A 123,137-nucleotide genomic window follows, 5' to 3' on the forward strand; every position below is an offset into this window, starting at 1 on the left:
GTCCTCTTCTTGTCTTCTTTCTTTCCTCCCCACATGCACATTTGTAGCGTCAGCAACAAAAAACCCCAACTTTCTCTTCATGAAATGACTTCTCTAGTTACCTTTTAAAAGAAATGCCTTCTATTTTCCCTACTCATTTTCTCTCTGCTTTAAGCAGACTTCATATCCATGTGCTTCTTCATTTCATCCAAAGACTAATTAGTTTGATAGGGTCACCTGTGTGGAGGGTGAATGGAGCCCACCCTCCAACAGACGTTTCGCCCTTGGCCTCCATCCACCTGCCCACTAGACCAACCCACCTGCCGCTGCTCTATGCTGGAGCCACAGCCCTGGAGAACGCGGCTGCCCTTCTCTGGCCTGCCTCTCCCCCTCCCTGTCCTGATGGAGCCTCTCACCTCTTCTTGGTGGGCTTCAGCAGCAGCAGCAGCGCCCAGCCCTCCCCCTCTCGGCCAGCTCAGGAGTAGGGTGTTCATGTAGGTGTCCTTTTGCAGGCCATGAGGAGAAGGAGGCGTCACCCCAGCCCCGAAGGCCAGGCCTGGGCATGGCTTGTCTTGCCTCCCCTCAGCTCTGGCCTCGATGAGTGAGCCTGTCATGAGGGCACCTAGTTGAGACCCCTCAGAAATGTGCTCCCGGGGCCACGTCCCCCCCACATTATGCCTCCGCTGAGCACATCTCTTAGGACACACCCAATATCTCTTCCCTTTCATAAGCAATGCTTTTAAGGAACAGCAGACACGGCACCCTGGCACAATAGACTATTAAAGCATCAGAAAATTTAGACAATGAGGGGTCTTTAGGTGCTATTCATATATATCATCTCCTAAATATTCTTTGTGGTGTACTGTTTGGATGTTTTGGGTGTTTCATACATGATTAACCTGTTTGTTATTATCTAGTGTCCATGATATGATAAGTTGTTGTTTTCTTTAATTTTTTATTCAGATAATATACTGCTTGGAGGGGTTTGAACTAACTGACCCTCTCAACTCCATGATTCTCAACAATTCCACGATTCTGTGTATAATTTTTATTATTATTAAATTTTCTGCTTTATGATTTAGAATACTTATTGAAGCATCCTTAAAATATCAATGGCGTCCCTTCTTCTCTTTCCATGGTTCATTTTGCATATCATAAATCCCTGCATGTTTTACAAAAACTAAACTATTCAGTATTCCATTATTACATCCATCAAAACTTATTTACACCGTTGAGTTTATCTTAATGCTGCCAACGTTTTCAAGTGTACACAATCCCCCCCCCATATTCAATAAACGTTTTCCAATCTTCTCTAAACCTATGTTCTTCTTGTTCTCTCATTCTATATGTTAAGTCTGCAAGCTGCTCATATTCCATGTACTTGGTTCTTGTGATGTTTTTTCTTTCTTCTTCATACCAGGAACCTCTCCTTGGTTTTCGCGGTTCCCTGGAACACTGTTTCAAAACCTTTGGTCTTGAAAGCTACCAGCTACTGTCACTCCTAAATCTGTCTTCAGGTGTTGGAAAATTCCATAATCACCCGAAGTGTGTTATTAAATAAGAGCCAGAAGTTGAACCTTAAGAATAAAGTTTAATCCCATGCAAGGAAGGCAGGGGGTGGGGTGGACGAGGGGAAGCCTGCAGTTGTTTATTTGCCGTATGGTAATCCGCTCTTTGGGACGCGGGTGGCACTGTGGGTTAAACCACAGAGCCTAGGGCTTGCCAATCAGAAGGTCAGTGGTTCGAATCCCTGCAACGGGGTGAGCTCCAGTTGCTCGGTCCCTGCTCCTGCCAACCTAGCAGTTCGAAAGCACGTCAAAGTGCAAGTAGATAAATAGGTACCACTCTGGTGGGAAGGTAAACGGCGTTTCCGTGTGCTGCTCTGGTTCACCAGAAGTGGCTTAGTCATGCTGGCCACATGACCCGGAAGCTGTATGCCGGCTCCCTCGGCCACTAAAGCGAGATGAGAGCCGCAATCCCAGAGTCGGCCAAGACTGGACCTAATGGTCAGGGGTCCCTTTACCTTTAATCCGCTCTTTGGAAATCCAACAATGAAATAACACTTGCCATTGGATGAGCCTTCAAAGTGTTTCTGTTGATTAAACTTGTGTCCATGCCAATGACTATATGCATATCTGCTATGACTCAGTTCAAATTGTTCCTCCACAGCTTCTTTCCCCTTGTTTATTATGCCCAAGTCAGTGGATCAGATTTGATGGATTAGTGCAGGGAACACAGAGTTCAGGTGCACAGCCATCAAATCCTCCTACATCTTGACTGTGACCTGCTCAAAAGCATGACGAATGATTTCAGTTCTTTTTTCCCCCTCATCCAAGAACTGGAAAACTGGGGAGGAACTGGTGAATATTTTCTGAAGTGGTGTGGTTACTGTGTACAAAAGCTCACCATGGGGTTTATGCTAGAACCCATTAAGAAATGTGATCTCTTTTCAGTAGATATTTGTACCCGGACTCTGAAATGCCTGTCCAAAGGATTCCTTTACAACTTTCCACCAGATGGCTAAAAGCTTGCATCATCTTACCTCTTGTACTGATCAAATTTTTAGTTTGCTGTGTTGAATAGTCTCTCTTGCTGGAAGATGCTCAGCTGTTTTTATAGGACCTTTGTCTTTTCTGTGTTCTGTTGCCGTTGGTCACTTTGCTTAGTTATGTTTGCTTTGAGAAATATTTTAAACTTGGGGCCAGGATTTTTCTTTTCTGCATTCCCTTGGGGGCTCCGTGCCTGTGGCGGTCAGGGCCACTCCCTTTCTCAATTTCTGCCACACCTGCTCTCCCTTTCCCTCTCCCCACCTGCCAGTCTGCCAGCAAAGGGGTTGGACTGCTCTTGTCTGGCTCCTGGACCCATTGCATTCTGGGAACCTTTCCCTTCTCCTTCCATTGTTCCATGCTTTCCTCCAAGTTCTTCCCTGTCCCTCACTCTGAGTTCCCTTCCCCCAGGGCTTTTTTCCATGTCCTCCAACATTTCTCTGATGAAAATAGGGACATCCTATTCCATCATCATCATTATCATCATCATCATATCCTGCCCATCTGATTGGGTTGCCCCAGCCACTCTGGTCAGCTTCCAACATACTGTATATATGGCTGCTGTTTTTCCTGTTGACGTAGATTAAAATGGGACCTAGAGCTATAAGGCCCATTGAAATACAGGTGGCTTACTTCTCAGTAAACATGCATAGGATAACACTGTAAATAACCAAATTAGAAGTTAGATCTTGGGTAACACCAGTGCTTTTTTCTGGGAGTACACATACCCCTAAACATGTTGTGAATCTTTGTACTTTTGTCCATTTACAGTGGTACCTTGGGTTAAGTACTTAATTCATTCCGGAGGTCCGTTCTTAACCTGAAACTGTTCTTAACCTGAAGCAACACTTTAGCTAATGGGGCCTCCTGCTGCCGCTGCACCACCAGAGCACGATTTCTGTTCTCATCCTGAAGCAAAGTTCTTAACCTGAAGCACTATTTCTGGGTTAGCGGAGGCTGTAACCTGAAGCGTATGTAACCTGAAGCGTATGTAACCTGAAGCGTATGTAACCTGAGGTACCACTGTACTGTATTTATTTTCCCCGATGTGAACTATAAAATGGTGATTTTCTTGAGTCAAAATGAGTGTACAGTGGTACCTCGGGTTACATACGCTTCAGGTTACAGATGCTTCAAGTTACAGACTCTGCTAACCTAGAAATAGTACCTCGGGTTAAGAACTTTGTTTCAGGGTGAGAACAGGAATCGTGCAGCGGTGGCAGTAGTACCTCAGGTTAAGAACAGTTTCAGGTTAAGAACGGACCTCCGGAACGAATTAAATTCTTAACCTGAGGTACCACTGTACCCCTAAACAATTTTTTTTAAAGAAAAAAAAGCACACATTCAGCACTGTGGTTCGGCCCATTTTTGAAGGCTGCCCTTTGCCCGGAAAAGAGATGAGAAATCTTTAGACTTTTGCTGGTGGGTTGTGTTCCACCTCCATTTTCTCTCATTTAAAAGCATCTCTCCTGCTCAAATTGGGAATGTTCAGGGTAGACTCCTAATTGCCACGGCTTCCTCTCCCCTGCGCCTGCATTCGAAACCAACAAGCATCACCATAAGATGTTTTGCTAATGCTTGTCTTGAAAGCTGCTGGGAATCCCTCTCACCTGGCAATGCGCAGCCGCACTGTCGCTGTTCCCTGCTGCCACAGAGACCATCGATAAGTGGCCTTTCATTAGAGCGCAGCAGGATAAAGAGCTAACAGGAGGCGCTGTGCAATCCCCGCTGTGATTGCGGCTGATTTCAAGAGATAAGTGGACTTTGGACCCCCGAGGTCATGTCAGGTTGACCTTTGAAAGCATGATTGACACAACACAACGCCCCTCTTCCTCTGGCAACATTGGATGAGAGCAGCAGCATCTTGAAAACAACACATTTCTCCACGATCTCTGCTACATGCAACCAGGAACCAGCTCGGAAAAGTGCGGTGAAACATCACTTTGTGGCTGCATGGGAAGGATACCTTTAAAACACCCCTCCCCACAATAATTCTGGGGACCTCTTCCCAGAGCAACAGTTTGCATTGCAATAATCTAACAGAAGTTAGGCTATCCCTGTCCGGATTGGGGCGCAGGTGGGCCACCAGCTGAGGCTGATGGAAGGCGCTCCATGCCACTGAGGCCACCTGAGCCTCAAGTGTCAGCAAAGGGCCCAAGAGTACCCCAACGGCTGCAAGGATACTTCTGGCTCAGAAATGGAAGCAACAGGAACTTCCTGTGTGGTGTAGTGGTTAAGAGCGGTGGACTCGTAATCTGGTGAACCAGGTTCGCGTCTCTGCTCCTCCACATGCAGCTGCTGGGTGACCTTGGGCTAGTCACACTTCTCTGAAGTCTCTCAGCCCCACTCACCTCACAGAGTGTTTGTTGTGGGGGAGGAAGGGAAAGGAGAATGTTAGCCTCTTTGAGACTCCTTCGGGTAGTGATAAAGCGGGATATCAAATCCAAACTCCTCCTCCTCCTCCTCTTCTTCTTCTTACAACATTGGAAGAATGGCAGAGCAAGATGGTGGAATACGTAGAGTTGGCAAAGTTGACGGGGAAGATCCGGAATCAACACGACAAACTGTTTCTAAAGGACTGGAGCAAATTTATATTTTATATGGAAGAACATTGTAAACATCTGAAAACGTTTCTAGGCTTGAGTTGAACTGTTTGTAATGTGAATATAAGGAACTGATTTACATATAATGAGGTGAAATATAAAAAGAAGATAGGAGGTAAAAAAGTGTCTATAGAAATTCTAAGAATTTAGTAAAGATGTTTGGAAGTCAGATGGAGGGAAGGAGGTCGATGCTCAGTTTGAGCAATGTTTTAGGTTATAGAATTGTGTAATAGAATGTGATTATGATAAATGTGGAAAACTCAATAAAAATTATTAGATATAAAAAAGAGTACCCCAACCTAGTACCCTCTCCTTTAAGGGGAATATGACCCCATTGAGGGCAGGTAATCTCCCAGCCAGATATGTGGAGCCCAGGCTATGAAGGGCTTTATTTATTTATTCAATTTATACACTGCCCTATATCCAGATTCTCAGGGTGGTTCACAGAATAAAATCAAGATATAAAACCACATAATAAAAACAACAAGCCAATAGCTCCCCCCCCCCGCCAAATACACATTTTAAAAGGGCACAGAATGTCCATCAGATCAACCAAAGGCCTGGTTAAAAAGGAACGTTTTTGCCTGGCACCTAAAGGTGTATAATAAAGGTGCCAGGTGAACTTCCCTGGGGAGAGCATTCCACAGACGGGGAGCCACTGCAGAGAAGGCCCTGTTCTTGTGTTGCCACCCTCTGGACCTCTCGGGGAGGAGGCACATGAAGGAGGGCCTCAGAAGATTATCTCAGGCTTTAAAACACTTTGAACCACCCCAAAAGAACTACCCTCAGTCTGAAAATAACAACAACAACAACAACAACAACAACAACAACAACGACAATAATAATTTTATATATAGTCCTTCATCTGAAGATCTCAGGGCAGTTCACAACATAAATATGCAGGATATAATTATTGGCTGTACATGTTCTTGGTTTCCAGTTGTCTAACAGAAAACGTGCAATAGCATTTGGCACCAGCTGAACTTTCAGCTTCTCCTCAAGGGCAGCCCCATCAAGAGCAGTCAAGCTGGGAAGTTAGCCAGAGCGGCTAACAACAGTAAAACGATAAAACATTCTAAAATCATTTCATTCTACAATTAATTCCAATCAAATTAATGGCAACCATTGGGCTAGAAGTTCTGTGAGGATTGCCAAAGGAGGGAGTCAAGCTGTGCCCTGGCCAAAGGCCTGGTGAAACAGCTCTGTCTTGCAGGCCCTGCGGAAAGATGTCAAGTCCCGCAGGGCCCTAGTCTCTTGTGACAGAGCGTTCCACCAGATTGGAGCTACAACCGAAAAAGCCCTGGCTCTAGTTGAGGCCAGCCTAACCTCTTTGTGGCCTGGGACCTTCAAGATGTTTTTATTTGAAGACCGTAAGTTCCTCTGTGGGACATACCAGGAGAGGCGGTCCCATAGGTACGAGGGTCCTAGGCCATATAGGGCTTTGAAGGTTAAAACCAGCACCTTAAACCTGAATTGGGACAGGAGGGCATTTGAAAATGCTAGAATAGAAGAACTGGGAGGTTAGGGGGGAAATGATGGCACATCTGTTAATTAGAAACCTTGGAGATTTATGTTCAAAGCGTGCCGAACGCTCCTACTTGATAACTGCATTTCCACGGTTTCCTAAAATGTGTGACTTTTACAACCTGTGTCAAAACAAACAGTTTTCACAGTTGGATACCTTTCTTGCTGTCACCGCGACACATTAACAAGCTTCATTTATAATTGCCCAGAAGGTGCTGTTTCTCCTTCTGCGTTTAAATTGTAACATTTACAATTTACTCAACTTTTGATGAGTTAAGTACTTTGGAGACTGCCCCAAAGCTAATCCTTTAAGGAAAATACAGCTGCTTAGAAGTTACTGAAAAAGCACATTGTACTCTGGGGGGTGAGGGGGGGCTAGGATAATTGAATATTTTTGTAATTTCCCCCTTGGTGTTTTTTGCAGCTGACCCCAGACAGCACTTCTGGAAATGACATTTCACCACAATAGCGAACAGCCCCAATCTAATGGAGAGTTAAATAATGGACTTTTGTTGTTGTTTAGTCATGTCCAACTCTTCGTGACCCCATGGACCAGAGCACGCCAGGCACTCCTGTCTTCCACTGCCTCCCACAGCTTGGTCAAACTCATGTTTGTAGCTTCAAGAACACTGTCCAACCATCTCGTCCTCTGTCGTCCCCTTCTCCTTGTGCCCTCCTTGTTTCCCTCAGTCAGGGACTTTTTTTTGAGGGAATCAGGGTCTTTTCCAGGGAGTCTTCTCTTCTCATGAGGTGGCCAAAGTATTGGAGCCTCAGCTTCAGGATCTGTCCTTCCAGTGAGCACTCAGGGCAGAATGGATTGGTTTGATCTTCTTGTAGTCTGTTTTGGGCCTCACTCATCAAGCAGGCCACACGCTGGATCTGATATTTGGGGCTGGCATAGATGTGATCATGCTCCCCCCTGTGGAAGTGCCATGGTCTGATCACTACGCTCTGAAAGCCAAGATTGACTTCCTGCTCCTCCCCTGCTCGGGTGGCGAACCTATTTGGGCTCGTCCGCGAAAACAGATGGATCCTGATAGATTCCGACAAGCCTTACGGAACCCTGCCCCTCCTGGCGACTCATTAGATGACCTTGTTGAGGGCTGGAATAACCGGCTCTTGGCAGCCATTGATGAGATCGTGCCTAAGTGCCCTCTGCGACCCCGTCTAAACCGGGCCTCTTGGTTTACTGAGGAGCTCCAGAAAATGAAGCGGGATCTCAGACGGCTAGAGCGAGTATGGCAACGGACTCGCGACGGAGCCTCAAGAACATCTTATAGGACACTTATGAAAGCCTATGAGATGGCTATGAAAGCTGCTAAGAAATCTTACTTTGCACCTTCCATTGCATCCACTAGCTCTCGCCCGGCACAACTTTTAGAATAATTAGGTCAAGAACGTCCTTAGGAGGACAACCAAATTTAAGCACAAATTCGACCCACAGCTGTGAGGCATTCACGAGCTTTTTTGCGGAGAAAGTCCTGTTGCTCCGCCGTGACCTCCCTGCCAATTTAGATACAGTGACTGAACTGGAGGCCCCTCGGAGACAAATTGAAACTGCAGAGTTTTGAGAAATTAAAAGATAAAGTGCGAGATTGGCTTCATTATTATCAAATAAGAGAGGCCTACAATTTGGACAAAAAAATTGGCTTCCAGGTGGAAAAATCAAAATTGGAAACAGAACTGTTAGATCCCAAAACTAAGATACTTTCAAGAATGTATAACTTGCTGTTAAAATGGAATATGCAGGATGAAACGGTTAAATCTGCAATGATTAAATGGGCACAAGATATTGGTCATAACATTATGTTTGCTGACTGGGAACAGTTGTGGACCACCGGTATGAAATTTACGGCATGTAATGCCTTAAGAGAGAATATTATAAAAATGATATATAGGTGGTACATGACACCAGTCAAGCTTGCAAAAATATATCATTTGCCTGATAACAAATGTTGGAAATGTAAAGAAAATGAAGGTACATTCTTTAGCCTTTGGTGGATGTGCCCAAAGATTAAGGCTTTCTGGGAGATGATCTATAATGAAATGAAAAAGGTATTTAAATATACCTTCCTGAAGAAACCAGAGGCCTTTCTCCTGGGCATAGTCGGCCAATTGGTGCCAAAGAAGGACAGAACTTTCTTTATGTACGCAACAACAGCAGCAAGAATACTGATTGCAAAGTATTGGAAGACACAAGAGTTACCCACCCTGGAAGAGTGGCAGATGAAGGTGATGGATTATATGGAACTGGCGGAAATGACTGGCAGAATCCGAGACCAGGGAGAAGAGTTGGTGGAAGAAGATTGGAAGAAATTTAAAGACTATCTACAGAAATATTGTAAAATTAATGAATGTTAAAATGATGATTTTAGGGGGTATTAGCAACAAAGTTAATAAGAATATGCAAAAATGAATTGATAATGAATGAAAATATAGAGTTATAATATGTTAAGATATAGAGTTAAGATAAATGAAAGAGGGTAAGGATTTGCTGATTTGATTACCTAAATGGGAATACAAATAGGGGAGGTGTGAGGAGGTCAAGGAAACAAGTTAATGAGCATAAAGTTATAAAAAATAGATTTGTTTTTAATTCTCTTTTACCTATTTGTTTTTTGTATGTTGTATTTTTATTTGTATTTCTGCTTTTTTATGTACTTTTTTTAGGTTTTCTTTTTTTTCTTTTCTTTTTTCTTTTGTTCTTTTCATATGTTCTTTTTTGTATTTTGTAAACTGATGTTTTTGTAAATTCCAATAAATATTATATATATATATATATAAAATGAACTGGAGGCCCCTCGACTGAATTCAGGTCCAGTGTTGGACCATTTCGATCGGATACTCCCTGCTGATGTGGATAGATTCCTCCAAGTTGGTAGACCCACCACCTGCCTCCTTGATCCGTGCCCATCTTGGCTGATTAGGGAGTGTCCAGATGTTGCGCGGACCCCCCTGGTTGAAATTATTAATTTGTCCCTTGATACGGGGACATTCCCAGGGGAACTGAAGGAAGCAGTAGTGTGTCCACTCTTAAAGAAAACTTCATTAGATCCCTTAGACCTATCCAATTACCGCCCAGTTTCAAATCTTCCATATCTGGGTAAGGTAATTGAGAAAGCGGTTGCTGAACAGCTTGGTAGGTTTCTGGAGGAAACATCGGCTTTAGATCCATTTCAGTCCGGTTTCCGTCCTGGTTTTGGGACTGAGACGGCTCTGGTTGCCCTAACAGATGATCTCCGTAGACAGCTGGATCGAGGCGGGTCAGGACTGCTGATCCTTTTAGATTTGTCAGCAGCCTTTGACATGGTCAATCATGATCTTCTGGACCACCGCCTCGCAGACGTGGGGATACAGGGCATAGCCCATAACTGGCTGTGCTCTTTTATCTCTGGTCGGGGACAGAGGGTGGCACTAGGGAGGGAAATGTCGTCGCGCCATTCCTTGGTGTGTGGAGTGCCACAGGGCGCAATTCTCTCCCCGATGCTTTTTAACATCTTGCCCAGATTATCCAGAGCTTTGGGCTGGGCTGTCACCAATATGCTGATGACACTCAGCTCTATCTGCTGATGGATGGCCACACCGACTCGGCCCCGAACACACTGACCAGATGCTTGGAAGCTGTGGCTGGATGGTTTCGTGGGAGCCAATTGAAACTTAATCCTTCAAAGACAGAGGTCCTATGGCTGGGTCGGGATGGCAAGGGGATGAGGGACCAACTCCCTTCTCTTGCGGGGGCCCAATTAGTGCCATTGCCTTCCGTTAAGAGTTTGGGTGTAATCCTTGATGCCTCCCTTTCCATGGAGGCGCAAGTTACAGCAACAGCCAAGGCGACATTTTTCCACCTTCGCCGCATCAAGCAGTTGGTCCCTTACCTTTCCCGCCCCAACCTGGCCACACTGATCCATGCGACGGTCATCTCCAGGCTTGACTACTGTAATTCGCTCTACATGGGGCTGCCCTTGAAGCTGACCCAGAAACTCCAGAGGGTGCAGAATGCTGCAGCGAGGCTCCTCACGGGGTCTCTGCCATGGGAGCATATTCACCCAGTGCTTTTCAAACTGCACTGGCTCCCGGTAGAGTACAGGGTCAGATTTAAGGTGCTGCATTTGACCTTTAAAGCCCTTCACGGCCTAGGACCCTCGTACCTACGGGACCGCCTCTCCCTGTATGCCCCACAGAGAGCCTTAAGGTCCATAAATAGCAACACCCTAGTGGTCCCGGGCCCTAAGGAAGTTAGATTGGCTTCAACCAGAGCCAGGGCCTTTTCAACTCTTGCTCTGGCCTGGTGGAATGCTCTGCCTATGAGACCAGGACCCTGCAGGATCTGATTTCTTTCCGCAGGGCCTGTAAGACAGAGTTGTTCCGCCTGGCCTTTGGCTTGGAGCCAATTTGATTCCCTCCCTCTCTTTCTTTTTTCTTTTCCTTCTCCTCCTGCGATGAGGCTAAATTTTAATATTTCAATATTTTAATGTTGTATTTTAATTTTGTTTTTAAGTTGTAATCATTCTACTTGTTTTTATTATTGCTTGTAAGCCACTCTGAGCCCGGCCTTGGCTGGGGAGGGTGGGGTATAAATAAAAATTATTTTATTATTATTATTATTAGTCCATGGGACTCTCAAGAGTCTCCTCCAGCACCATAATTCAAAAGCATCAATTTTTTGGCGATCAGCCTTCTCTCACCTCCATACATCACTACTGGGAAAAACATAGCTTTAACTATATGGACCTTTGTCGGCAAGTTAAGGTATGACTAATTCTGTGCTGGAATGGATCTAGAGATGAGATAAGAGGCTCTTTTATTTCTTTACATGTTTCATATGCATGCAGTTTCACCAACAAGCAAAAGGAGATACAGACCTGTAATTCCCCGAGCTGTTTAATTATCAGTGTGAAACCACAGAGTGGGGTCAATTGAAGTTCTGGAGTATGTTGTCTGATGACACAGAGCTCTACTTCTCCTCTATACCTGCAGTTATGGCAGTTATGGGGTGTGCTAGATTGATGCCTTGTCTCAGTCAAGCGTTGGATGAGAACCAATGCACTTTGGCTTAATCCAGACAAGACTGAGGTACTGCTTGTGGGTGATTCTCTAGACTGAATGGATGGGTTGTGGCTTGCTTTGAATGGGGTTAAACGTTCTCTGAAGGAACAGGTTTGTAGCTTGGAGATCATTACTGTCCCTTGAGGCTCCAGCGGCCTTGGTGACATGGAGTGCCTCCCATCAGCTTTGATGGGTGAACCAGCTGGATGGCCTAACTTTTAGGCTGCATAAAAGCAATCAGTTATACATGAGGCTGCCTTTGTAGACGGAGCATCTCCACCCCCATCATTCTGCCTGGACACTGAGGTCCAGCGCCGAGGGCCTTCTGGTGGTTCCCTCATGGTGAGAAGTGAAGTTATAGGGAGCCAGGCAGAGGGCCTTCTCGGTAGTGGCGCCCACCCTGTGGAACGCCCTCCCATCAGATGTCAAGGAAATAAACAACCACCTGACTTTTAGAAGACACCTAAAGGCAACTCTGTTTAGGGAAGTTTTTAAGTTTTGATGTTTTATTGTGTTTTTAATATTCTGTTGGGAGCCGCCCAGATGGGTGGGGTATAAATAAATTATTTATTATTATTATTATTATTATTATTATTATTATTATTATTACATTCATACCTCGGGTTACAGATGCTTCAGGTTGCGCATTTTTGGGTTACAGACGTGCTGAAACCCGGAAGTACCGAAATGGGTTACTTCCAGGTTTCGGCACTGGCGCATGCACAGAAGCACTAAATCTCGCTTTGCGCATGGGCAGAAGCGCCAAATCGCAACCCGCACGTGCACAGATGCAGTGCTGCGGGTTGCGGATGCTGCGGGTTGTGAATGTGCCTCCCGCACAGATCACGTTCGCAACCTGAGTGTCCACTGTATTATTATTAGGACGCTACATCTAGCGCAGAACTCGGCAGCCAGATTGCTGACTAAGACAGGATGGTCCAAATGTATAACACCAATTCTGCCACAACTGCACTAGTGGCCTATTGGTTTCCAGGCTCAGTTCAAAGTGCTAGTTTTGAACTACACAAATTTATGTGGCGCAGGACCCTAATATCTCCAGGGCCACTTCTTCCCACACGAACCAACCCTGACTCTGCAGTCATCATGCCAGGTCCTTCTCCAAGTGTGGTCTCCACAGGAGGTCCAGAGGGTGGAAAGATGAGAATGGACCTTTTCAGTAGTGACTCCTCCAAGCGAGGTTCACCTGGCACCGTCTTAATCTATTTTTAGGCACCAAGCTCAACCTCTCCACTTCTGGCCTTTAATTGGAAGGGTTTCAGAATATTTAAATATTAGAGGATAAGCAAAAAGTTGCTTGCCTGGCTTTAAAAAGACAAGATCCTTGGCCACCGGTAGTTGGTGAGGTGGCAGTATTTCAATAAATAAAACATTTACTTGATGATTTAATGGTTTTCCAGGTTAATCACTAAAGCTTTTATATTTGTGGGAATGTTTTTAAACAACAACAATCAAACAGAAAACAACACTATCAATTTACAACTAAGACTGTGTAAATGTTTGCCCTTGACTTGCATGGTGAAAAAGTTCACTAGTAGAGAACACTATTGGGGCAGCACAACGTCTATAATTTGCTTTTAAGGAATTGTTTCTAGCTACTTCAGTTCCCTTTTGTTTGCGGCTGGTGACATCTTGTGGCAGTTTAGCCTAACTGCTCTGAGAAGATACAGTCATACCTCGTGTTGTGCTTGCTTCAGGTTGAGCGTTTTCAGGTTGCGTCCCACAGTGACCTGGAAGTACCAGAAAGGGTTACTTTTGGGTTTCGCCGCTCATGCATGAGGAGACGCGCAAAATGATGTCATGCGCATGCGCAGAAGCGGCTAATCACGACCCGCACATGCGCAGATGCGGGTTGCGTTCTGCTCAAGTTGCAAACAGGCCTCCGGAACAGATCCCGTTCGCAAGCAGAGGTACCACTGTATATCTGAATTATTGGTTAGAGCATGGTGCTGATAACGCCAAGGTTGCAGGTTTGATCCCCATTTGGGACAGCGGCACATTCCTGTGCTGCAGAGGGTTGGCCTATATGTCCCTTAGGGTCCTTTCCAACTGTACAATTCTATTACAGTGGTACCTCGGGTTAAGAACTCAATTCATTCTGGAGGTCCGTTCTTAACCTGAAACTGTTCTTAACCTGAAGCACCACTTTAGCTAATGGGGCCTCCCGCTACCGCCACATGATTTCTGTTCTCATCCTGAAGCAAAGTTCTTAACCCGAGGTACTATTTCTGGCTTCTGTAACCGGAAGCGCCTGTAACCTGAAGCATCTGTAACCCGAGGTACCACTGTATTTATGGATTTATGCCGTAGTTCCTTCAGTGGTATCGTGTGGGTGAGGTGAGGGATAGCTGTGGCCCCGGGCCCAGTTTCTTGTGGGGCAAATTTTGCTCCCCATGCTACCCTGACAGCTGCTGGCCTCGCTGTCCTCAGCTTGCTGCCTTGGTTTCCGTCCTCCTGGCTCCAAGGGTGCCCTTTTCCTCGTCTCCTCAGCCAGGCGGACGGACCCGTGTGAGTCTGTGTAGAGTCTGAGGCTACGACTTCTTTTTCGGCCCTCAATGTGCCACATCTCTAAGTCCCTTAAAGCCCCTGTAACCCTCTCCTCCTTTTGGAGGTTGGAGTTTTTGGGGTGGTATATCAAAAATGGGGACGCGGGTGGCGCTGTGGGTAAAAGCCTCAGCGCCTAGGACTTGCCGATCGTCAGGTCGGCGGTTCGAATCCCCGCGGCGGGGTGCGCTCCCGTTGCTCGGTCCCAGCGCCTGCCAACCTAGCAGTTTGAAAGCACCCCCGGGTGCAAGTAGATAAATAGGGACCGCTTACTAGCGGGAAGGTAAACGGCGTTCCGTGTGCTGCGCTGGCTCGCCAGATGCAGCTTGTCACGCTGGCCATGTGACCCGGAAGTGTCTCCGGACAGCGCTGGCCCCCGGCCTCTTAAGTGAGATGGGCGCACAACCCTAGAGTCGGACACGACTGGCCCGTACGGGCAGGGGTACCTTTACCTTTACCTTTATATAAAAAAGGGGGGGCATGGGCGTAGCCAGGATTTTTGTTAGGGCAGGGGGAGAACCTCAGATTGCTATGTATTTCCATTGATCTTTATTGATTTATTGATTGATAAAATCAATATTTGATTCAAGTGGGTCCCCTTGGACTAGATGACCGGGGGGGGGAGGCATGGGCGTAGCCAGGATTTTTGTTAGGGCGGGGGGGGGGGGAGAACCTCTCATTGCTATGTATTGCTATTGAACTTTATTGATTTATTGGGTCATAAGAGAAGCCATGGGACACGGGTGGCGCTGTGGGTTAAACCACAGAGCCTAGGACTTGCCGATCAGAAGGTGGGCGGTTTGAATCCCTGCAACGGGGTGAGCTCCCATTGTTCAGTCCCTGCTCCTGCCAACCTAGCAGTTCGAAAGCACGTCAAAGTGCAAGTAGATAAATAGGTGCCGCTCTAGCGGGAAGGTAAACGGCGTTTCCGTGAGCTGCTCTGGTTCGCCAGAAGCGGCTTAGTCATGCTGGCCACATGATCCGGAAGCTGTACACCAGCTCCCTCGGCCAATAAAGCGAGATGAGCGCCGCAACCCCAGAGTCGGTCACGACTGGACCTAATGGTCAGGGGTCCCTTTACCTTTACCTTTTAAGAGAAGCCATGATCAGAGAGGGGAGTTAATAAATGAACCTCTCAGTGTTTCGTATTTCTATGCTAGCAAAAGAATGTATCTTTTTACTTGTATATTTTCCTTCTGTATCGCTGTATCGCTGTAATACCACTAAAGAATGTAGCTGAGGAATGCAACTGTTGACTCTATCAAATGTATCGCCTTTTGTATCTTTCTAAAAAGTGTTTTTCTTATCGAATGTATCGCCTTTCTGTATCTTACAAAAGTGTTTTATTACACTAGAAAATGTAACTTGAATAGAAAAATGTAACTGGAAGAATGTAGCCAAAGATTTTATATTCTATGTGACTTTCCATTGCCGTATGCTTGATCTGTCAATATTCTGACACGTGCTGTCAAAATACCTTCAAGCACCACAGCGCCACCTACTGGGTCTACAAATGACATCGTGAATACAGTACACACAAAATGCAACATAAAATCAGTTTAATTAATAAAAGTATGCAGAGCGGAACTTCACACCAACACTGATAACCGTTTCCTAAATATCCAGCCGTTTAATCTGCATACCGATCACCCCAAAACCTCTGGAATTTCTTCTGAAAATGAAGCAAAAAGCAGAACTGTTAGTCAATATCTGCTGAAAAGGAAATGTTTTGTTCCCAACCTCAAAGTGGACAATATCTTCATTAACACCACCCAAGATCTTACAACATCCCACTTACCTTATGTTAATCCTCTCTTCGTGCCGTTTCTGTCATTTTTCTGTATCACTGATCAGTATGGAAATGAAAAGGTATTTAAGTAAAGGCAGTTCCTTTGTTCAAGGTTCTCACTCCGCCCAACAGTCTTCTGTTCTTTGAAAATAAAGATCAGACTTTGCTTTTTCGCCAGTCCTGGTGTGGTCTCTGTCATTTCCACAACCGTGCTCCTTCCGAGGGTCCAGTCCTCCTTACGAGGCTAAGACCCCCTTGGGGAAGCAATAATATTGATTTCAATTGCTTTTATTGATCGATAAAATCAGTATTTCATTCAAGTGGGCCCCCTTGGACTCGATGACCCGGTGGGGGGGGCATGGGCGTAGCCAGGATTTTTGTTATGGCGGAGGGAGAACCTCAGATCGCTGTGTATTTCCATTGATCTTTATTGATTTTATTGATCGATAAAATCAGTATTTCATTCTTGGACTAGATGACCGGGGGTGTGCATGGGCGCCGTAGGCAGGATTTTTGTTAGGGCGGGGACAGAACTTCAGATTGCTATGTATTGCTATTGACCTTTATTGATTTAATTGTTTAATAAAATCAGTATTTCATTCAAGTGGGCCCCCCTTAGACTAGACGACCCCGCTCCCCGCTGCCCCCAGGCTTGCTCTCTGCTTCCCCGCTTCTCCGCAGCAGCCCAGCAGAGGGCGCGGGAGAAGCCGAGCCGCGGAGGCGGAGGGAAGTCTCCCCCGAGGCGGCGGGAGGGCGGGAGGAAGGGACGCGTCCGCCTCCTGCTGCGACCCGAGGTGGGTGGGCCGTAGGAACGGCCAGCTGGGCGGTGGGCGGAGCGAGAGTGGCGCGGCCCCCGCTGCTGCTGCTGCTGCTACTGCTGCTGCTTCGCAGGCGCCGGTCTCGGGGCGCCTAACCTGCGCGCGCCCTTCTCCGCTTCGCGACCCTCCTGCCGCGCAGGTAAGCGCCGCGTCCGCGGAGCCTCTCCGCCTTTCCTCGCGAGGAGCCGCAGACGCCTCTTAGCCGCTTCCTTACTCAAGAGGAAGCCCGGCCAGGAGGCCGCGCTTGCTCTGGAGGAAGCAGGGAGGACTTGCTTCTGCAAGGCGGGCGGAGCGGGCCGAAGGTCGAGGCTGCCTGGGCGCGCAGCCCGATCCTGTGAGGCGCGCAGCCCGATCCTGTCTGGCCAGAAGCCCCGGGCGGCGGCGGGCCTAACCTCGCTTTCCTGGGAGTAGGAGCCCCCGCTGCAGTCAGGACGAGTAAAATACGGGGAGGGTCGCCCTGCTGTTACTGCCCGGGGCCTTGGCTTCTAGCTGCGCGCGATCCTAAGCGACGTCTCTCTCTCTCTCTCTCTCTCTCTCTCTCTCTCTCCCGTTTCTTGCTCCAAAGCGGGCTTGCAGGTGCGGGCCAGGTCACTTTTGGAGCTCGTTAAAGGGTCAGGTTTGGGGAAAGGATTCCCGCCCAACTTTAAATCTCTCTCTCTCTCTTTGTATAAATAATACGGAAAGGGTGCAGGGATGTGTCCCTCGTAAAAAGGGCCTCGCAGCTCCGTTCCTCGCCACGTTTCAAAAGAAGTAATACGCCTTGACTTCTGGTGAATTTTGCTTAGGATTGCATGCTTACTCATCCATGGATGTGGCAACACTTCAGTTTGAGATTGCAAGTTTGCTGGCGATTAAAATAAAAATAAAAAGACCAGCATTAAGCTTAACGGCACTTGATTTGCTTAAAGAATTATTTCAAAGGCTGCAGTCCTTACCTAGCAAGTAGTCACTGCTGGACTCCGTGGGACTGACTTCTGAGCAGACAGTGTGTCGGATTGCACTTTCCATTTATTCTTGGCGGTCTTAAAAAAAAACCCACGTTTCTCTGCCTGTTGTCTTCTCCTGTTGTCTCTGTTCAGATCGCCTGCCTTTCTTTCCCTCCCCTCCTCTGCTTGGCCTGCTTGTCAGGCAGGAGCAAAGTTCAGGGTTGGTTTTCCAAAGACAGAGGCTTATTTCTCAACTGCAGAGGAGGACCATTTTTGGTTTGGAGGTCCTCTCTCTGGTGGGCTTCTGTGCGTATTGAAAGGGAGATCAAGGTGCTTACAGATTCAGCCTTGCTGAGCATTATAAGTTTCTAGGACCTTGCAGACCATTTTCTCCTAACAACACAGTATGGGATGAGAAGTGTGTTGTCCTGGGAGGGCCAGTATCCAGGGGCTTGGTGAGGAGGAGAGAGCAGGTAGCATAATAATAATAATAATAATAATAATAATAATAATAATAATAATTTATTATTTATACTCCGCCTATCTGGCTGGGCTTCCCCAGCCACTCTGGGCGGCTTCCAAAAGAATATTAAAATACTGTAATACATCAAACATTAAAAGCTTCCCTAAACAGGGCTGCCTTCAGATGTCTTCTAAAAGTCTGGTAGTTGTTGTTCTCTTTGACATCTGGTGGGAGGGTGTTCCACAGGACGGGCACCACTACCAAGAAGGCCCTCTGCCTGGTTCCCTGTAACTTGGCTTCTCTCAGTGAGGGAACCGCCAGAAGGCCCTCGGTGCTGGACCTCAGTGTCCGAGTAGAACGATGGGGATGGAGTCACTCCTTCAGATATACTGGACCGAGACTGTTTAGGGCTTTAAAGGTCAGCACCAACACTTTGAATTGTGCTCGGAAACGTACTGGGAGCCAATGTAGGTCTTTCAAGACCGGTGTTATGTGGTCTCGGCGGCCGCTCCCAGTGACCAGTCTAGCGGCCATGTTCTGGATTAGTTGTAGTTTCCGGGTCACCTTCAAAGGTAGCCCCACGTAGAGTGCATTGCAGTAGTCCAAGCGGGAGATAACCAGAGCATGCACCACTCTGGCGAGGCAGTCCGCAGGCAGATAGGGTCTCAGCCTACGTACCAGATGGAGCTGCTAAACAGGACACGGATTTGACCTGTGCCTCCATGGACAGCTGTGAGTCCAAAATGACTCCCAGGCTGCGCACCTGGTCCTTCAGGGGCACAGTTACCCCATTCAGGACCAGGGAATCCTCCACACCTGCCCGCCTCCTGTCCCCCAAAAACAATACTTCTGTCTTGTTAGGATTCAATCTCAATCTGTTAGCCGCCATCCATCCTCCAACCGCCTCCAGACACTCACACAGAACCTTCACTGCCTTCACTGGTTCTGATTTAAAAGACAGGTAGAGCATCACAGGTAATGTTGAACTGATTCCAGCCTGTGTTGTGCTTGAGTATCTTTTCGCCCTCCAGATGTTGCGGAACTAGAACTCACAGTGTCAGAAACTCCGATGCGTAAGCTAATCGCCGAATGGCACCTTAAAGCTATGTTGCGGTCGCCACAATAGAATCTCTCAACGCGATTTACAACATGAAACAAATTCAGAGTTCAAGGGAAATATTTCAGATCCTCTTGCAAAGGGCATTTTAATAATAATAATAATAAATCTTATTTATACCCCGCCCTCCCCAGCCAGAGCCGGGCTCAGGGCGGCTAACACCAATAAAATTTCAGTAAAAACATAATATGAAAAAAGTAAAGAAAAAGAAAACAATTTAAAATACAGGTTAAAATGCAATTTAAAATGCAGCCTCATTTTAAAAGTCAAAACCATAAGGGGAGGGAAACATGAGGGTCAGACTGAGTCCAAACCAGTCTGCTGTCCCCAGTCACACACCTGGCATCCAGAGATCTCCACATGGCCGCAATTGGATCCAGGTCAGTCTGGACCCTGGCGCCTGGCTAATTTCGGACACGGAACTCCCATCATCGCTGGCCGTTGGCCATACTGGTCCGGGCTGATGGGAGTTGTAGCATCTGATGGGTCAAAGGTTCCTTATCCCTGTTGTATATGCAGTAGCATCGGGAATTGTTTTTCCAGCTGGAGCTCACCAGAACTCAGATCCAGCAACTTTCTGAGCGCCATTGCCATTTTGTTCGAAAGTGAAGCAGATTGCATCAGGAGGTGGTGGGCTGCGCCAAACTGGAAGCGTTTAAAGAGAGGTTGGCTGGTTATCTGTCAGGGATACTGTAACTGCATGGTAGATACTACAGGAGATATTATTTATTTATTGCATTAAAAAAAAACCATACAAAAGAAGTTAACAGCAGTGCAAAGAATACACAGTCCTGGCAGTGACAGAGGAGCACTTCTACCCTTATTGTAGAATTTTGCTAGAAATACTAGGTTTCTTGTAATCTAACAGCAGACAGAGTGCCTTCCCAGATTACACCTAATTACACATTCGTTTTGCCTCTTCTTTTTAGGTGAGGAGTGCTGTAACAATTTGCTCCCCACCCACCCTCCTCCTGCTGCTGTTGCCCATTGTCAATAAACTGGAATAATGTTTGCAGTGTTTGAGGAGTGCAACATAATTCAAGCTTTTGCAACCTGGTGATACAATCCATCAAACTCTGTACAATGTGGTGCCAGGATCTTGCAGCCAGCTTGTTGTTGCAACCTGGTTTATCTGCAAGATTTGATAATAAAAGATTAATAATGTACTCAGATCAAAACTCTCATGTGCAAGGCTACCCTCGTATTTTCCCAGTGTGCCAGATCACGCTGGTGTGTCCTGAGTTATAAAATGACTCCTGTGAGGCCAGAGTGCCCATCCACAGAGGAGTCTGCCTACTGTGTCTCTGTGTGATTCACTGCTCTGGCTGCGTCTTTTCCCAACAAGCCTCTTCTGAGGGCAGGTAATTCTACCATGTGTTTGCAGTGGTTGTGTTAGGCCCATTCGCTCACTTGTGATGCAAGTATCGTTATCTGCCTTGAAGAAGCTGCCCTGTTCGTCTATATGAACCACTGCTCTGGCCTGTCATTCCTACATTCAAGATGTATGCCCAGAACAGTGATGCATGCAGATGCATGAGGATCTGGCAAGAATGAGCATAGGTAACCCCTCAAGCGGGGTGTGTGCCGGGTTTGAAATTAGCAGGGTGCCAGGTGCATTTTGCACCAAAAGATTCTTCATTTTCGAGCACCTCAAAAAGTCTGGGTGCCATTTTTTGTGCCTGGCTGATGCTCAAGGATTACTGAAATGTATGTGCTTTGAAGCCTCAAAGTATATTTTAAGGGGTTTAACAATAAAGAGTATAGTGTTTTGAAAACTGAAGTATGGTACCAATATTTTTATTGTCAACACCAAATTAAAGGTAAAGGTAAAGGGACCCCTGACTGTTAGGTCCACTCGCGGATGACTCTGGGGTTGCGGCGCTCATCTCGCTTTACTGGCCAAGGGAGCCGGCGTACAGCTTCTGGGTCATGTGGCCAGCATGACTAAGCCGCTTCTGGTGAACCAGAGCAGTGCACGGAAACGCCGTTTACCTTCCCGCCAGAGTGGTACCTATTTATCTACTTGCACTTTGAACTGCTAGGTTGGCAGGAGCAGGGACTGAGCAATGGGAGCTCACCCCGTCATGGGGATTCGAACCACTGACCTTCTGATCGGCAAGCCCTAGGCTCAGTGGTTTAATCCACAGTGCCTCCTGCGTCCCAACACCAAATTAAACATGTATTAATAATTTCTGCTAAAAATGTGATATTAACAATTTGTCACTTATGTGAATGTGTATTAATTTACGCTTATCAAAATAATAAATAACAAGTGTTGTCGCCCCCCCCCCACTATGGTGACTAGATATTCTGTTTTGCTGCCCACAACCCAGGTCTTAGGAGCCATTTGGCTCCTAGCTTTCCTAACACTGGGTGTGTGTGTGTTCAGAACACCTCCAGTTTTTATTAAGAAAAGGAAGTGTGCTCTCGGAAGATTGAGATATGCTGATCTAGCAAAAACAAAGCTGCAGTTTTGAATTCAGTATTTAAACACTGCTATTTCCATGCAAACAAGTTCAGCTATTTACCCTAAGCTCTGACTACAGGCCCCTTCTATAAATACCATATTTAGTGGTATCCCTGGAGTTGTTGCTTATACCAGCATTATGTTTCTGGAAAGTTAAAATGTTGTACTCCCTTCCACCTTTCACATGCCCCCCCCCCCAATTTTTTCAGAAGTGTGATGCTGGACACCTTCCCTCTTAGTTAAGGCGCATACCGTATTTTTTGCTCTATAAGATGCACCAGACCATAAGACGCACCTAGTATTTGGAGGAGGAAAACAAGAAAAAAAATATTCTGAATCCCAGAAGCCAGAACAGCAAGAGGGATCTGGCTTCTGGGATGGCCTCTTGCTGTCCTGGCTTCTGGGATAGCCGTGCGAAGCCTCTTCAGGGCAGCGGGATGAAGGCTCCCCCAAGAGGCATGCTCCATTTAAAGAGCCTCATGGTGTGTGTGTGAGGCTCTTGGGGGCTTTTCCCCAAGGGGGGAGAAGGGCAGCACTTCTCTCTCCTCAGGGAAAAGCCCCCAAGAGCCACACACACACTCCACACAGCTTTTTAAAGGGAGCGCTGAGCAGAGCCTCCCGCCTGCATTCGCTCCATAAGACGCACACATATTTCCCCTTACTTTTTAGGAGGGGAAAGTGCGTCTTATAGAGCAAAAAATACGGTAATCCTGGAAACTGGCAAAGAGAGCATATGATCCTCTGAAACTTAAAGTGGGGTTGGAGAGGACATTTGCTATGAAAACCAAAGGGTTTTTTTTTGGGGGGGAGTTCCCTTTGTCCATAAATAAACACTATTATGGCTTACCTAGAAAGAAGCTATCCCATCTCCTAAAACAGCCATCCCTAACTTAGCAACAGCCAAATACTTAGGACTCCAACGCCCATCATTCCTGACTTTTGGCTAGCTGAGGCTGATGAAAGCTGCAGTCAAAAACATCTGTTGAGTGCCAGGTTGCAGCTGGGAAAACAATCTGTAACAAATCTGTTCCTCAGGTGTTCCCAGAACGAAGGTCTGGTAGGCAAATAAAATGACATCTGGAACGATGTAATTTTTTTGTGAATGTTAGCTTCCATTCACCAACTGTCGCTTGGTATTTCTCAGGTGCTGTTGCCAAAGAGAAGTGTGAGCACTACGCTTTTGCCTTGTGGCCAACAAGAAAGCCTTGTAAGAACCTTGTTCAGAACATCTCCACCATACATTTAAAGCTTTCCCCGCCCTGCAAAGAATCCTTGGAACTGCGGGAATTGTAGCTCTGTGAGAGGCAAACTGCAGCTCCCACAATTCTTTGGGGGGAATCGTCGTGCTTTAAACACATGGTTCGGATGTGACAAGTTCAGGGGTGGACGTGAAGGCGGAAAAAGAGCACACAGGTACCTCGGTTTTTCAGTCGAAAAGCAACACATCTGTGCTTTGTGACATCAGAAAAGGCTGTATTTAGGGCAACGTTCAGAGCTACTGTGATCTGGATTAAATGCATAAATTGGCTGCAGTCAAATCTCTAATCTCTTTGTGAATGCTTTCCCCTGGAAACTGAGAAACATTTACATGCTGAAATTTACAAAGTTACATAAGGGTGGGGTTTTTCTTTCTTCAGTTTCTGCCTGGTTGTCAAGGCTTTGGAGGAAACCTCCAGGCAGTGCAGTCTAAAAGTTCACTCGTGGTTCATCTGGTATCCCATCATAGCCATGTACAGTAGGAGGGGACTTCCTTTTATTTCAAGGGATCATATTTCTGAAGAGTGAAATTTGTAACAAACGTGTTCACTGTGCCTGCCCCAGCCATGTCCTCTTCATGATACCTCGGGTTAAGAACTTAATGCATTCTGGAGGTCCATTCTTAACCTGAAACTGTTCTTAACCTGAGGTACCACTTTAGCTAATGGGGCCTCCTGCTGCCGCCGCCGCACAATTTCTGTTCTCATCCTGAAGCAAAGTTCTTAACCCGAGATACTATTTCTGGGTTAGCAGAGTCTGTAACCTGAAGCGTCTGTAGCCTGAAGCATCTGTAACCCAAGGTACCACTGTACTCCATTCCATTTTCCCTCACACCAGCATCCCATTGCCTCTAAGGACACTTAATCTTCGCTGGGCTGCTTTGAGGGTTCCACACTCCTCTTAAGGATTCCCCCCCTACATATATTTTTCTGCAAACCTGCCCCCTCACCCCCCAGGTCTGCTGGTGTCTACCTCTTGTGCATGCGTGGTGCCATCGTGGCCCTACAAGTAACAGCGCTCTGTCCTGAATGTTGGAAATAGAATGAATATTTCATATTATTTCAAGCAAATGCCTGTCTGTTGGTTACTTGTACAGTGTACATACAGGTTACATACGCTTCAGGTTACATATGCTTCAGGTTACACACTCCACTAACCCAGAAATAGTGCTTCAGGTTAAGAACTTTGCTTCAGGATAAGAACAGAAATTGGGCAGCAGGAGGCCCCATTAGCTAAAGTGGTGCTTCAGATTAAGAACAGTTTCAGGTTAAGAACAGACCTCCGGAACGAATTAAGTACTTAACCTGAAGTACCACTGTACTGCAGGATTTTACTCGCCCTGTGATGAGACTGGGAAAGAACCTTATCCAGTCCTAGTTCCCATTGCTGTTAACAGAAATGAACAACTGGGCTGGGGAGATTCTGTGTTCATCAGAAGCACAGGCTGCCCATTCCTACTCATAGAGAAGAAAATGGGGAAGGAACTGCAAAATGTATCCCTGATTTCACTGCAAGTAGCAGGACAGGAGGTGGGGGAGTACAAAGTGAATAAACAGACATGGGGCATGGAATTAAGGTTAAACCTTACTTTATTAAGATCTCATTTTTAAATGTTAGGTTCCCATTATCATGAAGCAACTGCAGATATATGCCAATTAAGGGTAGTGTCTCTAATGGAGATAAAGTGATTTAAATACAGTGGCAATCAAGATTAAAGACTTTGCTGTGTAGATTAAATCAGTTTGCGAATTACTTCAGCTCCTCTTGGCTGTTGAAATTTCTCGAATTAGTAGGCTTGCAAAATCTCACCCAATGTTGCCCAAACCCCTTGTACTAAATTAGGTATTGCCCTCCTTGCCAAATATCCTTAAAGGAATGATCAGGTAGCAGGATGCAACCTTTGGAAATCATATGCGTATTAAACTAGCTCTTTGCTAAAATGCCAAGAGGCAATTTGGGCATAGTGCCATATGTAGAGCCATCTTGCCCCCAAATGGCAACGAGACATTCTGTTTAGGCGATGGCAACCTTGTTTTAAGGAGCCTTTTGGCACCTAGCTTATATATCTGAGTTTCTATCACTCACTAAAATATCTGGAGGGCATCAGGGTGGGGAAGATTTGGCTAGATCCTCTTGTTGCGTGTCAAGACCCCGAGGCCTCCCTCCTATGTAGAATAATAGCACTTTGACACCGTTGTTGTTGTTTAGTCGTTTAGTCGTTTAGTTGTGTCCGACTTTTCGTGACCCCATGAACCAGAGCACGCTAGGCACTCCTGTCTTCCACTGCCTCCCGCAGTTTGGTCAAACTCATGTTCGTAGCTTCAAGAACACTGTCCAACCATCTCATCCTCTGTTGTCCCCTTCTCCTTGTGCCCTCCATCTTTCCCAACATCAGGGTCTTTTCCAGGGAGTCTTCTCTTCTCATGAGGTGGCCAAAGTATTGGAACCTCAGCTTCAGGATCTGTCCTTCCAGTGAGCACTCAGGGCTGATTTCCTTAAGAATGGATAGGTTGGATCTTCTTGCAGTCCATGGGACTCTCAAGAGTCCTCCAGCACCATAATTCAAAAGCATCAATTCTTCGGCGATCAGCCTTCTTTATGGTCCAGCTCTCACTTTCATACATCACTACTGGGAAAACCATAGCTTTTACTATACGGACCTTTGTTGGCAAGGTGATGTCTCTGTTTTTTAAGACACCGTATATCAGGTTAAATGGACAAATTTGGGCCACAACTTTATTGGTTACAGAATGTGAGTGGTACTGGCTTAGGCATTGGCTTGAACGACCATATCTGACTCCTGCTCGACATGCAGGAAGTCTCACAAGGGTTAACCACCAGTAGGGGGAGGCCTATTGATGCACATAAACTCAGAGCTTCCCCCAGAGTCACTGGAAGGTCATGCCATGGCCCTAGTCTCCACCCAGGCTTCGGACAGGAACCATGGAAGCAGGTCAGGAACCGTGGAAACGGGAGCCAAATAGGAGGACTCCCTGGTCACGTGGCTGCTTTAAACGGGGTAAGCCACGCCCCCCAGCCACCTGGATTGGCTGGCTGGGGGCCGCAGTGCGGCCAGGGACACCCCGAATGCTGTGCGGAGACCACGAGGCCTGACTGCAATATCGCCCCACCCGGAAGTGGAGCGGTTTTCTCCTTAACCAAGAAATTCTAACTACAGTGGACGCTTGGGTTGCAAACATGATCCGTGCAGGAAGCATGTTCACAACCCGCAGCGCTGCGTCTGCTTACGCGTGGGTTGCGATTCAGCGCTTCTGTGCACACGAAAAGCGCAATTTAGCACTTCTGTGCATGCGCAAGCGCCGAAACCTGGAAGTAACCTGTTCCGGTACTTCTGGGTTCGGTGCAGTGCGCAACCCGAAATCGCGCAACCCGAGATATGACTGTGCTGATTCAGGCCAGCAAAGCAAGTGTTCTTTTATCCAGAATCCCAGAATATAGAGGGAAATGGTGCAAACTGATGAGCAATGGGGTTTGCCTTTTCGAAAGATTTCTTTTACAGTGGTGCCTCGGGTTAAGTACTTAATTCGTTCTGGAGGTCCGTTCTTAACCTGAAACTGTTCTTAACCTGAAGCACCACTTTAGCTAATGGGGCCTCCTGCTGCCGCTGCCCGATTTTTGTTCTCATCCTGAAGCAAAGTTTTTAACCCGAGGTACTATTTCTGGGTTAGCGGAGTCTGTAACCTGAAGCGTATGTAACCTGAAGCATATGTAACCCGAGGTACCACTGTATTTTTACTAGGCGAGAGGTTTAACCATTTGCCCAAATATCCCAGACGCTTCCTCCAGTTTCTTCATTAGATCATAAACACCCTTAAAGCTTCTATTTCTCTGGCTGTTGGCTTGGCTTTGGAATAAGCTTCTGCACTGAATGGCATCTATTCACAGCAGAGCAAGTTTGTAAGTAACATGGTGTCTGCCGTGTAAATGGTCTATCTGTTGCAGCACTGGGACTGTATAATCAGAAGAACGAGTAATCAAAGGCATCATTCTGCCTGGGCTATAATGGTGCCGTTGCTCCTCTGCGGTTGAAAATTGGGAAATGTATAGAATTCATTTCTGTTTCAGATCCAGATGTCAAGACAAACTGCATAGATCTTGTGCTGCTTTTTGAGGCTGGTGGCAGAATCCCAACTTGTCTATCTGGAGCTGGATTTGCAGCCACTGTAAAAGGGAACTTGTGAAACAGTTTTTGCAACAAATGAACTTTGCTCCACATACCTTTATCCTGGTGCCCTGGTGTTTATACTTTGTGGAATATAACTTGTCTCTCGTTATGCAAATAATACCTTGGAACGGGGACGTAACTTAAATCTCCTCTCACGCTCACACCATAACCACGTTATAATGTTATTTCAGGAAGTTCTTATTAAAGTGGCAGTTAATTCCATGTGTAAAGCCGAGCAAAATAATCCACAATTTACCAGCAGAGCTCAGGTTTATCCTGGGTTCTACTTTTCAAGGGATATTTAGCAATCTATAACTTGGTTGTAAATAGACCCCCACCCCACCCCACCTGGCTGCTGGCTTAAATCAGGGTTGCAAAACCCGTGACCCTCCCAATGTCGCTAGACTCCAACTCCTATCAGCCCCAGCCCAGCATATCCAATGGCCAGGGCATGATGGGAGTTGTAGTTCAGCAGCAGTATAAATGATCTGACATGAAGTGACATGTCTGCTGCGTTTAATTCTCTCACTCTCCCGTCCCCCCCCCGAATTTTGCAAGTGTATGTAGGTGGAGTTCTTGTTTATTCTAATGCAACCTGGTTTCTGTGACTGGCTGCTGGCAGCCTCAAGTCAGCACAGATTTGTGGGAGTTTGCACAACTGCTTCGTTTCTCTCTTCTTTCTCGATGGATGACTTGGTTTCCGCCAGCTCCTGTTTGGAGAAGCAGCAACATGAATGACAGCAGATAACCATTAAGTTAAATGAACTGGTGGATTCTGTGCATTTATGGGCACCATGCCCTTCTCCAGTCTTTCAGTGAAAACCAGGAATATCATACATATTCCAACAATTCTCCAATGAAAATAAGGACGTCCCATTCCATAATGATAATATTACTTTTTTAAAGGTTTTTTTAGGTTTTATTAAGAGTTTCAACATAACAAATTATCAAAACAAATCATCTTCATTATTTTTTCCCCTTCCCCAAAAACCCTCCCCCCAAGGCTTCCCTCAGTTCCTCGATCTGATTTCTCAATACATGTTATTCTCTGCATATTGTAAAATTATATAAATCCTAACATTATCTGTCCATTATGTTAACAATCAATAAATTTGTGTATGTTTATTCAAAACCTGCCAAGGAGTCCAACTCATTTTGTTGTCTTCTTAAGTAGTTTGTAAAAGTTCCCATTCTTCTTTGAAGTCACAGTTGTCCTTGTCTCGCAATTTGTATGTCAGTTTTGCCAGTTCTGCATAGTACGATAATATTACTATTTATACCCCACACATCTTACTGGGTTGTCCCAGCCACTCTGGGCAGCGTCCAACATAGATATAAAAACATAATAAAACATTAAACATTAAAAAAACACCTTCCCTATACAGGATTGCTTCGGGAGTCGAATAACTCCACACCCTCCAACATTTCTCCAATGATAATAGCAACATCCTAAGTAAAAACAGGGATGCAGGTTTAAACCACAGAGCCTAGGGCTTGCCGATCGGAAGGTCGGCGGTTCGAATCCCCACGATGGGGTGAGCTCCCGTTGTTCAGTCCCTGCTCCTGCCAACCTAGCAGTTCGAAAGCATGTCAAAGTGCAAGTAGATAAATAGGTACCACTCTGGCGGGAAGGTAAACGGCGTTTCCGTGCGCTGCTCTGGTTCGCCAGAAGCAGCTTAGTCATGCTGGCCACATGACCCGGAAGCTGTACGCCGGCTCCCTCGGCCAATAAAGCGAGATGAGCGCCACAACCCCAGAGTCGGTCACGACTGGACCTAATGGTCAGGGGTCCCTTTACCTTTAAGTAAAAACAGGACATTCTTGGAGGGTCTGGGATGTTTCCTCTGTTAGTTTGCAGTGGTCTGGAATCCGGAGAAAAACTCATGCTTAACCAGCCCCCCCCCCTGTGAGGGTTTCCTTTCCAAAATATGCCCCCCACCAAGATGCACCAAACTGTTTATTCTCTTGCTATGCTTCTCTAGTTTTTATTATTATTATAGCTTCCCTGTGTTCCTAATGCTCATGGAACCTTCTAATTTGGAGATTTAAGTAAATGTATAATTGTGCTTGGCAGAGGTGTTCAGGCTGACACTGAAACAGTTTTGAAGATTGTCTTACGAAAAGACTGCAGAGGCAAGTTAAAAAAAAAGTAAAGGTACCCCTGACCGTTAGGTCCAGTCGTGGCTGACTCTGGGGTTGCGACGCTCATCTCGTTTTATTGGCTGAGGGAGCCGGTGTACAGCTTCCGGGTCATGTGGCCAGCATGACTAAGCCGCTTCTGGTGAACCAGAGCAGTGCACAGAAACGCCGTTTACCTTCCCGCCGGAGTGGTACCTATTTATCTACTTGCACTTTGACGTGCTTTCGGATTCGAACCGCCGACCTTCTGATCGGCAAGCCCAAGACTCAGTGGTTTAGACCACAGCGCCACCTGCGTCTCACTTTGCACGTTAAGAAGCACCAAATCAAGTGTTGAGCCCAGTGATGTGAGAGATGCGCCAAAGGTAGGCAAGAAATAAGGCATGGAATAAAGAGAGGGAACACCTTCTAAGGTGTACTGGAAATATTTGGAGGTGTGTGTGTGGAAAGATGCCCTGCCATTTCTATACTTCCATTTTTATATTTCCAAAGGGATTTTTGAGAGAACTGTCTGTTAAAACTGATGAACTGGTTTACAATTTATGTAAGAACTGCAATTTTTAGAAAACATAGTGAATGTGTAATCTGACTACAGTGGTGCCTCGCAAGACGAAAAGACTCCGTTCCTCGATTCTCTTCGTCTAGCGGTTTTTCGTCTTGCGAAGCAAGCCCATTGACAGCTTAGCGGATTAGCGCTACAGCGGTCTAGCGGCTTTCAGCGATCAGCTGTTAAGCGGCTTATCAGCGGAATAGCTGATAAGCGGCTTAGCGGCTTAGGAAAAGGGGGGGGGGGAGCGAAAAAAACCCGCGGGGACTCACAAGATTTTTTCGTCTTGCGAAGCAACCCCATAGGGAAATTCGTTTTGCGAAGCGCCTCCAAAACGGAAAACCCTTTCGTCTAGCGGGTTTTCCGTCTTGCGAGGCGTTCGTCTTGCGGGGCACCACTGTATATGCAGGTTATTCCAGATTTGTACATATAAGGCCTTGGTCTTTGGCACCTGAGATGCATGTTATTAGGACCCATCCTATTCCTGTGACTGTAATTTGTTTTAAAATGTTTTTAATACTGAATTTTAAACCTACCCGGGACCTGATGGTGAAGGGACTAATACATCAAATAAATAACAATAAAAGTTAAACTTGCTCTAGTTTTTAACTTGGCGTGGCCCCATCTTGTATTTGCAGTGACTTCCAAGATATTTCAGCCATGAGCAACCCTTTTGCGCATCTCAGGGAACCGCTGGACCCAAGCCAAGCGACAAAAAAATTCTTCAATTTGAACCGTCTGGGAGACCCAAGATATGGTACGTTGGTTACGTTCAGAAGGAGTTGCTCCCTGTAAGAAAGTTGGTTGGCAGTTGCAGCTTTCGGGGCAGTTCACATATGCACGCACATCACTTGAGCTTACGCTTTGGACAAGACATATCATGTGCTTAGCAAACAGAAGGTTTCTGGTTCCAGTCCCTGGTATCTCTGGTTAGGAGGCTGTCTGGTAGTGGGACTGGCAGGGCTGTCTTTAGCAGATGCGGTGCCAAGGTGCAAATATCCGCCCAGCGCTCCCAAATTACTACGGATAGTGTTGGAGTGGCCGTAGCTGCACACTACCAGCCATCCAGGGGGGCACAACTCTCCCCCATGCCGCTGCGGGAGAGCAATCCTCGCAGAGGTTTGGGAGGGAAGCTGCACGCCTGCCAGTCATATGGTTGACGGGGTGCAGCTGGTGGGCATGCAGGGGAAGGGGAGGCTGCCGGCAAAGCCGTCCAGCTCCCCCACTTGCTGGGGCGCCCTCAGAGGCCAGCGCCATGGCGTGATGCACCACTAAGCCCCATGGGAAAGACAGCTCTGGGGACTGGGCTTGGAGAGCTGCCACTCTCTAGCTCGGTTGTGGAGCACCTGCTTTGCATGGAGAAGGTTCCAGGTCCAAACCCAGGTATCTCCAAATAAGACTGGGAGAGATCCCTGTCTGAAATCCCAGAGTACTGCTAATCTGATTGCGTTAGATGGACCCAGTGGTCTAACTTAGTGCAAAGTAGCTTCCTATGTTCTTCACATGTGTGCAGAAGTTGCATATGATGTGGCTGCATGGGTATTTTTTAAAAAAGTACAGTCGTACCTTCACTGTCGAATGGAATCCGTTCCGGAAGTCCGTTCGACTTCTGAAAACGTTCGACAATGAAGGCTTCCTGCACGCAACTGGAAGCCATGGAAACCATGTCAGACGTTTGGCTTCCAAAGAACGTTCACAAACCGGAACATTCACTTCTGGGTTTGTGGCGTTCGGGAGCCAAAATGTTCGACTCCCAAGGCATTCGGCTTCCAAGGTATGACTGTAAATGTGTATTTGTTTGTATTCATAGTTAAAAATAGTTCTACATAGCTTTTCATCCAGAATCTCAAAGTGGCTTATGAAGAAAGAAAGAAAGAAAGAAAGAAAGAAAGAAAGAAAGAAAGAAATCTCCATAATGGTGGTCTGTGTAGTATTAAAGGGAGAAATGTGTCTCTGAATGTGTAGCTACCATGCACCAAGGAACTGTGGTTAGTTGTAACTTAGAAGTTTTGAGCTACAACTTCTCCCCACCAATGGAATGGAACCTCCTTTTCGCTATATTACAGTTTAAGCTCCGTACATATGTACCATATAGCTTTAGTCTCCACATGCTTCTAACAGAGGTGCTTTCCTTCCCAGAACGTTTGCCGTTCTCTATCAGAGTGTTGCTGGAGGCCTCAGTCCGCAACTGTGACGAGTTCCTGGTAAAGAAGGGAGATGTTGAAAACATCCTAAACTGGAACGTGATGCAACACAAGAACATCGAAGTGCCATTTAAACCCGCCCGAGTTATTCTACAAGACTTCACGTGAGTTGTATTGTGTTCCCCCCGCCCCCCCATTTTTGTTTTAATCTAAGGTGTTGCCACAGTTTAGGAGCAGAGTCATTTTCTAGAGAGATAAGGGTCATTTGGGAGAAGTACATCTGAGAGAATTTTAGTACAGCAAATTAGAGTGAGTTTTGCAACCTACATAGCATTAGGGGGGCTGGAGGCTGCAAGAAGATCAAACCGATCCATTCTGAAGGAAATCAGCCCTGAGTGCTCACTGGAAGGACAGATTCAGAAGCTGAGGCTCCAAAACTTTGGCCACCTCATAAGAAGAGAAGACTCCCTGGAAAAGACCCTGATGTTGAGAAAGATGGAGGGCACAAGGAGAAGGGGACGACAGAGGACAAGATGGTTGGGCAGTGTTCTCAAAGCTACCAGCATAAGTTTGCCCAAACTGCGGGAGGCAGTGGAAGACAGAAGTGCCTGGCGTGCTCTGGTCCATGGGGTCACGAAGAGTCGGACACGACTAAACGACTAATCAACAACAACGACAATAGCATTAGGGGGTATATCCAAAGCAATTGTCCCATTAGCAGAAGGAGGTCTACCTGTGCAACAGGAATTCTTCTCCCTGTACCCCCTCAGATCTGTTCTAGGGGTTCCCCCCAACCTTCTGGAGCGGATTTGGAAGAGAGGAATGGGGCACGTGAGGAGAGGGAGAGGAAGCCCTATTGTCCAGGCAGAAGCCATTGCGCTAACAGGACAACTTCATTGGATACAACCCTAGGCTGTCCCTGGAACAATGTTCTTCTCAGCACATGAGCAGTACTCCAGCAGCACATAATGAGAATGTTGTGCAACTGCTATTGGTGTGCTCAGATTGGATTTTCAGCTAGCTGCGCCAAATGGATGTAATAAGAAAAGTTGTGTTGACCAATGCGCATATCACTCAGTGCTTGCTGGCAAGCGCCATGTGGCCTCCTAGCAAGGCAGCGCTTATGCCTGTCAGAGCAGGAGCTCTGCACAGATGGACTTGAATGTTGTTCAAGCAGTAGCTGTTCACTGATGGCGGTCATCTGACCTGGCCCTAGGAAAGCTTTTTTCAAAAGAAGCAACCAGTGAAAAGCGCTACATTTCTCCTTGCTTGTAGAGCAGTGTTCTCTTAAGTGGGGAGTTGGAATGCAAGCTTAATCTAGATCTCAGACTAAGGTGGAGCCCACAGTTGGTTCCACCAGCACCATGACTGTGCAGGAGTCTCCAGCGAGCCTCCTGCCATCCTTTTGTGCATCAAAATTGTGGCTGGGAAGGGAATTGTCTCTGACCTTGTGCAGAGGCACAATGTGGAAGGCAGAGATAAGAGGAAGTTCAAAGTCCTGACAGCTGCAAGTTTTGGCATGGTTACCAAGCCTAGTTGAAAATTACAGACCGCTGAATTTCAGCAAACTTTCCTTTAGACACACATCTTTCCTTTCCTGCCTGTGTTTCAGGTGTCTTTCAATGATTAACATTCGTTGTATTCCTTAGTGACCTTCGTATTGAGATACATACTGCAGACTGGGATTGTGAAGAGAGAGAAGGAAAAGACAGAGAGAGATTACCGTACATTTTGTGCAGAATCTGTTTGTTGTAAGAAAAGAGAGGCTGTTGCGCTTGTGCGCCCACACAAACACACAATGAAAAACAAAATTTAGTCCAGAAATCCTATCGCAGGCTTTCCCAAACTTGAATTTCCAGCTGTTTTTATACTACAGTTCCCATCATCCCTGACCACTGGTCCTTTTAGCCAGGGATGATGGGAGTTGTAGTCCAAAAACAGCTGGAGACCCAAGTTTGGGAAACCCTGTGCTAGAGGAAGCAATAAAGCCTAATAATGAATCCCAGATGTTGTTGTTGTTCTAGAAAACAGTGGTCCTGAGATTATATGTATTACTAATTTTACTTCAATACCTGTTCTTGATCCTCTTTCTTAATTTTAGTGAGATTTAAGCTTGTGAGCTGTTTTTGTTTAAAGACACTTCTTTGCATCCAGCAAACACGCCTGTCCTTTTTGAACCTGCACCTTCCAACATAGTAACTAGGAAAGTTTGCAGCAAATGACTAGGGGATTGTGATGCAAGTTTTTAAAATACAAGCCTGTTCTGCAACAATTGCGGGCCCTGTTTAGTTAGCCGAAAAATGGAAAGTGAGCAAGGTCCCGATCAAAGAGGACTGGCAACTTAAATTGACAGAATATGCACAACTTGCAGATTTAACATATAGAGCAAGAAGAACATACATTTAAAGAAGATTGGAAAAAAAATATTGAATATATGGAAAATAACTGTATACAGTGGTACCTCAGGTTACATACACTTCAGGTTACATACGCTTCAGGTTACAGACTCCGCTAACCCAGAAATAGTACCTCGGGTTAAGAACTCTGCTTCAGGATGAGAACAGAAATTGTGCTCCGGCGGTGCAGCAGTAGCAGCAGCAGGAGGCCCCATTAGCTAAAGTGGTGCTTCAGGTTAAGAACAGTTTCAGGTTAAGAACAGACCTCTGGAACGAATTAAGTACTTAACCCGAGGTACCACTGTACAGCTGAAAGTGCTGGCAGCATTAAGATAAGATAAATTCAGCAGAATATTTTTTTTTATGGATGTAAGAGTGGGAAACTGATTTGAATGGTTAAACTAAAATATGCAGGGATGTATGATATTTAAAATGGACCATGGAAAGAGAAGAAAGGAAGTCATTGGATACTTTAAAGTTTGTAAAATGTTTATTTGAAATTGTAAAACTGAAAATTTAATAAAAATTTGTGTGTGTGTGTGTGTGTGTATATATATATATATCTGTGTATGTGTGTGTGTGTGTATATATATATATATATATATATATATATATATATAAAACCTGAAAATTTAATAAAAAATTATTTTGTGTATACACACACACACAGATATATATATATGTTATATAAATGCAAACCTGAAGTTAGCCAATCTATTCCTCGGTATGGCAATCTGTTCTCTCCCAAACTGGGTTTGAAATGAGACTGTATTGAGTTAGAAAAATAAACAGACACACAGATACGTCATTTGAATTGAGAGTGTTTTTGTTCTTGGAACCAGAGGTTCAAAGATTGCAGGGAAGGTTGCCAGTGTCACTGTGGTCAAGGCATCCATTTCAGATTCAACCTGTATTTCCAAAGCAATGCTTAAAATCAGGGCTGGAGGTTTCTTTGTTTTGCATATATATATGCAATTTGCATGTATACCTACAATGGTGAGATTGTGTTATTGTAGATTGTGCATTATTTCCATATGGAGTTCCAGAATACGTTTGACCCAGTATGCATGGAAATTCCTTCCTTTCAGATATTCGTGCTACACATTCAGGCTCCCAAGGAGAGGAGCTGCTCAGCACAGCCCATATCCTCCTCACATGATCTCAACCATGTAAAAATGGCTCAAATATGGTTGCAGCCTACTGAGCCCCCTGGAACCACACACATTCCCAAGCATGGTTGGCCGTGATGAAGGCTTCCTGAAATAGTGGTCCCTGTTTGTTTTCCACCAAAGACCTTCTGAGTAGGTCTGTCCTGGGTAAAAAAAAAGGGTGGGTTGGGTTGGGGAATGCATTGCATTGCTAGAACGTAGGTAGAGCAGAGTAGCAGAACTACTGGTTTGTGTTCCAAGTCTGACTTAACTTGTTGTGTGGTCTCAAGGAAACTCATAATGAGCTTTTTGAAATGATTCCAGGGCTGCTTTATCTAATCCGAAATAGATGTTTGGTAGACATGCCGAACATCCCATGCAAAAGGTTTCGTTTAATTGTTGCTTGTACCCCTCTAACAACGAATGTAGGATTAACTCATCAAACAACGGAATTGTTAGCAGCTTCTTTTAGAAGCTGTAATAATGGCACAGTGATCTTCTAAAATAAATGGCAGAAGCTGTTTTTGTGGGGTTTGGGTGAGTATATAATACTCTCTCCTAACTTTACTCAGGGAAAGGGTGCATGTGCATAACTGGCCGTGGTAGAACTCAAAACCTGTGATCTGTTGGAGTGACTTTCTGATACGCTGTCATAAATCAGCTTCCTGAGGAAATAGATCTCTGGTACTATCTGGTTTATTTTCAATACCAGACTAAGAAAAGTCAGGGAATTTGATTATAACTGGAATATTGTTATATGAAATAATGATATTGGAAACTGCTACATTCTATTACAAGGAAATTCAGTTGGAAGATGTTTGAGGAAGTCAAGTAATATGTTAATGAAACTGGAGTTTAACTAACTAATTAAGTCTTTTTTATCTATGTGGAGATATATGTGGGGTTTGTAACATTTTACTTTTTAAATTTCTGCTTCCTTTTTTCTTTTTCTTCTTTTTTACTACTGTTCTTTCTTTTTTTATTATTATGTTATAGTTATGTCTTTCTATGAAACTCAATAAATATTTTTTTGGGGGGGAAAAATATTTTCCATACCAGACTAGAACTTTTCTTCACTCTAGTTTGACCTTTTTACCATGAACTCGTTTTGTGATCTGCGTCTCCAGAATTTCACCACCACAAGCCTGCTAAGAGATGCAAAGTCCAAAACGAAGTATCCTTCAGAAGAATCACAAAAGGGCTTAGATCTTTTTGTACTACTGCCTGGTTGATTGGGATGAAGACTCGGTCTGGCATGAGGGAGAGTATGGGAATGAGAAGAGTGGCCAGGAGCTTGCGTTGAGCCAGCTTGGGAATCAGTGGCAGCTACAGAAATGGATTTTGAGGCTATCTGGTTGCCTCTTCTGACCAGCTTCCTCATTCCTGTTCTCCTCCTCCTACCAGACTGACTCTTCATCCTAATTGGCAGAGCATTTTGGGGCATAAGCAGTGGAGGCATAAGCAGTGGATTCCCAAGCTGGTTGGGTAGGAGGAAGATGATTGGTGATAGTGTCAGCCAACCTGGGGATCTAGATTACAGAGACAGGGAGCTTTCTGTCCTCCACTGCTTGACTGGACTGCCTATCCATCACCTCTTGTTGCTCAGTAGTTTGAAGTGCCACCTCTTTGTGGCCCAGCACAGCTGTTAGGGGCTGGACTGAGGAGGAATGGTGGGAACAGCCTCTCCTCTCTCTGTAGCTTCTCAAGAAGAGGAGGACAGTATAGACTTAGAACAGCGGTGTGCTCGCTTCGGCAGCACATATACTAGACTTAGAACAGCGGTTTGCAGAAGGGCATAGTTCAGAGGCAAGAAGCTGGGGGGGGGGAAAGGGGAGAGCAGCAGGAAGAAGAAGCACTTGGGGAGAGACAGGTAACAGACTCGGTGTCTCTTGAAAGAGAGCCCGTGTGCTGTAGTGGTTAAGAGCGGTAGACTTGTAATCTGGTGAACCGGGTTTGCTTCCCCACTCCTCCACATGCAGCTGCTGGGTGACCTTGGGCCAGTCACACTTCTCTGAAGTCTCTCAGCCCCACTCACCTCACAGAGTGTTTGTTGTGGGGGAGGAAGGGAAAGGAGAATGTTAGCCACTTTGAGACTCCTTCGGGTAGTGATAAAGCAGGATATCATATCCAAACTCCTCCTCCTCGTCGTCCTCCTCGTCCTCCTTGTCCTCCTCCTCCTCCTCCTCCTCCTCCTCCTCCTCCTTGTCCTCCTCCTCCTCCTCCTCCTCCTCCTCTTCTTCTTCTTCTTCTTCTTCTTCTTCTTCTTCTTCTTCTTCTTCTTCTTCTTTGCATCCCTGGCCCACCTCTCCCAGATCCAGGCGTGCCTTGAGAGTAGCAGAACCGAAAACTCAGAGGCAGAAAGCACAGATCAGCTGGCACAGGGGTGACATAGAATAGGAGGGACTGAGAGGGTGGGACTTGGCGCAACACCATTATCTAAGAGAGACTGCATTCCTTTGTCTCTCTGTGTGTGGATATTGAATAAACTACTTGGTAAGAACTCTTCTTGGTTTTCTGCTTTTTGGCATCCCACCGTGGGAGGGATAGGGTTCCCTGAAGCCCTGACAACAGCGTGATGGCGCGCTTGCATTTTTATGTAACATGGAAAATACATTGTTAAGGGCACAGGCTGAAATTTCAGGTCACATTTTTAAAGATGTGTCCTTCGCTTTGAAGAAAAGCAACAACAACATTGGGGACCTGATCCAGAACCTCCTCCCAGTCGAGATCAGGGCGCTGCACCAGTTTCTTGTTTCCAATCCCCCCAGAAAGTGATGTTTACTGCAACCACCACCTGTAATTTGAGGTGGTGGTTACAGTGCTACCATGTTGAGTGCTGGCAATGAATCTGCTGAACAGCGATTCCCCCCCCCCAAGTTATACATTTAAACCTGCATTCTTGAGCAGATAAGTTGCCTTGCCCCAACCATTAGGAAACCACATATAATCAGTATGTGCATTTTAGAGCAGAGTTCAGAGGTCTGGTGCCAACCATAGTTTGCCAATTTAGCTATCACAGTAAATTTTGCTTAGCATTAACCTTTGAACTGAAAATGAAACTGCAAGGGAGGAGGGAGGAAGGAGAATGTGAGCACATAGCTTATTTGTTTGGTAAATTATCCATAGTGAGTCAGGCTGAATCCACACTTATATAAAAAGCACTGTGAAAATCCTTTTTAAAAAAACACGTTTAAAAATATATATGGAATTTACCATTAGCTCACCAGACCATCTAATGTCACATTTGTATAATGCACCTAAAATGTTATATTTGCAGCTTTATAGCTGAATCTCCAGTTTAATTCAAGTGACCTTTTCATAGAATTAGAGAACTGTAGGATTGGAAGGGACCCCCGAAAAAAATCCTATTTGTTGTTGTTGTTTTCCAGCTCTGGACCTCTGTATGTTGTTGCCTTTTAATATTGTTTCTTTCTTTGTGTGTGGTTGGCTTTAAGATCTCATTTGCAAATCAGCACAGCACCTGGGCTGCTAATTTATATACACTTTCTTCCTTTCCCTTCATTCTTCCGTTGCAGCGGTGTCCCAGCAGTGGTGGATTTTGCTGCTATGCGTGATGCTGTGAAGGCCCTGGACGGAGACCCGGAAAAAATCAACCCCATCTGCCCTGCTGATTTAGTAATTGATCATTCCATCCAGGTTGACTTTAATAAAAGGTAAGGTATGGCAATGGAGTTTATGTCCAGCAGGATATTTTTTTAAAAAAAAGGGGGGGTAGGGGGTGGGGAAAACAAGAAACAGATGCAGAAACCCAACAGAGAGTTAGGCACAGGACATTTTCAAAGCACTGAACCAATTTTGTTAGCTCAACATAAGAAGAAGATATGTTATACCCATCTCCCCGTCCCCTGCTGCTGATATAATTGATGTTTTAGAACCCTTTCCACCCCTCTTATATTCAGGCTAGACCCTGCCAAATATGCCTACATTCAGCATGGAATTAGCACTTGAGCCAGACAGTAGGAATTACTGCAAAAGCTGCTTAAGCTCTCTTCACCGCTTGTTTCTAGCTCCCTGGTGCAAGGTAATTAAAGAGCATAAAACAGCTGAGCTCAATAAATAACAAACCTTCCTTTGTTTCTTGCTCTCCCTCACATTTTTTTGCCCACACACGTTGGACCTTGCGAAGCATCCTCTTAAAGGTGTACCACTCCGATAACCCACATATTTTGTTTGCAGGCCAGACAGTTTGCAGAAGAATCAGGATCTGGAATTTGAGAGGAACAAAGAAAGATTTGAGTTCTTGAAGGTACAGCAAAAGATCCCCCATTTGTGCATGAATAGGGGAAAGCAGAGCTTGGCTCTGGTACAGTGGGGAGCCCTGTGGTCTCCACATCCTGCTAGACTCAAACTCCCATGAGCCTCAGCCAGCATGGCCAGTGGTCAGGGTGATGGGAGATGAAGTCCAGCAGCTTCTTGAGAGTCACAGGTTCCCTTCCCCTTCCCTAGTGGTCACCAGGGGAAAGAGCATGTCACAGGGTGGGCTGACTGCTGACAGTCCGTGCGGTTTAGGAAGTGAAAATGGCTACACTTCTGTCTTGGAAGATATCACTGGCCAGGGAAGAAGCCTAAGTCTTGTAAAGACCTTGGCCCCATAGAAGAAGGGAACTGACAACTGGGGTTGGCAAAGAAATGAACAAAGTGTTCCTTGACCACCAATTTAGAGTTGTCATTGTTTTTGCCTTGACAGATGTTGCCAAGTTTATCTTCTAAACATGAGTGGAAGCACAAGGGATCAGATTTTTGACTTTGCAGTTTCTGGGGCTGGCATTTAAGCCCACCATCCATCCACCACAAGGCTGACTTGGGTGGCTTTCATTTTGCTGCCTTGATTTTACAGTTTTTACATGCTGCTTTCAAAAATAGTGGGGCCCTATAGTCGGCGGTTCGAATCCCTGCGATGGGGTGAGCTCCCGTTGCTCGGTCCCAACTCCTGCCAACCTAGCAGTTCGAAAGCACGAAGTGCAAGTAGATAAATAGGTACCACTCTGGCGGGAAGGTAAATGGTGTTTCCGTGCGCTGCTCAGCTTGCCACATGACCCGGAAGCTGTACACTGGCTCCCTCGGCCAATAAAGCGAAATGAGTGCCGCAACCCCAGAGTTGGCCACGACTGGACCTAATGGACAGGGGCCCCTTTATCTTTACCTTTAGCAGCTTGTGAGGTGGGGCCTGGGACAGAATCCTCTGCTTAGTGATCTTCCAAACCCCCCACTGCCAGTACCAGATAACAGGTTTTTAAATGCTTGGACACACACAATACTGCCAAGATCTTTCTTTGACTATGTCTAAGAGAGAGCGCCTCTTCCGTTTTGTGTTTCCAGTGGGGCTCCCAAGCCTTCCAGAACATGAGGATTATTCCCCCGGGCTCTGGGATTGTCCATCAAGTGAATCTGGAGTATTTGGCAAGAGTTGTCTTTGATCAGAGTGGATGCTATTATCCAGACAGCGTGGTGGGCACCGATTCACATACCACGATGATTAATGGCTTAGGCGTCCTTGGCTGGGGTAAGTGCCCTTGAACTTGATTGACCTTTTCAGTGGCTTGGGTTTATGTTGAGTTGCAGGTGAACAAAGTTCTGTTTCTCTCTCTCCTCCCTGCCCCAAATAGATAATCATTAGAACTAGTTGAAAATGTGGTGCTCTTGTTTTAAAAACGTTTGAAAAGGACTGCTGCAAAAATGCCCAGGTGAAGATGGGGACATTTGGACCAACCTTTGCATTTAAAAACACCGAACCGCATTTCTCTTAACTACGTTTAAAGCAATTACATGTTCCCTCCGTACAAATCTATGCACAACATTAGCGGCAGAGACCTCCCCAAAGATTAAATCCACAGAAGATTAAAATCCAGTTGAAAACCCACCTAATACCAGTCTAATCCCTACCATTTAAGGAGAACCCAAATAGCGAAGTTAATGTTTCTGAGGAATGTTCAGACTTGGTGCTGGCCAAAGGTTTGACTCTCTTTCCAGTTCCAGATAGGGGTTTGCGGTGCTTGTGTTTCCCTGAAAGTGTAAAAGGATTGTCTGATCAGCTAATAAATTGTCTACATGCAGACAATGCAACTGGATAAATCTTTTTAAGACTTTGCCGTTTTGCTTTAGGTAAATTCAGTGCAAAGCGGGAGCTGTTTGCTGCGGAATATAATAAGTACCGTATTTTTCGCTCTGTAAGACGTACTTTTTCCCTCCTAAAAAGTAAGGGGAAATGTGTGTGCATCTTATGGAGCGAATGCAGGGGGGAGGCAGGCAGGAAAAGCCCCCAAGAGCCACACACAAGCTCCGCGCGGCTCTTGTGGGCTTTTCCTCAGTAGGGAGAAGGGACTGCCGCGGCCAGTCAGTCCCTTCTCCCTCCTTGTAGAAAAGCCCGCAGGAGCCGCACGCTCCTTAAAGGGTGTGCAGCTCCTGTGGGCTTTTGCAGGAGGTGGGGGTATTGCCATACCTCTCCCAGCCGGAGAGGTTGTGCGTGGCTAAAGAGGAAGCCAAGACAGTGAGCGGGATCCATCCCGCTCGCAGTCTTGGCTTCTTTGCTCTTTGGGGCTGGGGGGGAGGAACCTGGGCTTCCCCCGGCAGCTGGGGGGGGAATAAGATTTCCCCCCCCTTGATTTCCCTCTCTAAAAACTAGGTGTGCCTTATGGTCCGGTGCGCCTTATGGAGCGAAAAATACGGTATATCCATGAGCACTTCATCCATCTTGCTCACATGGCGATGTTGGCAGCAATCCTAGACAGCCCTGTCTGCTCCGTTCCATTGGAATTTTCTTCCTCTCTGCCTTGAAGCTTTATATCCTTCTTGTTTGTCATCAGGCAGTGAGACAGTTGTGTTTAATGCTGTCTTTGTCCTCATTGGCAGGCGTGGGGGGAATTGAAGCAGAAGCGGTGATGCTGGGCCAGCCAATCAGCATGGTGCTTCCTGAGGTGATCGGCTACAAATTGATAGGTAGCCCTCAACCACTTGTCACATCCACTGACATTGTGCTCACCGTTACCAAGGTAATCACATGTTGCGACACCACGATGGCCAAAATCACTGTTGTCCATTTTCTAGGGATTTGATCTTCCCTTAATTCCAGAAACATGTCTGTCATAGATGGGGGGGCAGGGGGGGCAGAGAGGGTGCCATTACTTCCGTAGTGGGCAGAAAATAGATTTGGATCTACCATTAGATCTCTGGCTGATTTGCAGTAGATCAGCAAGGATTTCTGAACCCCATTTGTGTTTAACAATGGCAGCATGAAAATTACGCTTCTTTCAATTATACTGAGATAACCAGGAGTGAATATTTGTGTGGAAGGGTTCTGAGCTATACAGTGGTACCTCGGGTTACATACACTTCAGGTTACATACGCTTCAGGTCACAGACTCTGCTAACCCAGAAATAGTGCTTCAGGTTAAGAACTTTGCTTCAGGATGAGAACAGAAATTGTGCCCCGGTGGTGTGGCAGCAGCAGGAGGCCCCATTAGCTAAAGTGGTGCTTCAGGTTAAGAACAGTTTTAGGTTAAGTACGGACCTCTGGAACAAATTAAGTACTTAACCCGAGGTACCACTGTGTTAAGTTCTGATGCTAAGAGCTAATTTCTGGGCTCAGAATGATTTGATTTTAAGTCTTTCGCATCAGGGTCTGCTTGGTAGATCTCATGTTTCCTACTAAAAATCAAAATAGATCCTGCAAGCCTGATGTCTATGTACCGCTGTCCTTCATCAGGTGGAGCAAAGTGGCCTAAGAGCATGAGCTATGAGCCTAGAAACTCTTCCCTCATATCTCCCCTTATTCACAAATTAACTCAGTGACTCAGCCTCTCCCTACCCTCAGTCTGCAGTACTGAGTTGATTATAATTGATCTACCTTATGGAGCCATTGTAGGGATTACTGAGATGAACTAACACAACGATTGCTTGAAAATTTTAAAGCGGTAGCCCGTGGAAAGCTGGCTAGGATTGGGATGCTGGTAGCTTTTGAGTTTGTCCTCTTTTATTAGAATACAGTTTATATCAAACGGTTCTAAGTGCAGTTTTTAATCTGTTACAGCACCTCCGCCAGGTTGGGGTCGTGGGTAAATTTGTTGAGTTCTTTGGGCCTGGGGTGACTCAGTTGTCCATCGCTGATCGAGCCACCATTGCCAACATGTGCCCAGAATATGGAGCAACTGCTGCCTTCTTCCCAGTTGATGAAGTTAGCATCAAGTACCTGCTTCAAACAGGTGAGTGTCAAACAGGTGACAAAATTCAGGGGGACACTTGGACGCTTGAAATAGAGAAAATGGATCTGCTGGGTTTACGATAAGTTGGACTGAGTGCTTTTAACTCCAGCATATTTAAACTAGTGTCAATATCTGTGTGGCCCATTCTGCATATAATGACAAGCCGTGGTTTGCCATTTTGAGAAGGAGCAGGCAGTGATGCTTCCCCCCCTCCCGCTTTGCTTATTACAGGAGGAAGTGAGATGAAAAACCTCCAGCTGAGGTTTGCAATAAAACTGCAGTTTCCTGTTGGCACCCGTATAAGGCAAACTGTGGCCATAGTTTGTTGGTTATCCTGATTCGTGAACAAACTATAGATTGCACAAGCCACAGTTTGCCGTATTTCAAATGAGGTTTGTTAGAAAAGCTAATTGAAAAAGTATCTTGTTTCCCCTTCATGCACAAAGAAGGGGAGCAGACAGTGTATGATACTTGCTTCTTCCAGTAACAGAAAAACTATGGCTGGTTGATACATCTGAACTGGTTCAATATTTACTACTTTTTGTGCCTTAGAAGACAATGAAATAATGGAGGGGTTTGTGCTTTAGTATTGCTTATGATCTGATAAGGTGATTGAAAGTGGTTTAATTCATCACTTTGAAACCTCAAATTTACGCACATTCAGAGAATTGCAAAATGCACATACAGTCGTACCTTGGAAGTCGAACAGAATCCATTCCAGAAGTCCGTTCGACTTCCAAAACATTTGGAAACCAAAGTGCAGCTTACATTTGGAAACCAAAGTGCGGCTTCTGATTGGCTGCAGGAAGTTCCTGCAGCCAATCAGAAGCTGCAGAAGCCCTGTCGGACATTCGGGTTCCAAAGAACATTCTCAAACCGGAACACTCACTTTCGGGTTTGTGGCATTTGGGAGCCAAAACATCAGAGTACTAAGGTGTTTGGGATCCAAGACACAACTGCATCATCATCATCATCATTATCATTATTATTATTATAATAATTATAATTTGTACACTGCCCATCTGTAGATCTCAGGGTGGTTCACAACATAAAATGATGTCATCAAAAAAACAAAATAGGGATTTGTGTTCAGATCATACCGTTTCCATTATTTTTTTTAAAGGGATTTCTTCGTTTGATGAGGCAAATAATATAACCTGTCTTGTAACCCTGATTCATCTATTTTGCAGTCACCTTAAAAAAAAAGAACATATGTGTTATTAAAATAAGAGCCTGTAAAGAATCCATAGCCCTAATATGTGACACTGAGGCATCAATAAAGGTAAAGTTAAAGGGACCCCTGACCATTAGGTCCAGTCGCGGACGACTCTGGGGTTGCGGCGCTCATCTCGCTTTATTGGCTGAGGGAGCCGGCATCAATAATCCTATTAAATCATAGATTTGGGAATATTAAGGACATCTCTGCATACAAAGAGCAGAGCAAACAACAGGCAAGATCCTCCATCACAACCATCCACTTCCATTTTTAGTCATGTCAAGAATTTTGCCTGCAAAATTAAATGCTGATATGGACAATAAAATGTTTTATCTATAATTCCCAATACTGTGTGTTCACTGGAATTCTGAACGCAGCTCAGAAGCAGATATCTTTTTGTGTTCTTATACTGTAAACCACCCTGCGATGCTCAGATGAAGGGCGGCATACAAATTTAATAAGTAACAATATTAATAATCTTCTATTCAAATCCTGTGTGGCAACCTAAACATTTGATTGTGGAATTCTAAGTTGTTGCCTTTGTGCTTGTTTGAAATGCTGCAACTTGATTGGCTCTTTCCGTCTCCTTTAGGCCGTGATGAAGATAAGATTAGGCACATAAGAAAATACCTTGAGGCTGCAGGAATGTTTAGAGATTTCACTAACTCGTCGCAGGATCCTGATTTTACACAGGTGGGTTTCCTTAACTTGACACCTTCCTCAAATGAGCATTCAGGCCTTTTGCCTCTCAGTCTTAATAAGGTCCTACCTACCACTTGTGAGACCTCGCAAAGGCACTTTGAATTTGGCCCAGAAACTATTAGGCAGGCAGTGAAGTTGAGCCAGGATTGGCGTTATATGCTCAAACTGTCTTGCCCCAAAATGCAAACTGTCCTCTGAATTCTGCACTGGCTGAAGTTTCCAAACTGTCTTCAGGGGCAGCCCCACATACAATGTGTTGCAGTAATCTAACCTAGAGGTTACCAGAGCACAAACAACAGAAGTTAGGCTCTCCCTGTCCAGACAGGGGCTCACCTGGGACACCAGCCAAAGCTGATGGAAGGCACTCTGCATTAGGGCTGGGCGATGATATGTCAATATATCATCCAAAACCGGTTTGAAGTCCATATCGTGATATCGGTTTCATAATTTTTGATCTGGCAATATATCATGAATCATGATGTGTATGTGTTTACGTGTTTTGCAAAAATAATGATGTGGGGAACCCACTGAAGCCAGCAAATGCCTCTACATAAAAGGTAAAGGGACCCCTGACCATTAGGTCCAGTCGTGGCCGACTCTGGGGTTGCAGCACTCATCTCGCTTTATTGGCCAAGGGAGCCGGCGTACAGCTTCCGGGTCATGTGGCTAGCATGACTAAGCCGCTTCTGGCGAACCAGAGCAGCACACAGAAATGCCGTTTACCTTCCTGCTGGAAGGTACTACTTGCACTTTGGCGTGCTTTCGAACTGCTAGGTTGGCAGAAGCAGGGATCAAGCAACGGGAGCTCACCCCGTTGCGGAGATTTGAACCGCTGACCTTCTGATCGGCAAGCCCTAGGCTCTGTGGTTTAACCCACAGCACCACCCACGTCCCTTCTACATAGCTCTACATAGCTCCACACTTATTGTAGTCATCATGATCAAATGATATACCGTGGTGTTTTTTATTATTTATTTATTGAATTTATATATGGTCGTACCTCAGAAGTCAAACAGAATCCGTTCTGGAAGTCCGTTCGACTTTTGGAGTGCGGCTTCTGATTGGCTGCAGGAAGTTCCTGCAGCCAATTGGAAGCCGCGGAAGCCCCGTCGGATATTTGGCTTCTGAAAGAACATTCAAAAACCGGAATGTTCACTTCCGGTTTTCAACCGTTCGGGAGCCGGAACGTTCGACTCGCAAGGCGTTTGGAAGCTGAGGTACGACTGTACCACCCTATACCCGGGGTCTCAGGGCGGTCTGCGGAATAAAATCAAGATATAAAACCACAATATACATAAAAACAACAACCTAAGAATCCCCTCCCCCTCATGATGTTGAAAACCAGATATTGCCCAGCACTACTCCATGCTACCAAGACCACCTGAGTGTCAAGTGACAGCAGAGGATCCAGGATTACCCCCAAGCTGCATACCTGCTCCTTCAGAGGAAGTGTAACCCCATTAATAATTAAAAAATGTATTTATATCCCGCCCTCCCCAGCCGAAGCTGGGCTCAGAGTGGCCAACAGCAATAAAAGCAACACAGTTCACATAAAATCACAATCAATCAATTGAAATGCATTCTAAAATTAATTCAAAATCAAATCAATGGCAACCATTGGGCTAGAGTTTTGTGAGGATTACCGAAGGAGGGGGTCAGACTGTGCCCTAGCCAAAGGCCTGGTGGAACAGCTCTGTCCTGTAGGCCCTGCGGAAAGATGTCAAGTCCCACAGGGCCCTAGTCTCTTGTGACAGAGCGTTCCACCAGATTGGAGCTACAACCGAAAAAGCCCTGGCTCTGGTTGAGGCCAACCTAACCTCTCTGTGGCCCAGGACCTCCAAGATGTTTTTATTTGAAGACCGTAAGATCCTCTGTGGGACATACTGGAAGAGGTGGTCCCGTAGGTATGAGGGTCCTAGGCCCTATAGGGCTTTAAAGGTTAAAACCAGCACCTTGAACCTGATCCTGTACTTCACCGGGAGCCAGTGCAGCTGGTATAGCACCTGGTGAATGTGATCCCACAGCGAGGACCCTGTAAGGAGCCTCGCCACGGCATTCTGCACCCGCTGGAGCAGGCAGCCTCCCAGCCATCTGGACTAGGGAACCACCCACTCAATCATCCCTGACCATTGGTCATGTTAGGATGTTAGGATTTTACGTAAGCTGACGCTAGTTAGTGTGATTAGTATAAATCACATGAGATGTCTGAGAAGAGTGTAGGAATGGAAGACTGTCTTATCTCTCCTGTCTGAGAGTGTTACTGGACTGGACTTTCGCTTTTGCTGTATGCTTTCTGTTTCTGCCAGAGTTTGGAGAACACAAGACGTGATTATGGATTCTCTGTGTATATTGTGAATAAAATGTAGTTTAGATCTACGGATGTCTCTATCTTCTTGCTGTGTGGTGCCAGAAGACTTGTGTGCACTTTTCATATGAGAAGTGTCGCAGAGGGGCGACACTCTGGAGTGAAGGGACATGCCATTCCAGAGATGTGCCTACTGGGAGATGCTCGGAGGTACTGGGAGTCTGCCGTCCCCCCCAGGAGTGTTTGCCCTCAACAGCTGGTATTGGTGGAAGCTGGAATCCAACAACATCTCAAGGACCACAGACTCTCCATTCCTGGTACGAGTGGAGATCCTTTTCTAGAGCGGGGGTTGAGAAATTTTAAACCCCCAGATGTTGCCGAACTGCAACCCACATCATCCCTGGCTATTGGCCATTCTTCCTGGTGCGGATGAGAGTTGTAGTTCATCCACATCTGGAGGTGGTTCCTCACCCCTGGTCTAGGAGAAACATCTCTTTCAAGAGTCCCAAACTCTTGATAATATGCAGAGGACCTTCTGTGTTGCATGGCGAGTTCCCGCCTCCCCCCTCGGAAATAAAGACACGAGACACAAGAATTGGAGTTAATGGGTCAAATTAGGCCACAACTTTATTGATTAGAGGAATTGAGCGGTATTGGCTTAGGTATTGGTCCTATCATCTAACCGGCTTCAGCCTGCTTGCTGGGTTAACCACCAGTAGGGGGAGTCCCGCTGATGCACATCAACTAGGAGCTCCCCTGGGGTCACCGCTCAGGGGCGTGCCATGGGCCCACACCTCCATAAGCTTAGGACAAGGCCACGCCCCCTGGAATCCTTTACCGGACTACGCTTTGATTTGGGGGAAGGTGATGGCACTTCCTCCCCCCTTCATCTGCATAATAATACCGCCGCCAATGCCTAACCGCCAATACCGAAGAGTTGTGACGGTTTGCTACGAGGTAGGCGAAAACCAAGTGGCTGGTGCCAATCTGCCAATTGAAAAAATTCCTACCAGGCCCCTCGACGGCGACCAACCGGAGTCCATAGCAAAGTCGGAGAGACTAGCCTAACGGGTGGGAAGGGAGGGAAAACCTGAACAGCTGAGGCGTGGAAAGAGGGAGATCCTCAGCCACGCCGGCCCTAAATAGGGCCAGCCATGCCTCCCGGGCCAGCCGATTGGCTGGCCAGGGGGATAACGCGTCCGAGGATTCCCCTAGTATCGTGGGGGCTATCAGCCAGCCCCCACGAGTGTGGGGAGGGGCGTGAAGCCCGCAACCCCACCTCCTCCCTAGCTCGGAAGTGGCTTTTTCATTCCTTCTCTTCCCTCTGAAGACTTCGGAGCATGTTGGCACAGGCTAGCTGAACTGGGAGGTCCTCCAAGCCAACTGTGTAGCCCACCGGGCATGCATGGCAGACCACCAAGGGTTCGATTAAACCTCCTGTTTGTGTTGCTTACCAAGGACCTCAAACAGTGGGAGGGTTGTTGAGCACCTGACAAACCCCGAAGCGAGGCTGGTGGGCCGAGTTCAGGTTGGGGCAGGCCTGCACCGGAATAAATCCTTGGCATTGTGCTGTTAAGCCTGCAGGGCTTGTCCTGCTTTTTACAAATAGTCAATTCCTGTGAAATGCAGCCTGGCTTCTTTTTGCTTCATAGGTGTATCGTGACTTCCTGTCTAAAGCAGGGATTGAGAAGCTGTGGCACACTCCAGTTCCCATCAGCCACAGCTAGCATGACTAATGATCAGGGATGATGGGAGTTGTAGTCTAGGAGGGCCACAGGCTTCCCCAAATCTTGTCTAAAGACTCCAGGGGGTTCAGAATTGCAGATCCTGTCTCTGTAAGAACTGTCCTTCGCTGTATGGAAATACCCATGCAGGCAACCTGGTGCCTCTAGAAGCCATTCCTTCATGCTTGTCAGCAGCATCTGAAAAATCCGCATTGCTCCCAACCATATATAGATCTGTCCTCCCACCCCAAATCGCTGTATTCTGTGGTGGTGAAAGCCACCAGACCCTAAGCCAAGCTGCTGATAAGGACCCCTTTAACTAGCAAATATTTAGGGGGAAATTAATAGAAAGCCCTGTTAGAATTCCTGATCCATGATTGCAGTCATAGGATTGTTGTCTTTCACATGATGGTATATGTTTTGACTTCACAGAGTGGGAAGTGACGAAGACAGGATGTTTGTGTTATGGTGTTCCGTGAAGTGGGACTATTGTCCTTTGTTCTTTTTCTCTTTGCTGTCTGATGCTAGAGAATGAGGGAGCCATGTTGCAGTGCTCCATGTGTGTTTATATTTAAATAAAGTAGATTAGCCAAAATGCTGAGTTGCTGAGGTCTGTTACGCAACTGCGCAAACTCTGTGGATCCCTAAGTGTGCCGATCTCTTTTTGCATTGGTCACTGTGATGTTCGGGCAGAAGAAAGCTTTTGAAGCTCCTGAATGAAAGACCAGGAGGGAGAGAACATGCCAGTCGGGCATGTGTCTCTGCCAGGGTCCTACTTGAGAGTAGGCTGAACTCCCGACAAGCCCCAGCTCTCTATTAGGAATATCATATGCCCTAGAATAGGTCACTGTTAGCCTTTTGGGTAATCTGGCCCTTTGCAAGACGGCCTTGATCTCCCCTGTCAGAAAAAATAAATAAATCCAGTGCAGGACAAAGCAAAGATATTCTTGAATATTCATCAGCCCCTCCATAGACCACCTGAATGGAACTCTTGGACCATGTTTGAGAACTGTTGCTTTAAAGTATTTATCATTTTAAGAACTGATATTGACATGGTTAACTACATATCTATATCTATATATGAGATTGCAAATTTACGATTTTAGGATGACCAGGAACTAGACCCCTGGCTTGATTATGAACGACTGGGGTAATTCAGAGCAGAGAATAATGCCAGCAATGTTGCAGCGTTCCCTGGGAGTCCACCATTTTACTCTTTCCCATAAAAGTTAATAGCTGCAATTCAGTCCTATGTGGGGGGAACTCACGGGCAGTTTGGAACATTTCATCTTGTTTACCTAATCTCTCTCTCTCTCTTTTCTTAAATAGATTGTGGAGTTGGATCTGCAAACAGTTGCTCCATGTTGCAGTGGCCCTAAAAGACCACAGGACAAGGTCGTGGTCTCTGAAATGAAGAAGGATTTTGAGAACTGCCTGGGAGCTAAAGTAATGGCTTTTTTTCCCTTCTCCAGCCGAGATTCATTTTCTTTCTTCCTCTTTCATTCAGAAACTTTAATTACGGTACTTCAGACTTGCTTTTAGAGCTCAGAATTTCTATACTCTTTGGCCTAGCAGCCCCTAACCAATTCCACTTGCAGAACCTTCCCAATGAGTCCCCTAGTTGTTGTTTGTTTTTGGACAACATGCCCATTTTGTCCATTGTAGTTAGGTTGTCTGCTTTTTTATGAATATGCAAATAAGTAAAGAGTTTGGCCCCTCTCGTGCCAGTGAAACAGATTTCATTCAAGTGCTGCTTCCACTGTTCATTTGTGGTTACAAAGACCTTCCTTTGCCTAGTCTAGGCCTTCCCAATTTTTCTTTTGTGCACAAACTTTTTGGAATTGGCTGCTGATAATGAGAAACTCATTCCCTTCTCTCTCCAACCCCGCATGGAATTTTGGTTAGAATTATTTTGTTTCTGACTATATAGGAGATAGGCAGAAATTTCAGAGGGACAATTCATCAGCATTTGCGCAAAATACTAGACTTTTTTTCTGTCTAAGGCAATACACCTGGCTTTACCAGCTGATTAATTGCAGCATCTTTTCATCTGCCAAAGCCTGAACCATTCTGAAGTCAGCAGAGTGCTTCACTATAGTCAGAATGCAAAGAAACTTTCCTGAATGCTTGGTGAAATATTGTCTAGCAGCACCCTAATAGAGTAACCCTACTGTACAGCTGGACAAATGGATTTCAACGGCACAGTTCCCTTTTCAAGTTAACATGCAGAGTGTTTTGATACACGTGCTGCAGTGAATGTATGTGGTTTTTCTGCCAGTTCAAAGCATCATATGTTCCAATAATGAGTCGCCCCTCCTTCCTTACACAAAACAGCATCACCAGCCATCAGTGAACAAGAAGGAGGGATCAATGGGCTTGGGGGGAATCTTGAGGTTTGTAGAACTTACCGTATTTGTCGCTCTATAGGATGCACCTGACCATAGGACGCACCTTGTTTTAGAGGGGGAGAACAAGAAAAAAAAATCTGCCCCTCTCTGCTCAGTGCTCCTTCAGCGAAGTGGCAGGAGAAATTCCATTTCTCCTCCCGCTTCGCTGAAGGGGCGCTGCGCAGCTCTCCCTCTCTGCTGAAGCCAGGAGAGTCTTGCTTTCCCGGCTTCAGCAAAAGGAACCTGAAGCCTTTGGAGCGCAGCGCGAGGTCCCGATGTGCTCCAAAGGCTTCAGGGATAGCCACCTAAAGCCTTTGGAGCGCAGCGGGAACTCGCGCTGCACTCCAAAGGCTTTGGGTTCCTTTCGCTGAAGCCAGGAGAGTCTTGCGCACTGACCCCTCTCACTCTCCAGGCTTCAGCGAAAGCAACGCGTAGCCCCTGGAGCGCAGAGGGAGTGCTCCCTCTGCGCTTTGGAGGCTTTGCGTTGCTATCGCTGAAGCCAAGGAGCCTGCATTCGCTCCATAGGACGCATACACATTTCCCCTTAATTTTTGGAGGGGAAAAAGTGCGTCCTATAGAGCGAAAAATACAGTAAATGGGCACAGGATGCAGACTTGTCTCTTGGCCGTGGGATGGAAAACCGACAGGGAATAGAATGGAATACCCTGGAAGAAGGCATGGATGTTTGATGGAATGCTAATCACACCAGCATTCCACTGCTTTGTGGCAGGTCTCACTTGTTCTCTTTCTAAACTTTGAAAAGGCAAATCTGCCTTGGGCATCTTTCCCCTGACCAAAATGGCTGCTGTAGAACTGTCTGTTTCGCTCTCCTTGGGCCTTTCCTCTGCTACCGTGATTCAAAATAATACTTCTCTTTCCTTGTCCCTTCTTCCTTGTAGCAAGGGTTTAAAGGCTTCCAAATTGCCCCTGACCAGCATAACAGCCAAGTGAAATTTGTTTACAATGATAAGGAGTTCGAACTTACACATGGCTCGGTGGTGATTGCCGCCATTACTAGCTGCACCAACACAAGTAATCCTTCGGTTATGCTAGGAGCTGGTAAGTGTGTCTCATCCTTTTGTGTGTCATTAAATTACACATGCATTCATGTGCTTTTCAAGAGGGAAGGGACCCTCAAAGCCTTCTTACATAAGCTGGCATAACTGATTAGCAACACTGTCTTGTCTCTGTTTTCATTTAGGCCTCTGGAGCTAGAGGGAGGTTCATGGTGGAATTTGTCAATTATTTGGCTACCTTGGTGTAAATAGCAATTGTGTCCAAGCAGATAGGCACAGCCACACTTCCACTGTGTATGAGCCTTTCCCCACATTGTCTCCTGTTGAGAGAGTGAGGGTATAACAGCACCCTACAAAATAGCTCAGTCGGTAGAGCATAAGACTCTTAGCCTCAAGGCTGTGGGTTCTAGCCCCACACTGGGCAAAAAATAAATAAATCCTGCATTGCAGGGGGTTGGACTAGATGACCCTCGTGGTCCCTTCCAACACTACAATTCTATGATTCTATGAAACTAGGTATAGGAAAGTGCAATTATAAAAGCAAGCTTAAATATGGTTGAAGTCCAGTGCAATGACTCCAGGGGAGCTTGTTCCCAGATTTTACTGTAGCACTTTAGGCAGATGCAAATGGTTACCAAGGCATTTGACACCTGAGATGTGTGTTTTCAGAGCCCACCTTATTACTGAAACTGTAAATATTCTGAATTCTGAATTTCAAGTTGTTACAACCCGCCCTGTGGCTTGGGCCAGGCTGGTACCAAATTTAATCAACACCATCCTCTTCTAGTGATAGCTTTAAATAATATAAAGGTAAAGGTAAAGGGACCCCTGACCATTAGGTCCAGTCGTGGCCGACTCTGGGGTTGCGGCACTCATCTCGCTTTATTGGCTGAGGGGGCCGGCGTACAGCTTCCAGGTCATGTGGCCAGCATGACTAAGCCGCTTCTGGTGAACCAGAGCAGCGCATGGAAACGTCATTTACCTTCCCGCCAGAGCGGTACCTATTTATCTACTTGCACTTTGACGTGCTTTCGAACTGCTAGGTTGGCAGGATTAAATAATATACTTTGGTTTAAATGCAGCACTGAGCCAGACATGCCTGTGCCTATACGATTTTGTAAGGCGACATACAGTCATACCTTGCTTTTCAAACAGCTTAGTTCTCGAACGTTTTGGCTCCCAAACGCCGCAAACCCAGAAGTGACTGTTCTGGTTTGCGAACTATTTTTGGAAGCCGATCATCCGATGGGGCTTCCGATTGGCTGCAGAAGCTTCCTGCAGCCAATTATAACCTGGACTTCGTTTCCAAATGTTTTGGAAGTCGAACGGACTTCGTTTGACTTCCAAGGTACAACTGTATTACATAGATGGTATGTATAAATAAATGTCCACCACTCCCATCATTCCCAGCCATTGGCCACGCAAGCTAGTGCTGATGGGAGTTGGAGCCCATCAGTGTCTAGAGGGGATTCCCCACCCCATAATGCTCAGCTGGAACAAGTGGTCTGAGGCATCCATCGACTTTGGATATTTTTTCAGGATTGCTTGCAAAGAAAGCTGTAGAAGCCGGATTGACTGTGAAGCCATACATTAAAACTAGCCTGTCTCCTGGAAGTGGGGTCGTTACCTACTATCTGAGAGAGAGTGGAGTCTTGCCTTACCTTGTTCAACTAGGGTAAGAGGTTAGATTATATTCACTTTTTTTGCTGGAGAGCTCAGTCAAGACTCTCATAATTAATGTTTGATACCTGCTCCTCGGGTGAAAAAGCTTGTGTTAAGTATTCGTTTTAACTGTTGGCTGTAACTAGAAAATAAACAAAATTGCAGCTAAAAACACCGGGTTGAGAAAAGCAAAGCAGTCTGGAATACATGGGGGAAACCACATCTTGTTGGACTCCAAATCCCATCAGCCCCAATCAGAATTGGACAGTGGTTGGGGATGATGGGAGGTGTCGTTCAATAACCTGGAAAAGCCACAGGTTCTCCTTTCCTGCTTATAAAGGTTGTTGGAATGTTCAAGGGTCATTCAGTTGCCAACATTCAGGTTGCAGTTTGCATGCGAGTTGAAAGTACAGTGGTACCTCGGTTTAAGAACAGTCTGGTTTAAGAACGATTCAGTTTACAAACTCTGCAAAACTGGAAATAGTGTCCCGGTTTGAGAACTTTACCTCAGTCTAAGAATGGAATCTGAACGGTGGAAGGGCACCGGTGGCGGGAGGCCTCATTAGGGAAAGTGTGCCTTGGTTTAAGAACGGTTTCGGTTTAAAAATGGACTTCCGGAACGGATTAAGTCTGTCAACCGAGGTACCACTGTAATATTATTATTATTATTAATTATTAAATTTATATACTTCCCTTCATCTGAAGCTCACAGGGTAGTTTGCAGTATGAAAACACAAAACCACATAACCATAGCTGTCAACGTTTTCCTTTTTTTAAGGGAAATTCCCTTATTCCAAATAGGATTCCTCACAAGAAAAGGGGAAAGTTGACAGCTATGAACATAACAACAAACAAAAACAATACCCCCACCCCAGAAAAGGCTTGTATTGCCACCCTCCGGACCTTTTGCAGAAGAGGCACATGAAGAATTGCTTCAGATGATGAATGTAGGGTCTGGGTCGGTTCCTATGGGGAGAGGCAGTCTTTGAAGTATTGCAGTCTTGGCAAGTTAAGGCTTTAAAGCTCAAAACCAGCACTTTGAAGCGGGCCCAGAAACTAATTAGCAGCCAGTGCAGTCAGGCCAGGAGTGGAGTCGTATGCACAAACCGTCTTGCCCCGGTGAGCGATCTGGCCGCCAAATTCTGCACCAGCTGAAGATTTGTTATTGTTTTGGTTCCTTAGTAATTAATTTTTAAAAGGGGAGAAAGACGAGGCTGCTCATTTTCATATATATATACATACACCCACCCACACCATCTTCACTGCAGTTGAGATGTATTCATAGTTAAGCCCTACCGTATAAAAATGGCAGGTGAGGTGGCGAATGTGGTGAAGTGTCTCATGATTAATACTCATTAAGCAAACAAACAACACAAAACCCTCCTTCTCTTTCTTGTGCTTAACAAAAGCAGCATATCAGAGAGGAGAGCAGGCTAGAAAATGCCTTGAATGTTTGACTCCCACCTGTAATGTGAAGGGAGTCTAGGCGAGATTTTTTTTTTTTACAGTGACCCATCTGATTTTCCATTCATGCAAACTAGGCCTGAAATGGACACATAGAGTGGTTGTGATTTTTCCAGCAGAAACATTGACCGCAGAGGGTGGAATTCAACATTGCACTATTGCAGGTGTTCTGCCTGCACAAGCATATCCTACTGTGCTCTTTCTCTTCTTTTTTGGCAAACAGTATGCTTTATAGTTATTATGCAGATGTGTATATATCCTTCAAATACAGAACCTGTTTCATGCTGTCTGTAGGTTTGATGTGGTAGGTTATGGATGTATGACATGCATTGGCAACAGCGGGCCTCTGCCAGAACCAGTTGTCGAAGCCATTACTCAGGTAAGTCAAGTCTCATGCCCCATATCCTGCTGTTAGAGGTGTCACATACAGACTTTCATTTTGGTTACAAATGGCTAAAAGGTAAGTCCAGTCACGGACGACTCTGGGGTTGCGGCGCTCATCTCACTTTACTAGCTGTCGTTTGTCCGCAGACAGCTTCTGGGTCATGTGGCCAGCATGACTAAGCCGCTTCTGGCGAACCAGAGCAGTGCACGGAAACGCCGTTTACCTTCCTGCCGGAGCAGTACCTATTTATCCAAATGCACTTTGACGTGCTTTCGAACTGCTAGGTTGGCAGGAGCAGGGACTGAGCAACTGGAGCTCACCCTGTTGTGGGGATTTAAACAGTCAGCCTTCTGATCGGCAAACCCTAGGCTCTGTGATTTACACCACCATGCCACATGCTTGGCTACAAGCAAGCAAATTGTTGTTTTTGTTGTTATTTTTGTCGTCTGGTCTTTTCACCGTAATAAAAATTAATTGACACATGTCCAGGTTTTGTGTCTGTAGGATTTAGGCACAAGTGAAATAGCAGCGGAACATTTATTTATTTATTTATTTAATTTTAAAAAATATGCATTGCTGGTGGCTTGCAGCAAACAGAATAGAAGGCTTTTGCAGTGGACATTGTGTGTGTTCTCAGAAAGCGTCTGTTTTACTGCATTTGACATTTATCTGACTTTGTTCAATAGACCAATTAGCTTAGGGATTTTTCAATCTCAGTCTGATGAAAGTTGAGTATTTGTGACCTTGATACTCGGCTTCAGATCCAGAGCGCATGAAAGCCCTTGTCGGGCATTTCCTGGGACTGTGTCTCTCTCCCCATTCCCAGGTCTTCTAGATGTGAGAAAGTAGAAGCTGTAGCATTTGTAAATGTGTTATCCTGTACCCTTCTTTCCCTCTGCACAGGGAGACCTTGTAGCTGTGGGCGTCCTCTCTGGAAACAGAAACTTTGAGGGCCGTGTCCACCCCAATACTCGTGCCAACTACCTGGCCTCTCCACCATTGGTAATAGCATATGCCATTGCGGGAACCATAAGGATTGACTTTGAGAAGGAACCTCTAGGTAAGGCATCGCTTGGGGAATAAGGAACCTTTTAATTTTGTGTATCTACCAGCTTTGATTAGTTGCTCCATGGCTGCTGTTCTCCGGGTGCTATGCGAAGAAATGGCAAAAGGCGAAATCACAAAATCAACAAATACAATACAAAAACAGCGCTCAGAACAATTACTTTAAAAAATACAATAAAAAAAACAGGCAGCAAAATAATATTATCAGAGAGCAAAACCCAGGTACCAAGAGCCGAGGAGACCCTTTCTTCATCACTATCTGTGGTTTCCCAGCTGGTGGGGCACTCTGAGAAAGGTCTCTGTTTATTATCTCAGGGCACAGGCAAGTACATAGAGGAAGAGATGATATGTCAAGTCCTCTGGCTCCAGTCTGCGAAGCACTTTTTATGTAATTCACTTTAAAGGTCAGGATCCATAAGAGTGCCTGTGTTTTAATGGGTCTTGTTTACCTTCCATATGCCAAATCCATATCAGGCTTCCAAGAAACGTAGGTGTTTATTGAAGTGGCCGTGTGCAGTGTACACACAGCATTTTTGGAATGCTTTCTCCCGAGTTTATCGCCTGCGTACTTTACCTTCTTACAGGTGTAAACGCACAAGGGAAGAAGATCTTTTTAAGAGACATTTGGCCCATGAGGGATGAGATCCAAGCTGTTGAGCGCCAGTATGTCATTCCAGGGATGTTTAAAGAGGTCTACCAGAAAATAGAGGTAACATGTGGTGTTAATACATAGAGCATTTGTATTATTTATGGCTTTCGATCTCAGCAGATATTCTAAATAAATTATAAATACATGCTTTGCCTAAATGTTTTGTATAGATGTTTGACGTAATTCCCATTTTTAATTGTAGGAAGATTGGTTCCTTGGGTTAATGTCTGCCCAGGACTACAATAAAGTGTTGTTAACAAATATTAGACTGGTGCAGAATGCAAGAATGGGTTCCGGCTTCAAATTCCTTTGACTTTCATTAATATTATAGTATTACAGGGCTTCCTTCTTCCTCCCTATCATTAGCAACCCCAGAATAAATGTTCCCAATTGTGTAAAAGTGTGTGATTTCTGCAAGCCGCACGAATAAATTGTTCATGGTGAGGGATTTGGATTTTCCAGTTCCTTTTATTTTACTTTATTAGTAAAATAAAAAATTAGTAAAATTAGTATTTAGTATAAAGTAAAATTAAGGTAAAGGTAAAGGTACCCCTGCCCGTACGGGCCAGTCTTGACAGACTCTAGGGTTGTGCGCCCATCTCACTCAAGAGGCCGGGGGCCAGCGCTGTCTGGAGACACTTCCGGGTCACGTGGCCAGCGTGACATCACTGCTCTGGCGAGCCAGAGCCCCACACGGAAACACCGTTTACCTTCCCGCTAGTAAGCGGTCCCTATTTATCTACTTGCACCCGGGGGTGCTTTCAAACTGCTAGGTTGGCAGGCGCTGGGATCGAGCAACGGGAGCGCACCCCGCCGCGGGGATTCGAACCGCCAACCTTTCAATCGGCAAGCCCTAGGCGCTGAGGCTTTTACCCACAGCGCCACCCGCGTCCCTAAAGTAAAATTAGTATAAAGTAAAATTAGTATTTACTTTATTACTTTATTATTTACTTCAAGGTTGCCTCAAGGAACGAAAACAAAAAACATGGAGCAATATTGAGCTAATGTTCTCCTGCTGAGTAGGGCATTTTTTGCCTGTCCTTGCAAACTGTTAACACCATCCTTGCCCTCTGGAAGCCTAACACAGCCAGATGGTGTTTTTTACTGCTAATTACTTGGGCGAGGGCATCTCTGGGGAGAAATGGCTGGGCTGATTCTGAATAGGAGAAAGGATTTTAGACTTCTCCAGACAAACTGTTCAATGAGCATTCACTCTGATTTGTTTGCACAAAGCTTATGCGAAGAATAGACTTATGTCCAATCTTTATTAAGCATCTGTTCTGATTTCCTTACGGGGCAGTTTTACAACAATGAACATTCATCCTGATTTGCTTGAGGGTTGTGCATACATCTTCCCATTAATCATTTGTTCACCCCACACTTTTCAGTGGATTTCCCCATCACTTTCCTACCTGCAAAAAGGCTGGTAGTGTTTTGCCTTTCATAAAATGGATTTGTTGCGCTGGGGCGACAGAGCGCTTTGCACTCCTTCAATTGTGCAAAGCTCAGTTTTCAGTATGCGCTCCAGTCCCTCCAGAAAAAAATAGTGACAGTCTGTGAATCCAAGGAACTTAGTTTGTACTGTTGCAATTCACATGAAAAAAGAGGCAGTTGTTTCTCAGAAGCAGAGCTCACAGCAAAATGGCTTTGGTGATCCTAAGATTCTAGCTCTCTGCTGTATTTGCTGAGGGTTATCAAACAGATTTCCAGGCAACTGTGGTTCAGGTTTTCCCAACCTGTATTAGAGAGTCTGCCTAGCCCACTTTTTACATACTGGAAGGTATATATTTAAAATGTTGCACCCTATAAAGGTTGTTTTCTATCCTTTTTTCTCTTCTCTCTTGCAGACAGTAAACAAAGCTTGGAATGCATTAGATGTTCCAGCAGACAAGCTATATGCTTGGGACCCCAAATCCACATATATTAAATCACCTCCATTTTTTGAAAATCTGGTAAGTGTGTCTCACTTCCCCTTGTTTATTTGGGTAGATTTTACTGGCCAGATTGAGAAGGACTTTTTTTCCCCTGTCGGCTAGTTTTAACAATGATAGAAGCCTTGCAGGCTGTCTTTCTCCAAGAATGCTCTGAAATGCACCTTGAAATGAACTTTTAAGTACAAATCTCATGCCTCAAGAGAGCCCTATTCTGTAGTTATGCTCATGCTTAAGAACAGCACATGAGTCAGGCTGTGTTGAGTAGCCCCATTCTGAGGCCGCACATTTCATTTTACTTCTTCCCTGCCCTTCACCATAAGCTCCCAGGGCAGGTTAAAGGTAAAGGGACCCCTGACCATTAGGTCCAGTCGTGGCCAACTCTGGGGTTGCGGCGCTCATCTCGCTTTATTGGCTGAGGGGGCCGGCGTACAGCTTCCGGGTCATGTGTCCAGCATGACTAAGCCACTTCTGGCGAACCAGAGCAGCGCACGGAAACGCTGTTTACCTTCCCGCCGGAGGGTTTACCTTCCCTATTGATCTACTTGCACTTTGACGTGCTTTTGAACTGCTAGGTTGGCAGGAGCAGGGACTGAGCAACGGGAGCTCACCCCGTTGCGGGGATTTGAACCACCGACCTTCCTAGGCTCTGTGGTTTAACCCACAGCGCCTCCCACGTCCCAGGGCAGGTTACAATAATATAAAAATGCAGTCTTTCCAGTGAGTCCTGCAACAAAGTGTTGTTTTGTGGGGGCCTACTGCTCTAGATTCCAGACACTATGTTCTGTTGTTAACCCCCAACAGTCAAGTCAGCATTTTCAACATGCTCAGTCCGCACTGAGTCACCCATAGCATTCTGACCTCCTCACCTTAATAAAGATCTGTTTGTTTTTCTGCAAACCTTGAGGTTCCTGCTGATACCTTCCTGTTGTCTATGGACAATGCCATAAAGGCTACATAAGCAATGGCACCTGCACCCTAACCATCCGAAATAGAGGTGGTGCGTCTGTCCACTTTCTGCACAAACATATTTCTGAAAAATATCTTGAGCAGGGAAGGGAGCCGTCACACCTAGTTTGGTTTTCCAGATCTGATTAAGCCTATCAAGGGCTTTTTTATAGTTTGGATGAAGGTAGCTGTTATGTACTGAAGTTCTCACCCTGGGCCAGCAGGGGGATACTGTAGATAGTTATACAAATAAGGGATCGAAAGTGACATTCAGTGATTGGATAGTTTTAGAAAATTGTTACAGTTACATTGTACTGGAGCTCTATATAAGCAGGCTGACTGAACCCTTCAGTTCAGTTCTGTCCTGGCCTGTGAATAAACAAGAGCTTTTTGAAGAATCGCTGTGTCGTCTGATATGTTCACCCACAACCTAACAGTAGCAGTTGCAAATTTGTACAGCTGACACTTAAAAAACACACCCATGTGTTTGTTTTTAAATAACTACTTTTGTGTGGTGTTCTCTCAGACTTTGGAGCTCCCGCCACTGAAATCCATAGTTGATGCCTACGTCCTGCTCAACCTTGGTGACTCTGTGACCACGGATCATATCTCTCCTGCTGGGAACATAGCAAGAAACAGCCCAGCTGCTCGTTATTTAACCAGCAGAGGGTGAGTCAAGCATAAAAGCTTCTCTCTCTGTGTGTTCTTAGATCAGATATCCTTAGATCAACATCCATCTGCTCCAGCAAGAATGGCCAATGGGCAAGGATGAGGGGAGTTGTATTTCAACACCAGGAGGTTCAAAGACCTGGTGTTATTATTTCCCTAGCTTAGTTGGGAGAGCATGAGGCTCTTAATCGCAGGGTTGTGGGTTCAAGTACCACTTTGGGCAAAAGATTCCTGCATTGCAAGGGGTTAGAGTAGATGACCTCCCCGTGGCCTTTACAACTTGACAGTTCTATAATTCCCCCCTCACTTCCCTCCCATTCCGCTTAACTGACTTCTCTGTTCCGTAATAACCTTCGGCACTCCAGGTTCTTTTTGGACTTCAGCTGCCATCCTCCCTTCACACTGGCCATTGGCTGATCCGGGTTCAAATCGGGGTTCAAAAATCCAGGGGGGGCACCCGGATCCACATCTGAAGGCAGCCCTCTTTAGGGAAGCTTTTAATGTTTAACATACTACTGTATTTTAATACTTTGTTGGAAGCCACCCAGAGTGGCTGGGGAAACCCAGTCAGATGGGTGGGGTATAAATAATAAATGATGATGATGATGATGATGATGATGATGATGATGATGATGTTGGGTTAAACTGTCTGCACAGGCTGCTGGGGGTTCCTTTTAGTTAACTGCGCAGCCTTCCAGCTCGTACATCTGAGGATTGCCTTCTTTTTGTCTTGCTAGCCTAACTCCCAGAGAGTTCAACTCGTACGGTTCGCGCCGGGGCAACGACGCTGTCATGGCTAGGGGAACGTTTGCAAACATACGCCTGCTGAACAAATTTCTCAACAAGCAGGCCCCACAAACTATCCACTTCCCGTCTGATGAAACTGTGAGTATTCTTGTCTACATCCACCTCAGGGCTGCTTGAAACAGGATGACCCCCCGTTTTAAACACAGGGGTAGGCAGTGCTATTTTTCCTAGAAAAAGGGGTGCTGGAACTCACCACAAACTTGTCTCGTTCTCTTAAAATGGTAAGGACAGCCACCTGAGACGTGAAAAAAAGCGCTGGGCGTGGGCAAGCTTTTTTTCTCTTGAGGGCCATTACCCCTGGGGAGTAATCTGTTGTGGGGAGGACATGCCAGGAGAGGTGGAACCAGATGCAAAATGTGTTCTGGATTAGCCAGTGTGGAATAAAGACTGCTGTGGTTTAATTTCCACTTTAGTCGCATCACATTAATGTTCCCAATCCTGTATGGGCTAACTCAGAAATAATACCCACTGGGTTTGATGGAGTTGCATTCAAATAAGTATGCAGAGGTGGGGTTTTATTGGGGGGGGGTACCACAGCTGATCAGTATAGCTAATGTTATGGAAATCAAGTGAGAGCAGTTCCTTTCTGGCTTTAGTGTGTTGCTATTCTAAACGCGGGTGGCGCTGTGGGTTAAATCACAGAGCCTAGGACTTGCTGATTAGAAGGTCAGCGGTTCGAATCCCCACCATGGGGTGAGCTCCCGTTGCTCAGTCCCTGCTCCTGCCAACCTAGCAGTTCAAAAGCACATCAAAGTGCAAGTAGATAAACAGGTACCACTCTGGTGGGAAGGTAAACAGCGTTTCTGTGTGCTGCTCTGGTTCGCCAGAAGCGGCTTAGTCATGCTGGCCACATGACCCGGAAGCTGTACGCCGGCTCCCTCGGCCAATAAAGCGAGATGAGCACCGCAACCCGAGAGTTGGTCATGACTGGACCTAACAGTCAGGGGTCCCTTTACCTTATTCTAAATGCACAATCGAGAGGGTCAAGGAAGGGGCAGGAATATACAGGAACTGATGCGATCGAAGAACGCAGCAGCTTCGAAAGGTGGGTGGGGGCTTCATGGTTGCTCACCAGTGCTTTAAAGTTTCCTCACGGTGCATGGAGGGAGACTCGAATTGTGCCTTCTCTTTGAAGGGAAAGCCTATGTGTTCAGGGTTCCACACAGCCAACTAAGCACCTCAAATAACTTTTGCTTTCTTGGCTTTTCGTGATGTGACTTAACCCTGCTAACTTAATTCTGCAATGAACAGTATTTTTATATTGCATTATTTTTACCTCCATATCACCGGGTGATTTTTGAGGCTCAGTTTGCTCTAGGCGTGAAAGTGTTGGGCAGTGTTTCATTGCTCTTCCCATGGACATCAGTTGCCCTGTGTGCTTACAGCTCGACGTGTTTGATGCTTCCGAGAGGTACCAGCAAGCAGGCCTCCCACTTATCGTGCTGGCTGGCAAGGAGTACGGCTCCGGGAGCTCCCGAGACTGGGCTGCGAAAGGGCCTTTTCTGCTGGTGAGTGGTCTGCGTTTGGGATGGCGTTTGGGGGTGTCCTATGTTCAGCTGTCTGCTGCAAGCAATGCCCCACAGCTAAATATTACACCAAAGATTGGCCATATCCGATCTCGGCGTTTTCAAAAATGGCAGCCTTGAAACCTTCACATAACAGTACAGTCATACCTCAGGTTACAGATGCTTCAGGTTGCGTTTTCTCGGGTTACAGACCCACCAAAACCCGGAAGTACCGGAACAGGTTACTTCCAGGTTTTGGCAGTCGCGCATGTGCAGAAGCACCGAATCACAACCTATGCGTGTGCAGACTCTGCGCTGCGGGTTGTGAAAGCTGCAGGTTGCAAATGTGCCTCCCACACAGATCACGTTCGCAACCTGAGCGCCCACTGTATCCCATTGCTATCCGTGGTTCTGAAATGCTTGCTGCCAAAGAGAAGATAAGGAACAAAAAGTTTTGTTTGAACTGCAGTATCCAACTAACTTTTTGAACTCTGCAAATGCAAGGCTGGATTAAAATTTGATCTTAAATTCTGGGTGTGTGTGTGTTAAATGAATATATAATGGCAGTTAGTGGCATTTTGGAAACTGGTTTATAAATGTCTGTTGAGAACTTTACCCAAGAGAACTTTGCTATCGGCCACAATACACAAACTGGAAATAAAAGATATATTTGCAAATGGTTTAGGTCGGTCATGCTTTAGGACACTCCGCCCCTGGGTGAAGTTCGACAACTTTGGTAACCCCCCCCCAAAGGCTCAATCCAGTGGGAGTAGATCACATTCTCTTCGGAGTTGGGCATGCCTGCTTTAGGTTAACCAAGCAAGACAAAGATGAAAACCCTTATGCAAGTTTTGGGTGGGGGTGGCACTGAGCGAGTCTCCTGCCAGCTAAGCACCTGCTGGGTGCGACCAATCTCTCTTCTTCCTCCAAACATGCAGGAGACCTCAAAATGGGATGTTCCAAGGGCAGGGAGAGGACAGAGCTGAATCAGCCTGGGATCTGTCTCGCCAGAGTGGTGCATGCTCTGGTTATCTCTTGCTTGAACTACTGCAATGCGCTCTATGTGGGGCTACCTTTGAAAGTGACCCGGAAACTACAATTAATCCAGAATGTGGCAGCTAGACTGGTGACTGGGAGCGGCCACCGAGACCATATAACACTGGTCTTGAAAGACCTACACTGGCTCCCAGTACGTTTCCGAGCACAATTCAAAGTGTTGGTGCTGACCTTTAAAGCCCTAAACAGCCTTGGTCCAGTATACCTGAAGGAGTGTCTCCACCTCCATCGTTCTGCCCGGACACTGAGGTCCAGCTCCAAGGGCCTTCTAGTGGTTTCCTCACTGCGAGAAGCCAAGTTACAGGGAACCAGGCAGAGGGCCTTCTCGGTAGTGGCGCCTGCCCTGTGGAACGCCCTCCTACCAGTTGTCAAAGACAAAAATAACTACCAAACTTTTAGAAGACATCTAAAGGCAGCCCTGTTTAAGGAAGCTTTTAATGTTTAATAGGTATTTTGGTGTTTTGTTGGAGGCCGCTCAGAGTGGCTGGGGGGACCCAGCCAGATGGGCGGGGTATAAATAATAAATTATTATTATTATTATTATTATTATTATTATTATTATTATTATTATTATCTGATGGATTCAGGGCCAGTCCCCAAATAGTGTCTCAGCTATCAGAGGCCACCGTCATACCCAGCGGCTACATCCGCCAGTCATCTAATGCATACGTGGTTGTTACCCATGTGCTTTCTCTGTGTGTGTGTGTGTTTTTCAGGGCATCAAAGCTGTCCTCGCAGAGAGCTATGAGCGGATCCACCGCAGTAATCTCGTGGGAATGGGAGTGATTCCTCTGCAGTATTTGCCTGGCGAGGATGCCGATAGTCTTGGGCTGACAGGGCGGGAACGCTACACAATCATCATTCCCGAGTCAATAGTGCCCAGAATGAACGTCCAGATCAAAGTAAGAGATTCCATGGGCGATGATGTGGTGTAGGCAATAAGCAATAAGCCCACTGATATCATGTCGCCTTAAAGTATACCAAGTGGGGTCCCAAGTCGCACAAGTTTGATTGCCACTTCTGCATCACGCATGAACAGTGCTGTGTTTATTTGATCAAGGGATGCGGGTGGCGCTGTGGTCTAAACCACTGAGCCTCTTGGGCTTGCCGATCGGAAGGTTGGCGGTTTGAATCTGTGAGATGGGGTGAGCTCCCGTTGCTCTGTCTCAGTTCCTGCCAACCTAACAGTTTTAAAGCACACCAGTGCAAGTAGATAAATAGGTACCACTGTGGTGAGAAGGTAAACAGTGTTTCCATGCGCTCTGTTTTCCATCATGGTGTTCCGTTGCACCAGAATCGGTTTAGTCATGCTGGCCATATGACACGGAAAGCTGTCTGTGGACAAACACTGGCTCCCTCCACCTGAAAGCAAAATGAGCACCGCAACCCCATAGTCGCCTTTGACTGGACTTAACCGTCCAGGTGTCCTTTACCTTTAACCTTATTTGGTCAGAAAAGTCACAGCTTCCTCATACTATGGAGGCTAGAGCGGAAAGATCGGAACCTTAAAATTGTTACTATTTATTATGGGGAGGTGTAGTACACGGGTGGCGCTGTGGGTTAAACCACAGAGCCTAGGACTTGCCGATCAGAAGGTCAGCGGTTTGAATCCCCGTGACGGGGTGAGCTCCCATTGCTCGGTCCCTGCTCCTGCCAACCTAGCAGTTCGAAAGCACGTCAAAGTGCAAGTAGATAAATAGGTATCACTCCTGTGGGAAGGTAAATGGCGTTTCCATGCACTGCTCTGTTTCGCCAGAAGTGGCATAGTCTTGCTGGCCACATGACCCGGAAGCTGTATGCTGGCTCCCTCGGCCAATAAAGCGAGATGAGCGCTGCAACCCCAGAGTCGTCCACGACTGGACCTAACGGTCAGGGGCCCCTTTACCTAGTACGAATGGGTAGAATCATTGAATTGTAGAGTTGGAAGGGACCCCAGGGTCATCTTACCCAACCCCCTGCAATGCAGGAATCTTTTTGCTCAACGTGGGACTCAAACCCATGACCTTGGAATTAAGAGTCTCATGCTCTACCGATTGAGCTAGATCACGTGTGTTGGGCAGTTGCTTCATCGTTGGGCATCATCGTTGAGCCTGAAGGGTCTGGGTTGGGGAGAGCTTTCAAGCCAGTTTCTTTCATCAGCTGGAACATGGAAGCTGGCTTAAGGAAAAAGGAATGCTTTGCCCTCAACCCAAGGCATGTAAGGGGTGGGCCGGGGGGGGGCACATAGCTTGTTCCCAGTCTGGTAAGCCAGACTGAACTAGGGTTGCTACATCTGAACTGGGCTGCAGGAGGCAAGGGTTTGAAATCGTGGTGTGGTCCACGTGCCTTAGGGAGATATTGAGCACTGTTTGCTGATGCTTTATATGTCTCTCTCTCTCTCTCCTTTCAACAGCTGGATACAGGGAAAACCTTCCAAGCCACCATGAGGTTTGACACGGATGTGGAGCTCACCTATTTCCGTAATGGCGGCATCTTGAACTATATGATTCGCAAAATGGCCGCCTAGTCTCAAAATGCGACCGTGCCACTGTCCAGTTATCATGAAATCTGCCTTTTCGTGATGAGAAATTCCCAGTAATTGTGGGGAAGCTACACAAATATTGTCTAAAACCTGTGTTGGTTGTGTTTCGAGGTGGTATTTTTACAAACATTAGAATGGGAGCCTAGATGCCTTGACCACCCGACCACCATTGACCTCATCCTGCCTCCAGTACCTTATTTTGTGTGGGTGAGTAGAATGAGAAATTCTGATTAATGCAGGGCTTACCCTTAGCTTCTTCAATATTTCATATAGTAACAGACAGTTGTTTTTTGTTCCATGTGCCTGAGAGATGAAATTATCAAGTATGATGGTCTCATGTCTGTTGAAAGAGTTAATCATTTCCCTTGAAAATCTAATACTGCTAAAATTATTAAATGGCTTAGCTCTTGTATCTGAGAGGGTGAGTGCTCTCTCCTTCTGTGATCATGTGTGAGGTGCAGGGAGAATGAAAGACCATTTATAATAAAATTTAATCTATTTTCAAAAAAACTGTTTTCACCTCTCTCTCTTTTTTAAAAGCCTGTTTTTAAATATTGTGGATTTTGGTTTCTGAGCTTAAGTTTACTAAGCAGTGTGTATAGACCGGTTCAAAATATAAACAGAGTTTTTCAGTGGCATGATATTGAATGAGTAGTGTTTCCACACAAAAAAAACCCTTCCAATTTTGTGCCAATGAAAATTGGGTTTATATCCATGTTGCAGCTGCCATAGTTATTAAATATCTATCGCACAACTTCCTCCAAAGGAGTCTAGCGCAGCAACCATGTTGATTCTAAAGCAATGCAATTAAACCTTCCAAAAAGAATCACCTCCTCTTAAAACTTGTAATTTCAGGGGTGCCAAGGACAGGACTTTCAACCATCAAATGCCTGGGTAGACCGGAATGTTTTTAAATTTCTCCTAAAACTTACTGATTGCAAAATGCAACTCAAATCTGTATTCATTTCCTGACAGAAAATAGTTTTACAGTGGTACCTCGGTTTAAGAACAGCCTTGTTTACAAACTTATTCAGTATACCAACTCCACAAAACAGGAAGTAGTGTTCCGGTTAGTGAACTTTACCTCGGTCTACGAACGGAATCCGAACAGTTGAAGGGCACCGGTGGCGGAAGGCCTAATTAGGGAAAGCGCGCCTCGGTTTAAGAACAGACTTCTGGAACGGATTAAGTTTGTAAATCGAGGTACCACTGTACTTCGGATTTGAGACTTCCTGTTGTAACATATATTTGTTATTTGGTTGAAATAGAAGTCCCTAAGGTACAGTGAATCATGTTTTTGGTTAGGAGTAGCATTCTGAATGATCCATTAAGTCAAAATGGCCAAATACTAAGACTGATCTGATCCCTCCTAGATAGCACATTTACCTACAAAGAGCTTAACATTCCTAGAGCAATAATCATGCCACAGACTGAATGGGTTTAAAGTGGCTTTAATTAACTAATTTTTAAGAATTTCTTTTATTTGAAAGACTTGACAGTAGCTCGAGGACGGCATTTGGAACAAGGAGTGTAGAGAACTCGAAACCCTTTTGCATGCATGAGTTAATGTTTTTTGCCCAAGGTTGTTCGCTGCCTTGGAATCCAACCTACCTTATTATGGACTAGTTACAAACAAAGGCTGTACCATCATTTATGCCTCCTTGCCCTTATTGGAAGAAGAAAATGCAGATATAATCACAACATTATCTTCCTAACAGCTGCAACAGCTACAATTTCCTTTTTTTTAATAATAATTTTTTTAATTAAGTTTTCCATTTAACAATCCAATCATATCACATTAATTATTCCAAATTATACCAATACATATCATAAAGTCCAAATATTTTGCCAAATTATAATTTTTTGTTGGGGGGTTCCCATGCATCGAGTTCAGTAGGGTCCAATCATCTCATATTTCTGCTGCTCTTAGTGTTCACCAGTCCTATCTTTCAATCTTCTTGTTGTTATCCTTTTTCTTCTTAATAGCCTCTGAGTTGTTTCCACAGGCGAATTAAAGTAAGCAATATTATGCTTCTGTGTGAACTTTGTAAGGCAACAGCTACAGTTTCCCAGACGTGCATGAAGTTGTCAACCCATCACAGAGAGTGCCACACACGACAGATGTGATTGGGAGAGAGGTTTAATCTACTTAAGAACTTCAATGTGCATGTGGTAAATACTGTTAAGATTCCAATCAACCCACCAAGCTTTTGTTCTTTCTTTCTTTTTTCTTTTAAAAGGTTTTGCAGAATAGCATTTGATCAAGCAATGCTGACTAACACCTAAGAGCGCTAAAGTACAAAATACGTCAAAGGAAGCTTCTACAGTAATCGCAATGATAAAACGCAGAGTTTAATGCTATTAACAGCAGATGCACACAATGTTAGCCTTCCCCTTTAAAAGCTGTAAAAATGGAAGGTGCCTGTTTGTTCGTTCAGAACAAAGGTTCCACAAGTAGCTTGGCCCGTTCTGCATTTCAATCGGACATTTCTTTAATATCAAATTCTTTCAGTGCAAAATTAACGTCTTTCCATTTCCGGAAATAATCCTGCTTCCCCTTGACCACGTCGTATACCGAAAAGCTCTCGATTTTTATTATGGGTATGTCCTCAAATGCCTTGTACTTCACTGCGATGCCCCAGTCATGCTGGCATTTGGCATCGCTGCAGTATATCTTGCTTTTTTTCTCAAAGTGACCCCAGTGGACGGGTTTGCTATGAGGCCTTGTTGTAAACCGGTTCCTGAAGTTCTTATCTATGACAGTGTGGTGAGCTACCTAGAAGAAAATCGTACAAGTTACATCAACATTCGGCCCAGATTTAGGACTAGTTCTACACAGGCATAGTCTGCACCCTGAGTGAAAAGCAGCAAAAACGTTTTCGTAATGTCCCCCAAAAAAAAGAGAGGGGGGAAAAGAAGCTCACCAACTGAATTTTACTTCTTGAAACATGGCAACCATATTTTTACGGGGTTTGCCTTTGCACAAAGGTGGGGAAATGTTTTCACCCAAAGAGCCACATTCCCTTCTGGGCAACACCCTGAGGTCCACAGGCCAGGCTGCGTAGGTTGGCAAGGCTAGAGACAAAAGTGGGCACAGCAACCAATAGTACCTTTGCACAATAGGCTCTGTTCTCCCAAGCAGGCTGCCAAGGAGGTGGGGTTGCGGACTTCATGGCCCCTCCACATGCGTGTGGATTGGGAGGCTAGCCCCGCATGATTGGGGGATTCCCGGCTATGTCACCCCCTAGCCGGCCAATCGGGTCAGTCCAGGGGTGTGGCCTGCCATTTAAAAGGCAGGACGCAGCTGGGGATCTCCCTCTTTGTCCGCCCACCAGCTGCTCCTGTTTTCCCGCCCTCTCTCTCTCTAAGGTTTTCGTTCCTTGACCTTGCTATGGACCTTGGTTGGTCGCCGTTGAGGGGTCTGGTAGGAATTTTTCCACTTGGCAAATTGGCACCAGCCACTTGGTTTTTGCCTACCTCGTAGCAAATTGTCACAACTTTCTGGCTATTGGCGGTTAGGCATTGGAATAGTTCTGTAGATGGAAGAGGGGAGGTAACACCATCACCTGCCCCACATATTGAAGGGTAGTCTGTTAAAGGATTTTGGGGGGCGTGGCCCTGTCTGAAGCCTAGGGAGGTGACGGCCTAAGGCATGACGCCTAGCGGTGGCCCTGGGGGACCTCCTAGTTGATGTGCATCAGCTGGACTCCCCCTACTGGTGGTTAACCCTTCCCGGACTTCAAGCAGAAGGGCCGGAGTCAGATATAGTCGGTTAGGACCAATGTCTAAGCCAATAGCGCTCATCACCTGTAACCAATAAAGTTGTGGCCTTTTTCAGCCCGTTAACCTTAATAAATATATCATGTGTCGTTATTTCCACCTGGGAGCGGGGGTCGGGAACTCACCACGCAACAAGCATTACAAGGGCAAGTTCCAATTGGGTAAAAAACTCTCTGGGTGGAGCCCAAAGAGAACTCCAACATTCATTTAAAACACCCACACACACAAAAAGAAGAACATGAAAATATCTGACTTTGCTCTAAACATATTGAATACGGGTGCTGTTCCCAGTAATCCCACCCTGCACAAACTGCCACAAAGGTTCAGTACAACCAACCATCGGTGTAGTGTCCTGGGTGGGCCCTGGGTGCAGAATTCTGAGGGGACGCAACCCGGTGCTCCCACAACAGCCTCCCTCGCTGAGGCTGTATGGCTGCCGCTTTCCGCAGCCTCGGGGAGGCGAGCCGCAACCAGGCCGGGCCTTCAGGACTGCGGTGTGGCCTCCTCGTGGCTGGCCAAAGGACACCCCGCCCTGGGTCAAACTCCCGCCAGCCGGAGCGTGGACTTTTCCTGGCCTGTTCTGGTCCTTCCATGGGGCCTCCCTCCTAGTGTGTGTCCTTGGGCATGTCCTACAGCGGGAGCACAGTGAGGAGAGTCGCCCGCTCGCCCAGGACCCGACGGTTCCCGCCCTTGCGCTGCGCGGCCAAGGAGAGGCAGCCAGGGAAGGGCTGTGCTTGCTGCCTCGGCCAGCTTGCTGCAGCTACAACACCGGTGCTGCTGGGAGATATGGCACCAAGCTTGCCAAGGAGCGCCAGCCACTACCCCTGCCAGGAGCTTGCTGAGCTGAGAGGGTGAACATGGTGACTGGTGGGTGACCACCCATGAGGAGCAGCCACTGCAGGGGCACAGTGAAATCCGCCTGTTGATTCCTGCGAGGAGGTTAGGAGTCACAATCCTTGCCTTGCCCTGGGGCACTGGCAATGCAAGCTATGCCACTGCAACCAACCATTTACCAAGTGGCAAGCGCTACATAATAATAAATTATTATTATTATTAATAATTATTATTATTTATACCCCGCCCATCTGGCTGGGTTTCCCCAGCCACTCTGGGTGGCTTCCAACAAAACACTAAAATACAATAACCTATTAAACATGAAAAACTTCCCTAAACAGGGCTGCCTTCAGATATCTTCTAAAAGTTTGGTAGTTATTTTTCTCTTTGACATCTGGTGGGAGGGTGTTCCACACTACTGAGAAGACCCTCTGCCTGGTTCCCTGTAACTTGGCTTCTCACAGAGGGAACCGCCAGAAGGCCCTCGGCGCTGGACCTCAGTGTATTCTATTCACCACGTTTGCCCTGCTTGAGTATCTTTCTCCATGTCTCCATCTGATCACAAATACGCAGAAGCAACACCTCGCTCGCCACAGCAATATAGATGAGCCACAGAGCCGCTGTGGTTATATTTAAAGGTAAAGGGACCCCTGACCATTAGGTCCAGTCATGACCGACTCTGGGGTGGCGCGCTCATCTCGCTCTATAGGCCGAGGGAGCCAGCGTTTGTCCGCAGACAGCTTCCGGGTCATGTGGCCAGCATGACTAAGGCGCTTCTGGCGAACCAGAGCAGCACACGGAAATGCTGTTTACCTTTCCGCTGGAGTGGTACCTATTTATCTACTTGCACTTTGACGTGCTTTCGAACTGCTGGGTTGGCAGGAGCAGGGACCGAGCAACGGGAGTTCACCCCGTCGCGGGGATTTGAACAGCTGACCTTCTGATCGGCAAGTCCTAGGCTCTGTGGTTTAACTCACAGCACCTCACGCATCCCTTACATTTGTCATTTGACTAAAATTGTCAACCATTTTTACAAAGGCATAGGATCCCTTTTGGTTTTCCCTCAAAGCATTTGGACACATGAAATATGGCCTGCTTTTCACAGCAAGGGACCCGGGCAAAAGCACACACAGATTATATCATTTATTTGGTGCACAGAATTTCACTCGCATCCCACTACAACCGGAAGCCAAAATGGGTGCTACCCAACCAAGGCTGGGCTACAACTCCCAACATCCCTGCCTATTGGCCAAGGCTGATTGGGACCTGGGAATCCAAAACGTAGGAGGTCAACAGGTCGCTGAAGGTGCTTCTAATATTGGATAGCTTTAGCATATTCAGGAATCAAACATTTATTGTCTCTTTTGTAGGAAATGTGTGCTTTTTTGTGCATTTTGCATAGTTTGAGCAGAAAAAAATACAAGTGACACAAAATTCACCACCCATGCCCTCCTCTATAAATGACAAAATTGGTTAAAACAACAACACAAAACCCACTCTGTGAGGCATAATGCGTAAGAATTCCCACTGTAAGTTTACCTCAAGCACCCGGATGTCTTCCACGTCGCAGGCGTGTGCTTTACACTTCCCGCACAACAATTTCCGCTTGCCCGTCTCCAGCTTGGGCTGAGGCTCTTTCTTCTTAGAATCTTGAATTTTCTTTTGTATCTTCTGCAAGTCGCTTATCTAAGGGGAAAGGAGTGGTTAGAACAGAGGGCGAGAGATAACCACTTCTCTGGGGAGCCGGAATACTCCTGGAGGCTGCTGATTATTGCGGAGGGCAGAACACTTCAATGTAGGGAATGACGCAACGAAGGGTCATGGGGCAGAGCACGATTTACCCTATTTTTCTGTGTATAACATGCCCCTGTGTATAAGACACCCCCTATTTTTGGGGACCTGGAATTAAGAAAATTGTTGTTGAGCTTTTTTGGGGGGAGGGGGATTGCCAAAAATCACTCACATAGCTGAACGACGCTTCCTATCACACACGACGCAGAAGCCACCAATCGTCTGACCACTCGCCACCAGCAGCCTGCCCAACTGCCGCAGCAGCAGCCAATCAACAAAAGCCCTTGACGCAGCCACCAATCACCCACACTACAGTGGGTAGTGAGTAGTGTAGTGGGTAGTCGCTAACAATCTCCTGCTCGTGGCAGCAACCAATCCCCCGTCGCCCCCATGGGTATAAGACGGACCCCAATTTTTATACATTCTAACGTACAAAAACCTCATCTTACACACAGAAAAGTACAGTACATCCTGAAGTTCCCAAGGTGGATCTCCAAGCTGGGTTGGAAATGTCTCTTGCCTAAAACCCTGGAGAGTAGGGCTGGGTAATATATTAATAAATTCTATCCAGTTTGAAGTCCATATCATGATATTGGTTTCATAATTTTTGACTTGGCGATATATTGTAAATCATGATGTGTGTGCGCTATGCAAAAATCACAATGTGGGGAAGACCGTGAAGCCAGCCAATCCTTATTTCAATCCTAATATACTTCAATGTTTAGCTGGTGTGATATATTGGGATGTTGAAAACCAGATTATTGCCTGCTGGAGAGACGCTGCCCGTCAGTGTGCTAAATGGGCCAATGGCTCTGACTCGGCATATGGAAGCTTTTTAAAGACATTCAAAATTTAGGCAGGCCTTTGCAGTGGCGGAGGAAGAGGGTGCGGTGGGGGTGGGCCACCCCGGGTGTTACCACTGAGGAGGGTGACAAAATGCCAGGCGGCACTCGCCGCGGGGCCTGCAGTGCGCCCGAGCCAATAGTCTCTCCTGGGAGAAACGCAGTGGCTTGGGCGCGCGTAAGCTTCACACTGCCCAAACGGTCTGCTCACTGCCTCCCCAAAAGCTGTAGGGCGGGCTGAGTGGGAGGAGGAAGGGAGACTCCCTGGAGGCCCCGCGGAGTGTCCTGCCCCGGCTCATCCCTCCCCATGGGAGGCTGGTGCTGGCCCTGCCCCTGGGCACAGGGCATGCGTGCCACCCCAGGCGTCCGATTGGATTGCTCCACCGCTGAGCCCTTGTGCTTGCCTTCTCCATAGCTGTCAACTTTTCCCTTTTATTGCGCGGAATCCTATTCAGAATAAGGGAATTTCCCTTAAAAAAAGGGAAACGTTGACAGCTATGGCCCTTCTCCCAGGTACTCTGCTTCTGAGCTCCAGAACTCACTCATGGGGCCAACAATAGGAGGGTTATTGGTTGTTGTTGTTTGAAAGCAAAGTATGAAAATGGAGTCACCTTCTGCGCAAATGTCTCCTCGTCCCACTTCTGCACTTTCTCAATGGCTTGGTTCATCATCTCTTCCTTTAAGATGTTATATTTCTCGTTCTCCTCCTGTTCTTTTTTGCTCGTCACAAGGATGCACTTGCTGTCTTTGGCTCTTCCGCGTCCTGAAGGCGGCACAGAACAAACAGGTTTAGAAACCACAAAGCGAGGAAAGGCAGAGGGACACCTGCCACCACTTTCACTTTGAGGGGCAAGAAGGGCAGGAAAGCCCAGGCATGAGAGTGAACATGACAATTAAATGAAAATTAATAAAAAGATTTTTTTTTAAAAAAGAGAGAGTGAACATGACATGCCCTGGGATAGCTCAGTTGGTAGAGCAGGGTAAGCTCCGATCTCTCCAAGTGTCCCACTATCCCCCACCCTCCAGGTTGCCTCCCACAAACATTCCCAAACATTTTATGGGGCCAGTGGAGTTTTAGCCCAGAATGTTTAACTTGCTAGATTACCAGACGCTTGCATCTACAAAGTGATCACATTGTACTTTGAACTTACTTCTCGTCGTTTCCATCTCTTCCTTTTGCATCATGCCTATTAAGACTGTAATCTAATCTGGCAGAGACTAGGGCTGGGCAATATATCGTCCACAACTAGTTTGATGTCCATATCGTGATATCAGTTTCATTCTTTTTGACCTGGCAATATATTACGAATTATGATGTGTGTGTGTCTGCTATGCTATGAATGCACAAATCATGATGTGGGGAAAACCCTGAAGCTTCACATAGCTCCATCCTTATTGCAGACACCATGATATATCGGTATATTGTGATGTTTAGCTGGTGATATATAACGATGCTGAAAACCAGATATTGAAACCCAGCCCAAGCAGAGACTTAATTTTGCTGGCTTCTGTAGTACCAGATGTTGGTGATTGCTAAGAGTTGGGGTCCAGCCTTTCCAGAGGGCACCACATTGACTAAAAGGTAAAGATAAAGGTACCCCTGACTATTAGGTCCAGTCACAGACGACTCTGGGGTTGCGGTGTTCATCTCGCTCTATAGGCTGAGGGAGCCGGCAGTTGTCCACAGACAGCTTCCGAGTCGTGTGGCCAGCACGACTAAGCCGCTTCTGGCGAACCAGAGCAGCGCACGGAAATGCTGTTTACCTTCCCACTGGAGCGGCACCTATTTATCTACTTGCATTGGTGTGCTTTTGAACTGCTAGGTGGGCAGGAGCTAGGACCGAACAACAGGAGCTCACCCTCTTGCGGGAATTCGAACTGCTGACCTTCCGATTGGCAAGCCCAGGCTCAGTGGTTTAGACCACAGCGCCACCCACGTCCCCTGCATTGACTACCTCTGCTCTAAACACTTTAAGAACGTAATAACTATTGAGCAAAACAGAAACAAAACCATGGCCAGGATCAATAAGCTCATATTTTGTTCCATGATGGGGGCAATGTCTACAAACAGACTCCCAAAACACCTGCTTTCCAGGCTTGCATAGCCTGCTATGAATTGTGCAGCTACACAATTGGCAGTATAAGCTCACCTCAATTGGAACACCATCCCGGCCTATGGACCATGGAATAATTACACCACCTACCTCGGACTTGTATCATTTTAATGACGTTGCCCGTATATTCATACAGAAGAACAAGGTTGCACTGAGCAATATCTATCCCTTCATCGGCAACAGATGTAGCTATGAGCATCTTGCTGTCCCCATCGGTTTTGAAGGAGTCCAAGACACCTTTTTGATTTGGGAGTGTCATACCTTTAAAAAAAAAAGTTGACCAAGAAAAATAAAAATTATCCACAGAATGAAAGCTATTAACCCAGGCATTGCCCTTAACAAAGGCACTGCTATTCACCGTTCCAAATAGTGTGGTGTTCTGAATTGGCATTGCCTCAACGAAGTTAGTAAAAGACAAAGTTCCCTTACCTGTTTCCTGATTCCTTTTTCCACGGCCCATCAATACATCTGGCTTTAGGTGTTGAAGTTGGGGGTTCTCTTCTATCCAGTTCTTCAATGCCTGTAAAATTTATTGGTCTCAGAATTTCTTTCCACCCAATATTTGATTCAACTGAGCTTTAGGCCACACTCCCATGTATATCTACACAAACAGAGGTTCAACATTTTTGGGACAGATATTCTGTAAGCAATCCACAGTGTTCTTTTCAGCTCACTAACCAGTCACTATCTTAAAAAAAATCAGAGCACTGAATACATAGGACAGGAAAAACTGTCCTAGGATTGAAATGAAGTTATGCTTTGAAGCATATACCTTCCGGGCGGTTTGAGAAGGTCCTCTCCAACAGGTCCTCTTTTGGTGACACTGCATGAAGCCCAGTGTCACTGACACACTCGGGACACATCATGCTGAACCACAATTCAGTGTGATGCTCACAAATGGGAAAGAGCCTAGCTAAGTTCATATTCTTCCCTCTCTCCTCCTGTGACACAGGCAGGAGTCCAGAAGCTTCTGTTTCAACTTTTGGCTAACCATGGTTTGTTTGTGTAGATGACATAGCAAACCATGGTTTGCTATGCCATCCAAACAAACATGTCAGCTGTTGTTTGTTTCAAATAACCCACCTACAAACCATAATTTCTTAAGATGGGTTGTTTAACCAGCCCTACAGACAGCATAGAAAGCTATGCGTAATCAAAACTTCCAAGTTTCCAAACTGCTCCTCCCAGACACACAGGCAGGGGAGAGCTTCTAGTCCTGCTCATTCATGTCACATTGAATTGGCACTCATCCATCCTTTCAAACAGAGAGAAGCCAATACTTCACTCCTAACCTCGCCATTTTACTCTTGATGAAACGAGACAGCAGAACAAAATTATTTTTGGATGGTGTGTTTTATGTTGACATGTCACGATTATTTTACTGCATAGCCAATTTAGTTTTGTAAGCTGCATAAAAACAACTTACTGGCTAGGAAGCCAATGTTATTGATTCATACTTCAGCCCAAGCACAACAGAATAAATAGACAAGATATTTTCCATTGCCCCATTAGGGCTATTAAGACAGGTTCTCTTACAGCTACTAGTGCCCTCGTCTTCACAAAGAGAATAGTCCGTGTCTGCGGGTTGAGGCGGTATTCTTCTTCCAGAATAAAAGTGACCCTTTCCAATTTGGGATTTTCATTGGATTCATCCTGAGCATCTTTACACAGCTCTGGCAATTTAGCTGCAGAGACAAAAGTTTTATCTCCATGTGTGTGTGATATATGAGAGATCATACCCCCTGCCCCCGAAGAAGAAGGAAGAATCTAGTACACAAGACCATTGCTAGTTTCTTTTACTTCTCTATAATACTTGCTTAGTTACTTCTCTTTAAAAAAAACAGACTAGCTGAAGCAGTGCCGGATTTATGTATAAGCTAAACAAGCTATAGCTTAGGGTCCCACTCTCTTGGGGGCCCCAAAAAAATTTAAAGGGGAAAAAACTGGATGTACTTTGATAAAATACATATTTTGTTATGTGCAAATGGCTTTAGATACCTATTAGGTCCATAAATTACCATATAGCATATATTCAACACAAAAAACAGTGACAATTTGTTGTTGACAAAGGACAGCTGGACCTATAAAGCTAGCTCAGGGCCTCATCAAACCTAAATCCTGCTCTGAGCTGAAGCAACTTACAAATATTTTTTTCTGTATTTCACCCAAAAACTTTAGGAAAGGACCCATGAGGTGATCTTGTTTTATCATCTCAGCAACCTTTTAAGAGTTTCATCAGCAAAGGATTAAGGCAGCTTGGCTAATCCCTGCTTCTTTTTCACTTCTTGTGGCGCTGTGGTCTAAACCACTGAGCCTCTTGGGCTTGCTGCTCAGAAGGTCAGCGGTTCAAATCCACTCTTGTGGTGGTGAGCTCCCATTGCTCTGTCCCAGCTCCTGCCAACCTAGCAGTTCGAAAGCACGCCAGTGCAAGTAGATAAATAGGTACCACTGCGGTGGGAAGGTAAATGGTGTTCCCATGCGCTCTGGTTTCCATCATGGTATTCCGTTGCACCAGAAGCAGTTTAGTCCTGCTGGCCACATGACCCGGAAAGCTGTCTGTGGACAAACGCCGGCTCCCTAGGCCTGAAGCGAGATGAGCACCGCACCCTTTAGTCGCCTTTGACTGGACTTAACTGTCCAGGGGTCCTTTACCTTTACCTTACCTTTCCTTGCTTATACAAAATTAGTGAGAACTTGCTCCTTATTTCCAACTTATACTTCAAATGCACTTACTTGGCTACTACACCTCCACCAGGAAAGGAGGTATTACCAGCGCCATTTTTCTAGAAAAAGAGGTGCTGGAACACACCTAACAGATGCCTCTCTCATTCTCTTAGAATGGCAATGGCGCCCAACTGAGAGGTGCTGGGTGAAAAAAAAGCCCTGGGCATATAAGGACATAGATGGGGAAAAAAAGGATTTGAAAAATAAGGTAATGTTACAAGCTGTAATGCTTTAAATGAAGGATTTGCTGAACAAATAACCTTAATTGGGATACAAGAAGGAGAAGTATGAGGAGGTCTGAGAAATTTGTTATCTAAAAGTATGGTTTATGCTTTTGTTTAATGTTTCTGTTTGTTCTGTTTTTGTTTGTTTAAAAAATTGGAAAATTTAATAAATATTCTTTAAAAAAGAAAAAAGAAAAAAAAGCCATGGGTATTCCTCTGAAGTACCTTCAAAATCCAATGTCAGCTTCTCCTCTATTTCATCAAAGCCTCCACTTCGGATATTCTTAAAGAACTCCTTCAGGTAAGCGAGTGCATCTTGAGTGCGTGCATCTTCATTGATAATGAGGGCGTCGTTGTATTTCTGGATGCAAAGGAAATTTCAAACGCTTTTGAAATCAATAATTCAACTTAGGGGCGAAAACAGAGGCGGGGGGAGCTTTTTCAGACTGAGGGCAGCAAGCTCCCTTCTGGACAATCTTCAACGACACAACTACCAGTGGTGCAGAAGGCAATGAAAGTAAATGTAGGCTTTGCCCGCTAGGCTAGTTGTGGTGCCAGACCTGCAGGCTGTGGTTAAAATAAGGAGTGGTAAGATGGACTCAGGCAAACAACGATCTAGGTTGAAAATGGCCACAACTTAAAAGCTTCTGGGAAATGATATATAATGAGATGAAAAAAATGTTGAAATATACATTTATAAAAAAAACACAGAAGCATTTTTACTGGGCATTGTAGGAAGTGATATAAATAGAAAAGAATGTAAGCTGTTTTTATGTGTAACGACAGCAGCAAGAATATTATTGACACAATAATGGAAGCAAGAAGAATTACTGACGAAAGAAGAATGGAGGATGAAATTAATGGACTATGCAGAACTAGATAAACTAACAGGAAGGATTCGAAATCTGCGGGACCAGAAATTCACAGAAGACTGGTGTAAATTTACAGACTATTTGAAAAGTAATTGTGATGATCAGACTACGTTTGTAGGTTTGCAAGAAGTTTTGTGAGGTGAATTATTGGAACTATTGCAAAAATGGATAAAGGGGAGGATGGTTAGTTAAGATAATTAAGGGCAATATGAATTTAAGAAATGCATAAGAAGTGGTTAAAATGGTGGATCATCAGAGGTGCTGATGGAAGTCCAAAAAAAAGATTGTATAAGTGGTGAAGCTTTGTGGTATGTATTATAATTTGTATGTTAAAATTAAAAAATATATATTATTAAAAAAAGAAAAAGAAAATGGCCACAACTTTATTGATTACAGATGTAAGTGGAACTTTGGCTCAGGCATTGGGTGTGTGTCTGTTTCAGCCTCCTGCCAGAGGGCTGAAACCATGTGAGGGTCATTTCGTGGATTTTGGCCCACCCAAGATGATGATCTACAGGGGTGACCATCCCAAGGCTGCCACTGGCCAATCTGCCCTGCGCCAAGGTCTCCAGCGCAGCCGGCTTAAATGCATCGCTGCCCAGTTGGACATGAAAGACAACGCCCCGCCAACCAGCGAGGCACTGACCAGTCATAAGGGTCTCTGATTGGTGGGCAATCCTGCCTAGTAGACCAACTGGCTGGGGAAATTCCCAGATACCCAAGCGGCAACATGAGCTCTGAACGCCCTGGGATGGTGGCTAAGAGCGAGGGGGGTCACAACCGTCGCCCACCTGGGAAAGGGTGAGCAGCCATTTTTACACGCACTTTGACATCTCTCTCTATCCTCTGTCCAGAGAAGCAAGACACATTCATTAGAGTTCAAGGAAGCTAAAAGAAATCTTCAACATGTATCATCTGGGCTAGTCAAGAACATTTTAGTGGTGTCCTTCAACCACAAAGCAGAAGCGTCTAGTAAGGTTTCTTGGGGTTGGCAAGACACAAAATGGCGGCCAAGCCAGGCCCACTTTAAGCCCCTCTCACCTAAAGTACCTTGTGGATGCAAACTCACCACATGAACTTGGTAATTTTCTTCAAACAGAAAACACTGCCTGAACTGTATGTGTGGTAAGACAGTGAAGAGGAATAGCTCACTGAGTGGAAAGAGCTTCCACAGAACGACAAAATGGCTTTCAAGGAGAGGAATATGTGATCTTGGTGGCTACTCACCCGAAGGTGTTCTGTGTAAATAAAGAGAGCCTTGCAAACGCGGCTTTCTTCCTCCTTGTCTGGCAGCTGCAACACTCGGCATTTCTTCTGCACATCAACGATCCATTGCTCATATTTCTGGGTTCCAAAACACCGACTTTTAATGTGAGACAAAGCATCTGATGGGGGGAGGGGAGGGAAAAACAGGTATGCAGTTGCCAAACTCAGTAAAAAGATACCCACGTAAATGAGGCACGGGGAGCATACACAGAGTACCTTTAAAGCATGACTTCCCCATAGAATCCTGGGAACTGTAGTTTGTTAAGGGCGATTGAAATTGTGGCTCTGTGGGTGGTAAACTCCAGTTCCCAGGATTCTTTGGGTGAACGCATTTGCTTTTAAATGCATGTTGTATGTTTGTAACCCTAGGTATGGAATTTACTTTCTAAACAGGAACTATTTATAGTTTATAAAGTGAAATTAATCCAGTGCTCTTGCGGTGTGTGAATCTTTAGATAAGCTATAGATATATAGATATAGATAAGATAGAGATATAGATTGAGGGGGTGCACTCTAGCATTATGGTGTGATTTCACCCCAGAGGCACAAATAGATAGCTGTGTATGTATGTATTTAACTGTTTTAAGAGTTTAACTTTTTCTATGTTATTTGTATGCTGCCTTAATTCCTGGTCTTGGGAAAAGGCAGGATGTAAATATAATAATAATCATCATCAACGGTGGAAGTCTTTTAAAACCCCCCACTTTATTTAAGGTAGATAAGGACAAGATGAAATTATACAATTGAATATAAATATAGATGGGGAAACGGCTATGTATAATGAATACTTATCTACTTTTTAAAATTTTCACCTATGATCTTTTTCTTTTACTTCTTTATTTTTTCTTTGTTCTTTTTTCTTTTTTCTGATAGCTTATCTTTCATTTCACTCCTTTATTGTGAATAGCATTTTATAGAGCTATAAATACTGAAAATATGAAAAGAGACACAGTATTCCCCCTTTTCCCCCCTTGGTTATATGTATTTTCTTTTTCTTTTGTATTTTCTTTCATTGTAAATATGTATGTTTTCTAATTTGTACTTAATAAAAATTATTTAAAATTTAAATAAAAATCATCATCATGTGTGAATTGCTTTGTGATGGTAACACAACAACAAGAAGTGACATAATCATTATAATAAAGCTGGGAAAACAATGACTACTTCAAAGACATTACATAAGTGTCCCAAAGACATATAGATGTAGCAGAGGAATGCCATCCCTAATCCTGCTCCAGGCCCTTACCTATAGCATAGATTTTTCTTGCTAGGCTCTCAGTTGCAGACATCATGTCTGCAATAATGGTGACAAAGCGGTTTTGGGGACGTTTCTTCACAAGGCAAGTCACTGCAGTAAAGAAGAACCAACATTAGCAATATGTTATTACCTGGAACCTGAGATCATCCATTCGTGATTACTTGGGTCCTCACCCCAACAGAAAATGTGTTCTTTCAAAAATGGGGAGGACTTTCTCTTACACCAACATGCAATGTCAATTTCCCTTTGCTGCTAGAAAGCATGGCCCAGCCCCTGCAATGCATGTAGGGAAGCCATAATTGACAGGTACTTTCCCATGTCCAACTGGCAGACTGGAGAAAGTACAATACAAGTGCATCAATGATGACATGGTAGTTTAGACCACAATCCTGTTATCACAAGTAAAAATGGCCTTAGCTTAGAGTTGCCATATTTCAAAAAGTTTCCATTGAGCTTATTTTTTGGGGGGAGGGGCAAAGTTGTGTCTCCCCCCAAAAATATGTTTTCCCCTTTTTTAAGGGAAATTGACAAAAAAAATCAATGGCACTACAGGGAACCAGGCAGAGGGCCTTCTCAGCAGTGGTGCCCACCCTGTGGAACACCCTCCCATCAGATGTCAAGGAGATAAAGAACTACACAACTTTTAGAATACACCTGAAAGCAGACCTGTATCAGGAAGCTTTTAATGTTTGGTATTTTATTATGTTTTCATGTGGTTTTGAAGCTCGCCACAGCGGCTGGAGCAACCCAGACAAATGGGTGGGGTAATAATAATAGTGCAATCCTAACCAGGATCTAGACACATTTAAAAAAAATAATTCAGGAGAGTTCACAATGGGAAATCACGTTGCTGAAGGATCTACCTCTACTGCGTCATCTGGTGTCACAGCATTATAACGCATTTAAAACGCTTTTTAAAAAACTATTGTAGCTGAGTCCCAGGTCTACTCCAAAGTAGGTCCTATTGAATTCAGTGGGGTTCCCAGGTAAGTGGGGTTAGGATTGCAACTTTGGCTGAAGGTATGAAGAGAGCAGAGCCATTTAGGAAGGCACCATGCATGATCTGCAGGCTGTGATCTACAATCCCACTGTCCACAGTGTTGCCCACAACACTTGAGCCTCTATCAGTGCCATTAATGTAAAAGAGCAGTGGGGTGGCAAGGGTTTATACCGCAACTTGAAAAACCCCTCCAGCCTTGCTCAGGTCTAATCTCCTTTACCGTGTAAGTAGATCTCCCTGGGTGTCTTCTTCTAATGAGCATGGATGGAAGCTACATTCCTTCAAAAAGACAACAGCTAAGATGTCTACTAACATTTTTGGGGCTTGTAGACAACTTCCTCCAGGTCCTTTATGTTTTCTCTGACTGTCGATATAACTTCGGCATTCAGCATGGCACAGATCTTGCAAATGTATTCCACCGTCTCACCCAGGCTCTTGGCACTGCCAACTCCAAGGGAGGCCGTCAGTCCTACAATCTGAGCACACGTTGCAATTGATTTATTTGCACACCTGCAACTGTGGAAACTGTGGCAAGTTTAGTCCCTATAAACTGCACATTTTTATGCATGCATGCAACCTTGGTTGAAGGAGCCATTTGGCGCCTAGCTTATGTATCTGAGACAAAACTGGGCGAGGTGGTTAATGCGGATTTTACCTTTGCACACTAGGCTAGCTTCTACACCCACCCACCCATCCTTTCATCTAGGCAAACGAGAGGCATTGTCAAAGCTCAAGGTGACATTTCAAGGAAGCAGAAACACTCAAGAAAGGTGTGAGGTAATTCTATGGAAAGGTATGGTCTGAGAAGAGTCTCTGTGACCAGACAGAGAAGCTGAAGGGCAGCGTTTGACCCCGGGCCTGACCTATAAAAGCAGTTGTGACTATTGCGTGATATATTGTGGGTGATATATTGTCCAAAACCAGTTTGAAATCCAAAGCGTGATATCGGTTTCATGAATTTTGACCTGGCAATATATTGCAAATCATGATGTGTGTGTGTGTGTGTGTGTGTGTGTGTGCGCGCGCTACACAAAAACCATCACAATGTGGGAAAAACTGTGAGGCCAGCTAATACCTCGACATAGGTAAAGGTAAAAGGACCGCTGACCATTAGTTCCAGTCGTGGCCGACTCTGGGGTTGCGGCGCTCATCTCGCTTTATTGGCCAAGGGAGCCAGCGTACAGTTTCCAGGTCATGTAGCCAGCATGACTAAGCCACTTCTGGCGAACCAGAGCAACGCACGGAAACGCCGTTTACCATCCCGCTGGATCATTACCTATTTAACTACTTGCACTTTGATGTGCTTTCAAACTGCTAGGTGGGCAGGAGCAGGGACTGAGCAATGGGAGCTCACCCCGTTGCGGGGATTCGAACTGCCGACCTTCTGATCGGCAAGTCCTAGGCTCTGTGATTTAACCCACAGCAGCACCCACCCGCGTCCCTTAATGTCTCGACATAGTTCCATCCTTATTTCAGACCCCGTAATATAGCGGCATATCGCAATGTTTAGCTGGTGATATATCGCGATGTTGAAAACATCTATCTGTCATGCAGCCCTAGTTTTGACTTCGCCCATCCTGACTTTCCCTGGCAGACGGATGCAATGCTTCTGAGCTTCTAATAGTTGACCCAGGAAAAAGCTCTAAGGTTCTTTTGGTTGTTTTGGCCTGCGTTGGCAAACCTTCTCCACGACCAAACCACGTCTCACCTGAGGTAGCGGTGTTGCGGCTTGCTCAAATTTAAGGTCTAAGTACTTGGACATCAACACGCTGTAAGGGTGATTCCCGGTCGTGTTGTGGCACTCGTCAAAAATCATCAGCGTGAACGACGAGAGGGAAGCTTGCTCTCCGTGGTTGAGGCAATTCACGAGAATCTGAGGCGTCATGATGGTGATATCGTTCGCCTCGATAACCATATCCGAAGGGGCACCCACTGCGCTTTCCCCACACAGGCCTGCAACACTGAATCTGGAAGCGAGAGGGGGAGACAGACGCCGTTGATAACACTAGGAGCTCACCTTGGGCACTCAGCAGGTCTGAAGGCACGTGAGAATGTGTTCAAAATACCACCATGTGAAAGATCTATGTGCCCAAGTCCCCACTCCACCTTTTGCTTTATCGTTTCATAATTTGGTTGGCACCCCCAGGAGAAATTTGCGAGGGGAATGATGTATGGAAAATCAAAAGGTGGCAGGTGTTTAATTAATAATTAATTAATGACTAGGGCCCTTCAGGATTTAATCTCCTTCTGTTGGGCCTGTAAAACAGAGCTATTCCGCCTGGCCTTTAATTTGAATTCAGCCTGAGCTTTTATTTCCCTTCTCTTCCCTCCCCCTCCCCTTTTATGAAGATCACCCGCTCTGAGACCCCACAGCTGATTCTCCCCTGGCCTCCTCACTGGCCCAAGTAGGACCAATTCAGCTAGCTAGCCCTGGGGATTATCTAATTGATTTTTGACTTTTATTGTTATTCATGTTTTTATACTGTACTTTATGCTGCTTTTATAATTAAGTGTTTTAAAGTGTTTTAAAAGTGTTTGTTGTTAGCCGCCCTGAGCCTGGTTTTTGAACCGGGAAGGGTGGGGTATAAATAAAATTTTATTGTTGTTGTTGTTGTTAGTAGTAGTATTAGTAGTAAATATATACTGTCTGCGCCTGCTCATCCAACACAAGGAGACTCTTTCTGGTCAAAGAACGGCTGCACCAGGCCACAATTCACAATTGGCAAATACTAGAAGAACGAAGGCTTGAGCAGCTGGTGGGGAGGGCTGGCAGTCCACATTTGGCCTCTTCACAGTGGCACTGCTGCTGCTCACCAGGAGTGAGGGGGGAGGCATCAGGGACCGCCGCCCCGAGTGCAAATTCTGAAGGGAGCAACTGGGCCACCAGACTGGAGGTGGCTCCCTCTGTCAGCCTGGCAACCTGTGGCAACACACATCTCCTGAGCACCCGGGTGGGCTGCAAGTGGAAAGCGAGCAGTTGGCCTGTCCCTTCCCTGCTGGGGCAGAGCCCCCTCTCACTGCCCGCCCCCCTTGGTGCCACACGCTTCTTGCACCACAGCTGGCACCGCTGTGGTGTGTGCTGGGTCACTGCTGCCCTGGGGCTGCCACAGAGCCCCTTGCATGGGAGCAGGTAGCTGCAAGCATGGTGGCATGCTGTCAAACGAGGAACTGGGCCCATGAGCCTTGGCTGCCTGTCCCTTTTGTGCCTTGACCCGAGCACTGGCAACTGAGGCTATGCCACTGGTACCGGTGAGAGCGCCAGGAAGTGGTGGCAATGCCACTGCCAAGAGGCCAAGCACATACCACTCCCAAGCCACTCTTGCGTTTGAGCATTTGACTGCTCTGAAGGGCTTTGGTCAAATATTTTTTTTTAAGCATTCACCTGAACAACAACAGCTTTTGGTTTGGTCCGATACTCCGTATATTAAAACACCTGCTGGATTTTTTCTCGCGTGTTTTACCGGAACCAGTGCATTCTGTCCTTTCGACACCTACCATTTAAACGGACCCAATCCATCAGAGGAGCTTTACAGAGCAGGGAGACAGGCCACATGGAAGGGCCAGCAAGGAACCTGGGAATCACAGGCAGTTCCATGCGGTGGCTTCCGCCGCTGGTGACTGCCTGTGCTTCTTCTCAGTCATCTGCAGTGATAGCAGATGGTCCGAACAAGAAGCTCTGTGCCCCTGTCTCAGCTGCAGGGCTTGGGGACCAGTAGCCTTCAACCTTTGCTATACAGGAGGATTCCTGGCTTCACATGATGTTTTGACAGACGCTGGACCAAGTAGCTGAATGACGATGTCAACCCTAGGTAGCAGAGCCCAGTTAAACTGTGGATTGGTTCCCCCAATCATGACCAAGCATTGCAGATCTGACACAGCGATAAAACTCTTCCTTGCAATGAAAGTAGGAAGACATCTGGGGTTGGAGGAGACAGGGCACCCACTTCGCTGAAAAGAAAATTAGGAAGCACCTTTCTGTATAGGATCTATATAGAAAACCTTTTCTTTCCCAATCGTTTGGGTTCAAGAAGGCTCAACTGCTACATAGGTGGACTTAAGGTCGTACTTTCCCTTGAAATATTCCTCAAAGACTTTCTTCTGTTGTTCATATACTGGGACTTTAGTCGTGAGGAAGACCACTTTCCCCTTCCGTCCAGGAGGCATGTTGCGGAGGTGATGGTCACATATCATAATAGACACAAAAGTCTTCCCAGAACCTATGAAGACAGAATGCAGAAGACAGGGCCAGTTGGATAGATTTGCAAAGCAAAAGCATCTCACTGTTCCTGGAATGAACCAAAATGGCCTTATACCTTTCTGCAACTTCCATACCACCTGCCTAGGAGATGACTGTATTGTATGTACCAACAGAGGACCTGATCCCCTGGCTCAGAGTTTGGACTAGGAGAGGGCAAGTCTCTAATTTCAGCTCCTAACCCAGACATATCCAGATATGTACATTTCCAGTACATTTCCGAGCACAATTCAAAGTGTTGGTGCTGACCTCTGAAGCCCTAAATGGCTTTGGCCCCACGGTGTAGTCACCCATCATCTCCCGAGACAGATGCCAGCCAATCGGTATTTTTTGTAAGCTGCTTAAACATTTTAATGATTGTATACTGCTCAAATTCCCTCCATTAAATAAATAAATAGCAACACAGTCATGAACTTACAACTTCAGTTCCCCAGCTGGAACATGGGGATAGTTTGAGCCTTTTGAGGCTATTGTAATAATGCCATTCCCACCATTTTTGGGTGGGTGAGATAAATTTGCCACACCCCTCCTCCCCTTGAAGAGGAGAGGTGGTATCTCCCGAGGGGAAAATGTTATGGCCCAATGGGCGATTTCGCTCAATGGGAAGAGGTGGTGACAAGCTATTTAAGCTTGCTCTGCCCCACTCTCCCCCCTCTTCTTTATTCGGCACCTCCCCCCGCCCTTTTGCAGTGTGGGCCTACAGGCTAGTCATCTGTTTTTCAAGGGCAGAATAGGAAATTTTTTTTGGGGGGGGAGACCCTAATCGACCGGGGTCTTCTTTCCCCCCGCCTATTGCATACTGTAGGGTGATGTTTGTTGGAGTGCTGCTCCTTCAATTTGGCTAGTGGGCATGTGGTCCAGGCAGGTGAGAAGATATCAGAAATAATGGAACACTTACCTGAGGCAGCATTGGGTTGTGCGCATCCCTTAGTCACACAGTTTCTATGCCCCAGGTGAAATTATCCCCATCTATTAATGAACACCTGCCCAGACTTTAGTTACACAGATTGACTCTGACTAGTTTATCGGTTCAAATTATTATATTTAATGGGATGCAGGTGGCGCTGTGGTCTAAACCACAGAGCCTAGGGTTTGCCAATCAGAAGGTCAGCTGTTCAAATCCCCGCAACGGGGGTGAGCTCCCGTTGTTTGGTCCCAGCTCCTGCCCACCTAGCAGTTCAAAAGCACGTCGAAGTGCAAGTAGATAAATAGGTACTGCTCCGGCGGGAGAGTAAACGGTGTTTCTGTGCACTGCTCTCGTTCGCCAGAAGTGGCTTAGTCATGCTGGCCACATGTCTGCGGACAAACACCAGCTCCCTCGGCCTATAGAATGAGATGAGCGCGTAACCCCAGAGTCGTCCGCGACTGGACCTAACGGTCAGGGGTACCTTTATTATATTTAAGAAATATAACCTACTCGTCTGCATTTGGTTGTCTCAACTCTTCTTCCTGGTGTGTTGGCAACAACTGTGATGTTTGTGAAGCAATCTGAACATGTGAAATGTGTTGCAATCCAAATGCTATTACCATTTAATAAACTTACCAGTAGGGGCACAGATGATGGTATGCTTGCCACTGAGAGCAGGTCGGGCAAGTTCAGTCTGGTAGCTCCTGGCCTCCTTTGGAACATAAACTGATCGGGGGCAAGGACCTAGGAACACAAGCAAGGGAGAAGCAGTTTGGGAAAAGGCACTTCTTAAAACTGACATGTTATCTATTTAAGTAACGATACAAACCTTGCACTTACAAGTGCTAAAGCAACACTTAGCCATGGCCCTCCATCCCAATATTATTTTCAGGCCAGCGCCTCTACTTTTTTAGTCTTTATGACGTTTATATAATTGTTTATGTACAGCTGTTTAAAGGCTGTAATAATAGGGGTGATGATACAATGGGCTAAAGATCTTGGATATAATATTCAGTTAGAATCTTGGGAAAGGCTGTGGAATGAAGGTATTAATTTTACTGCATGCAGAAAATGTGGTGAAAATGATGTCTAGATGGTATTTAACACCATCAAACTTGCTAAAATGTATAGGACAAGATCTAACAAGTGTTGGAAATGTAAAGAAAAGTAAGGTATCCTTTACCATATGTGGTGGACTTGTAAAGAGGTAAAAGCTTACAGGGAGATGATGTACAATGAGTTAAAGAAAATGTTTAAAAACACTTTTGTTAAAAAAACAGAAGCCTTTTTACTGGGTATAGTAGGTGAAGAGAGACCAAAAAACGATAAAAGACTGTTCATGTATGCAGTAACAGCGGCAAGAACCCTTCTAGCCCAAAAATGGAATCAAAAGAAGTACCAACAAAAGAAGAGTAGCAGATGAAAATGATGGACTTTGCGGAACTGGCAAAGCTGATGGGAAAAATCTGAAACCAGAACGATCAAGTCTTCCAAAAGACTGGAGTAAATTTACACAATATTTAAAAATTTTTGGTAAGCGATTAACAACACTAGTAGGGTTATCCGAAGACTTTTAATGATAATGTTTTTACCTTTCTACATTTATTTAAATATAGGATGCAGATTCTTATACGGATGCTAACAGTTTTCAGGTGGTCTTACCCAACGACGAGGAACCCGGACTCGCGCTCATATTGTCCGATTCGGCTTCTTCAGAAAACTGTATATTGATATCAACAGCACAGGCTCCCTCGTCTTCATCTCTCATTTCCACACAGGTGTTTTCGACACTACCTGAACATGGGGTATAAGAAAAGGCATCGAACATTCACACAATGGTTGTTTTGGTGGCAACATTGCCAGGCTTTCAAAGAGAAGTCTTGAACTGGGGTGGGGTGGGGTGAGCTGGCATAGACATCCTCACCTCAACATGCATGTGGGTCAACTCCCCATTTTGAGAAGGCCTGGAAAAGGGCTAAAGATGGCCCAACGACCACTTGCCCGGTTACCTTCATTCAAATTCCACAGTTCGCTTTGGTCGTAAAATTCGGCCTGCTCCAACGCCAGTTGGAAGGTCTTGGGCCAGTTTTCCTTATCCGACCTACAGAGGCATTCTACAAGCTTCCTCATACCCGCTGCATTTCCTTCATTCCTTTTAACCTGCAAGACAAGTCCAAATTATTAGCATGAGAGCGAGACAGAACAAATATATTTTTTTGCTCTATAAGATGCACCCAACCATAAGACGCACCTAGTTTTAAAGGAGGAGCACAAGAAAAAAATATATTTTCTCCCTCTCTGTGCAGTGCCTCTCCAGCGAAGCGAAGCCAGAACAGCAAGAGGGATCACTGCGCAGCGATCCCTCTTACTGTTCTGGCTTCTGGGATAGCTGCGCAGCCTGCATTTGCTCCATAAGATATACACACATTTCCCCTTACTTTTTAGCAAGGAAAAAGTGCATCTTATAGAGCGAAAAATACAGCACATCCTCTATAGTATGGGTGGGATCATCAGGCCTGGGGAAGGGTGGGGGTATCAAAGGCAGACCTTTATACCTCTCTATCCAGCCTCTGCAACTCTCAATGGGTCACACCCCTTGGCAACTCTGTTCCACAACTCCTTTGAATGCTTTTGACTAGCTGGAATGGGTACTTGCTCCACAACAATTTTAATGTTTTTCAGGTCTGCTTCATAACTCTACACTGGCCAAGTAGCAATTAAACAGGGTGGATAAAAATCAAGGATTTAAAAAATAATTTTAAAAAATCAGATTTATTTATTTATTGGTCAATTTAAATTGGATTTTTAAAATAAAATGCTTTTGGGGAAAAATATTTCTAAAGATAGTTTTCTGTTTAAGTTACATGATAGTCCAAAGACTATAGGAAATAAGGATTTATTTTAAGTTTTTCATGTGTGCTAAAACTAAGCTTTTTATGTTTAACTACATCAGTTAACAAACATGGATACATATGCTATAATGTTATTGTTTTTGTTAAATAAATTCTTTAAGAGAGCCAGTAGTGGTTAAGAGCAGTGGACTCGTAATCTGGTGAACCGGGTTCGCTTCCCCGCTCCTCCACATGCAGCTGCTGGGTGACCTTGGGCCAGTCACATTTCTCTGAAGTCTCTCAGCCCCACTCACCTCACAGAGTGTTTGTTGTGGGGGAGGAAGGGAAAGGAGATTGTTAGCCGCTTTGAGACTCCTGAAGGGGAGTGAAAGGCGGGGTATCAAGTCCAAACTCCTCCTCTTCTTCTTTAAATTGTTACTAAGGAAATGATTATTTTTCTCCTTCCAATAAAATACAGCAGAAAAGTTGTCCAAATATAAAGTTAACTTGCAACTTCAATGTGCAACTTCAAACATTTCCAGCATGACCCTAAGCATGCCTATGTTCAGTGGGGTTGCTCCTGGGAGAAACACGTGGCAATGCAGCTCAAAAATGGGAGGTTCTGTGACTCAAAGCCATTCCTCCTTCTTGGAAGCTTGGACCCCAATTCCCTGGTTCATTTGATTTTTTAAAAAAATCAAATCAGTTCAAGGCTGAAGAAGTGTTTCTTAAAGGTAAAGGTAAAGGGACCCCTGACCATTAGGTCCAGTCGTGACCGACTCTGGGGTTGCGGCGCTCATCTCGCTTTATTGGCCGAGGGAGCCGGCGTACAGCTTCCGGGTCATGTGGCCAGCATGACTAAGCCGCTTCTGGCGAACCAGAGCAGCGCACAGAAACACCGTTTACCTTCCCGCCGGAGTGGTACCTATTTATCTACTTACACTTTGACATGCTTTTGAACTGCTAGGTGGGCAGGAGCTGGGACCGAGCAACGGGAGCTCACCCCGTCATGGGGATTCGAACCGCCAACCTTCTGGTCGGCAAGTCCTAGGCTCTGTGGTTTAACCCACAGTGCCACCCGCATCCTTAAGTGTTTCTTGGAGGGACACAATTCTGCTATACATAAAGGCATGCTTATTGTGGTCCATAAATTCTGCCTACCAAATATTTTCTGTTCTGAAATACAGTGGTACCTCCGGTTGCAGACGAGATCTGTTCCGGAGCTCTGGTTGGATCCTGAGGTTTTCACAACCGGAGGTGACTATTCTGCGCATGCTGTGAAACCCGGAAAAATACTTCTGGGTTTGCCGCATGCGTATCCCGAAGGAAACATAACCAGAGGTGGACATAAGTAGAGGTACCACTGTAATACCTGTCGAATTTCTTCAACCTCCTCATGTATGAGGCAATCATTCAGGTAGAATAGTATCTGAGCCGGATCAATTTCCCTCAAAGAGGGCAGAATTCGATTCAGCAACTTCCTGTGAACTTCCAGCTTCTCAATCTTCTCAAAATCCCAATTTTCAATGGCTTCACGGAGGCCGGTATAACCTTTAGAAACAAGAGGGGGAGGAAATGTATAGCTTCGGATAAAACGTCCAAGAAAAGGTATGGTTCGACGAAGCAACAACTTCTTTCCTTTGTCGGGAATAAAGCATTCAAGACACTTGGGACTGAGCTGCAAATATAACATTTTAAGTGCATTATACAAATGTGACACTAGATGGCGATGGTGAGCTAGCGGCAAATTCAATATATATTTTAAAATGTTTTTTTAAAAAAACATCTTCACAGTGTTTTTCAAATATATGTCTGGCTTCAGCCTTGGTTCCGTGCTGGCTCGCAACCACTGGGCAACGGCTAGATTCTCTTTTGAGAGATCCCTTTTATTTTACCACATGTACCGCAAAACAAGGAAAAGAAAAGGGGAGAGACAATGTTGCCCGTGTGCTTGTAAAATAGGCCATCTCCAAAAGCACACTGCAGCCACCGCTTGACCGCCAAGTCCTGCATCTACAGTGGTACCTCAGGTTACATATGCTTCAGGTTATAGACTCTGCTAACCCAGAAATAGTGCTTCAGGTTAAGAACTTTGCTTCAGGATGAGAACAGAAATCGTGCTCCAGTGGCATGGCGGCAGCAGGAGGCCCCATTAGCTCAAGTGGTGCTTCTGGTTAAGAACAGTTTCAGGTTAAGAACGGACCTCCAGAACGAATTAAGTACTTAACCCGAGGTACCACTGTACACTGAAGCTAACGTCAGCTAGAAGTGGGGATTTCACAGGGGAGCCCAATTGACCAGGAGAAGATAGCCTGTCCTGCTCTCATGCAGAAATCACCCTTGGCAGCTGCAAGCAAATTCTTTGAAAGTGGTAGGTAGACACAGGCAGGACCCAGGGCCGGATTTAGGTTTGATGAGGCCCTCAGCTAGTGAAGGTAATGGGGCCCTTTATATGTCCAGCTGTCCTTTGTCAACAACAAATTACCACTGTTTTTGTGTGTTGAATATATGCTATATGGTACTTTATGGACCTAATAGGTATCTAAAGCCATTTGCACAGAACAAAATATGCATTTTATCATAAAATACATACTAGGCACCCTATATATAGAAAGGAGCAAACCAGTGATATTTTAGCGAACAGGCTAGCAGGCCCATTACTTGCATCATAGGAGCCTACACAACACAAAACATTGCTGTATGTAGATTTTATTTGTTTTTTATCTTATATTTTGGAAATGTACATCACGTTTAAAAACATTTTTGGGGGGGCCCTCATGCGCGTGAGGACCTACGCTATAACTTGTTTAGCTTATATGTAAATCCGGCACTGGCAGGATCCCATGAGGAGAGGGTCCTTTCAGCTCATTATCAGAGTTTGGTATTGTTATAACGAGGCTATTATTGGATTGTTGCTATTGAAAACTAATAAGAATTATTATATAAAAAAAGAAACAAACCACCACTTTGCTAAACCAATGTTGGGTGCAGGAAGGCTAATAATTTTAACAGACGCAGCTCACGCAATCAAGCAACTTGAAATTTTTACAACACACTCAAACCTGCTGTATTCAACGCGTTCAAGAATCCACGGAACCATCCCTCTTCCGTGAGATTTACAATCGAGTCAAGAAATAAACCCGCAGCAGTAGTGGGCTTCTCCTTATGACTTTGGATTCTCTCCACAGTCTCTGGAATGAAGTCAGAAGACAGGCGTCAGTGACTCTTGCAGTAAATATCTTATCTCAAGAAGAAGAAGAAGAAAAGGAAAGGCAGTGTTACTTCATTTCAGAAGCTTCTCAAGGATTGAAGAAGAGTTACCACATCTCTAAAAGGAAGCGGAAGAATGAAATCAGGGGTAGGTCAGTCGGTAGAGGATAAGGCCCTTAATCTGAGGGTTGTGGGCTAAGATCCAGCTCTGAGGGCCTTCTGGTGGTTCCCTCACTATGAGAAGCTACAGGGAACCAGGCAGAGGGCCTTCTTGGTGGTGGCATCTGCCCTGTGGAACGCCCTCCCACCAGATGTCAAGGAAATAAATATCTGACTTTTAGAAGACATTTGAAGGCAGCCCTCTATAGGCAAGCTTTTTAATATGTAATGTTTTTAAATATGTTGGAAGCTGCCCAGAGTGGCTGGGACAACAAAGTCAGATGGGCAGGGTACAAATAAAATTACCATCATCTTTTTTCTCTTTCTCTCTTTTAATTCTTTTTTTAATTCCTTATCTCTCTCCCTCCCTTTTATTTCCCTTTTCTGCCTCTGGATTAATGTTTCAGTTTGGACCAAAAAAAGAAGGAAAAAAGATATGTGACAATAATTTTTGTATTTATCTTTATAAACTCTAATTAAAAAAATAAATAAATAAAAGCTAGCTAGTGGCCCCCAACAAATCCTGCGGCAGTGAGTTCCTCTAGCAACCATTTAGTGTGCTCCCTTGATACTTTTTTCAAACCTTCTTAGAGGTTTTAAAATCAGGAGAAAATAAAATAATAATAATAATAATAATAATAATAATAATAATAATAATAATGTACACTTAATTTGAAGATGCCTTATCTTCCTGGCCGAAGTCCAACAGACCAGCATCCATGCACTACAATGGCATCTGGGCTTACAGCCATTTGCAAGGATGCTGTGCTATCAGCAACTATTTCGAAACTCTTTAAAAACACCACTACCCAAGCCAGATTTCCTCGCTGTCAGATTTGGGCTGGGTGTTCATCAGTATGCGGATGATACCTGACTCTGTCTCTCTTTCAAATCAGAACCAGTGAAGGCAGTGAAGGTCCTGTGTGAGTGTCTGGAGGCGGTTGGAGGATGGATGGCGGCTAACAGATTGAGGTTTAATCTTGACAAGACAGAAGTAATGTTTTGGGGGGGCAGGAGGCGGGCAGGTGTGGAGGACTCCCTGGTCCTGAATGGGGTAATTGTGCCCCTGAAAGACCAGGTGCGCAGCCTGGGAGTCATTCTGGACTCACAGTTGTCCATGGAGGCACAGGTCAATTCTGTGCCCAGGGCAGCTGTTTAACAGCTCCATCTGGTACGCAGGCTGAGACCCTACCTGCCCGCAGACTGTCTCGCCAGAGTGGTGCATGCTCTAGTTATTTCTCGCTTGAACTACTGCAATGCGCTCTATGTGGGGCTACCTTTGAAGGTGACCTGGAAGCTACAACTAATCCAGAATGCAGCAGTTAGACTGGTGACTGGGAATGGCTGCCGAGACCACATAACACCAGTCTTGAAAGACCTACATTGGCTCCCAATACGTTTCTGAGCACAATTCAAAGTGTTGGTGCTGAACTTTAAAGCCCTAAACGGCCTTGGTCCAGTATACCTGAAGGAGCGTCTCCACCCCCATTGTACTGCCCGGACACTGAGGTCCAGTGCCAAGGGCCTTCTGGCGGTTCCCTCACTGCAAGAAGCCAAGTTACAGGAAACCAGGCAGAGGCCCTTCTCAGTAGTGTGGAACACCCTCCCACCAGATGTCAAAGAGAAAAACAACTACCAGACTTTTAGAAGACATCTGAAGGCAGCCCTGTTTAGGGAAGCTTTTAATATTTAATAGACTATTGTATTTTAATTTTGTTGGAAGTTACCCAGAGCGGCTGGGGAAACCCAGCCAGATGGGCGGGATGATAATAATAATAATAATAATAATAATAATAATAATAATAATAATAATAATAATTACTATTATTATTATTATACCATCGCAGCTTCCTGCTCTCCAGTAAGTGCATCGGGAAAGGCAGGCAAAGAAGGCATCTTGCAAGTGACTCACCATCGCTGAGCCAATCCTTCATGTAGCTCACGACATAGACAGGCTTCAGCGTCTCCACAATATAATGCCGATAGCAGAGCAGGCTCCGTTTCTCCTCTTCGCTCATGCCGATCTCTCTCCAGCCCTTTGCAAGCGCGTTTCCTCCTCCACCAGCGCGACTGGCGCAAATTAAATATTGCAGAATAAAAAAGGCTGCGTAAAGTTGCAAGTTCCGGAGCCAGTGGGCAGAACGCGAGACCTTCTTCCACCACTGGCCCGGGCACAGTCCCGCGACCCCGCGCTTTATAGAGGGGGGCGTGCCTGCATTTCCTCGAAGTCAGCTGACGGGCCGAGGAAGGACAGGGAAGCCCCGCCGGCAAAAAGCACGAATCGAAAGTGACGAATTGGAAACCGAAAGTTGGGATGCGATTGGTCCGTGTGGGCGGCGGCGGCGGGGGCAGGGAAGGAGGCAGCCAAGAAGGGGGCGCACCCTGCGTTTCGAAAAGGGGTTCCTCCCTCCCCAAATTACAATCACACTTGGCAAATGTCCTTTTAAGAGCAGTTTCATCCACAGCAATTTTTTTTGGGGGGGCAGGCTGGCGGGACATGTGCGTATCCAGGATTTTTGTTAGGGGGGCATCCCCAAAGTTGTTGAGCAACATTTGGAGAAATCGGCCCAAAAGGTTGTTGAGATTTTTTGGGGTGATCATGGGGACACAAAGAGGACATGGGGGGGAGAGACAGGCTACTGCAGCTGTTGAGAGGGGGGCAGAATCTCAGTTAATTGAATACAGTGGTACCTCGGGTTAAGTACTTAATTCGTTCCGGAGGTCCGTTCTTAACCTGAAACTGTTCTTAACCTGAAGCACCACTTGAGCTAATGGGGCCTCCTGCTGCTGCCGTTTCGCCGCCGGAGCACGATTTCTGTTCTCATCCTGAAGCAAAGTTCTTAACGTGAAGCACTATTTCTGGATTAGCGGAGTCTGTAACCTGAAGCGTATGTAACCCGAGGTACCACTGTATTTTAAATGCTTTCCAATAATTTTTGAGCATTTGGGGGAAACGTCTGCACTGTTGAACAACAACTGTCAGAATCTCCTTGCTTGTCACTTGAAGACGTTGGTTTGAGCCCCAGCCTCCGGAGCAGGGGAAAACAAGCTTGTTCCCTTCATAGCTACCTGCTGGAAGTATTCAGCTCATTGCGAACATACAGGTAGGACTGAACACACACCTGCAGTAGAAATAAAAGTGAGCTTGATGGATCAATAATCATATCTTGTACCTCCAGTGTTAGAGGCGATGCACCTCTGAATACCAGCTGCTGGAAATCACAAGTGAGAAGAAAATTGTTGCCCTCAGGTCCTGCTTGTAGACTTCCCTTAGGCATCTGGCTGGCCCTTGATAATAATAATAATAATAATAATAATAATAATAATAATAATAATAATAAATTATTTATAACCCAGCCACTCTGGGAGGCTCCCAGTAGAATATTAATAATATTGATAAAACATCAAACATTAAAAACTTCCCTAAACTGGGCTGCCTTCAGAGGTCTTCTAAACGTCAGATAGTTGTTTATCTCTTTGACATCTGATGGGAGGGCGGTTCCACAGGGCGGGTGCCATTACCGAGAAGGCCCTCTGCCTGGTTCCCTGTAGCTTGAGATAGAATAGGATGCTGGACTTTCTCCTTCTCATGTTCCTAAGGATTGGCCTTGGTACAAGACAGCTTCTGTTCTTCCTATCTTTTGTAGCAGCCCTGTATTAAACCATTCCAATACTGCAGATTCCTCCCACTAAGTGAATAATTGCAGGAACCTGGTTTATTAGGATGGGTGCAGGGCTGAGGAGTCCTCTGTGTCTTCTGGTCTCACCACCACTTGAATCCCCTACTGCTACCTCCCTGTCTTTCCCTGCACAACACCTTCCCCCAAGGTGACATTGCCACAACCACAACCTTGGAGAAGCAGCAGATACCTGGAGCCACAAATTTAGCCGGAACCGAGGGAAGGAGGAATGTCTCCAAAAAGGAAATGTTATGAAAATCTAGCACATCGTCAACATGTGCCATGTACCATGATCAGCACACTACTGTGGTGTCCCAAAAATTTCCAAGCTATGGCTAAGACCCATATCCACCAAAGGGGGCTTTAGATTTGCATTTATCACACAGCAAGTTCAGATTCACAGGATGCTGTGTAAGCAAGTCTGCAGGCTTCAGTTTGCAACAGGCTGATGCAATACTCTCTGTGGAAGGACTCAGCAGTAATGTGATTGGCTGTCTCCGGTTTAAAGGTAAAGCCTGTCCAATGGTGGTGGAGTGGTGTAGATGATTGTGGAGTTTCCTTTTGCCTCAAGGTGCAGCCAGGTACTCTGTCTGATTATAAAAACTGCTTCTGTAGATATTTGTATATATATTTTGCTCACAATAAATAATACTGCACTAAAGAACCTGGGACTCTGAGCATTCTGCTAAAAGCGCCGTGAGGAATTCGTGGCAAGTAGCCCTCTTACAAAATTTAAGGAGCAGGCAGGTTCCCACTTCAGTAATTCACTCGCTTCCCTGCATCTTGAGAAATGGAAACAGAAACTGCATACATTTCCAGCTTTCCGAGCCAAGTGTTGTCATAATATCTGATGCAGAAACTGCAATAGCAGCAGACACACCACTATGAATTCACTTATTTGTTTTAAACAGGAAAGTTTTTAGCTTTGCACATTACCCAGAGGGAACAAAAAATAAATAAAAATGCAGCTCCTAAATACTGTGTACCAAGCAAAAAATAGAAGTCTTCTAGACACATATGGATAGGCATGATAAAACACTGCTTTGCAAAATTTCCAAAATGCAAGAGATTCATGGTCTTTGAAGCCTATAGGCAAGCGATGACTCATTAGGATTAGACAATTTTATCGCACAAAGTATAATCTGGCTCTTAATTCCATTCATTCATCATAGGAAAAGCTGCCAAGTTTCATCTCTTTCTCTCTCTCTCTTTATAGTTTTTTGTCCAAAATCAAAAAGTATTCATTTGTATGGACTAAACAATCACTGGCCTTCATAATGTTTTACCATCTGCAAGACAGAAGGAACCTGGGGAGGTGGGAAATGAAATCACTAGGCCATATAAACAGCAGGTCTGAACGACTGTTCTCATATTTCTTCTGTAATTTCAGAGCATTTTAATATTCAGTCTTGAAAGCTTCTAGCATTATTTAAGAAATGGGGTGGTGCTCCTGCCTGCTCCTCTCCCATCCCCTGCTCCCCCGATAACTTCCTATTCCTACCCCATGCAACTACTAAGCTTGCTTTTCACCTTCCCAACCCCATTGCAATTTCCATGCATTTATTGTGAAGCCCCCTTTGTGTACATGCCCCTTGCTGATTTATCTTTAAGATAAATAGAATCCTGTAAGTTAACTTGCTCAGTTAGCAAAGGTGAAGTTCATCTGCAGGACGTTGTACCTACAATTTATATGTTTGCATGTTTTTTTTGGTGTGTTTTTAAAAACCTTCTAAATTAGTACATTGAATCTGGAACTTCGCGTTGAAGGCAACACAGAACACCAGGAGTGAAATACATATGCAAGAAGGTACTATGGAATACTTGAGGACTCCTCATCCTTTTTCAGTCTCATGAGAGGCAGGTGAGCAATTGAATAAGTTTTTAAAGGCCATTTCCCACCCTTTCAGCATCTCTCCTTCCTTGCTGTACTCAGAGGATGACTTTCAGGCAAAGGGACTGAGACGGAGGACTGTGGTTTTAAATAACCACAGAGGTTTGAGTAAAGAAAGGGAGGGACACTGAGGGGTTGTTCCTTAAAAAAAAGTTTTAACAAAGAGAACTAGAAGAGATGGGTACTACACAGAACCCAACACCAGAAAGCTAATGCAAGAGAGCCTTTCCAAACTCCTTAATTGAACTCAACCTTGTTTTAAACTGGCATTCTTCCCCGTGTCACCCCCTGCTCACTCTACCCAAACTTCTGCCATTGTTTAAAATCACCACTTCCCCCCTCACTGTTTCTCCCATCTTATTCCCAATGGTTCTGTGGCTTGTCTTAGTGCCACCCTGACTTCATGCAAATCCAGGATTGAGATGAAACACCTGAAATCCTCCGACAGGGCTCCGCTTTGACTTTGTGCAAATCCAGGACTGCAAATCCTTCAGTGGGAGCTGCACAATGAGACTTACCGTATTTTTCGCTCCATAGGGTGCACTGCACCATAGGGCGCACCTAGTTTTTAGGGGGGGAAATCAAGAAAAAAAAATCTTATTTCCCCCCCCCCAGCCCCAAAGAGCAGCGTACAGGCTAAAGAAGCCATAGCTCCGTGCAGCCTCTCCCTGCCCGAGGGGCTGCGCGGGGCTATCCCTGAAGCCTGGAGAGTGAGAGGGGTCGGTGCGCACTGACGCCTCTCACTCTCCAGGCTTCAGCGAAAGCAACGCGAAGCCTTTGGAGCACGGAGGGAGCGCTCCCTCTGCGCTTCGGAGGCTTAGCGTTGCTATCGCTGAAGCCAAGGAGCCTGCATTCGCTCCACAGGACGCACACACATCTCCCCTCAATTTTTGGAGGGGAAAAAGTGCGTCCTATAGAGCAAAAAATACTGTACATTTTTATGTCTATAGGAAGATGTAAGCTTAAAACCTCTATGAGGAGCGATGCTCAGCAGTCAAAAAACCCCCAAAACCTGGCAAATTAAGAAGACATCACTCTTCTGTATTTTAGTATAAAATCTATTTCATTTCTCTTTTATAGACCAACCCAATTTTCCCACATCTGAAGTTAACTATTCATTCTAAACAGCTCATTTTGTTGTGCAGCATCAGCAGCCGACACAAACATCACTTTGCAAGATCTGCTCATGGGGAATAGCCAACGAAACCTTTTAGGACCTTTCGCTGGTTCCAAACCAGAGCTCTCACCTTCCCATGTCTTCTCCCCTTACATCCTCGGCTGGCAGTCCACTTAAATAACAGGAAATCACTATTTCTTCGTCTCCCATCATTGAGGAATGACACTGCTAGATGATCTACAAATTCTGCAGTTTTGCTTTTAAGATAACCAATATCTAGCAATATTCAATGTGTGGTCAGCTTTCACAAACTGGAAAGCAAACAAGCGTGTAGACGGTAAACATAATAGATTTCAGGAACGTCTTTATTGGAACTCCTATGAAATACTTGCTCAAAGGGCAGCCTGAATCAAGATTATTTAACAACCATGGATCTTTATTGGTGGGGTAGGGTACCTCAGGTCTGGATCCAGCAGCCCACTGCTTTCAAAAGGGTGGTAGCCAATGTAAATCATATTCAGAATAGAGCTACTGAAATGTTAATTGATTTCAATGGGTCTACTCTTGAGTGTGACTTTGTTGGGTACCACCCAGAGTGCATGAAGCAGCACAGGAAGAGAGGAGCTGGGAAGGGGAGGGCAGTAGCAGCAAAAAGAATATGGTCTGCAAGTGATCCATTAAAGTGGAGAATCAATGGCACAAAGCAAAGTCAATCTAAGCAGATCAAGGACATGGCAAAATTAAACATGAATTTATTTCCTAACATTACATATTAAAAAGCTATGAGATACCAGAGGGTTTATATTACAGGGGTGGCCGGCGGGGAGGGGGGGCAGGGAAAGGAACAGTATGATTTTGTGACACAGGAAACATAAAATCTAATGGGGAAGGGGGTTGGAGATTAGTGATGTTCTGCTTTCTTGGGCTTATGTATAAAAATGGGAGGACAAGACCTTTATGCATAAGTGATTTCATAATTCTTAGCACAGAAACCATGAGAAGGTTTGTCACTTTCAAGAAAAGTCTGATTGGGGGTAGGGGGGCGGGAAACATCCTCGTTCAAAAACAGTTCTGTCTTAGGAGTTATACGTTCTGCTCTGACAAGTCCAATTGACATGAATGTTCAATAATAAGTTTCCTTGAGATCCTTAACAGCAAAGGCGCTCTGGTGGTTGGCAACAGGCTGGCAGATTCAGCTTCTACACTGCTAGGCTGATTTCCTATGCTAGATGAAGTACCACAGTCTGTCAAAGTAGGGGTGTGTCCGTTGGCTGCTCCTTGCGGCTGTACATCCCCATTTGAAGTCACATCTTCTACCACCGTCCTAGTAGTTGAAGTAACAATGCTGTCCTTGTCCACACTTTCCAGTTCATCAACTCTGTCATAATTACAGTCTCTGGCTTCCAAGAGCGACGAAGGAGACTCTGCCTCTCTCTCATTTTGCGGGATTGTAGGACTCCAGGAAATGCTACTTTCATACTCTGTGTTCTCCTGGATCTCAGTGTCCTTATCACTGTCACTGTCAATTGTTATTACCACCGGAGAAGAAAACGGGGAAGGGCCAATGTGGTTCTTGCGTGGCTTCCTCTCTCTTTTCCTCTTCTTTTTATGATGCCTTGCCATTTCAGTGGCTTTCCCTTCATAAATAATCTCCACGCTTGGGCTCCTTGATATTTGCATCCTTCTCTTCTGCCGACTCTCGGCCTCAGGCTGTCTGTCCGAAAAGCTCTCTTTCTTTTTGTCAAAGCCCTTGTATTTTTCAAGGGCGCTTGCATCTTTTGCCGAAGAGGCTTCCTCACTTCCCGCGTGGGCACTCTCCAGGTGACGGGTTTTATATTTCCTTTTCCCGCTGGGCTTCTCAGATCGCACTCTCTCGGGCCCTCTGGGAGGAGTCCTTGACCTGCTGCTGGAGCGACTTCTTGATCTGCGTCTCTCATAATAGTAATACCTGCTTTCTCTGTCACCTCTTGGGTTTCGGGTATTCATCCGTTCAGAAAAGGACTGCATTCTGTAGTCAGGGCTGGCAGACTGCCTTGAATACCGAGCTCTGGCCTGAATCCTTCTCCTGTAAGATGATTCATACCCATCTCGGGCTGAATTTCTGCTGTAAATGGTGCACTCCCATTTGTACTTGGCGTCTCTTACGTAACTGTCTCTTACGTAGTAATCACTGTCTTTGCTCTTTGATCTGCTTTTGCTGTTGTCGTTGCTGTGTGATCTAGAACGGCTTAGATCTCTAGATTCAATGCTCTCACTACTCACAGAAAGAGCTTGGCTTTTCCGAGACAGACTCTTGTCTCGGGTTCTTGACCGCTTCTTGTCCTTCCTATGTTTATGTCTGCTACTGTCTCTTTTCCTTTTCCGTTTCTCCATACTGCGATGCTTCCTCTTGCTTTTCAGGCCACGATGCTCTCTGCTACGTGAATGCGATTCACATTTCCTCCTTTTGGATAAACTGTAGTCATCGTCACCATCTCTTTTTGTAGGGGAGCTTTGTAGCCAAGATTGGGTAGCTGGTTCTCTGGTTGTACTACTGCCCTCCTTTTCACTCCTTTTGGATTTCCTTTTATTGGATAGGGATACACTGGCTTTATAACTGGTGCTCCCATTTCCAGACCCAATGGAGAACGGTGATGCGGACCCACTGGCATCGGTGTCACTAAAACTGTGATACTGGATGGGCTGCACTGCCTTCACATCTTTGCTTTTCTCGCCAGCAGATTCCTCAGAGTCGGAAGACAGCTCCACTAGTTCGGGCGTTCTCTCTGCTAACGGCTTCACATAGCCAACAATAACACAGTTGTCGGAGGAATCGCAGCTGTCACCATTCATCTCCACGATAGCCGGTAACTGAGCCTGCAACTCAACTGGGTTAGCAGAGGGCTCTCCATCAGAGCTTTCCGAAGTGTCCAAAGCAGTAGATACAGCGGCACGAACTTGCTCTGAAGTGGAGTACGATGGACCAGGCGTCTCATCATCCCATGGTGCCTGACCAATACCAGCTGCAAAGGAACTATGGTCTTGTTCTTGAGCATCTGCCTCATCTGGAGAGATTGTAATAATGGAGGAATCAGACCGGCTCCCTTCTTCGTAGGATGGAGCAGGGCAATCATAATTTGCATGCTGATCGTATGCCTCTATGTTAAAGGGGCATCTGGCAAAGCTGATGAATTCGTGCAGAAAGTGCACCGTGCGATGAAGTAAGAAAGGCTTTAAGTCATCAGCAAATGCCTGGCTCTCCAGATCGTATCTGGTCACATTACTCATGATGATATGCTGCACAATGTTGACCAGAGACCCATGAGCGCCGAACAGGACTGTGAGCTCACGCTTTAGCCATGGAACGAGCCTATGGAGGCAGGCAGGATTCCTGCGGAAAAATTCAGCCGATATGTCTCTATAGCGCCCTCCGTCCTCAATGCTCCTGACACGTGTGCCAGAGCGGTACAGAGCTCTTCGGAAGTTGATTATCTCCTGCTCTTGAATCTGACGCATGGACCTGCCTTCTAAACAGGCTTGTCGCCTCGAAGCTAGACGCCTGATCATTTGCTGCATTTCTGCATTTCTCTGCCTCGTCGTCTGGCTGGATAACCCTTCAAACAAAATCCCATTGTCTGGAGGGGACACTGTTGTTCGAGAAGAGGAACTTCTCCGGGGATAAGCTGACGTACGGCGCTCCCTTGTTAAAGTTGTCCGGTAACGGAATCGCCTCCCGTCAGGATTAGCGAAATAGTCCGTGTCTGAAGGTCGGACTGTATAAACCTTAAAGTCATCTTCTGATCTCATGCTGTGCACAATGGAGTGGAAAGGCTGTTTGCAGAGCGGGCATTCGGCCTTGTTTTTGGACCACTCCTGCACGCAACGAAAGCAGAACTTATGCCAACAATGGTCCAAGTAGGCCACATTTTCAAACTGGTCCAGGCAGATCGGACACTTGGAGTCTGGTGAGGAATCTGAAGACATTGTCTGATGCAGCTTATTGGTGCCAACTTTGGGTGAACAGCGATCCACTGTGAAGTCTTCTGTCACCGATGCCACATTCTGCAAATAAGAAAAAAGAGAGGCAATGATCCACGTGCACTCAGCAATCTGTGATCCAAATCAATGATCCAAATCAATGATCCAAATCAGTGTTGAGTTAGCTGGAAGTGAAATTACACAGTGTCAGCCAACTGAACCTCCAACCACAGAGAAGGGGATCCTCTGGTCCATGAGCTTAATCTGGCCTGCAGCCCTGGAAACAGTCCCCTATCATTATCCCTAGGCCATGCACCATTCTCTCATACCTGTTCTGTTAAGTCCACAGTTGCAGAAAGCTATTTTTGGCTGCTGAAGCAGAGAACGCCATCCCTGCTTTACCAGTCCAAACAGTTTCTATACCGACAGCAGAAGAAACATATTCCATGTCTCCATAACCAGGATGGCAAAGCACAGAGGGAGAAAAAGCGCAAAGAAGAGAGAGGCAGCAGTGAAGCTGGGTCTAATCACAACACAGGATACAACACTGCATCAATATTATCTAAATAATGTGTCTGTTAAAGGTGTGGCCCTTGACAGCTGTCATTTCAAAGTTTGGTGCTTTGGTCAACACGAAAGCCCTTAGCACAAGGTGGTCCAATGCACAGCCTAAGGGACACATGCAGCCCTCAAGGCATTTTGGGCAGTCAGTTTTCGGCATCATGCTGCCTCCCCAAAGCTGTGTAAACGATGTGCCTGACTTTGGGAAGGAGGCTTGAGGGCTCTGACAGGGTCCTACAATTTGCCCACTTTCTTCCCCAAAGCCTAGTCAGTGCTTTTGCCTTCCCTGCACTACTTCTGGAGCCTCCTTAAAACACCAATTCAAATGCATGGAAGCTCTATGAGGTTCAGCTACTTTTTAAGCTGCTGGTTTTGGCTGAGAATATTATATTTTGTGGTTTTCTTTGGAACGCCCTCCCATCAGATGTCAAGGAAATAAACAACTAACTGACATCTGAAAGGCAACCCTGTATAGGGAGGCTTCTAATGTTCGGTTTTACTGTGCTTAATTTGTTGAAAGCCAACCAGAGTGGCTGGGGCGACTCCCCCCCCCAATATATATTATATGACTGGTTATATATTGGTTATATATATATATCATTTGTTTCCTTACAACCAAGCGGTATGCACATTGTGTTTCTTGTACATAATGTTGATAGTGACATTGATGACAGGTGAGTAACTATATAATGTTTAGAAAGCAGCCCTGTATAGGGAAGCATTTCAAGGTTTAGTGTTTTATTATGTACTGATATATATTCAGGAAGGCACCCAGAGTGGCTGGAGCAACCTCCCCCCCCCCCATATAATATAATTTTATGTGATTGGTTATATATATTATTGGTAATATATATTTCTGGTTTCCTTACGGCATGTAAATTGTATTTCCTGTACATAATAACGAGAGTAGTGTTGAGTCGAGCAATAATAATGACAATAACAACAATTTATTATTTATACCCCGCCCAACTGGTTGGGTTTCCCCAGCCAGGCTGGGCGGCTTCCACCAAAACATTAAAATACAATCATTTTAACCAAACCCCCACTTTCTCCCCACCACCTACCACACTCCCAGGGGGAGGGCGGGGGGGGGGACCTTAGACTGACACCGGCGACCCAGGGGAGCCAAGGAGCATCCAGGCGCAGGCGCGAGACGAGAAAAGCGAGCGAGCGAGCGCCGGGACGACTGACTGGCCGTGTGCCGTTAACAGCGGAGGGAGGTGGGGGGGGGGGGCAACGGAAGCGGAGTGCCCGGATGACCCGACCTGCTCTCTCTCTCTCTCTCCCCCCCCCCAGCCCAACGCTCACCTGAGCCTTCGATCTCTGGCGCCGGGGGCCGTTGGCCCCGGAGGCTCGGCTGCGAAGCTCCCGCGGGTCACCCATCGGCGTCGAAGGCGGCTGTTGGGCGACAGCGGCGGCGGCGGCGGCGCTGCTCCTCAGGACGGCTCTGGCCCTGGCCGACCCGGATACGCAACCTCTTCCCTTTCCGGGTTAACAGGAAAACTTATTAAAATTACCCCTGCGTTGGTTTATATCACTCACTCACTCTCTCTCACACCCACAGGCCCCCTCCCCCATCCCCCCAGTGACGCCACAGTTGTGGCCGTTTGCTGTCAATCAAGTGAAGCCCCCCCTCCCCCAGCCTTATAATGTCGGTTTCTGCCCGGTTTTGTTTTTTCCCGTCCAACTCCCAGCCCACCCTTGCAAATCTCTTCTCTCTAATATCTATCTATCTATCTATCTATCTATCTATCTATCTATCTATCTATCTATCTATCTGCTGTCTGTCTATAAGCCATAATAAATAACAAGAGGAAAGAGGAAAAATCTTTTTAAATAATTCCTTAAAGATCAACTAAATATAAGGTTTCGTGTGTAATAAATCGTCTACAAGCCAGTGTCTCCCAAACACCGCCTCTTTTTGGACTACAATTCCCATCATCCTTTGCTACTGGTCCTGCTACATAGGGATGATGGGAGTTGTAGTCCAATCACCGCGGGAGACCCAGGTTTTAAAGCCATGCAGATATTGAATTAGATAGATCAGCGAGCCTTCCTGGCACTATTTTTTATTTCTTTGTAAAGGATGAGTGGGGAATCAAAGCCTTCCTATATAGAAACCGTTTCCCCAAAGACGCCCGCCGTGGGTCCGGGTACCCCAAGCGAGCGGGGAAGCGAGGCTCCTTTTTGGCGCAGGAACCGTAGCATCCCGGAGCATCTCTCCTTGGAAGCAAGTCCCGGAGCTCCACGAAGCTTGCTCCCAAATAATTGGATCGCAAGCGTTTTAAAGCTGCGTTCCTATGCACAGTTTAGCCCGGGAAGGAGCGCCGCGCGGGACCTGAAAGCAATATGCATGCTGAATGCTTCTTCAGGGAAGGGAGAACTCGAACCCAGAGCCAGGCGTGCTCGGTAGGAGCTGAGCCCCGGGACTGGTACTCTCGGCGGGTTTGCAGCCGTTGGCGCCTCTCCTGCGCGAGAGAGAGTCCGGATCGCGCGTGGGGTCCGAGGAAAGGGTTGCCCTCAAGCGACGGGACGGGTCGAGAGCTTTGCTCCCTTAAGGAAAATGGCTCCCCGGGACGCAGCCGCTGGTTCCCTTTCCTGTTCACGCAACTTCCCGAGACTCCGCTGCGGGTTGCGAGTCGGAGGGAGCGCGAGAATGGCGCAAGTCATCCGGAGGACGCTGGAGTGGATCTACTCGCTGGTAAGGCGCCCGTTGCGCTCCTGTTTCCTTTTGGCCTCTTCCGTAGCAAGCAGGGAGTCATGCTCCTGACGCCCTTCGTGGCAACAGGAAGTTTGGTAGGCGGCGGTTTGGGCTGCGATCCTGTCCCGTGCCCACCACCGCTGAACTCAGTGAGGCTGGTTGCTGTGCAGACAGGCGCAGGATCCTGCATTACTGAGCTGCAATCCTATGTACGTTTCCTGGGTACGCAGGCCAAGGGCGCATATGCTGCAATTCACAGAATTGAAGAGTTGGAAAGGACCCCGAGGATCATTTAGTCCAACCCCACTGAAATACTGGAATTAATGAATATACAGCTGTCCCATATGGGGATCGAACCTTGCAACCATGGCGTTATCAGCACCAGGCTCTAATTATAATGTAGGTTTTTCATTTGGAGCACTGGCCCCAGCTGCACTGCACTTTTTGTCTGCGGCCAGTGAATCCTGAGAATTGTAGTGCAAGGGTGCAGAGAGTTGTTAGGGGAGTCCTGTTCCCCTTGCAAAAATACAATGTGGTGGTTTCACAGTCTCCCTTCCCAAGGAACTCTGGGAATTGCAGCACTATGCGCTCTATAGGGGTTTCTGTAACGACTCCTGGCACCCATAGCAAACTACAGTTTCCAGCTTCCTTTGGCAGAAGCCATGGCTATTTAAAGTGGTTTAATGCATTTACTGCTTTAAATGTATGGCACAGGGCTGCTTAAGAAAAGCCATTTTATTCTGCTTGGAAACAAGCTTCCCATGTCAAATGTAAATGTCTATAAACACCATTTTATTCTGCCTTTAACAGATTCTTCTCACCATTGTATTGCTTTCATGGGGATATGTCATTTATGCAACACGAATAGCAGCCAAATGGCAGCTGAAGGAAGACTACCCTGCAGAAACACAGAATCTGTGAGATATTCAGCAGCAAAACATCCCCACAGGCCATGCAGCAATGTGAAGATATCCACAGTTGTTTTATTGCGGCTGGAATGAGTTGTGAAAATCTGAATTCAAAGATAGCAAGAAGATTTACAAAAAAAATAAAAAAATACTGAAACTTCTCAAATCAGGATTAAAGCAAGAAAACACCAGGAAGGAATTTATGTTCTTAGTCAATGAAAAAGAATGTTCTCTTTTCACATGCCTGTTTCTGCTAACATCAACTAAGAAGACAACTTTTAGAGTTCAGATCCCTTCCATTTCACTGATTCGGATACATTTCACTTCAAGCATGGGGCTTTAAGTTGGCATCCTAAAAGAGCCTGTTTTAAATATCTGGATCACTTCTGAACAGATTTTATCAGCAAACCTGATTTATCACATGTATAGTGAAAATGAATGAAATCCAGTAGTTTTTTCCAGGCCTCCTAATGTCTTTTACTCTTTCTGAAATCTAAAAAGAGAAACAGTGTGTGCAGTGCTTAGTGTCAAACTACCATCTGGGAGACAAAGGTTCAAATCCCACTCAGTCATGAAGCACACAGGGTGAGACTTGGCCATCCTCTCAGCCTAACATATTGGCTGAAGTTTTGCTGCATTTCTTTTATAGGTTTATTTATATGCATTGCTCTTCTTTCGTACTTTATACCATCCTTTATGCTTTTAAATTTTCTAAGTCACTTGGAGATGGTTTATGTGCGAATAATGAAAGGAACAAATAATATCCCAGAGCTGTTGTAAGGATGAAATAAAGAGGTGAACCGTCTCCCACCTTGAGCTACTTGGAAGAAATGCAAGAATAAATAACATTCCAAATCAGTTCGCATCTCTTCTCCCTCCTTTGAGAAGTTTTCCTTCTCCCAAGACTGAGCTGATTTTCCTTTTCCGTCACAACCAGTCTGATCTTCAACTTGAAGTGTAGAATTTATCACTGTTTACTAATCTCTGTTCGGCAGCGATAGCATTCAGCATGGCCTTGCTGTCTGTTGTGAGAAATTTCTGTAAGAAGAGTGTGCATAGCCTCAGGATCACCATTGTATCTCTCCTTTCCACTTGGGTCAATGTGGCAATTGGCCCTGATAGCCAAGCACAAGACAAACTCATTATTTTGAGCTGGAGAGGTCACTCATTAATTCCATGTTCAAAACAGATTACAGAATTCTACTGTTGAAGCAATAAATTGGTAACAATGCAGCTGTAAATTATTTCGCTGGATTTATTTCAATAAAACAGTTATCATACATATAAGTTGTTTTAACAGCCCAGACACAGAAGTGTTGGAATATCTGAAAGCAATATAATCATTAATATTTACAATGCAATATCAGTAATCTATTAAGAGATTAAAGGTGAGTAGTAACAAAATGAAGGGCTGCGCTACTTCTGAACAGTACATCCTGCATTCCAGTCAAAGTTCTATTTTCCAATGACTAATCTCAAATGACAGTACATGATTTTGAAGAAACATTCTTACTCCTCCCCATCCCGATAGTTTACATTGTCCTCAATTAAGCAGAAGTATATGCTTATCAAATCCTTGTAAAAAAAGATCCTATACTGTACTTTATAAGGTCATTTTTAAAGGGTTACTGCTTTTTTATGGCAGCATAATTTATATGTAAATCTAAAGTGTAGCTTTAGTTTCTTTTCCTGTTTGGCTTTGTTTAGGTATCAAATGGGTTCATTCTGTTGTCTTTTAAAATGTTGGTTAAACTGTTTAGTGTATTACACTTCATGACCTGAATAGTTTTAACTGATGGTTGAAGCCTGCGCTCTTCCCCCCCTCTACCCCCAATACAAGCCAAGCTGCAATCTCTCCTTGGCCTGCATCCGGAATTATAATGAGTGAATTCAATAGCAACACCTACAAGAATTGCACTGAGAGACCCTGAGCACATTATCACATGCCATCCCTTTCTTTGGAGTAGGGAGTCCACGCTATCAGAAAATGCTATTAATTTGTAAGATTGTTCACTGCTGTGTGCTGTGCAGGGATGTTCCATTACTGTTCTGAACAGCAAGTCAGAGAAATAATATGTTTATTTCAAAAATGAAAAGCCGTACTAGTAGTCTGGAAGTCATCTTTATTGTTAAATTTGATACATCCTGAAGACAGACACGCATCTGTAGTTTTCCAAGTTCTTGAGCCTCTTAATGATGGCTGCTGGGTATTTCCAATGGGGGAACTACTTCCCCTGTCTCCATAATTATGTCACCCTAAGAAGTTAAAAGAAATCATATTTTTTGTTGTGACACAGTTGTTTTAGACACAGAATGAAGTACATCCTTCTTCAGTACCAATTTTGTTCCTATTTCTGTACATTTTGGAAATATTTTCTTGCAAATCAGAAATTCCAACTATATAACTGATTTACTAAACTCACTCTTTCAAAACCACGTATACTTTGCTATACAGGCAACTCTTGACTTACATGGGGTTGTGTCCCGGGGATAGCTCCTAAACCCAAAATTGTGTATTGACAAAACCCATTGGGTTCAAGGGCGGGTGGGATTGCCAAAATCTTTTTTTCTTGGGTACCTGCTCCCTTTATTAATTTTTTTAAATTGCCAAGTGCATAAAGCTGGATGTACACAAGTTAAATGCGCGTTAAGTTGCAATTTACCTGTACCATAAAAAAAGTCTTCCTAGAGCAGAGAAATGAGTATACTCCAAACCTGTTATCTGTGAGTGAAAATGTTCACTCTGGAACTGTATTTCTCATACCAGGAACAGAGAAGGACTCTTGTGTATTTACACCAGCCCCACAGAAACAACAAACACACTGTTTTCAGGGGCCCTATACACGTGGGCCGAAAGGTTGTAGGGGGTTGGATGAGAATACCCTCATTCATGGTCCTTCGAGCTCTACAATTCTATGAGCTATAGGTAAAAGTTTTAATATGTGCTACTGGTTTTGTGCTTTCCCTTACCCTGCATACAAAGGGTAGGTAACCATTTTCAATTCAATGGTCCCATTCTCTCATGGGCAGCCCTCCAGAAGCTGCAGGACAGGGTGGGAGGTTGGGTAGTCAGAGGCAAAATCAGACCTGGCCAGTAAAAAATGGGCAGAGCAGCATGCCTTTGTCCAGTAGGATACCTTTCAGTCACACAAAAGCCAGAAGTTTCTCTATACACACACAAAACTCTCCTGATCCTTCACCAAAGCAAGCAAAAGGGATCACCACGGTTCATGAACATATTTCAGCCAGGCATAAGCACTTGAAACCGCAGAGCAGGAACAGTGATGTATATGGCCTGAGAGGCCATAACACAGGACTGGACGGAGAGACCCAGAGGGCCTCATTGACCCCTCAGGTCTGAGGTTCTCCACTCCTGCTCTGCAGAGTCGCTTTATTAATTCTCTATACAGCAGACTGCCAAAGGAATAAAAGCAAATTTTACTCACTGGGTATAACTTGGGCTTCGTCTCGACTATTCCGTATGGCCGACGCTGTGAATGAAAATAGCAATCTTAAGGATCCCAAGGGAAGTCGCCATTCTGGAAGCTCTTTGGGCATTTTGTTATACCCTGTCCCATCTCAATAGCTTTTCAGTCCCTTGTAGCTTGCAACTACTTTGCTATGCCGAAGCTCATTGTGCCCTCTTAAGTGAGCCAAAGTCCTCCACAGCTGAGAAAAACATACACATCCCAATAGAACACTACACTCCCATGAACAGGAAGATGCAATCTGATCTTTGGCATTAGCACAAAATTATATGAACTTGTTTAGCTATTTACACTGCCCTTTTCTAGGCGAAACACCTTCAGAAAGCAGCTTAAAAATATAGCAAGTATAGCTACAGTGCCCAAATCAAAAGCAACAGTATGTATGAGGAATTTTAGCCAGTCAAAGGTATATTTTTAATGGCAAAAGAATCAAAAAAAGTTTGACTATGTATTTTTCCCATACACCAATCCCCCTTTGTACTGTGTGCCTAAGCACCTACTGAATGTACTATTAGTGCAGTCAGCTTTGACAATCTTGTTAAGCTGGGTGGGAGGAGAGCAGAAGAGAAAAGGGAAGAGGCTGTATGGCGCTTCATCTGCCAACCAGTAACTAGAAATGTCAAAGCTCATCATTCTAAAAATTTTGAAGGTTTCAGGCAGCGACTTGGCATTGGCTACTGGATACAAAGTGTTCTGTTGTTGTAACTCCTGTTCCCCAAAAGGGAAGGGCACCTTTCAACTCCTTAAATCTGGGGGACCGGAGTTAAACTTTACAGCCAAGATGTTGCTGGAGGAAAATGATGTCACACAGACAGGGAGTCCAGCCTCCTGGGCTTAAGAAGTTGGCCGTCTGTTTCTAAACAGCAACCTATGATTTTCAGCAAAAGGCAGGTTGGGGATGTGGAGAAAAGCACCACAGAAAAGGTGCTTATATATATTGTATATCCATAAATCTATGCTCATGGCTAGGTCCCAAAGCTGTATTACAAAATGCTACAAAATACATACCGCTAGGTGATACTTGGTGTAATAGTGGGCAAGCCAAAAAGGAATAAGGAGCCGAACTACAAGAAACTTTGAAGCTTTGTAGGTTTTGAATACCTAAAAATAAGCAGTTTTTTCTTATTAGTTCCTGACATCTTAAGAACTTTGATATAAACAATATTTTTTTCCATTCATAAAAATTAAAACAAATAGTTTATGATTAATTCACGCCAGACTTTGGGCTACTTCGAGTGCCACAATATACCATGGTTAGTCATAAGAGGAACAAACTCCAGCAAGGCTTGGGGTTGCAACCTCACCCCTTCTTGTCCAGCACAGCTGCAAGAAGTTCCTTGGAAGGTAAAAGCGGCTTATAAATGTAATAAACAAACAACTGCACGCTAAGCGAATTGGCAAATAAGCAAGTAAAATAAATGAATACATAAACAGGGTTGTTGTGAAGATGAAACCCATATGCACCGCCTTGAGCTCCTTGGAAGATAAATTATTATTATTTATTAAATTTGTACACCAGCCCATACCCGCTGGTCTCAGGGTGGTTCACAGGATATAATCACAATATAAAAACAGAGAAATACATAATCAAAACAAAAACCACCCAAAGGGGTTTATAAATGTAGCAAACAAATAGGTAACTACATGAAACTGCTGGGTGGGGTTGTCAGCAATATACTAATGACACTCAGCTTTATTTCTCCTTTACATCTGCAGCTGAGGCAGTGGAAGTGCTGGACCAGTGTCTTGTCTCAGTAATGGACTGGATGAGAGCCAACAAACCGAAATTCAATCCATATAAGACAGAGGCACTGTTAGTGGCTCCTTCACTAGACCGGATGGGTGGGAGATCGACAGCTCTTGCTGGGGTTACACTTCCTCTGAAGGAGCAGGTTCGTAGCTTAGGGGTCCTCCTGGATCCTTTGTTGTTGCTCGAGGCTCAGGTGGCCTCACTGGCTGGTGGCCCAGCTACACCCCTATCTGGACAGGGATAGCCTAACTACTGTTGTCTATGCTCTGGTAACCTCAAGGTTAGATTACTGCAAGGCGTTATATGTAGGGCTGCCTCTGAAGAGTTTGGAAACTTTAGCTAGTGCAGAATTCAGTGGCAGTTTGAGCACATTACACCGATCCTGGTTCTGAATGCACTGACTACCAGCTAGTTTCTGGGCCCAATTCAAAGTGCTGGTTTTGACCTATAAAGCCTTAAACCGCTCAGGACCACAATACCTCAAAGACCCCCTCTTCCCATATGAACCTACCCAGACCCTGAGATCATCTTCCGAGGCCCTTCTTCGTGTGCCGCCTCCTCAAGAGGTCCAGAGGGTGGCAACACGAGAACGGGGCCTTCTCTGCGGTGGCTCCCCATCTCAGGGCGGTTCATAGGATAAAATCACAATATAAAAACACAAAGATACATAATTGAAACAAAAACACCCCAGGGTGGTCTATCAATGTAACAAGCTAGGGATGATGGGAGTTGTAGTCCCAAAGCATCTGGCGGGCCGAGTTTGCCTATGCCTGATTTGGATGAACTTCAATTGAACCGTGAACTGAAGGTGAATCGAAGTGGTTCATTCCACAGTGAACTGGGAATTAGTTCCTTTTTGGGACATCTTGAACTTGCACTAGTTCCTTTCTGGAGGCCGAGTTTGCCTATGCCTGACCTAAACCCGCGAGGAAAGAGAGTCTCCTTGGGCCTCCCTCCCTCCCCGCCTCACCTGCTGCCTCCAGAGCCCGCCAGGCTTGAGGAACCCCTCCCAGAAGCCTTCCACCAGGCCGGGCTTCCTCGGGGGCAGGACGGGCTCCCTGGGGCTCAGCTCCTGGTCCTTCAGCCAGCGGCGCCGCAGCGCCCTCAGCTGCTCCAGGCGAAGTTTCTCGTCGGCCGTGTAGCCCATCGTCGTCCCCTGAGGGACGACCCCGCCGCGGCCCAGCTCCGAGCCCGGAGGAGCCATCTCCACACGCCTTGCGCTCCCGGCCCCGCGGCGCGACCTTGCCCGGCAGCGGGCAGCAGCAGCAGCAGCACGGCGACCGAGGGACAGGAAGTGGCGTCACCCTCGCGCGCCGCCGCCGCCGCCGCCGGACCCCATAGAGACAGGAAGAAGGAAAAAAGGGTAAAGTGACACACGGTTTCATACTTCCGGCGATGCGGGTGGGGTTCTTCGTAGGCACCTTTCCCCCTCCCAGTACTTTTCAATGTGGGCTTCTTAAAAAAAGTGATTTTGTGGAGAATCCGCAAGCAGAACGCAGTAAGCGTGAAAAGAAAACCCCAGTAACGTCTTTCTATCTAGTTTTTCAGGACGGAGAGCGGCTCCCTGCTTTGCGTAGGAAGTTCGCATTTTGCCCCGGAATCTGCGGCTGCTCCGCTGCTATGCATGGCTCTACCCTTTTTCTGGCTCTGGGGCGCGGCGCCCGCATCTTGAATCCAGCAGAAACGGATCAAACAGAGCAGAGAGCCGAGCTTTCCCGTTTATCACCTAAAAGAGCCTCACTTGAATGTCTGAGGTCTCCTCCCGTATTGTATATTAATTTCTATTTTATTTACGTCCCACCTTTTTATTATTTTATATTTTTATTTTATTTTATTATTTTATATTTTTATATTTTTATTTTATTTTATTATTTTATATTTATATTTATATTTTATTTTATTATTTTATATTTATATTTTATTTTCACCCCACCTTTCTTCTTCAAGGAGCCCTGATCACATTCAAATTCATGGCATCACCCGCAGCCAGACTTGCTTTGGTTTAGCTGTTTAGCATCAAATCACCAAGCCTCACTGATGGGTGTTCAGTAGGGCTTTCTTCCGAGTAGGCATGGTTGGGCTTGAGCTGTTAAGAATGTGGGAATGAGCTGGATTTGCTGAACTATCAGGACGTGTTGATAAATGGATCAGAACATTCATCCATCCTTTTATTGGCATAATTTAGACAATAACATCATAAAAGAGAAAGAAATAAAATAAAAAAGGGAAGGAATCCATAAAACATTGGCGATTAGAACCAAAGGTTGTAGTGACCCTTCAGAATGCTATAGACTACTTCCCTCTGTAAGGATATGTTATTAAAAGATGCAGTAGGACAGGGCTGTTTTTTTCTTCTTGAAATGAGGGTTTTTTTGTTGTTGCAGAAAGCGGCAGGCAAATAGCACCCTAACTGAGCCAATGTAAAGTCAGGATTTCACTTCTTGCTCCTATACCTGCGATCATCAAGTTTTGCATACAGTGGTACCTCGGTCCGCTAACCCAGAAATATTACCCCGGGTTAAGAACTTTGCTTCAGGATGAGAAGAGAAATTGTGTGGCGGCAGCGGGAGGCCCCCATTAGCTAAAGTGGTACCTCAGGTTAAGAAGAGTTTCAGGTTAAGAACAGACCTCCAGAACGAATTAAGTTCTTAACCCGAGGTACCACTGTACAGTGCATGCTCGGGTTGCGAATGTGATCCGTGTGAGAGGCAAGTTCGCAACCCGCAGCACCGCGTCTGCGCGAGTCTTGATTCAGCTCTTCTGCGCATGCGCAAAGCATGATTTAGTGCTTCTGCTCATGCGTGAGCGCTGAAACCCGGAAGTAACCTGGGTAATACCCGGAAGTAATTCCTGGTTTGGTGCGGTGCGCAACCTGAAAAACCGCAACCTGAAGCGTCTGTAACCCGAGGTATGACTGTATTATGTACATTGTTATATCGTTGAATTGCAACCAGTCTTTTCATGATGGTTTTTAATTGGGGGAAGCCAGTAAAGGGGCCATGTTTTGCTTTAAAAGATGAGTTTTTAAAAAACACGTCGGTTAATTTCTCTCTCTGTTCCCAACCTGACGCTCTCCAGATGTTTAGGATTGCAAAACACGACGACAGCAGCTCTTACTTGAGAGTAAGATATATATACAGGCTTCACAGGCTCTGTGAGAAGCAAACGATGTCATGATTCCAAGTTACATGACAATGCAAGAGGTTCTGATCCAAACGGAAGCTACAAAGCTGTCCCAACAGTTGACACAAAGTTTTGCAGACATGGGGAAAGCTCAGTCATGAGACTCTCTCACCCTATGCATGCATCTAGGCAGATGCTTCTGATCCCACAGATGGAGGTGATCCCTTGTTCTTGACCACAGTATTGTGCTCTGCAGGAGGGCCAATGGAGCAGGTTGGCAGATCTGATTCCCCCTCCCCAATATCTAGAATCCCAAGGGGAGGACCACCATCCCTGGGTCCCAGCCTGCCAGACACCCCCTGCTCCTGCTCCTTGCTCCTCTTCCATCTGGGTCAAAACATGCCAGATCCTGATGGAACCAAGGTGTCTGTGGTAGAAAACATTCCTTGATCTGTTTCTCCTGTGCGTTTTTCAGACGGTGTTCCAGTGTCCCTTGGAAGCTTATCAGAGGATCCCCACTTAGAAAAATCAGTAATCCGGATGCAGTTAACGGACTAGGCAGAATTAGATAAATTAACAGGAAGGATTAGAAACCTGCGGGAGCAGAGATTCTTAGAAGATTGGAGTAAATATACGAACTATCTGAAAAGTAATTGTAATGAACAGATTACGCTAGTAGGACTGCAAGAAGTTTTGTAAGGAGAACTATTTGAAATATTGCAAGAAAGACTATGAGGAGAATTGTTAGTTAATGATAATTAAGAGTAATAGAGAAATTAAGAAATGCAGAATAAGTGATAAAGAACAAAAAATCATCAGAGGTGTTGACGGAAGTCTAAAACATTGTATAAGATAAGAAGTTATGTTATATGACTGTTGGAAATGATATGTTAAAAAACCCAATAAAAGTGTATTAAAAAAATAAAATAGAAAAATCAGTAATCAGGGAGCAGGTTTTCTAAACCACAGCTTGCCCACCACTGTGAACACTCCCCTGCTTGCAATGTATAGCAATGTCAGGAGGTATTAAATTTGTCTGGCTAGAGTACACACTAAACTTTACCGTGTGTGTGTGTCCTGGAACATGCATCAGAATCCTTTGCAATCCAGTAAACATGGAAAGAGTTCCCTAAAGGCATAAAGTTTGAAAGTCATTGTTCTACTAGAGAGCAAGTCAACATCTTTAGTTATTTGATCTATGGAGAAAGTCAAATAAGTACAGTGGTACCTCAGGTTACATATGCTTCAGGTTACAGACTCTGCTAACCCAGAAATAGTGCTTCAGGTTAAGAACTTTGCTTCAGGATGAGAACAGAAATCGTTCTCCGGCAGTGCAGCGGCAGCAGGAGGCCCCATTAGCTAAAGTGGTGCTTCAGGTTAAGAACAGTTTCAGGTTAGGAACGGACCTCTGGAACGAATTAAGTACTTAACCCAAGGTACCACTGTAATCATTTTCTTGCGGGTGGGGTGGGGGAGTCCACAGTGAAGAGGAAACAGCTGAACACGGCTCCATTTTGGCAAAAGGACTTGCCCTGCCCCCAGATTCTACTGGCTAGAGATACTGTAATCTGTGTGAATGTGTATTTATAGATGTACATATGCATGTGTATTTGTGTGTGTGTGAATCCATAGAAACTGCTGTTCGATGCAGAAGCAGAGACAGAAACTTGGAAAAGAGAGAGACAGAGCCACGTTTGAGCTCTGGAAGCAAATGGCATTTTGTAGTGTTTCTTTGGAGACCTGATGTGGAAGCGATGGACTTCAGGCGGCTGCATGGAACGTTTCGCCATTCAGGAAGTGCAACGGTATATTGCAGTGCCATGGAGGAGGCTGGCAAGGCAGAAGGGCAACTCTTGGGACTGCACAATAGGAACACTGTCCTTGTGGTCCTTTAACATTACAAGGGATGTCTGGGAGCACCTCTCAGAGCAGGGCAGCTGGTTGGAGCAGCAGACTGTACCCAAGGTCCACCTCATCGCTACTGCTTGCTTTCCCTCCTTTCCTAAGAAGACTTTAAAACAACATCTTCCCTAGCTACTTTTTTTTTTACAATTGTATAGGTTTTTGCCTACCCAGAATCTACACAGTATGCTTCCTGGACTGTACACGAGATCCTGGCGTATCATTTATTGGGGAAGGCAGAGTTTTGGGGGACTCCCAGAGTTCATGGGAATGTTCTATAGTCAGAGAGTATACCTGTCACACCCCTAAAAGGCAGGTGATTGTTAAATAGCATCCTTAAGCAGCAATCCTATGCACCGTTAACTGGAAGTATGCCCCTGGAAGGTGTTTCATAGCTCAACAGAAGGTAGCAGCGGCAGCAGTGATGGAGAGGTCGGCAAGTGGCTGTATAGGATAACAAAACTGTAGAGCTGGAAGGGAACCCGAGAGTCATCCATTCCAACCCTCTGTGATGCAGGAATCACAGCTAAAGAATCCCTGGCAGATGGCCATCCAACCTCTGCTCAAAAACTTCTAATGAAGAGTCCACCACCTTCTGTGGGAGTCCATCCCAGTGTTGAACAGCTCCTCCCATCAGAAAGTTCCTCCCAACATTTGATCAGAATCTCCTTTTTGTACTTTGAAGCCATCGGTTCTGGTCCTCCCTTCCAGAGCAGGAGAAAACAAGCTTGCTCCATCTTCCATGTGACAGCCCTTGAGATATTTGAGGATGGGTTAAACCACAGAGCCTAGGACTTGCGGATCAGAAGGTCGGCGGTTTGAATCCCCACAATGGGGTGAGCTCCCATTGCTCGGTCCCTTCTCCTGCCAACCTAGCAGTTCAAAAGCACGTCAAAGTGCAAGTAGATAAATAGGTACCGCTCCGGCGGGAAGGTAAACGGCGTTTCTGTGCGCTGCTCTGGTTCGCCAGAAGTGGCTTAGTCATGCTGGCCACATGACCCGGAAGCTGTACGCCAGCTCCCTTGGCCAGTAAAGCAAGATGAGCGCCGCAACCCTAGAGTCGTCTGCGACTGGACCTAATGGTCAGGGGTCCCTTTACCTTTTACCTTTATCATATCTCCTCTCAGTCTCCTCCTATCCATGCTAAACATACCGAGCTCCCTTGACCGTTTCTCATAAGGCTTAGTTTTCAAATCTTTTAGAATCTTGCTCACCCTCCTCTGCACATGCAGTAAGTCCAGTTGGGGATTTACTACTACAGTGGTACCTCAGGTTAAGTATTTAATTCGTTCTGGAGGTCTGCTCTTAACCTGTAACTGTTCTTAACCTGAAGCACCAGCTTAGCTAATGGGGCCTCCTGCTGCTGCCGCGCCACCAGAGCACGATTTCTGTTCTCATCCTGAAGCAAAGTTCTGAGGTAATATTTCTGGGTTAGCGGAGTCTGTAACCTGAAGCGTATGTAACCTGAAGCGTATGTAACCTGAGGTACCACTGTACTGAGTAGACATGTATAGGATTTCACAGTAAGTGACATGCATTTTGCAGATCGGACTCGGGATGTATTTGACATGAAGCAAATTCCCTAGTCTCTAGAAAGCCACCTAAAAGAAGGAAGAACATTCTAGAACACAGCCACAGCACAGTCCATGGAAGCAGCTCTTAGAACAGCTTAACTCAAAGCAATTGTGTCGCTGCTCACCCTAGTAATAGGGTTGTCAAATTTGCAGATGACACAACCGTGATTGGGCTCATCCCTGAAAGGGAGGGTGAAACGGATTATAGAGATGAGGTGGAGCGGTTGACAAAGTGGTGCAGAGCTAACAACTTGCTCATAAATACAAGGAAGACAAAGGAGCTTGTGGTGGACTTCAGGAGACAGAAGAGCAATGTCCAGCCACTTTTGATTGATGGGGTCTGTGTGGAGAGGGTAACAACGTTCAGATTTTTGGGCATTGAATTACAGGAGGATCTGTCCTGGAGGGTCAACACAAGGGGGCTTGTGATGAAGGCGCAGCAGAGACTGTACTTTTTGAGAATTCTAAGGAAAAACCATCTTCCGCAGAAACTGCTGCTTGCCTTCTATCACTGTGCCATTGAGAGCGTG

The 123,137-nt window shown here is 45.6% G+C and overlaps 5 protein-coding genes across 5 annotated transcripts; 2 read left to right on the forward strand and 3 right to left on the reverse strand.

The window, feature by feature from the left end:
* Window positions 1-16,885: 16,885 nt before the first annotated feature.
* Window positions 16,886-69,631, forward strand: ACO1 (aconitase 1). Its single transcript, XM_053371132.1, has 21 exons — window positions 16,886-17,006; window positions 30,608-30,726; window positions 32,109-32,277; window positions 39,194-39,331; window positions 39,855-39,924; window positions 40,998-41,181; window positions 42,528-42,667; window positions 43,705-43,876; window positions 45,685-45,785; window positions 51,153-51,269; window positions 53,110-53,269; window positions 54,766-54,901; window positions 56,647-56,731; window positions 57,641-57,797; window positions 58,387-58,511; window positions 60,299-60,403; window positions 61,857-61,999; window positions 62,737-62,884; window positions 64,192-64,314; window positions 66,084-66,269; window positions 67,760-69,631. The coding sequence occupies exons 2-21, from the start codon at window positions 30,630-30,632 to the stop codon at window positions 67,871-67,873; spliced, it is 2,670 nt and encodes an 889-aa protein (XP_053227107.1). The 5' UTR covers window positions 16,886-17,006; window positions 30,608-30,629; the 3' UTR covers window positions 67,874-69,631.
* A 154-nt stretch (window positions 69,632-69,785) lies between these two features.
* RIGI (RNA sensor RIG-I) lies at window positions 69,786-98,327 on the reverse strand. Its single transcript, XM_053371131.1, has 18 exons — window positions 97,868-98,327; window positions 95,649-95,777; window positions 93,959-94,137; window positions 91,765-91,915; window positions 91,418-91,549; window positions 90,392-90,499; window positions 88,660-88,810; window positions 86,302-86,560; window positions 84,907-85,069; window positions 83,582-83,683; window positions 82,297-82,454; window positions 80,423-80,558; window positions 78,786-78,934; window positions 77,679-77,769; window positions 77,340-77,510; window positions 75,747-75,898; window positions 74,042-74,188; window positions 69,786-70,664 (listed from the first exon to the last, which is right to left on the reverse strand). Exons 1-18 carry the CDS (start codon window positions 97,971-97,973, stop codon window positions 70,365-70,367), a joined length of 2,784 nt encoding a protein of 927 aa, XP_053227106.1. The 5' UTR covers window positions 97,974-98,327; the 3' UTR covers window positions 69,786-70,364.
* A 4,663-nt stretch (window positions 98,328-102,990) lies between these two features.
* Window positions 102,991-108,680, reverse strand: LOC128404983 (E3 ubiquitin-protein ligase Topors-like). Its single transcript, XM_053371130.1, has 2 exons — window positions 108,470-108,680; window positions 102,991-106,684 (listed from the first exon to the last, which is right to left on the reverse strand). The coding sequence occupies exons 1-2, from the start codon at window positions 108,542-108,544 to the stop codon at window positions 103,727-103,729; spliced, it is 3,033 nt and encodes a 1,010-aa protein (XP_053227105.1). The 5' UTR covers window positions 108,545-108,680; the 3' UTR covers window positions 102,991-103,726.
* A 412-nt stretch (window positions 108,681-109,092) lies between these two features.
* SMIM27 (small integral membrane protein 27) lies at window positions 109,093-111,629 on the forward strand. Its single transcript, XM_053371145.1, has 2 exons — window positions 109,093-109,862; window positions 110,673-111,629. The coding sequence occupies exons 1-2, from the start codon at window positions 109,725-109,727 to the stop codon at window positions 110,781-110,783; spliced, it is 249 nt and encodes an 82-aa protein (XP_053227120.1). The 5' UTR covers window positions 109,093-109,724; the 3' UTR covers window positions 110,784-111,629.
* Window positions 111,630-112,876: 1,247 nt separating this feature from the next.
* On the reverse strand, window positions 112,877-117,283 carry NDUFB6 (NADH:ubiquinone oxidoreductase subunit B6). Its single transcript, XM_053371143.1, has 4 exons — window positions 116,979-117,283; window positions 115,267-115,359; window positions 114,217-114,261; window positions 112,877-113,026 (listed from the first exon to the last, which is right to left on the reverse strand). The coding sequence occupies exons 1-4, from the start codon at window positions 117,210-117,212 to the stop codon at window positions 112,961-112,963; spliced, it is 438 nt and encodes a 145-aa protein (XP_053227118.1). The 5' UTR covers window positions 117,213-117,283; the 3' UTR covers window positions 112,877-112,960.
* Between the last annotated feature and the right edge of the window lie 5,854 nt (window positions 117,284-123,137).

Source organism: Podarcis raffonei, chromosome 17 (genome assembly GCF_027172205.1).
Source record: "Podarcis raffonei isolate rPodRaf1 chromosome 17, rPodRaf1.pri, whole genome shotgun sequence".
NCBI lineage: Eukaryota > Metazoa > Chordata > Lepidosauria > Squamata > Lacertidae > Podarcis > Podarcis raffonei.

Bases quoted from the DNA above. Each gene is read 5' to 3' on its own strand.
- ACO1 (XM_053371132.1), top strand. From the start codon at position 30,630: ATGAGCAACCCTTTTGCGCATCTCAGGGAACCGCTGGACCCAAGCCAA. The intron at 56,732-57,640 runs GTAAGTCAAGTC...CCCTCTGCACAG, and splicing joins TTGTCGAAGCCATTACTCAG to GGAGACCTTGTAGCTGTGGG. The intron at 66,270-67,759 runs GTAAGAGATTCC...TCCTTTCAACAG, and splicing joins GAATGAACGTCCAGATCAAA to CTGGATACAGGGAAAACCTT.
- RIGI (XM_053371131.1), bottom strand. From the start codon at position 97,973: ATGAGCGAAGAGGAGAAACGGAGCCTGCTCTGCTATCGGCATTATATT. The intron at 94,138-95,648 runs GTTTGAGTGTGT...TTGTTTCTAAAG, and splicing joins GAACGCGTTGAATACAGCAG to GTTATACCGGCCTCCGTGAA. The intron at 77,770-78,785 runs GTAAGAGAACCT...TAAATTTTACAG, and splicing joins AGACGAGGGCACTAGTAGCT to GCATTGAAGAACTGGATAGA.
- LOC128404983 (XM_053371130.1), bottom strand. From the start codon at position 108,544: ATGGGTGACCCGCGGGAGCTTCGCAGCCGAGCCTCCGGGGCCAACGGC. The intron at 106,685-108,469 runs GTGAGCGTTGGG...TCTTATTTGCAG, and splicing joins GCCAGAGATCGAAGGCTCAG to AATGTGGCATCGGTGACAGA.
- NDUFB6 (XM_053371143.1), bottom strand. From the start codon at position 117,212: ATGGCTCCTCCGGGCTCGGAGCTGGGCCGCGGCGGGGTCGTCCCTCAG. The intron at 114,262-115,266 runs GTATGTATTTTG...TTTCATTCACAG, and splicing joins ACACCAAGTATCACCTAGCG to CGTCGGCCATACGGAATAGT. The intron at 113,027-114,216 runs GTGAGTAAAATT...TTAACTTCTTAG, and splicing joins CGAAGCCCAAGTTATACCCA to GGTGACATAATTATGGAGAC.
- SMIM27 (XM_053371145.1), top strand. From the start codon at position 109,725: ATGGCTCCCCGGGACGCAGCCGCTGGTTCCCTTTCCTGTTCACGCAAC. The intron at 109,863-110,672 runs GTAAGGCGCCCG...TGCCTTTAACAG, and splicing joins TGGAGTGGATCTACTCGCTG to ATTCTTCTCACCATTGTATT.